Genomic DNA, 130,058 nt, shown 5'->3' with positions numbered 1-130,058 from the left:
ATGCTTCCATCTTTTTGCTATTCTGAACAGTGCTGCAGTGAACATGGGTGTGCATCTATCTATTCATGTGACAGCTCTTATTTCTCTAGGATATATTCCAAGGAGTGGAACTGCTGGATCATTTTTTTTTTTATGGTATATATGATTTTTCCCCACCCTTGATTTTTAATATATTTATGTCTTTGTTTCTAAGGTGTGTCTGTTGTAGACCATGTATTGATGGATCTTGTTTTTTTAATCCATTCTCTCAATCTCTGTCTCTTTCTGGGTGCTTTTAAGCCACTTACGTTCTGTGTGATTATTGATAGTTGTGAGTTTATTGCTGTCATTCTGTAGAACTGTTTTTGTGGTGTTGATGTTTTCTTTGTTCCTCTTACTCTTCTGTGCTGAATTCCTTTTGTTTGTGGATTTTTTTTCCATTTCTTTTGTTTTTGTAGATTTTGTGTTTACTGATGAGTAGGTTTGTTAACTTTCTTTGTGGTTACCTTGAAATTTACCCCTATATTCCTAAGTTTAAATCAGTCTTTTATTACTTAATAATGTCTTGACTGCCTCTCCATTTGAATGTTCTATACCTACACTGTTTACTCCCTCTTTTATTGTTCTGACGTTGTTTTCATTTATAGATTGATCTCTCTGGTTCCCTGTTGTAAATTTTTTAGTTTTGTTTGGTCCTTGAGAGTTCATTATCTAGGATGCTATCTGGCTGATGCTGTCTTATGTGCTAGATTCAGGTTTTTGTTTGATGTTGTTGGTTCTCTAAACGAAGAACTCCCTTTAATAATTCTTGTAATTTTGGTTAGATTTTTACATATTCCCTTAATTTCTGTTTATCTGGAAATGTCCTAATTTTGCCATCATAGTTGGGTGAGAGTTTTGCAGGATGTATTATTCTCGGTTGGCAGTTTTTTCTTTCAAGATTTTATATATGTCATCCCATTACCTTCTTGCCTGCATGGTTTCTACTGAGTAAACAGAGCTTAGTCTCATTATTTCCCCTTTGTATGTGACTTTTTGTTTTTTGCCAGATGCTCTCATGATTCTTTTTCTTTAGTTTCAGCAGGTGTGATTATGATATATCTTGGTGTTTTTCTTTTGGGGTTTGTTGAGCTTCTTGGATGGTCAGCTTTTCATCGTTCATGATTTTGGGGAAGTTTTCTGTCAGCAAATCTTCAATGATCCTCTCTGTGTTCTCCGTTTTCTCCCTCTGTTCTGGGATTCTGATCCATGCAACTTTTTGCTTTTGATTGTATCCCACAAGGTTCTCAGGATTTCATTTTTCTTCATTCATTTCTCTGATTTTTCCCCAAAGTGATATCCAAAGATTTGCTGATCCTGTCTTCCATTGTTTCAAATTTGCTTCTAAAACCTTCCATTGCACTGTCCATTTCTGAAATCTTGTTGTTTATCTTTTGGATCTCTAATTGCTGTTTTTGTATGATTTCTAGTTGTTTATTTTAACATTTTGTTCCTGTATTATTTTCCTTGATTCTTCCATTGCTTTGTCTGTGTTTTCCTTATTTTGTCTGTATTGTCCATGATTTTGTCTATTTTTTCCTATTTTTTATCTGCATTTTCCTTCATCTGTTGGAGAATTCTGAATATTAGAGTTTTGAATTCCCTATCAGATAGTTCCAATGCCTTTTCTTCTAGCAGAACATCATCTGGTGTTTTATTTTGGTCACTTTCTGGAGCTATCTTCTGTTTTTCTTTTTTTTTTTAAATATATATTTTTATATTGTCTACTGTCTCTGGGACATTCAGGAATTATTTTCTTCACTTACTGATTGTAAATTTGATTGTTTTATTTGGTTATGTCTCGGCATGTTTTGTTGCTTGCTTGCTTGTGGGCATCATACTTTTCACCACTTTGTCCAGGTGGGCAGGGCCAGTCATTCAGCTATGGTGCAGCAGGGCAGGTCCAGTGGGGGTGGAGAGGTAGGGAATGGGTAGTTTGCAGCACACACTGGGGATGATGGGATGGGGCCAGGTGGCAATGCAGGGTGGGGTCTGAGGGACCACATCAGTGCTGTTAGGGGGTATAGCATTTCATGCCCAGTTAAGATAGGCAGAAGGCAAAGGGGAAGATGCAATGTGTGGAGCTAAGTGGGACAGGGAAAGAATAGAAAGAAGAGAGAGAAACAAAAGCAAAAGAAAAGAGAAGGAAACAAAGGAAAAAAGAAAACAAAAAAAGTAAGTAAAATGGTGGCACAGTTGGATTTGGTGGGTGGGTGCAGGACAGACCCAGCAAGGCTGTGTGCCGGTGGCTTTATAGCCAAGCAGTGTGGCTCAGCCTATTGAGAAGGGACATGGGTGGCACATGGGGCTAGATGGGTGGGAGAAAAGAAAGGAAAGAAGAGAAAGAGGGAGAACAAACCAACCAACCAACAAACAAAATAAATAAATAAATATATATGATGGTGAGGGAGATGGCCATTGGGGGTGTGGTGGAATTGGGGTGGCAGTGAGCTGATGTCTGTCTCACAAGGTGGCACAGCATGGCCCATCAGGAAGGGGCAGAGACAGCACAGGGCCTAGGAGGAAGAAAGAAGGAAAAAGGAAAAAAGGAAAGATAAAGAAAAATAAAAAATATGGCACTGAGGGAGCCAGCCTGGGGGGACAGCACAGACCTGGGGAGGCCATGTGCCAGAGGCTTTCCAGTCGAGCTGTACAGCAAAATCCACCAAGAAGGGGTGAGGAGCAGTGCATGGGGTTAAGTGGGTGGAGAAAGGACAGGAAGGAAGGAAGAGAGAAGAAACAACAACCAAAAAAAGGAAACAAACAATAAATAAACAAAATGGTGCTGAGGGAGCCATTTGGTGGCTACAGGGCAGACCTGGGGAGTCTGCATGCAGTGACTCTTCAGCTGAAGTGGTGCAGCATAACCCCTCAAGAAGGCTCAGTGGGCAGGGGAAAGAAAAGGAAAGAAACAGAAGAAACTAAAAAATGGGGGGAAAAAAAAGACCAAAGCAAACAAACCAAAAACTCACAGCTCCTCAAGCAGGGGAGTGTCTGGCACACGGGGCTAGCTGGGCAGGAGAAAGGAAAGAAAGGAAGGGAGAGAGAGAGAAACAACAACAAAAAAGTCAAAATAAATAAATAAACAGACAAATAAACAAAAACAAACCAAAAAAAAGGAGCTGGCTGGTCGGGGTAAGGCCGGCTTATGTGGCAGTGAGCTGTTGTCTCTCTGGCTGTGACCATGGCCCATTGGAAAGCAGGATATGCTGCATAGAGGGAAGAAGGGTGGGGGGTTGGAAAGCATGTATCCCTGGTTACTGGATGCTCTGTCCCCTGTTGGGAGCTCCATGAATTTGCCTTCCCGTCCTGCATGTCTACAGCCCTTAGTGGCTGAGGTCCAAGATGGCAAATCCAGGCAGCAGTGTGCTGGTGTTTCTCCTGCTGAGCAACCATGGCCCATTGGAAAGGGACAGCGGCCACCTACAGGGAAGGGGAGTGGGGAGTGAGAACACATGTATCCCTGGTTACCGGGTGCTCTGTCTCCTATTGGGAGCCCTGTGGAGTTGCTTTTCCTTACACCCTGCCTGCATTCCTTGATGGCTGAAGTCCAAGATGGTTTATCCATGCTGTGTTAGCTGGTAGGGAACCTCTGTTCTGTAGCTCTCCTTGTCCTCTGTTCTCTGTTAAGTTTCTTATTCCATTTGGTACTTGATCGAGTCCTTTATTCCTTCATTTGACGTGTTGGGTTCCAGAATTGATGTTTGTATCTGCTTATTAGTTTTTTGGGTCTTTGATGCAGAGGGACAGCATGGTGCTTCTGTGTATAGTGCCATGTTGGCTTCCCCTAAGACCTTTCCTATGTCATCAATCATTGGAATTTCTTGTCACGTCTTTGGTTTCTTTTCTCATCAATTTATAGGAGGTCTTTGCACATTGTCAGTGTTAGCTTTTTGTCTAGCACATGTTCCAACTGTGTTCTCTCTTTAGTTTGATTTTTGTGTATTGTTGGACATTCAGAAATTTAAAATATACAATCCAAACATATATTCTTCTTTTTCTAATACAAAATTAATTAGTAATACCTACAATTGAAAGTGTTACAAAGTGAAGAAATGTGTAGAGAAGAAAAAGAAACCACCTGTAATCCCATTACTGAGTCTGTGACAACTGCCATTAACTTTTGATACCTTGGTGGTAGGACAAGGGTAAAAATCTTGGCCTGTGGAGTCAAATAAAACCAAGATTCCACCCACGCTTGAATTTACTACTTATTGGGTGAGAGATGGGGTCTCTGGGCTGTGCAAACAGTTAACACACTCAGCTACTAAACAAAAGGTTGGATGTTCGAGTCCACCCAAAGGTGCCTCAAAAAAAAGATCTGGTGATCTACTCCCCAAAAGCCAGCCATTGACAACACTGTGGAACCCAGTTCTACTCCCCCACACAGGAGATCCCCATGAGTTGGATCAACTCAACAGCAACTGGCTTTAGTGGTAGCTGAGAGATATTCTAGAAAGTTATTTATTCTCTCTGAACAAAAGTTTTTTTTTTTTTTATCTGTAAGAAGTATTAACAATGGTTCTGATTTTATAGAGTGAACACTGTTCATACAGTGCCTGAGATATTAGTGCACAATGAGACCTTTTATATCACGTTTACAAAGCACACACTGAATATGTAATTTTAAATCCTGCTTGGTTTTAGTTGCATTAATTACAATCATTGCCACTCAACTTTATAAATGACCGTAATTTACTATTGTTAGATACTCAGGTTGTTTCCAATTATGTATTTTCTCTTATAAATAAGGCTACAGCATAAACTTTTTCTGTAATTTGGTAGAAAACCAGAAGTGAAGTTACTGGTCAAAGTGTGTGAACATGTTCTTGATGTGTATTTCCAAACCACTTTATAAATAGGTGTCTTTTTAATATTAAGGAATGATTACTAATGTTGTTAGGTGTAATAATGGCATTGTGGTCTTTTTTTTTAAAGTCCTTATGGGGTTTTTTGGGGTACCTGTTAGAGATGTTTCACTGGGAAATACTTCCAGGAAAGGTGATGTCTGGAATATACCTTAAAATTCTATAGTAAAACAGTGTTGGTGGGGCTGTGGGGCTTGGGTAGATGAAACAATACCAGTGACATATAAAAGCTGAAGCTGGGTGATGGGAGATTGGAAGTTCATTATTCTCTTCCCTCTACTTTTGTGTATGTTTGAAACTTTCCATAATAAAACATTAAAGTAGGAAGGAAGGAAGGGGGGGAGGAGAGGGGGAAGGAGGGAACAGAGGGAGGGAAGGAGGTCACTTATAAGAGTGTTAATTCACAGGATCTTTGTCATCCCTGTTACTCATTTAAAAAATAAATAAATAAAAGAAGAAGGAGAAAGGAAGGGGAAAAAAGTCTCTTCATCTGATAGAACAGTCTCTTTGCTGCCTGGTGAGGCTGAATAATTTTTCAAATCTTCATTTCTTTACCAGTTGTAAAACGCATCCTTATGGGTGTGTTCCATTGTCCAAGCTTTTGTAAATCTTCTTAATGTCTTCTAGAGTGTCTGTGAAAGAAAGTTCACTGCTTCTCAATGCTTGTTAACATTTTTTTTCAGAGATAAGTCATCTGGATTACAGTTATTTCCATAAAATGCTTTAGCTGATGTGAAGAGGCTAAAAACAATAGCTGCTCTTTATCAATCACTTATCATATGCTAAACTCTGTGCACACACATCACACACAGTATTTTATCCCCTCCTTATACACTTTTTTTTTTTTATACACAGATAAAGAAACAGAGGTTCAGGGAGGTTAAGCACCTGGTCCTAGTCCACACATGGCAAAACCAGAATTTGAATCCCAGATTTATCTGATTCTAATCCCCAAGGTTTTGGTCATTTTTGAAATCTTGCATGTCATTTTTATTCTGAATAAACAATGAAAAGCCCTTTGAGACAACAGTTGCCTTGCTCCCTAATGCTTAAGTTTTGCTGCTTAACCACGTGTTGGTGTGAACAACTGCCTGTTCCAGAAAGATCAGCCAGATTCAGAGCCTCCTTCAGTGGTTCTTACCTGAGATGCTCAGGGAGGCCACAGACCTCAGCAACTTAGGTCCATTTTTCTGGTGAGAGTACCTATAGCCTTCATTACAGTCTTCAAATGGTTTGTGACCCCAGCCCCCTCCCTGCAAAAAAAGAAAAAAAAAAAGGCTGAGCAGAAGTTGAGGTGCATAAGGTATAAAAATGGACCACAAACATTGCTAGATACCACGACAGGACAACACCCGAGCACCCTGGAGAGGGCAGAGCAGGCTAGCTACCAGTGGGTCCCCTACAGCAGGGGAGGACAGTGGCAGGGGGAACCCAGTGAGGGATCAAGCTCAAGAGAGGAGGATGAGTTGAGACCCAGAAATGCTGTGCCTTTCCAGAGAGGGTCTGGAGGCTGGTGGAGCTGGGCTCTGTTTGGGAAATAGCCACGAAAGTCACCAAGTCTTGAGATATGCTTCAGAAATCTCTCTCGGATTTGGCCCTCCCTCCAGACCCCACGGATCCCTGGTGGCATCATGGTTAAGAGCTACGGCTGCCAACCAAAAGGTCAGCAGTTTGAATCCACCAGCCGCTTCTTGGAAACCCTATGGGGAAGTTCTACTCTGTCCTATAAGGTCACTATGAGTCAGAATGGGCTTGATGGCAACAGGTTTGGCTTTTTTTCCAGACCCCACTGCAGCAGACTGCCTTTCTTGGTATCTAGGAGTGCTCCCTGTAGCACCTCCATAATATCCCCAGAGGAATCTTCTTAGAGCGCCAGTTGCCACGGAGCTGACTCATGGTGACGCCATGCGTGTCAGAGCAGAACTGTGCTCCATGAGGTTTCTCCGTGGCTGATTTTTAGGAAGTAGATCACCAGGTCTTTTTGTCTCAGGTACCTCTGGGTTGGCTTGAGCCTCCAACCTTTTGGTTAGCAGCCAAGTATGTTAACTGTTTGCACCGCAGAGGGACTCTGAGAACACAGGCTGATTCTAATCTCCCTGAATAACCTCCACTCTGCATGAGGTCCTTCACAAACAGCACCAATGCTTTCCCCCAATCCCACCTGTTTGCCTTCCCTATGTGCCCTGCAATGAGCAGACACATGTTTTTCCTCCTAATGTCTTTGTACTTGCTGTTTCTTTTTGTTTGCTAGAAAATCCTTCTGCTTTCTCTGCGGCCAACATACTGCCTCTTCTGAGGAACCTGTCTTGACAATCTCCTGTCCCAAACAGTTTTCTCTTCCTATTTGTTCCCAAATCCCTCGTTCCTACATCTCTCAGAGGCGTGCTGTGTGTTACATGGTTACATGAGTGAATACTGCCTGGCAAACAGTGAGTGCTCAATAATTGCTAGATATTTTTGATTTTAGATAACTGTATCGTCTTTGAAAAAGTTTTATTATCTTTGTATTCCATCCCCAGAGCCTGGCATATAGCAGGTTCTCATTAAATATGGAAGGAGTTCATGGGAATGATTGGGAGAAAGGGCTTCCCAAAGAATTAGGTGACCCCTAGGCCCCAACCTCCAACACTTTCTGTAGCTGCTCTCCAGGCTTTTGTCTTCAGCAGCTGCAGGCTCTAGAAATGGCTGTGTGACCTTCAGCCCGGAAAGCTCTCAGCACCTGGAGATGTCAGGTGAGCTTACCTGGCCAGACAATCCTGAGAATGGCCCCAAATTTTGCCCGTTGAATACTACTCCCTACCAACTGGAAAGGAGCCTTGGTGGCACAACAATTAAACACTCGGCTAGTAACCAAAAGGTTGGTGGTTCAAACCTCCTCAGCAGCTGCGAGGGAGAAAGACCCGGTGATCTGCTTCTGTAAAGATTTTAGCCTAGGAAACTGTATGGGGCAGTTCTGCTCTGTCAGACGGTGTCCCTATGAGTTGAGACGACTTGACAGCACCTAACACCACCAACTGGAAGTAGGGAGAAGGCAGGATTGTGGGAACTCCAAATTGGTGCTGGGTTTTTTTTTTTTTTTTTTATCTCAATTGAGCTCCTGTGTCTTCCTAGTCCCAGCCCCCACCCTGGCCAATAATTATGTGTTTAATCAATCAACCCAGGAGAAGCTGTTTTCAATCAACAGGCGTTTTTATATTGTCAGACAAGACTCTTAGCTCCGTCCAATTTATTGCTGAGGCAGAGCAAGGCTGGTTACTAGCCATTCTGTGGTTCCCAGCGCCACACCGTCTGGCTTCATTCTTGTATTTTTTAGAGCCCCAAGAGGTACCCTGATACATGGGGAAGGCATGGAATCTAGAACCCACACCATGGAGGGGACGGTGGTGCCACCTTGATGTGTCAGCCTGGGTCAGGTGCAGCCCATACCTTATCTTAATAAATGCCCACCTCAGCCATCAAGTTAAATACAGCTATTTTATTGCCAAGGACACCAGGGGCTCAGGTGATTTGGCCCAATGTCACAGGGGGGAACAGAGCTGGGATTCGTAAACCTGGCTTCTACTTCCCATAAAATGTCACTTTGCTTGTCTGTAAAAGGAGGATCATTACACCCTCCTCACAAGGTACTAAACAAGAATGTAGATGAAGGCACTTTTTAAAAATGTTTAAGGATTAATAAACTGTTTCTCTCGATGATTAATATAAAAGAGAAGGAACTGACACCTGCCTTGGTGCACCTGCTTGTAGATTCACCACCGCCCAGCACCGTATTCCCACCCCCACCACAGGTCAGCCCCGTCTTGGCCGGGGGAGGGGCCCTGCTGACAAGGCTGCAGAAACAGGACCCGGAGGCTTGAAGGTAATGGTAAAACCCTTACGTGTGTATATCTCTCGAGTTTACAAAACACAGCCACAGATGCTATCTCCTTTCGTTCTCATTTCATCTAGACGACATAGGAATTCTTATCCCATTTCACAGAGGGGATAAGTAACTCACCCCGGGTCAGAGGAGAGGGGGCCCAGTGGGCACTGAGACCCTCAGGCGTCTACTGCAGGGTTTCCCTCTTCCAGGGAAGCCACGCACGGTGAATCCTAAAGTCTGAAAGAGAGCTAGCAGGGATCTCAAACGGCCACATGCATTCAGCGCGCCTTGATAAAATGCAGATTCCTCAGATCTAGTAGGCATAAAAAAAAAAAAAGCATAAGCAGTTTGCAGTTAGGTTTGCTGAACCTAAAGATTGGTAGTTCAAACCCACCCAGCTGCTCCACAGAAGACAGGCCTGGCGATCTGCTTCTGTGAAGATTATAGCCAAGAAAACCCTGTGGAACAGTTCTACCGGTGACCCAGAATCTACTCAACGGACCGTGGGTAAGGTCGGGAGTGGACTCATGGAATTTCCATTTCTATCCAGCCCACTTTAGGCTGGGTTGGTGGTGCTTGGTGACCCTACCCAAAGAGCAATGGAAGAGGATTCAGAGAGGTCTCCGGGCCAGAGGGCATAAATCTCTGTTGGAGAAACACTTATAACTGGGGAGGGGGGAGGGGTAGATCAGCTCATGCAGGACATACGGAAATATCTCAAGAACGTTTTGGCTGAGCAAATGCCAGACTGTGTCCATTAATTTACAAACATTGAAAAATATGGAGAGACAAAAAGGAAGATTTTCTTGGCATGGCATAAAACCCGGAAGCTATAAATAAAAAAATAATAAATTTGCCAATGTAACAGTCGAACTGTCTGCATGGGAAAAACACCGTTAAAAAAAAGTCAAAAGGCAAAGGGCGAATTGTGAAAATATTTGCAACTCAAGGACAAAAGCATCTAAATCCCTTAAAAGGTCGACTATGCGGGAGAAAAGTTATTTTTAATTCAATCATTCACTCATTTAGCAAGCATTGATTTAATAGTTATTATGGGCCAGGCACAATTCTTTAAGTGCTGGGAACACAGGAAACAAACTAACACCAAACAACAGTAATAATAACACAAGGAGATTCCATTTAAGTTGGGGAAGGTACTAATAAACCAAATAAGGAAAATACACAGCGAGCTGGAAGGCAAAAAGGGAGAGGAAGAAAAATAAAGCAGGCAAGGAGGATAGAGTGACATGGGGCAAGGTGTGCGATTATACGTAGGTTAGTGGAGAAGGTGAGGGAGAGACCTTCCCCCAGGATGCTGTGGCAGAGTGAATGGAAGGGCAAAGACCCTGAGGGGCCAGGCAGGCAGTGTCAGGGTAGTGGAATGAGGTCAGAGAGGTCACAGCGTCCCTTGGGATTGTCTAGGGACTGGAGAGCTATTCACTGCAAAGGCTTTGACTCATTTCCAGTGAGATGGAAGTCACTGGAAAGTCATAAGCAAAGGGGTGACACAAATCTGATTTCTGTTTTAAAAGGGTCACTTTGGCCGCTAGATTAAGAATAGACTGAGCGTGACCCCATGTGTGGTGAAAATGGTTAACACCCGCAGCTGCCAACTGAAAGGTTAGAGGTTCGAGAGGCACCTTGGAAGAAAGGCCTGGTGATCTACTTCCAAAAAATCAGCCACTGAAAACCCTACAGAGCACAGTTGTACTCTGACACCTGTGGGTCGCCGTGAGTATTCTACCCAGAATACGGAAAGCAGAGTTTCTCAAAAGAATAGACTGAGAGGGCAGAAGTGAAAGCAAGGAAGCTGATTAGGATAATACAGGAGAGAGCTGGTGGCTTGGACTAGAGAGACAGCTATGGAGGTGGAGGCAGTGAGTAGTTGGATTTTCGATATAATATACTTGAAGGTATTGCCAACTGGATTTCCTGACAGATTGGCTGGGCAAAGTGAGAGAAAGAGAGGCTTGTGCAACTGGGAAGAGGAGCTGCTTTTAGTTAAGCTGGAGAGGATGACCCTCAAAATGGGGGGAGATCCATTTGGTTTGGGAAATGTTCAGTTTGAAATGCCTGTAGGACGTGAGTGAAGATTTGAGGAGTCAGTGGTATGCACGTGAGCTGCATTCAGGATCAGGGCTGGAGATACCAACATGGCTGTTAACAGCATACTGATGGTATTTAAAAGCTGGAGGCCTGATGAGATCTCAAGGGAGTGGAACGGTCCAAAAATTGAACTCTAGGACAGCCCAAGGCTGAGCCTTGGAAGAGATGGGGAGGACCTGGGCTGTGGAAGAAAACCAAGGCAGTGTGGTCTCTGGAAGCCCTGTGAAGTGGGATGTCAAGGAGGCGCTAGAGATCAGCCCCATCAGATGCTGCTGATGGGTCAAGAAGAATGAGGACTTACCATCAACAAGGAGGCTGTTGGTGACCTGGGAGGGAGCCTGGGTTGCAAGGCTGAATCAGGGAGGAGGGAGGGTATTTAAGAGAAGAATGAGATAGAAGAATTGGAAGGTTTGTGTAGAGGCAACTCTTGAGAAGCTTTGCAGTAAAGGGGGACAGAAAAACGGGCAAAGATGAAGGTTCACAGAAAAAGAAATATATATGTATATGCAAACAACAGAGATGACATTTTACATCTATCACATTAGAAGAGACTGAAAACGTGACACTATACCCCTGGGAAAGGCACTGAAGCTAACTCTCAGCTGCTGTTGTAGGGCTTTTAACTAGCACAGCATTTCTGGAGGTCAGCTTGGTAAAAATGAACTTACACTTCACCCCAGTAATCCTACTCCTAGGAATAAGTCTAGGATATAGTCACATGTGAGGAGCCCTGGTAGTGCAGTAGTTAAGCACTTGACTGCTAACTGAAAGTTTGGTGGTTCAAACGTACCAGCTGCTCCATGGGAGAAAGAGTTGGCAATCTGTTTCTGTAAAGATTTAAAAAATTAATAAATAAAAACAGATTCTGGCTCATAGCAACCCTATAGGAAAGAGTAGAAATGCCCCACAAGGTTTCAAAGGAGCAGCTGGTGGATTCAAACTGCAGACATTCTGGTTAGCAGCCATAGCTCTTAATCACTTTGCCACCAGGGCTTCCTGTAAAGATTACAGCCTAGGAAACCCTATGGGGCAGTTATACTCTGTGCTGTAGGGTCACTCTGAATTGGAATTGACTCAACATCAACTTTTTTTTTTTTTTCTTAATAGTCATACATACTCAATGACTTGTGTTCAAGCGTTTTCACAGCAGCATTGTTTCTAATAACAAAGTACTGGAAGGGATCCCAATGCCATCACCAGGACTGCTTCAATAACCTACGGTCCAGTCATAAAGGAACACTAGGCAGCTAATACATACAGATGTGAAACAGTGGCTATGAACTAGTAAACGAAGAAGGCCAGGTACAGGACTGTGTACAGCGTCTCCTCGTTTGTGTTCAAAGGGAAGACACACATACGTGCCTGCATAGTTCTGGAAGATTTCTGGGAGCATACCCAAGAAACTGAAAACGGAGATTGCCCTGGAAAGAAGAACTGGAGTGCAAAGGTGGGGGAGACACATTTTATCTCATAGCCTTTTGCACTGTTTGAAATTTTAACCATGTATACCCCCAACCCACCCCATTGCCATCAAGTAGATTCCAACTCATAGCGACCCTATAGGACAGAGTAGAACTGCCCCATAGGGTTTCCAAAGAGCACCTGGTAGATTAGAACTGCTGACCTTTTGGTTAGCAGCCATAGCACTTAACCATGTACACATACTGTCTTTAAGAATTAAATTTAAACCACTACTACTAAAGGTATTTCAGGGCATAGAAAAGGACGGAATACTACCAAACTCATTCTATGAAGCCACCATATTCCCGATACCAAAAACAGGTAAAGACACCACAAGAAAAGAAAAATATAGACCTCTATCCCTCATGAACATAGATGCAAAAATCCTCAACAAAATTCTAGCCAATAGAATTCAACAACATATCAAAAAAAATAATTCACCATGACCAAGTGGGATTCATACCAGGTATGCAGGGATGGTTCAACATAAGAAAAACAATTAATGTAATCCACCACATAAATAAAACAAAAGACGCAGAGATGGTTCAACATAAGAAAAACAATTAATGTAATCCACCACATAAATAAAACAAAAGACAAGAAGCATCTGATTTTATCAATTGATGCAGAAACGGCATTTGACAAAGTTCAACACCCATTCATGATAAAAACTCTCAGCAAAATAGGAATAGAAGGAAAATTCCTCAACATAATAAAGAGCATTTATACAAAGCCAACAGCCAACGTCACCCTAAATGGAGAGAACTTGAAATCATTCCCATTGAGATCGGGAACCAGACAAGGATGCCTTTTATCACCACTCTTATTCGACACTGTGTTGGAGGTCCTAGCCAGAACAATTAGGCTAGATAAAGAAATAAAGGGCATCCAGATTGGCAAGGAAGAAGTAGAAGTATCTCTATTTGCAGATGACATGATCTTATACACAGAAAACCCTAAAGAATCCTCAAGAAAACTACTGAAACTAATAGAAGAGTTCAGCAGAGTATTGGGATACAAGATAAACATACAAAAATCAGTTGGATTCCTCTACACCAACAAAAAGAACATCGAAGAGGAAATCACCAAATCAATGTCATTTACAGTAGCCCCCAAGAAGATAAAATACTTAGGAATAAATCTTACCAGAGATGTAAAAGACGTATACAAAGAAAACTACAGTACACTTCTGCAAGAAACCAAAAGAGACTTACGTAAATGGAAAAACATACCTTGCTCACGGATAGGAAGACTTAACATTATAAAAATGTCTGTTCTACCAAAAGCTATCTATGCATTTAATGCAATTCTGATCCAAATCCCAAGGACATTCTTTAATGAGATGGAGAAACAAATCACCAACTTCATATGGAAGGGAAAGAGGCCCCAGAAAATAAGGCATTACTGAAAAAGAACAAAGTGGGAGGCCTTACTTTACCTGATTTTAGAAGCTATTATACCACCACAGCAGTCAAAACAGTCTGGTACCGGTACAACAACAGATACATAGACCAATGGAACAGAATTGACAGCCGAGACATAAATCCATCCACATATGAGCAGTTGATATTTGACAAAGGCCCCAAAGCAGTTAAATGTGGAAAAGACAGTCTTTTTAACAAATGGTGCTGGCATAACTGGATAACCATCTGCAAAAAAAATGAAACAAGACCCATATCTCACACCATGCACAAAAACCAACTCGAAGTGGATCAAAGACCTAAATATAAAATCTGAAACAATAAAGATCATGGAAGAAAAAATAGGGACAATGCTAGGAGCCCTAATACATGGCATAAACAGTACACAAAACATTACTAACAATGCAGGAGAGAAACTAGATAACTGGGAGCCCCCTAAAAATCAAACACCTATGCTCATCCAAAGACTTCACCAAAAGAGTAAAAAGATTACCTACAGACTGGGAAAAAGTTTTTAGCTATGACATTTCCAAGCTGTTTCTGGTCTCTAAAATCTACACGATACTGCAAAAACTCAACTACAAAAAGACAACCCAATTAAAAAATGCGCAAAAGATATGAAGAGACACTTCACTAAAGAAGACATTTAGGTAGCTAACAGATACATGAGGAAATGTTCACGACCATTAGCCATTAGAGAAATGCAGATCAAAACTACAATGAGATTTCATCTCACTCCAACAAGGCTGGCATGAATCCAAAAAACAAAAAATAATAAATGCTGGAGAAGCTGTGGAGAGATTGGAACACTTATACACCGCTGGTGGGAACGTAAAGTGGTACAACTACTTTGGAAATCGATTTGGTGCTTCCTTAAAAACCTAGAAATACGATCCAGCAATCCCACTCCTCAGAATATATCCTAGAGAAATAAGAGCCTTTACACAAACGGATATATCCACACCCATGTTTAGTGCAGCACTGTTTACAATAGCAAAAAGATGGAAGCAACCAAGGTGCCTATCAAAGGATGAATGGATGAATAAATTATGGTATATTCACACAGTGGAATACTATGCATCAATAAAGAACAGTGAGGAATCTGTGAAACATTTCATAACATGGAGGAACCTGGAAGGCATTATGCTGAGTGAAATTAGTCAGTTGCAAAAGGACAAATATTGTGTAAGACCACTATTATAAGAACTTGAGAAATAGTTTAAACTGGGAAGAAAACATTCTTTTGTGGTTACGAGATGGGGGAGGAAGGGAGGGCGGGAGGGGGTATTCACTAACTACTTTAGGTGAAGGGATAGACAACACACAATACAGGACAGGTCAGCACAACATCAGCATCTCTTCCTCAGTTTCTGATGTAATTGGTCTGGGGTATAGCTTGGGCATTAGATATTTAAAAAGCTCCCGGGTGATCTAATGAGCAACCAAGGTTGAGAACTGCTGGTTAATGTCACCATTGATTTGGTTTCTGTTGCTCACACCTAAACCTGTATCCTAACCTGTGCAAGCAGGGGTCCCAACTCTTAAAAGCTGTGCCCTGGGGGACAGAGTCACACTGTTCTCATTGGCAGGTCTTCTAATCTAAAATCAGGTGACACGCCTCTTCCTAGTGACATCATGCTCATTCCTTCCTCATTTTTGGGTGGGGTGAGGGGATGCTGATCACAAGGAGCTTCACAGAGACCAAAATCCTGAGACTTGACCTGAGAGGTGGGGCTTCCTAGGGGCTGAGGAGGGCACGTAGAAAGGGGGTGGCAGACAAGGCTGGATGTGCTAGTATATGTGTGCTAAGCAGAGGAGCAAGGAAGCTTGTGGAAAGGACAGTGGCTGATTCATTGTACCTAACAGAAGTGTGGGCACAAGGTGGGGGGAATTGTCATGGATTGAATTGAGTCCTCCCAAATGAGCGATGACTTGGTAAGACCATGAATCCCAGTATTGTGTGATTGTCCACCATTGTTTCATCTGATGTGATTTTCCTAGGTGTTGTAAATTACCTCTATGATGTTAATGAGGCAGGATCAGAGGCAGTTATGTTAATGAGGCAGGACTCAACCTACAAGATTAGGTTGTATCTTGAGTTAATCTCTTTTGAGATATAAAAGAGAGAAACCAGTAGAGAGACGGGGACCTCCTACCACCAAAAATGAAGAACCAGGAGGGGAGTACATCCTCTGGACCTGAGGTCCCTGTGCTGAGGAACTCCTAGACCAGGGAAGATTGATGACAAGGACCTTCCCCCAGAGCCAACAGAGAGAGAAAGTCTTACCCTGCAGCTGGTGCCCTGAATTTGGACTTCTAGCCTCCTAAACAGTGAGAGGATAAACTTCTCTTTGTTAAGGCCATCCACTTGTGGTATTTCTATTATAGAAGCACTCGATAACTAACAGCTGAGGCTCAGCAGGGCCAGCTGGTGGAGGGCTGCGTATGCCAAGATCATGAGTCTGACTTTTAACCTGAGGATGATCAGGAGCTTTCAGATGATGTTAAGCAGGAAATAACATGACCTATTTGTGCTGTAAAACATTCATTGCGCAGCCGGTGTGCAGGTAGAGATGAGTTGGTTCAAGACTGGAGGCAGGAAGATCAGCTTTGTGGTCCAGTGAGAAGTGATGGGGACCAATGAATGCAACCTGATTGCATCTGAAGTTGTGTGGGATGTTTCACTTTGTTGATTGACATTCAGCTTTTTATCAACTTAGAGTTCTGATTGTCTGCACTTGTACTGCTGCTAAGCAATTCTCCTTCAGCCTGTGTTGGTCCATAGATTTTAGACATCAAGAGAAAGGGTTATTATAGCTTCTTCTAGAATAACTCCTTCCCTATGTTAGTGGAATGAACCAGGAACCAGCTACATTCTTTCTCGTTGGTGCCAGCCCAGAGTTCCAGCCTACTCTGTAAGAGTTACTCTAGGAAAAGACTGCAGGAGGAAAGTTGAAATAAATCTAGAAAGTCTCCCACATTAATATGCATATGAATCACTTAAAATGTGCTTTTCAATTCAGCAGATCCGTGATGGAACCTGAGGTTCTGCCTTCCTAACAGCCTTCCAAGGAGCCCTGGTGGCCAAGTGGTTAAGTGCTTGGCTGCTAACTGAAAGGTCATGGTTCAAACCCCCTAGCCACTCTTCGAGAGAAAGGCATGGCAGTCTGCTTCCGTAAAGATTTATAGCCTTGGAAACTCTATGGAACAGCTCTACTCTGTCCTATAGAGTCACTATGAGTTGGAATTAACTGGATGGCAACGGATTTGGTTTTCTTAACAGCATTCCAGGTGATGTCATGCTTCTGGTCCACCAGCCACACTTTGAGGAGTGACACCAGGGAAGGATTACGCAGTAAGCAAGGTAAGCACATACTAGAGCATCAACAAAACAGGGCCACCAGTTGTTCAAAGCAAAGATCCATAGATGCCAAGCAAACAGGACACGAGGAAAAGTGAGCACAGCAGTGGGGGGAACTGGCAGAGCACTAAATGAAATTGATACCAGCTCCAGCGCATGAGAATATGCCAGCTGGAAATAAAGTCCATGCAGGGTCACGGGTGCCCACACACAAGTGTGTTTAAGCTGTGTGAGGGCGCTCTAAAACTGAGGTACTTGGCATGATTTAAAAAGTGACTGACCCAAACCTGAATCAAAACTCCATTTTTAAATTAAGCGTTAGCCTGTCCTAAGTCATCCTTTCTGTCTTCCTAAGAATAAACCCATTGCCATCAAGTCGATTCTGACTCATAGCTACCCTATAGAACAGAGTAGAAATGCCCCACAGAGTTTCCAAGTAGTGCCTGGTGGATTTGAACTGCTGACCTTTTGGTTAGCAGCCAAAGCACTTAACCACTATGCCACCAGGTTTCCTTCCTAAGACAAGAACCTGTGATTTAGAGCTTTATGACATGTAACTTCTTGTGAAACTTTAACCACCCTCAGAAAACAATTAAAAAAAAAAAAAAAGCCTATTGCCGTTGAGTCGATTCCCACTCATAGTGACCCTATAGGACAGAGTAGAACTGCCTCATAGGGTTTCCAAGGAGAACCTGGAGGATTCAAACTGCTGGCCTTCTGGTTAGCTGCTGTAGCTCTTAACTACTACACCACCAGGTTTCCCAGAAAATGATGGGAAAAAAAAAAAAATCCCAGAAAATGACAGAGGGGGTCAAAATTGTACTTTGTGAAGAAACATTTGTCAGGAAATATTTGTTAAGATGATCTCAGGAGAATGCTTACACCAGGAAGAATGTATATGCAGATCTCTCAGAAAAATGCTTACTAGGTTGGCTCCAGAAAATCCGTTAGAAAACAGATTAACTTTTTTAAAATTTTAGCTTGTTATTGCCTTGCAACCATACGTGATCCCAAGCGCCCATGACTATGATCTGGTACTCCCTTTCCACCTTTGTATAAAAGCTCACCTCTCCGTCAGTGGTGGAACACTTGGAATATTCATTTTGTATCTGTGTTTCCTGGTTCAAACTGTATCTCTTGCCCTTAATAAAACTCTTTGCTTTTACTTTTACGGAGCAGCCTGTTACACTCTTTGACAAAGCTTGGAGGCCTCTACCACTTCAACACCTTTAATGACACCTGTCTCCTACAGTCCCCTTCTGTGTAATTGAAACTCTTTATCTTGGTATGTCTCTTTGGAATATACTATTTCTTTCTAATAAACAAGAGGTGGGGGTGGGCTGTCAAGTCTAACTCTTGCTACATTCACCCAGCATGCACCTGGATCCAACATGAGCAGTTATTGGGCAAAGGTGGATTATATTAATAGTTCTCTGATCCATTTTGAGAGAACAGTCTTGTACATCCACGTCTGCTGGTCCAGCAACTACAGCCAGGAGGGCCAGCAATGCTATTTGCCATGATACAAACACAAGGGTATGCCCTTGAGCACATCCTGATAAACAGCCAATGGGAGCGCCAGTCCCAGATGACAAGCAAAAGTGAGGGAACGCAAATAAGTTGACTATTGCAGTGAGTTCAATCAAGTTACTTTTTAACTGTATAGTATTTACTTACGGAGTTATGTTTTATAAACAATAATATTTATAACTTTAAATATGTTTGGCATACATGCAGAAAGAATCTAGCATATATTTAATATAAAATTAACCTAGGCAATAATTTAATACTAACGTAGCAAATGTCCAGAAATACAGGAAATATTAATAAAGTTTTAACTTATGTATCAAGTGAGTTTCTTTTTTGTTGTCTGTTGTGTGAGAAACAATGCTTGATATTACTCTATGCATGCTAATAAATGAGGTATTAGGCATATTAAGAGGACACATAATTTAACATTTATTTATCGTGCAAAATATATTTCTGTTTTGCAATGAGTGGGTTTCTAAATTTGTCTTCCAAAAAGGAACAAAGGGCATTTATTTTTATATTTTATATACATATTTTATCAGAATATTTATGTATCTCCGTGTAAGGAAATTGAACAATTCCTTGAGGAAATAAATGAACACTTAGATAATAAAAATCATATAAATGTATTTTATTTTCCACTCCCCTCCAGACTTTCTTTTAACAAATTGATATTGTTATGACTTACAAAACAAACTTACTTGTCAAAAAGTGGTGCTGTTAAAAAAAAAAAAAAAATTTTTTTTTTTTACATATCTCTAAATATGGGAGTTAAACAATTCCACAAAGAAATAAAATGTACATTTTATAAATTTTGTATGCAATAACTATTATATTTTCCTTTTCATTTCAGATCTATCAGGTATAACCTCACATGCCGTCTCATCAACCAGATAAGAATGTGTCGGCAACACCATCATCTTCTGACTCCTGACCTATTTGGTCCTGTCCAGGGCAAAGCGAACCGAAACAAGTCTTCAGAGGGAGTACACCCTCATATTTGTGTCCTGTTCTTTGTGTTGTGGGACATCAACAGAATTTTACATTGATTGTTGAAACAAATAAGTTCACTGACTCATTTTCTCTGTTGTAGAATATGTGGAATATTCTTTTCACAGAAAATGTGGTATACGGTAAAAATCTTAGTGCCCCCGCATCCACTAAAAATTTTACAATCCCATACATCTTATTCTGCTGAAATGGCCTAAGCCACTTTTGATCCAATCGCTAATATTATAGTTGCGTTTAAAAAGAAGTTACATCGTGGATAGCTAACACACACATACATTTATACGTTTTGTTTTTAGTTGCTAACTAGTCAGCTACGACTCAGAGAGACCTTGTGTACAGCAGAAGGAAACATTGCCGGGTCCTGCGCCATCCTCACAATATATACAGGTAAGCATTGCTTAACGTCCCTTTGGACAATGTCAGGCCGCACTTACGTGCGGTAAGGTTATCCTGATCTGAGAACAGACGTGGCCGACATATTTCTCTAAGTGGAAGATCTGTCTCTCCTAGCTCTCCCTTCCAACGTCAGCCCCGGCCCCGGGAAGGCAGAGGGAGAGAGTTAGGGTACCCTTCGGTGGCTGCCAGTCCCACCATGCTCCCCTCAGGCAAGGACAGCGCGCAGATGCCACTGAGCCGCCCAGGGGATGCCCCACTGAGACCACCGCGCCACTTGGCCCAGGGCCCTGCTCACCATGCCGGGTTCGAGGCCGTGGTTTCTTCCACTGTGGTGGCTGCAGAGGTGTCTGGGCTGGGGTGGGTGGGTCTGGAAGAATTTAAAGCCCTTTAGGGGAGATGGGAAGGAAGGAAGGAAGGAAGGGAAGGGAGCTGGATCTCCCAGACTGGATGGCAACCACTCAGGACCGGTGGCGGCAGAGCCAAAGATTTTGCTGTGTTGGCACAGGTCCCAGGCCTGACCCGTGACCATCAGGTGCCTGTCTCCTGTATATAATAATGGTGTTCACACAACGTCCAAATCACATAATGTATTTCACAGAATGGATCCTGGACGTTAAGCCTCGAATATCTGTATAATACATGTCCCATTGGAATTGGTGAGTAAACAGAGGAGAGGACACCCAGATTATCAGTGTTTAGGGCTCTCCCATGCCTTAATCTAGCCCTGGGCGAGGCCAATGGCTTTCTGCCTTGACTGTCCATTGGAATCCTGATGCCTGGGTCCCACACCCAGAGTTTCTGATTTATTGTACTGGGATGCCTCCTGGATGTGGGGATTTTTTAAAGGTCCCAGTATTCTAACATGCTATCAAGGTTGAGAAGTTGTGCTTTAATAACACCTAAACCAAAACCCAAACTCGTTGCCATCAAGTGGATTCTGAGTAATCGTGAGTTAGTATCACCTAGGCATTTTTTAATTTATTTATTGTGCTTTAAGTGAAAGTTTACAAGTCAGTCTCTCATACAAAAAGTTATACACACCTTGCTATGTACTCCTAGCTGCTCCCCACCCCAGTGAGACACCACATTCCTCCTCTCCACCCTGTATTCCCCGTGTCCATTCAACCAGCTTCTGTCCCCCTCTGCCCTCTCAGCTCGCCTCCAGACAGGAGCTGCCCACATAGTCTCATGTGTCTACTTGAGCCAATAAGGGGAGCTTTTTTAAAAATGCAGGTTCTAGGGCACCCGTCCCTAATGCTTTCGGTTCTTTCACATCTTGGAAGAGGCCCCAGAAAGAAATGTGCCTTTTAGCAAGCATGCCCTGGGGATTCACCCAAAGGTGAACACTCGGACTTGAAAAAGCTGGCTGGTGATGGAGATGCCCAAGGCAGTGATTATGGTGAGATGGAAACCCCAGTTCGGGAATTAGGGCTGGACCCAACAGGTTCACACTTCCCAGTAGCCCGGGGACCATGGGTAAAGCACCTAAAAAAAAAAAAGACTCTTGTTTGGGTTTCCCACTAAGGTTATATATTTCTGCATCCCTAAAAGTAGAATTGCTGCTGTCAAGGGGAACTAGCTTTCAAATTTAGACCAATACTGACCAAAAAATCCACAGACATCCACCCCAGCTTGCAATCCTAATGACAGTGTTCTTTTCATCACACCTTCTGCTCACAGATAAATCTTTAAAGAAAATGGGATCTCACCATTGCTTTCAGCTGTCTTTCCCTGGCGACTAGAGAAGTTGAGTTCTTTTCTTTCCTTCCCTTTCTCCTGCCTTCCTTCCTTTCAACATTTGCAATTCACCTTCTGTGATTTACCTGATTAAACCCATGGAGGTTAGGAAGGGGGTAAACCCTTAAACTCAGTAAACCTCAGTTTCCTCTGAAAAATGAGATGATCTCTCCCACGATGGTTGTGAGAATTAGATATCCCAGCTTTTTATTGTTTCCAGTTGCCGTCAAATCCACTCCAACCTATGGCAACCACATGTATGTTAGAGTAGAACTGTGTTCCATAGCGTTTTCAGTGGTTGACTTTCCAGAAGCAGACTTGGGGGCCTTTCTTGAAACCAAGGTGCCTCTGGGTGGACTCGAACTCCAGCCTCTAAGTTAGCAGCTAAGTGCGTTAACTGTTTATACCACCCAGGGACTACGAGGCTTTAGATTAGATTTCATGAATATAAGGTACTTAGGATCAGAATCCACTTAAGGGCAAGGGATTTGGTTTTGTTTTTTAGTATAGGACTTGGAGCCCTGGTGGCCTAATGGTTAAGACTTCAGCTGCTAGCCAAAAGGTCAGCAGCTGGAATCCACAAGCAGCTCCTTGGAAACCCTATGGGGCAGTTCTACCCTGTCCTACAGGGTTGCTATGAAATCAGGTATGGGGTTTTAGTATAGGACTTGATATGCAGCCTGCCTTCCAGAAACGTTTGCTCTTGAAATTCACCAAGCAGAACGATTGCTCAATAAACAGGGTATGCTGAACTTACTTCTGCCTGGTTACTAATCTGTAGTGCACAGTTTCACCTGTTTTTGACCACATGTGAAATTGTGCACTACAGATTTAAGTAAACTAAGCCCGAGTGTACCTTGCTTACTGTAAGCCCCTGCGTACCTAAAAAAAAAAAAAAAAAAAAACTTACATACTGGTTAATCCGCTCCTGCCACCAAGGATCCCACCCTGTTGTTGCTCAGCAGGTAACTGCTCGGCCAGCAAGCCGGCGCCCCAGCCCCCGCGGATCTATTCAACCAGAGGGCGCCGGCTGGGTGGTAATTAATGACCGTCCGTGGACCAGTTCTTCCGCCTCTCCTCTTCCCCCGCACCGCACCTCCATCGCCTGTGGTACTTGCTGCTTCGGCCTCACAAACGGAACTGTCGCCGTACTGACTCCCTGAGACCTAGTGTCCCCCAAACCCGTTGCCGAAGAACCCGGAGCGCCCCAAGCCCGCAGAGCCCCCTTTTCCTGGGTGTTTTGTTGGTCCCCACCTGGCCAGTCTGGGCTGTTCTGCCTCCCCGGCCAGGTTTCTGCAGCCAGCACTTCTTGGCTCCGCTCCCAGCTGCGCCAGAGAGATTCCAGGCCACCGCTCCAAGAATCCGTATTGCATCTTCCTATCTTTGATCTCCAAACCCTGCGGCCACGCTGCGCCCCGGCTCCCCGCAGAGTCAACGACTGAAGCCTCGCGGCCTACCCTGTTGACCAACAGCTTAGGGTCAAAGTCCCGGAAGAAAGGAGAATTTTCCAGCATCAAACCCCACACGTACCAAAACCAAAAAACTCACTGCCGTTGAGTCCATTCCGACTCATAGCGACCCAAAAGGACCGGGTAAAACTGTCCGCATAGTTTCCAAGGCTGTAATCTTTACCGCTGAGTTTTCGGCTGGCATTCGAGAGCTTTAACCACCGCGCCACCAGGGCTCCTAACCCCACGCATGGCTGCCCCAAATCCCTCAGTATAACAAAAGATGTTTATTTATTACTTTAAAAACAAACATACTTTCATATTTGAATAACACGATATTCTAATTTAGTCAACTATCAGCCTCTAGTCCTTGTCAATATGCACAATTTCAATGTCTACGTTTTTGCAGGAAAGTCATGAAGTTTTATATTCTACATATTTTACTATGGATTTTTTTTTTCTTACCATCTTCATTTTCTCCTGTTTCCCTCATTTGCACTCCAAAGTCACCAACAGTAACAGCCAGGGGTTTTGCCACACCTCCCTGCTCATATAGCCATAGATTTGCATATATGCATATATTTGTATGACTCTTTAACCCATAGTTATATCCCTTTAATCCTCTCAATAACCCTCCAGTGGATTATGCCCACTTTAGAGCTGAAGAACAGAAGTTGTGATTTTTATTTTAAGCCTTAATTTAGAGTTCTCACTGTTTACCAGATTTTATACTAAAGGTGGAAACCCTGGTGGCATAGTGGTTAAGTGCTATGGCTGCTACCTCAAAGGTCAGCAGTTCGAATCCGCCAGGCTGTCCTTGGAAACTCTATGGGGCAGTTCTACTCTGTCCTATAGGGTCGCTATGAGTCAGAATCGACTCGACGGCACTGGGTTTGGTTTTTGGTTTTGGTAAGTAGTAATGAGCCATTTTGTCGTCCATTCCTCCTCTGAAAAGCCCTCTGGATTGCAGAGAATCCAGAGAAATTGTTATGCTGAAAGGGTGGTGGGATGATGAGTGGATTATTACACCTTCCTATTACGTTACTGTCAAGTTATTTAAATGGTTGTGTTTTCTGTTTCATCAAGGTGAAACAGCAATGAAAATGCCTGCTTTGCAGAGGTCCTGGTAGAATGAAATGAGAACACGTTAACTTCTAACCTATAAAGCAGGCTACAGATAATGATTGATTAAAATATTGTAAATGCTTTACAATGCTTATTGGCTTCTCTTTCTTATCTTACTAATTTATTATTACTAATTGCAAAAGTATTATGCCCACAGGAAGAAGTCCAACAATATTGAGATGCATATTAAAGTTAATAATCTTCTCCCTCAACCTCCTTCCCCGGCTCCACTCTTGCAGGGTACCCAGTGTGAACTTGGTGTGGATCCTTTGGAAGCTTTCTCTACCCTCGTGAGGCTATTTCATTTAAACCCACAGAGAAGCTGTTTTGTGTGGTTGCAGTTATGCCAATAACATTTCTCTACAACTAGCATTGGTTGCTTTTTTGCTTAATAAGTGATTTACTAATTCCACTTATGGTGCTGACTCATTTGTTTTAATAGTTACATAATATCCATCTTATGGATGTATCGCCATTTATTCAGCCATTCCCCTGAGGTATTCTTCAAGCCATCCTTTTGGAACGAGAACACCCTTTCCCCTTCATTATCTCTCACCATCAAACACCCTCACTCTCCATGGGCACGTTGGTGACCTTTCTGGGTAGTGGACATTTCCCCAGCCTCCTGTAGTCTGTGCCACCAAACCTTGCGTTGCTCCCTCTCCCTCTTCCTACCCACATTTTTTTTTTTTTTGCTGCTAGCAATAAAACCGTTGCTGTCGAGTCTATTCTGACTCATAACAAGCTGATCTCAAAGTGGCTGTCATTGTTTCCGACAGTGTCCACTGGGTGCTGCCTAAAAGCTAACATTATTGTGGAAGGCAGCAGGTTCTTTCCAAATAGGGACCCACACACTGAGCACTCCTGAAGAAATCCTTCAAAACTCAACACTAAAAAGCAGCGATAGAGGGTCCTCCTCTGTGTTGCTGAAAGTCAGCACATGTTGGAAGGACAAGGGGTGCCTTCTGATGCCCACTGACCTGGCTCAGCTTTGACCACTGCCCGGACAAAGGCTGTGGCCTCAGGACTGGTTCGCTGTCTCCAACTCCTATCCTCCAGTCATTTCTCTTCATCAGTTGCCACTGTGATCTTAAAGGATCTCCTCACATCCTACCAAAGCTCAGACATTTTCAATGGCTTCCCATTTTCTCCAGCATAGAGCCCCAACTTTTTGCCAGGGTCATCAGTACTCATCATTTTCAGAAAGGAACACCTGTCATTTCCCGTCTCCAAACCACCCCCTTTTCCTTCTTCTGAATTCTATTAAAGTTCCCACAGCAGAAACCCAGGAGCTATCCTAGATTCTCTTTCACCTTCTATATTCCATTAGTTCCAGCATCCTGGCCCTGTTGGTCTGCTTCTCTCCACCCCCACCACTGAGAGCTCTCTTTCTCACCCCTCCTGCCCCAACAAGCCTTCACACGGGCTGTTCCCTCTGCTTTCTCCAGCTTTCTCCTAGCCCACCACAGCATGAAGGAGTCAGAAGGAAGCTGCTCTGCTGCTCCAAAGAGGGGGTTGCTGAGCAAAGCAGTGCAGGGCAGACAAGTTATCCTGCAGAGTAAATGTCAGAAATCATTTTGCAACTTAGCTGCAAGACCAGGGATGCCAAGAATTATAGGAAGAACGGTCAGTGAAGCAGCCAGTGAACATATTGAACCTGTGTTTGTTGCTTTACGTCATCGTCCACATGATGAACTAAAAAGCATTTCATGGCAAAAGCATTATGGGACTTGATGTGGTGAATCTCCGGTCTGTTTAGGTCAACCACCAGTTGACACACCTGTTATGTTGTTCTCATGATCTGTTTGGGGAGGGGGATATGCTTACATGTAAAAGCATCTTCTTTATCTCAGTCCTCTGTTATCTACTTCTTGGGGGAAAAGGTGAAAAATGAGTCACCTGGTGGCAGCCACCTTAGTTGCAGGGATAGACTCTCCCCAGGGGGAAGCGTCTAAGCAAATCCGGGGAAGCGTCTAAGCAAATCTGGGTCAGCGATAGCATTGTCTTTGTCTCCTTCCATGTGAGCCTGGGGATCGACTTGCGGCCCAGGCACCTAATGTGCAGCCACCACCCATCTGCCAGGGGAGGACTGCATGCTGCTATGATGCCAAATAGGTTCAGCAGAGCTTCCAGACTAAGGCAGACTAGGAAGAAAGGCCTGACAATCTATTGTTGAAAATCAGCCAGTGAAAACCCTATGGAGCACAACGGCCCGATCCACAACAAATCATGGGCTTAGTGCAGGACCAGGCAGCATTCCTTTCCATTGCATGTGGAGTCGCCATGAGTTGGAGAGCTGACCCAATTGCAGCTAGCGATGGGAAGAGCAAATGTCCCCCGAGGTGGTCCAGAAAACATCCAGAGTTCCTGCTTAGTTCTGGATTTCTCCAGGAGTAAGACTGAGTGACTCCAGGGGCCGTGGTTGCCTTGGAAGCTTGTCTGTCTCCACTTCCTTGGAGAAAAATGGCACAGAAATGGGTTTTGTTATAAATGCATCCAGAGAAAAGCACCAGCGAGAAACAATGTGAAGACAATCCCCTCCTCACATCTTGTCAGCTCCTGTCTGCTACTGAGGCGAAGGGAGAGTAGACAGTTTCATCTTCAGAATTCCTGTCTCCTCACCTCTGGACCAGCCGCTGTCCTCCTGAGAGATGAAGAACCTTGAACAGGACCCAAACGGAACCACGATGTGGGTGTGTGTCATAGGCTCCTGGGATGTGTCAACAGGCCCATCTATATCCTCCCAGGTGGCAGTGCTGGAGGTGAGGGATGTTCCACTCTCCAGTGTGCAGAGGGAACCAGGGAGCTAGACTGAAAGAGACTGTTACCAGGCAGAGCCATAGGGCTCTAAGCAGTCGCCCAGCACATTCCTCCTTCATTTATAGCGTAAGGTCCATGTCTTTTAGACTTCCAGAATTTGACTTACCTGTTTTTAACATCAAGATTGTTAAACCATCTTTTCCCTTCACTTTTGCCAAACTTTTACTGCAGTGATTGGTACATTTGTTTTCTTCTCATTTTGGGTATTTATTTCCTGCGGGCTGCAGCTACGTCGAGCATACACATTATATTTCCCAAATCCAATTCTTCAAATATTTAATCAAGTATCAGGCTTTACGGTAGATGCTACTGGGATTACAAGAAGCAGTTTCTCTGGTAGTGTGGCCATGAACAAGGGAAACTGACCTGGCCCGACTATGGTGTTAAGTACAAAGAGCTAAAAACTGAGGCAGTGTGGAGGGAGGGGCTTGGAGAGAAGCAAGAAGAGCAACAGCTCTTGGTGAGGAGGTGGGGCTTCAAGTCCCTAAACAAGGCTTTGGGTGAGCGTGCAAAAGACTCCGTTCTGGTTACCTTTGCAGACTTGGGTACTGCTGGCCCAGCCAGATAACCTCCCCACACCTGTTTTCTAGCAATGACATGTTGTCGTTAGGTGCCATGGGGTCACTCAGTTACTAACAGAAAGGTTGGCAGTTTGAACCACCTGCAGCTTTGTGGGAGAAAGACCTGGTGATCAGTTTCCATAAAGATTACAGCCTAGGAAACTCCTTGGGGCAGTTCTACTCTGTCACATGGGGTTGCTATAAGCAATGACACACCCAGGATTAAAACGAAAGAAAGCATGATTATATCATGTAAGAATTTATAAATTCCTAAATAACCTGGTACAAGGGAGTAGAAAAATACTGCATTGGAATCAAAATATCTGCTACTTGCTCACTTTGTGATCCTGGGCAAACCACAGCACGTTTTGGGATCTTGCTTTCATTCTAAGTAGAACAATCATGATAACTAACGCCTGCTAAGGCTACCTGCCAGGGTCGCTGTGAGGGTCAAAAGCTCTGCAGCTGGGATTGAGTGGGGTAGGAGCTAGGAAGAAATCAAAAGCACAAATGTGTAGAGGAAGTAGGGGTTTGCAAGTGAAGTAGGCAGACCAAGAGATGAAGGAGACAGGGATGGATGACCAGGAGCCAAGCAGGACTTGGGAAGATGCACACCGGTCAGCAGCACTATTAATGTGAGAGTCTGGATAGAGTGCAGATACTTGTGAAGTGTTTATCCAGCTTACACATTGCTCATATGTTTGTGGGGCAGGTCAATGGACACCGTCTGTAAAACAGAAGTAATCACACATTTTGGCACAGGTCTTCATGGCTCCATACAGTCCATCTCAGACGCACGTGCAAAGGCAGTTGGGCCTCTGCGATCTGTGCAACTTGCATGTGCACAGTCCTTTAGTGCAGGGTCCCTTCTGTGTTCCCAGATCCCTGGCACAGAGTAGCCACCAAAAAAATGTCTCTTGGTTATGAGTCCTGTGAATTTTTAATAGGACTTGGCTCTGCCAAGTCTCTGGGAAATAACAGAGAAGCCACCTGTCTGGAATAGGTTAGAATAAATTTTCTTTTCTTTTGGATTGTTGATGAGTTGAGTTGAATTTTATTATTGTAAATAATATCACAGAAGAGTCTTCTCAATGAGTGTGTAAATATAGGATTATTTCCTCCACATATGTTCTTTACGAATAAGTTAGCCCCCATTTGGGGGCTAATTCCACAAAGTAAGAGTCAACCATACGTAATTTAAAAAAGTTTTATTAAATCATTTAGACTTGAAAGAAGTCATGATAGTTAACACACGTAAGTGCGTTCTGTACACCACCAACCCAAATGGATTGATTTCAGGAATTTTATAAATAAAAAGTAAACATATTTACAGCAAAAAATAAAAACATGTTAGTCAAGTTAGATGATTAAACTGTTATCTAGAATCAGTCTGGGGGAAGAACCAACCTAGAGGATTACATATAAGACGGTGAAGATTTCATTAGGTTTAAAAAGGCCATACTTGACGAAGTTAGTTGTAATACATGATTCATTTCCTACTACAGCTTTTTCCTCCCCAAGCCAGAACTTTTGACCAATTTACATAAAAAGCTTCATTTTCCCTTTATTGGCGGAAAAAGTACAAAAAGCTCTTACTTTCTCCCTAGAACCATCTAAGGAATAAAGCTATTTAATATCACTATAAAACTAGCTACGGACATAAACCATTTATACAATTTGTGCTATTTGTCCTCCAAAAGAGTGCAGACTCCTAATTTCCCCACCAGGGACAAAATGGAGTCAGCTTTTTTGGGAACCAGTTTCAAAATCATCATATCTCTAGAAAGCATATTTCTAGAATAATATAGTTACCACATGTGGGCACTGCTAAACTATTGTACTATAAAAATATTTCTGTTTTAACTCTATCTTTTTTTTTTTTCCTTCAGTTTTTATATATTTTAGAGATCGAGTCTACTTCCCTAGCCAAAAGGTGAGGGCTATGGAGTTGGCCAGCCAGTTTCAAGAGACCAATGAAGAAAAAGGACCACACGTGAAAAAGTTTAGTGACAGTCTTCTGCTGGAATGTAGCAAAAACCATAAGTTGGCTCAAATTAGGCTATGCCCCCGAATCCAGTTTAAATATGACTTCGAAAAGGTAGTCCAAAATAAAACTGAGCAAAGAACAAAATCTTCAAGTCCTCAATTTTGGAAAGCCACATTCCTGAGAGGTGGGATATTCTGTGTCAGCTGTTTGGGCTGCCAGCACAACTTAAGGCAAATTACTTGGCAAAGGGCTACGGGAGGTACTTGGCTGTCTTGAATGCTTTGTTCCTGATGAGCTCATGGAGCGAGACCTCTGTCTGAGCACTGTTTTCCCTGGAAGTTCCAAATCTTCAAACACAGCATTTTCAATGATGTCTGTAGCTTCAGGTCGTTCCACAGGGGACGGAGAGAGCATGTGCTGAACCATCACATACTGAAATATAAAAATTGTTTCATGATGACGGGGCTAGGTCTAGACCACAGCACAGTCCTCTAAACTTTTTCTGTAAATATTTTAAGCTTTGCAAGCCATACAGTCTCCGTCACAACTACTCAACTCTGCCACTAAAGCATTAAGGCAGTCATAGGCAATATGTAAATAAATGGGCATGGCTATGTTCCAATAAAACTTTATTCACAAAAAGCAGCAGCAGGCTGGATTTGGCCCATGGACAAACCCTGATGAAAGCAGACATGGATGATTTTTGTGTAGCTGGTTGTTTCCTAACATATAATAAAGGGTCATACAGTAAAGAATATGATTCTTAAACAGTGAAAAAATCACACTTTAAAAATAACTTCATCTTACAACTATATGTGACTCTACAATTGTCTCAATAAAATTTCAATTAGAAAATAATCATGCCAAAGATCCAGATTTAACACTCCTTCAAGACTTTTTTTTTCTTTTTTGAGCCCCTTTTAATATAATATATACTCTCATGAGCCACGTTGAGAATCAATTCACCAACTTTGCAGAATACGTGGTAACATAATGATTTTTAGTAAAAACGTATTTCATTTTAGGTTAGTGTATTTCTAAATATATCATTACAAAGTTCATTTTTAAGGTAATCCTTGATTCTATCTATAATGTTGAAGGATAAATTTTGACTTTTTCCAGTTTGACCACTGACACACATAATTTGCTTCAACTTAGTTATTTAAGAAAATTCACGATTTATCAATGTATAAAATTTTAAAATGACATGTGTCTGTGGATGAAACATATTAAAAATAACCATAAACTGTCGGGGGAAAAAAATTCGCCATCAAAATCAGTTTACTTTTTCCCTTCCCACTCTTCTGAACCATTTACTGTGTTACTTTGAGTGGTATAACTCCAACGCACGTGAGCAATGGAAACTAATGCTTTTTTTTCTTTTTTTAAGAAATAAGCCAGTACTTAAGACTCATCTCCAATCTCTATGATAAAGAAGTGAATGGCACTATTATATTACAACTCTTTTCTTGTGAGGGTGTTACTGTTCTAGGTATTCAGCCTTATTTAAGAGCCTCTCTTTCAAGTAAAGGTTGCTAAAAATTTGTGCACAGGACGTCATACAGTATGGAGCAGAGAGTGTGGACTGGCGAAGCCAGGGTCCAAAGTGCCCGTCTTTGACTGCAACAAGTTGTGTGTTCTTAGGGCGGGTTCCCTTCCTCTAGAGACCTTTGATTTCCTCATCAGTAAAATGCGAAAACTGACAAGTTGACAGCTAAGGACCTCTTATGTTCTAAGTATGATTCTAAAAGCAATTAAAGATGAGAATTATACGTACCTCCTGAGGGTATTTCTGAGTAAACAGTGGTGGAAATTTGAGATTTCTAACATCACTTAAGGTCTAAAGAGAAAGAAAAGTGTTACTATCTTTAAATTGATTTTGATATATAAAGCTATTTAAACAAATATATTTTCTGATACAGAAACACTAAGAAGAAAGCTTAGATATTAAACTGGTGGGAAATTTATCAATAGCTTTTCCTGATGTGATACTCTATACATAAGTGCTTCCTGAACACAGATGTACACTATCATATAATCGAAATCTAGAAAATAATTCAGATAAAATTATGTCTGAGCTGTGTATATGGTACTGACAACATATTCCTGTTCTCTAGTGGACAATAATCTTTTCTACTAGCCTCTAATCCCTGTGTATTTGATATGGAAATAGCATATTCTTTAATCCATTCTTTGTTTTATTATTTCTATAGTGAAGAAAACCAAGTCAATTGTGCTAAATACAGTATAAAAGTATACTTTTGAAAGTTCATTGGGAAACATATAAATCATCACTCTCTTTGTGTTCTGGTTTCCTTATTTATAAGAAATCTAGAATATTAAAATTGGATTATCAAATAAAAAAGTAATCAGGAAAATTGGAATAACAAGTTGAGGAACTTCTGCAGAGAATAATACAAAAAGAGATGGAAAATGGAAGGAAAAAAAGAAAGCCTTTATAGGATTAAGTCAGGGGCACCAGGAAAAGGAAACAGAAAAATGAGAGAATTTATCAAAGATATAAGAAAATTTGCTAGAACCAAAGGCTTCACATCTAACTGAAAGGACTTACTGTTAAGTATAAGTGAGGGAGGAAAAAAGTCCTATCAATGAAAGGACAAAATTTCAGAACACTATCGATAAAGTCAAAGCCCTAAAAGTATCCAGAAAGGAAAATAAAACAGGTCAAAGAGATCCCATATAAAGAATCAGGTATCACAATGGTGTCAGCTTTTCAACAGCAATACTGGAAGTTATAAGGCAACGAGGCAATGTCATCAAAATTCTGAAGGAAAATTATTTCCGATCTACAATTCTATCTTCACCCAAACTATCAATTAATTGTGAGGATGTAATTAAATACATTTTCAGATACCTAAAGACTCTAAAACTTTATTTTCCACACATCCTTTCTTAGGAACCTACTAGAGAATGTGCTCCCACAAAATAAGAGAGTAATGCAAGAAAAAAGGAAAACATGGAACTCAGGAAACAAAACAGGGAGAGAACCAAGACTAGGGAGTGTATGTCTGAATGACAACTTATAGAAAATCTAGACAGTAACCAGTCCAGACTGGAGCAAAAGGACAGAAGGCTTGAGAAGAAAGACTCCAGAAAAAAAAAAAAAAGGCTTTAATTGAGGGTCGAGAAAATACTGCTTGACGTGTGACATTACTTAAAAGTTAACAACAAAGGTTCACAGAAAACTAAGCAATTGAGAAAAGGCACTTCTGGGGAGAAAAGGGTTGCATAAGAAAGAAAAGAAGTCAGAGTACATTATTTGACCTTACACAGAACAATCTTTGCGAGGGTCAAGATAAATCCTATTAATCTAACCATAAATATTTTTATATAACTACATAAATTTTTAAACTTTTTTTATTGAAATAAAATTCACATAACATAAAATCCACCATTTTAACCACATTAAAGTGTATGTCTCAGTGGTTTTTAGTACACTTACAGCGTTGTGCCACTATCTGATTGCAGAATATTTTCATCACTCAAAAGGAACCCTATATCTATTAAGCGGTCACTCCCCATGTTCCCCTTTCCCAGTCCCTGGCAACCACTAATCTCCTGTCTGTCATATAATATGTAGCCTTTTGTGTCTGGCTTCTTTAACTTGGCACAATGGTTTCAAGGTTCATCTATGTTGTGGCATGTATCAGTATTTCACTCCTTTATATTGCCAAATAATATTCCATTGTATGAATATACCACATTTTGTTTATCCATTCATTGATGGACATCTGTGTTGTTTCTACTTTTTGCCTATTATGAACTATGCTGCTATGAACATTTGTGTATAAGTTTTCATATGGACATACGTTTTCAATTCTCTTGAGTATATACCTAGGAGTGCAACTCTTGGGTGATAAGGCAACTCTATGTTTAACATTTTAAGAAACTGCCAAACTGGCTGTATCATTTTATAATGCCACCAGCAATGTATGAAGGTTCCAATTTCTCCGCATCCTTACCAACATTATTGCTGGCTATTTGAGTATAGCCAACCTCTAGAGGGTATGAAAGGAGCCCTGGTAGTAAGCCGGTTAAGTGCTCAGCTGCTAAGTGAAGGGTTGGTGGTTCAGACCCTGCCAGCAGCTCCACGGGAGAAAGACCTGGTGATCTGCTCCCGTAAAGATTACAGCCTAGAAAACCCTTTGAGGCAGTTCTACTCTGCCATGTGGGGTCACTGTGAGTTGAAATCGACTCAAGGGCACCCAACAAGAGTAATAACAAGGGGATGTGAAGTGGTAACTCAATGTGATTTGCATTTCCCTAATGACTAATGATATTAAGCATCTTTTCATGTATTTCTCGGACATCTGAATATTTTCTTTGGAGAAATATCTATTCACGTCCTTTGCTCATTTTTAAATTGGGTTATTTGTATTTTTATTGTTGAATTATAAGCATGTTTTATATATTCTGGATACTAGACCCTTATCAAATATAGGATTTGCAAATTTTTCTTCCATCCAGTGGATTGCCTTTTCGTTTCCTCAGTAGCGTCTTCTGATGTACTTATAACTACACGCATTTTGATGTCATTCTGATTCCCAATCCTTTATATATGTTGGACCTGTTTTATTTTCCTTTTTGGATACTTTTAGGGCCTTTATCTCTAGGATTCTGAAATCTAGCCATTTTTGTTTTTTCCCCCCACTTATTGTACAAAACACTTTTCAGGCCCTTTCAATTAGAAGATGTGTCTTTTGGTTCTATGGGAGAACTACATCCTGTTCTACCATGGCCAGAAGTCAATAGACAAGGTCTAAAACGGACAAATTAAGAAACGGTGGTGGTGCAGCCAACATGGTACCCTAGAAAGCCGCACCATGCTGTCCCTCTGAAGCAAAGACCTGAAAAACTAAGGAAAACAGATATAAATGTCAATCCTGGAATCCTAAGCATCAAATGAAGGAATAAAGAACTAGATCAAACACCAAATGGAAGAAGAATCTGACAGAAAATTGAATGAAGAGAGATACAGAGTGGAGGTCCCCTGCCAATTAAGACGATACAGCATTGCCATTTTGGAAAACAGCCAGCTACAACCCTGGACAGGGAGTTTGGGAAGGCAACTTCACAGAGCTCCCAACAGGAGAAAGTGTGCCCAGTAAACAGAGAAACATGCTCTCCCACCTCTCAACACTTCTGGTGAGTAACAGCAAGAACCATTCCAGTCTAGCAGTTCCCACTGCTGGGGCCCATAACATGAACCCACCTCCTTGGCCTGCCATGCACCTCTCACCATGTGGCTTTTTCCCCCTTCTTTTTTCCTTTCCTTTCTTTTTTCCACCTAACCCTATACACCACCTTCCCCTATTTCCACAGGCCCCCACTGCACCACTGTGGCCAGAGAGCCACCAGCCCGCTCCTGTGCAAGGCCCTCCCCACCCCTACCTGCCTGCTGCCATGCCATTTTTGTTTGTTTTCTTTTTTCCCCTTTCTCATTTTTCTTTCTCCCCACCTAGTCCCGTATGCCCCGACTACCTGCCCTGATATATCAAAACAAAGGCTGAAAAAGATGCATATACAATCAGTAAATAAAGAAAATAATGTCGCAGAGACAGCAGACAATATCAAAACATATAAAAAAGCAGGACAAGATGGCTCCAGCAAGTGACCAAAACAAAGACTCAGATACCCGTCTGGTAAGAGGAAAAAGCAGTGGAACTACCTGATATAGAATTCAAAAGACTAATGTTTAGGGTTCTCCAAGAGATTAGGAAAGAGACCAATGCTAAAATCAAGGAACAAATAGATAAAATGATGGAAAACACAGACAAAACTGAGGAAAACAGAGCCCAAATCAAGGAAAACACAGAAAAACAATAGAAGAATTGAGAAAAATAATACAAGAACAAAATGTCAAAATAAATAATTAGAAATCATAAAAAAACAGCAACTAGAAATCCAAAAAATAAATAACAAAATTTCAGAAACGGGCACTCAATAGAAGGTTTTAAGAGCAAATCTGAAATAATGGGAGAGAGAATCAGTGAGATTAAAGACATATCCTTGAATGCCACTTTGTTTGAAGAAAAATCAGAGAAAAGAATGAAGAAAATCTCTTGATTGTACGTATGATCAGAGTTATGGAATGGGGGATAAAATGGAAAACACAGAGAAGACTATTGAAGATTTGCTAGCAGAAAACTCACCAAATATCATGAAAGATGAAAAGCTGACTATCCAAGAAGCTCAACAAACCCCATCTAGGATAGACCTCAAAAGAAAGTTACCAAGAAATATAATCACACTTGCCAAAAGCAAAGACAAAGAAAGAACCCTGAGAGCAGCTTGAAAAAACACAAAAAGTCACATACAAAGGGAAAACAATAATAAGCTCTGATTACTCAGCAGAAATTATGCAGGCAAGAAGGCAATAACATATATATGACCTTGAAAGGAATAATAATAAAAAAAAAACTGCCAACCAAGAATAATACATCCTGCAAAACTCTCTCTCAAATATGATGGTAAAATTAGGACATTACCAGATAGAAATAAAGGCAATTCATAAAAACCAAATCAAACTAACATGAAATATTAAAAGGAGGCCTTCAGTTAGAGAACCAACAACATTAGGCAACAGCTTGAGTCTAGAACACAGGGCAGCATCAGCCAGATACCAACTTAAGTAAAGACCTCTCAATAATAAAGCGAAAAGAGTTAAAACAGGGAAATAGAGGCACCAACCTGTAAATGACAATGTCAAAATATCAAAAGGGGAACAAACGATGTAGGGATAGAACTTTCAAATGGAGAGGAAATCAAGGCGAAATCAAGTAATAAAAGATTGGTTCAAAATTCGGAAGATAAGGGTAAATTTCAAGGTAACCACAAAAAAAGTTAACGAACCTACTCATCAGAATATAAAAGAACAAAAGCATAAAGACTCCATAAACATAACAACCATAATAATGAAAGGAAAGAAAATTCACCAGTGGAACTCAGAACAGGAAAGAGGAACAAAGAAAACATCAGCACCACACACACAAAAAAAGTACAACAATATGACTGCAATAAACTTGTATCTATTGGTAATCATACTGAACGTAAATGGCTTAAACACAGCCATAAGGAGACAGAGAGCAACAGAATGGATAAAAAACAGGACCCATCAATATGCAGTCTCCAAGAGACACACCTTAGAAATAAAGACATAAATTTATTAAAATTCAAAGGATGGAAAATTGACAGTTCCACAATAATAGTAGGAGACTTCAACATACCACTCTCAGTAAAGGACAGAACATCTAGAAAGAAACTCAACAAAGATACAGAAGATCTAAAGGCCATAATCAAACCAACTTGACCTCACAGACATATACTGAACACTCCACCAAAAAGCAGGAAAGTATACATTCTTTTACAATGCACATGGAACATTCTCCAGAACAGACCAAAATTTAGGCCACAAAGCAAATGTCAATAAAATCCAAAACAATGAAATAATACAAAGCATTCTCTCTGATCAAAAAGCCATAAAAGTAGAAATAAATAAGAGGAAGAGCAAGGGAAAAAATCAAATACATTAAAACTGAATTAACACCCTGCTTAAAAACAACTAAGTAATAGAAGAAATCAAAGAGGGAATCAACAAATTCCTATAATCATATGAAAATGAAAACACATCACACCAAAACCTTTGGGACACAGCAAAAGCAGTACTTAAAGGGCAATTCATAGCAATAAACACACAAATAAATAGCCAAAATTGAAATGTTAGTCCTACAACTCAAACAAATAGAAAGAGAACAGAGAGAAGCCCATGGCCACCAGAAGAATGGAAACAATAAAGATTAGAGCAGAAAGAAATGAAATCGAGAACAGAAAAACAATAGAAAGAATCAACAAAAGTTGGTTCTTTGGAAAGATCAACAAAATCGACAAACCACTGTCCAAAGTGACAAAAGCAAAACAGGAGAGGAAGCAAATAACCCAAAACAAAAAATGAGATGGGGGACATTACAACAGACCCAACTGAAATAAAAAGGATCGTAACAGAATACCATGAAAAACTGTACTTCAACAAATTTGAGAACCTAGAAAAAATTTCTAAAAACACACTACCTACCTAAACTAACACACACTGAGGTTGAAAATCTGAAGAGACCCATAACAAGAAAAGAGATTGAAGAAGTAAAAAAACAACTTCCAACCAAAAAAGGCCCTGGCTCAGATGGCTTCACTGGAAAATTTTACCAAACATTCAGAGAAGAGCTCACACCAATACTGCTCAAACTACTTAAGACCATAGAAAAGGTAGGAATACTCCTGGATTCATTCTCCAAAGCCAGCATAATCCTGATACCAAAGTCAGACAATGACACCAGGCAAAAAAGAAAATTACAGAGCAATATCTCTCATGAATGTAGATGCAAGAATTTTCAACAAAATTCTAGCCAATACATTAAGAAAATCTATTAAGAAAATGTTCTGCATCCCACTTTGGTGAGTAGCATCTGGGGTCTTCAATGCTAGCAACCAGCCATCTAAGATGCATCAATTGGTCACAACTCACTTGGGGCAAAGGAGAATGAAGAACACCAAGACATACAGTAAAGATGACCTCAAGAGACAGAAAGGGCCACATAAACCACACACTACATCAGACTGAGTTCAGAAGAACTAGATGCTGCCGACCTACCACCGATGACTGCCCTGAAAGGGAATGCAACAGTGAATCCCTGATGCAACAGGAGAACAGTGGGATGCAGATCTCAAATTCTTGTAAAAAGACCAAACTTAATGGTCTGAATGAGACTGGAGGGACCCCAGAGGTCATAGTTCCCAGACCCTCTGTTAGCCCAAGACTGGAACCATGCCTGAAGCCAACTCTTCAGACAGGGATTAGAGTGGACTATAAGACAGAAAATGATACTGGTGAGGAGTGGGCTTCTCAGTTCAAGTAGACACATGAGACTATGTGGCAGCTCCTGTCTGCAGGCTAGATGAGAAGGCAGAGGAGGACAAGAGTTGGTTGAATGGACATGGGGAATACAGGGTGGAGAGGAGGAGTGTGTTGTCTTATTAGGGGGAGAGAAGTTAGAGGAGAATATAGCCAAATGTGGATAAGGACTTGATTTGTAAACTTTCAATTAAAACACACACACACACACAAAAATTCTAGCCAACAGAATTCAGCATCATATTCAAAGAAATAATACACCACAAACAAGTGGGATTCATACCAGGTATTCAAGGATGGTTCAACATTAGAAAATCAATCAATGCAATCCACTACATACAGTAAAAGAAAAGAATCACATGATCATCTCAATCGATGTACAAAAGGCATTCGGCAAAGTCTAACACCCATTCCTGATAAATACACTCAATAGAACAGGAATAGAAGGGAAACTCCTCAACATAATAAAAGACATCTATACAAAACTAACAGCCAACATCATTCTCAAGGGAGAGAGGTTGAAAGCATTCACCCGAGAATGGGAAAAAGACAAGGATGCCCTTTATCACCACTTCTATTTAATATTGTCCTGGAAGTCCCAGCTAAAGCAAAAAGAAATAAGGACATCCAAATGGGAAAGGAAGAAGTAAAACTATCCCTATTTGAGGATGATATGATCCTACACATAGAGAACCTTAAAGATTCCACAAGAAAACTAATGGAACTAATAGAAAGATTCAGCAGAATATAAGATCGACATACAAAAAGCAGCTGGATTCTTAGTTATCTAGAGCTGCTATAACAGAAATACCACAAGAGGATGGCTTCAACAAACAGAAGTTTATTCTCTCACAGTCTACTAGGCTAGAAGTTCAAATTCAGGGCATCAGCTCCAGGGTAAGGTTTTCTCTCTCTGTCAGCTCTGGAGCAAGGTCCTTGTCTTCAATCTTTCCCTGGACTAGGAGCTTCTCAGCACAGGGACCCTGAGTCCAAAGGACGTGATATTCTCCTGGCTCTTATTTCTTGGTTGTGTGAAGTCCCCATGTCTTTCTGCTCGCTTCTCTCTTTTATATCTCAAAAGAGATTGGCTTAAAACACAATCTTTTTTTTTTTTTAATCTTGTAGATTGAGTTATGCCTTATCAACATAACTGCCACTAATCCCATCTCATTAACATTGTTGCAGCCACAGTATCAATCCATCTTGTTGAGGGTCTTCCTCTTTTTTGCTGACCCTCTACTTTACCAAGCATGATGTCCTTCTCCAGGGATTGATCCCTCCTGATAACATGTCTAAAGTATGTAAGGCGTAGTCTCGCCATCCTTGCCTCTAAGGAGCATTCTGGAATACTACACAATGATAAATAACAATAATGAACTTCTGAAACATCTCACAACATGGATGAATTTGGAGGGCATTATGCTGAGTGGAATAAGTCACAAAAGAACAAATACTGTATGAGAGTACTATTATAAAAAACCAAGGAAAGGTTTACATACAGAACAAACTTAACTTTGATGGTTATGAGGGAGGGGAGGGATGGGAGGAGAAATCACTAACTAGAATGTAGACAAGTGGTAACTTTGGTGAAGAGAAAGACAACACACAATATAAAGAAAGCCAGTACAACTTGACCAAGGCAAAGTCATAGAAAATGTCCTATATCCTACTTCGGTGAGTAGCGTCTGGGTTCTTAAAAGCTTGTGAATGGCCATCTAAGATACATCTACTAGTCCAATCCTGTCCAGAGCCAAGGAGAATGAAGAAAACCAAAGACACAAGGAAAATATTAGTTCAAAGGACTAACGGACCACATGACCCACAGCCTCCACCAGCCTGAGCCCAGAAGAATTAGATGGTGTCTGGCTACCATGACCTACAGCTCTGACAGAGATTGAAATAGAGAGTTCTGGACAGAACGGAAAAATAATTAGAACAAAATGCAAATTCCCCCTCACAAAAAAAAAAAAATAGACCAGACTTATTGGTCTAAAAGAGACTGGAGGAACCCGAGACTATGGCCCTCAGACATACTTCTAACTCGGAGATGAAGCCACTCCCAAGTTCACCTTTCAGCCAAAGATTAGGCAGTCCTATAAAACAAACAATAACACACGTGAAGAATGTGCATCTTAGTTCTATCAAGTATACCAGACCAGTGGGCAACACTTGCCCAAAATCCAAGCGTAGAAGACAAGAAGGGACAGGAAAACTGGATGAAAGGAGAGGAGGAACCTGGGGAGGAAGGGGAAAGGGGGAGAGTGCTGACACAGTGCGGGGATTGCAACCAATGTCATAAAACAGTTTGTGTATAAATTTCTTAATGAGAAACTAATTTGCGCTGTAAACTTTCACTTAAAGCACAAAAAAATTAAAGAAATAAATGGTGAAAAAGGCATAAGCTTTGGAAATATGGAAGTACCAGGGACAACAGCTAGGAAAGTTGATAGTGACGACTTTCAGAGGATGTGGAAGAAGATGACAAAGGATGACTTTTAAAAGACATTTAGTACTATCTGCATCAAAAGATAAGGTTATGGTTTATTTCTAATGGAAAAAGAAAGTTAATTATGCTTAATTTGGCAGCTTTTAATTCTTCTCTGACGAAGCACCGCCATCATCACTGTCGCCCCCCACTATATTACTCCATGTTTCCCCAGGTTTGCATTTATTACAAATTTTTTGAGGGCAAAGCATTGTTTTACTGATGAATTTAAGCAAACAGAAGAAAGAATTACACTAAATAATTTCTGAAGATCAAAGCTTTAAGTAGAAGCAAATAGTCTTCAAATCCTGCCTGTACTGCAGCCTCTTTCACTTCCATGTAATTAGTCTGCTGGTATTAAGAATAACTTAACCTTATTTTAAATCTCTTTCTTTTGCAAATTTTAGGCTCCTTTCTTTTTCCATCTTTTTTTTGGTGTGTGTGTGGGGGGGGGGGGTGGCGGTACTTACCCTGACCCTTTCCATCTGAGTGCTGAATGGGTACAGCAATTCAAACAGAATCAGGCCTAAAGAAAAGATATCCACTTTGTGAGAGTAGTTGTTTCCATGAATCTGAAATGCCATGCAAAGAAGAAATATAAAAAACAATTAATACAGTTAAAGTATAACTGATACCATGCCATTGGTGTAATCCCAAGATTTACTCAGTCACTCCTTGATTTTAATGTAATTGTCTCTATAAAAATGTTAGTAGAGTTAATAAATCTCCCCGGTCTCTTTTCTTCAACCCACCACACCAACAGTAATTAAGCTACTCAGCATTACAGAAGGAAAGCCTGGGTACAGCTCAGAGATATGCATCAGTAAAATAGGCCAGCAGAAACCTGGAGCCTTGCAATGCAAAAAAAAAGTTTGTGGGAGCCAGTAAAAGCTGCTCATCTGCCCCGGAGGTGAAGTTTTTCAAAGCAAGCCCTATCTGATGCAAATCTCTCATTTCTAATCATCTTAGTCCTTACCCATTTTTATGAGAAAATCTTCATTACTCCAAACCACTAATCAACTGTGCTTAGCCCTCATTATGGCACCTAATTATGGACTGCTTTGCATTCTTACTTGTATTTTTCATGTGCGTATTTCTTATTCTTCACAACTAGATTATAAATTCCTAGAGGGAAGGGAACTGCTGCTTTTGTGTTCCCACCAGCCAGCACTGGGCTAAGTAAAGAGAAGGCCCTCAATAAATACTTATTTGTTAAAATGAACAAATGAATTACAGCTCAACTACTCTATTAAACAAAGCCTTATTCAAATTAAAAGTGACCTCCTGGGGCTCAGGAGAACCCTTTTATTTGTGACTGTTAGTTTCAGGCACATAACTTGACATTCTACAAACAGCCAAGGAAAGGTGTCGCTTTGGAAATCTCTACGCAACCATTTCTCAAGGGGTGGGGGGGTGGTTACAAGATGGGTTGCCAAGGTACAATTATGCCTTTCACAAACTCCTCTCTAAAATTCACTCGGTATCTGTCCCTCTGGGCTGACTGGCTTCCTTTCAAGCAGCCAGCCTACTTGTACGCCTTTATAACACCAGGTGGGAGTTTTAGTGATCACCTTAGCTGCATCAGCCTCCTCCCTCCTAAGTGACTGACTGTAGCTATTTGCATCCTCTCTGACCTCTTAGCCCTGAGGTTTGGGAAGTACTCAAAGAAAATATGTTCAAAAACAATGCTTACAGGGATTCGAACTGCTGACCTTTTGGTTAGCAGCCTATCTCTTAACTACTACGCCACCAGGGTGTCTTTACAGGGACAGAATATAAATTGACACAATTTCATGAAGTGTAACTTGACAATATATATCTCACACATATTGACTCCCACTTAATGATCCCACTTAAGTTCGACTACCCTAGGGTACATGGAACTGTGGACAGTTATCCAAGTGATATTTCCAACAGTAAAATTTAGAGTAACTAAAGGGTCCAGAAGACTTACTGAATAAATTGCTTAACAGAGAGAATACTATTGCAGCCAAAAATGTTTCCTAAGAACATTTAATAACATGGGAAATGCTTGTATTTTTTAATATTGTACACAAAATTTTACAAAGAATCCCAATGTCATTTTCAAAGTAAGATATGTATATAAATATGTTATGATATAAAATATAAATATAAAACTAACCACTGTTAATGTCTTAGGGTCTTTTAGTAAGTGATTATTTTTTCTTTATACCTTCCTGTATTTTCCGCATTCCCTACAGAGATGACAAATTAATATACGAGAAAAAAAGTATCACTAAATATGTTTTAAAAAAGTATAGCCTCATGGATACATGAAAAGTGACCTTTACAAAATATCTAAAAAAAATAATGATATCAAGCACAAAAACCCAAGAGGGGGCTATAACACACCTTTTAGGAGTTCACATTGATTGTTTTGGAGTTTACATTGATTGTTTTATCACTGTGTAATACTGGAATCTGGCCTGTATTTCTTGATATTACAACCAAGAATAAAGTAACTGTGAGATGTTTACTCTAAGAAGGACAAGGTCATTTAGTCCAAGAAAGATAACAAAATTAAACAATGTCTTAGTATAACTTCTAAGACTTTGGTAAGACAATTCAAACAGCCAAAGTATTTGGAAAGGCTTTTGCTCGCCCCCTTTTTATTTCTTATTGTTGTAAAAATATAGGTAACATTGAAAGGCGTTTTAAAGGGACATTTTTATAAAGTGACAGTTTCTGTAGTTAAAGAAGGTTATTAAGAAGGGGGAGTCCTTGGGTGGTGTAAGCAGCTAATGTGCTCAGCGGCTAACTGAAAGAAAGGTTGGAGTTGTTTCGAGTTCACCAAAGGCACCTCGAAAGAAAGGCCTGGGGATTTACTTCCAAAAATTAGCAACTGAAAACCCTATGGAGCACAGTTCTACTCTGACACACATGGTGTCGGTAACAGGAGTGTTAAGCCTTTTCATTTTCCGTTCCATATTTAACTATTGTACATCTCCACGACGAGATTCCTGCAGCTATCCTTGGTTTTCCAGTACCTTCGACACCACCAAACGTAGCATCATTTGTCATCAATCTCTTCCTTTGTCAAATGGCAACCTGTGCCTCCAACAAACACACGCACATGCCTCTATGGGTATACACACATGTACGGGCATACACACTGCAACCCCAAACCAAAGGAGAGCGAACACAGCAGTGCGTATAAGAAGGCCAAGACTATCTGGTATTGACCTTCTCACTGACACTCATGGTCACTCAACCATCAAATATTAATGAGTACATGCTATATGCTGGGCAACTGTTTTAGGTGTTGGGGATAGAGTAAAAAAAAAAGATAAACTAGGTCCCTATTTTGACAGCAAGGTATCCAGGTGGCACAAACGGTTTGCACTAGACTACTAACATAAAAGAAGCCTGGGAGGTGCAGTGGTTAAGCACTTGGCTGCTAACCTAAAGGTTAGCTGTTCTAACCTACCAGCTGCTCTGCGGAAGAAAGGTGTGGCAGTCTGTTTCTGTAAAGATTACAGCCTTGGAAACCCTATGGGGCAGTTCTACTCTGTTCTACTGGGTCATTATGAGTCAGAATCAACTCAACAGCAATACATAGTAGTAGCGGTAGTACTACCCAAAAGGTTGTCAGTTCAAAGCCACCCAGTGGTACTGCAGAAGAAAGACCCGGTGATCTGTTTCTGTAAAGATTACAGCCCAGAAAACTCCATGGAGCACAGTTCTATTCAGTAATACATGGAGTCACCATGAGTAGGAATCAACTCAAGGGCAATGAATTTGGTTATTCTGATAGCTTATATTTTAGGGAGGAAGATTAGAACAATATCAGAGAATTATAAATGCTATGAAAAGAATAAACAGAATAATGGGATAGACCCAGAGGGACGACTGCCTAAACAGGGTGGCCAGGGGCGCCTCTCCATCTGCTGAGGCTTCCATTAATAAGCAGGCAGATAGAATTTCTTTTTATTTAGTCATTCCTACTTTGGTTTTTACAATACTTAAAATGAGAAGGTATTATTTCCAGCCTCTTGAATACTGATGAATTCTTAAACACTTAAATTTTTTATTATGGTAAAAAATATATGTAACAAAACGTCTGCCATTCTAACAATGTTTTAAGTGTAAGTGCAGTTACCATGTTGCAATCCTCACCACTATCCGGTTTCACACATTTCCATCCTCCTGAACAGAAACTCGGTCCCCTTATGTAATAACTCCCAATCTCCCTTCTCCGCAGCCCCTGGTAACCACTAATAAACTTCTGTCTCTATGCATCTTATTAGAAACTTTCTAACATCAATTCTGATACATGTTTATGTAGAAAGATGAGGAAATATAGAAAAGTCCAAAATAGATTAAAAATCATTTAAGTGCAGTGATTCTGCCTATGGCTATAAATATGTATGCAGAGTGTTTCAGTCATATTGAATACAGTTTTCATTTTTCTGTCACCAAGTCCTGGCCGCCTCATTTGACTGGGATGATTCAACGACATGGGCCAACGGATTTCTTTTTCTACATGAGTCTTTATGGTTACTTGGGTTGCAAATAACCAACTGTGTAAGACGAATGGTCTCTTAGAAATTAAAATCGCTACTGTAACTTTTTCTAATTTCTAAATTTATGTATCTTTTTTTCCCTTAAGTAGATTAGCTATAGAGAATTATCTGTTCTATTTAAAACCTTAAAAACAAACCGTAATTTTTTTTACTCGGTTTTACCAATATCAGTTCTTTCCTTGTTTTTCCCTTCTTTTTGCTGATCCCTCCTGCCCCACCCAAGGTACTGAGCAGAATGCGAAAATTGTAATGTGCTTTTGCAACGAAGGACTGCAAATAAATTTATCTCTAAGTAGAACTTTGATAGCTTCCTAAAAAATTTCAATATTTTTAATTTTTTCATTATTTTTCTCAATACTTTGTATGAGTATTTTTACTTCATTATTGACCTAATGGTCACTTAGGAGGGTTTTTAAATTTCCAGCTAACCAACAAAAGCAAAAACAAAACAAAAAACAGTTCCTATGTTTGCAAATATATCTGCTTCCTCATGGCCTAGAGGTTTGAAATAAAAATATATCCATTTTAAATCATTCATCAATAAGTGTTCAAACAACAAATGTTAAATAAGCCCTAGTATATTCTTTATACATCTTTCATTTTTAACCTTTGTTCTGTGAAAAAAAAAATTGCCAAATCTTAAATTTCTCTTTCATGGTGAAACCTGAACATGCTTATTTATTGTCGTAACGAATATCTGGCTTTAGAATTCCTTTACGTTGTTTTGTTTTGTGCTTTGGATTTCCCTACCTTTCCTTTTCCTATAGTTGGCTTTCAGCTCCTGCAGTGACACAGAAGGTAGAAACATTGGTTTTAATCCTATTAGCTGAATTTAGGTACATCAAATGCAAATCCCTACACCTGCCTATGCTTTCCCTGTTCTTACCCTCTTGCATTTCTTGATCTTTGTTAATTTAAAATGGGAGTTACAGACCCAGCTTATTACGATGACTATACTTAAAGTTATATACCTTTTACTAAAAACACATTTTGGATTTTATATTCAATTTTAATTTAATACCCATATTTACTAGTCATTGATACTAATTGGTCTTGACGTCCATTGCCAATATTTTTATATTACCAGTTTCTCTTAATTCTTAAGTTCAATTTTAAATAGTAATACATTCACGTGGTTCAAAAAAAAGTATACAGTAAAACTTTCCCTCCCCACCCTCTCCCTCATCTGCCTGGTCTCCACCAGCCACCTCCCCTCTGCCCACTGCCTCTATAACCATTCATTTTCTGCATCTTTTCCCCCAGTTCCTTTATGTAAATATAAACAAACACATATTTATCTTTTTCTCCTTTACAGAAAAGGTACCCCACTATGCACACATTCGTGCACCTGCCTTTTTCACTTGAGGTTTTTTGCTTACACTCACCTATCTAAAATTGTCTAATTTCTTTGTACATGAATAATTTCATGGGTCTCAACTTTTTTCTTCAGAACTGGGCATACTGCTTTACTGTCTTTAGGGGTTTAGTGCTGTAGAAAAGAAGTTCTTTAGCTATAGCCTGTTTTGTTTTTTTTTTTTCCTACTGAAATATTTGTATTATTTTTTCTTTATCTTTGAAATTCAAGATGTCTTTTTTTTTAAGTAGAGGGTTCTTTTAAATTTTTTTAAAAAATTAAATGAAAATTTAAAATGTGAAAAAGTAATGCTTGAATAATGCAAACAATTCAAACAGTACAAAAGGCTATTATGCCACAGTAAAATAAAGCTCCTCTCCTCAAAGGCAATCCCTGCTTGTGGTCTCCAGTATAGCCTTTCCATGATAATCTAAGCTCGTGGCTCTCAAAATGTGGTCCACAGAGCCCTGAGGATCCCAAGACCCTTTCGGGGAGTCTGCCAGGTCAAGGCTATATTCTTAGTACTAAGATGGTACTTGCCTGTTCACTGTAGGTGATTCCATTTGCTCTGCTTGTACCTTAGCATGAGTCAAGGCAGCAGTACCAAACTGTACTAATCCCATTGTCATTGAGCTGATCCAATTCATAGTGACCCTATAGGACAGAACGGAACTGCCCCACAGGGTTTCTAAGGCTGTAAATCTTTATGGAAGCAGACTGCCACATTGATCTCCTGCGGAGCCACTGGTGGGTTCCAGCTGCCAACCTTTTCTTTAGTAGGCAAGTGTTTTAACCACTGTGCTACCGGGTCTCCTTCCAAACTGTACTAGTAGTAATTATATTCTTCAGTGCCACACAGTTAAAAACAAAATGAAAAAAGACTGTTTCACTTAAAATGTCCTTGCTGAAGCAGTAAAAATTATTATTTTATTAAATCTCTTAAGTATACCTCTTTTTAATATCCTGTATGACAAAACGGGAAGTATTCATAAAGCATTTCTGTCCCACGCCAAAGTATGACGGTTACCTCAAGAAAAAGTACTTGTGCAATTGAGTTATAAGATGAGCTGGCCACTCTGTTCACTGGGTAACATTTTGACTTGAAAGACTAGGTGGTAGAAAAAGTATGGCTATTCAGACTGGAGTATCTGACAGCCACTTTCTCAAAAAAGAACAAAGTGACGGGGGCATTTCAAAGAAAACCAACAGCATTTTTTGCCAATGATAAAGTTGAGATTTGAAGTGAAAATTAGAATTTTGAAAACATTTGCATCCCCCGCTGTAAACCTGACAGCTCTGTAATCCTCACGGCCTTTTCTGATGAGATCATGGTATTAACCCATGTGATCTTTTATACTGTATAATGAAATGAGACAATGGTTGGAAGACATAAGAGGTGCATAATTCTGGGAACCTATGGTTTCCATGGAAACCCTGGTGGCGTAGTGGTTAAGAGCTATGGCTGCTAACCAAAAGGTCAGCAGTTCAAATCCACCCGGTGCTCCTTGGAATCCCCATGGAACAGTTCTACTCTGTTTTATAGGGTTGCTATGAGTTGGAATCGACTCGATGGCACCGGGTTTGGTCTTTTTTGCGGGGGGGGGGGGAATGGTTTGCATAGTCAGTGTATAATGTTATAAAATTTTTAATAGGCAAAAGATCCCTTCAAAATGCAAGATGGACCAAGGAATTTAATGTGCAGAGTACAAAATGTTTACTGGCATGGTTTCAGAGTTCACTTGCTGAGTTTTGGTGTGACTGAAATAATACCACAATTACTTGAAAAAGATATTAAAATATTCCTCCCTTATCCAACTCCATATGTGTGTGGTCAGATTTTCTTCTTATACTTCAACCAAACAACATACGGTAACAGATAAATGCAGACGCAGATGTGGGAATCCAGTTCTTTTATAGATTTTAAAGATTTACAAAAACATAAGCAGATGCTACTCTTCTAATTTTGTTTTGTTTTGGAAAATATTTATTTTTCATAACAGTACCTTAAGGTGTTTTGGGCTCAAAACTGTCATTTTTAACTCAATTAATAAAATTTTACAAATGTCTTCCTTTTAATTTCTAATGGCAAATCTTGATAGATAAAACTCCTTAAGAGAACTCTTTTGGCTTCTCAACAGCTTTTATAGGTGTAAATGATTATTAAGACCAAAAAGTTTGAGCACTGCTGATCTAAGCATATATGTAAATTTGTGAATATATTAGCCTAATGGTGCGGGGCCCGCTACTCTGTTCCCAGGATGCACTGCTGCTCTGGTTCCTCTGCTGTTTACAATGCTTTTCCTTTGGAGACTAAGCATCCCAAAAGGCAACTTATCCCGGCCTATCTACCTCTATTTCCAGCCATGGTACATGCTGGAAGCTGCCTGTGAGCTACCGTAGAGGGAAACTTAGTACAGTCCTCTGGCTCTAGCTGGCTCTGAAACTTCTTCTGCATAGTTCACACAAGGTCAGACATGACCTGGAGTTAAGTTTGGAAGACGGGCATTTAAAGCCTTTTTAGTTTTTGGTTGCTGTCTGGTTCTGGTCCAGAGGGTGAGCTGTATTGTATGTACTATATTTTTCTTAATTCATCCCCAATTCAGGTAGTAGAAATTACATCCTAGCTGTGTGCCTGTGGAACACTACAGCCAGTTTTCATGTTTTATATTACTGGGTATTTTAGTGAGAATGTGGGAGGAGATTCATCAGATATAACTAGCTTGCTGCTGTGCTAATTAAAAGTCTTTTTTCTTCAGAAGGAAAAAAAAGAAACTCACCTGCTCTGGGCTCATATACAGTTTGGTCCCTACTTGTCCTGTGTGTCTGGCGTAAGCTGGCATCGGGGTCAGAACCATCTGCTCCTCCTCATCCTGGTCCATGGCAGTCACTAGTCCAAAGTCTCCAACCTTTACCACATCGTCCATTGTAAAGAATATATTGGAAGGCTAGAAAAATAAAGCAGAAAAAAAATACAGCATGTGTGTGTTATGGATTGAATTGTGTCCCCCGAAAATGTGTGTCAACTTGGCTAGGCCATGATTCCAGTATTGTGTGGCTGTCCACGATTTTGTGATCTGATATGATTATCATATGTATTGTAAATCATAACCTCTACGAGGCACGACTCAAACTACAGGATTGGGTTGTAACTTGAGTCAATTTCTTTTGAGATACAAAAGAGAGAATCAAACAAAGAGGAGAGGCACTTCATGTCACCAAGAAAGAAGTGCCAGGAGTGGGGGGTTGTCCTTTGGACCCAGGGTCCCTGTGCTGAGAAGCTCCTCTAGACCAGGGTAAGATTGATGACAAGGGCCCTCCCCCAGAGCCGACAGAAAGAGAAAGACTTCCCCTGGAGCTGGTGCCCTGAGTTCAGACTTCTAGCCTCCCAGACTGTGAAAGAATAAATACTGGGAATCATGGCCTAGCCAAGTTGACATACATTTTGAGGGGGGACACAATTCAATCCATAATGACTACAGAAAACAAATACAAAAAAACTATATATTCTCTTTTAAATGGGCTAATATAAAATAAAAACAATTCTTTGATGCCAGCTAAGTCCTGTGAGTCAAAAAAAGGGAAGGGTAGCAAAAGGTACCAGCATTTACTAAACGTCTACTTAAACTTTTAGAGATCTACATTCCCTGGGGCCCAGTGTATCTAATCCTCTCAATCTCATTTTCCATATACTCTCCTTGGGTAAGCTTTTCTACATTTATGACTTAAGCCATAATAATTATAACGATAATAGTAATAATAATAGCAAATGCAGATCGCACTGGCAATGTGTCAGGCACTGCTTAAGCAGTTTGCCACTGTTAACTCATTTAATACTCACAACTCTATGCGTTCTCCAATTTTTCAGATGTGGACACCGAGGCCAAGAAAAATTAAGTAAATTGCCCAAGGTTACTCAGCTAGTTAAGTGGTGGAGCAGGGATTCAAGCCAGGCAGTCTGGCTCCACAAGACAAGGACTGGCCTTTTAAAATTCTGTGGTATGTCCATCACCCAGCACTGTTCTTGCCCTATGGTAGCTAATCACTAATACTTGATGAATGAATGAAGCAAGCTGATTTTCTGATTTGTGTCTGAGGGGGGAAGTAAACTACCAAGGGAAGTAAGAGCTCTTAACTGTTACCCTATGCTGTCTTTTCTAATACCCGTATGCTCAGGACCCTATGGCACATTCTACTCTTGTCACATGGAGTCACCATGAGTTGGAATCGACTCGACGGCAACAGGTTTGGTTTTCAGGTTTTATGAGGACACTGTATTTTAGGTAAAAAGAGAAGCCCAGTGTTGCTAGAGTAGAAAGAAGAAAAGACTAGAAGTAAGTTTGGAGAAGTAGGGCTGGAAAGTGCTGATGACGAAAGGAGGAGAGGGCCCAGAAGGTTTAACATTGAGCTCAAAGACTTAAGTCAGAATGCAACACATAGTTTTTCAACTGGGAATAGAAATCTTGAGAGTATTTTTTTCTAACACACTAGAAAGGTTTAAAATGAACTGGTCTTCGGAAAGGAATAAAACCTTTTTGATTTCTACAAGAAACTAAAGGAGAATTTTTCTTCTTGAAATTTTCTAGTGCATAGACAGAAAAATTCTTAGACAACATTGTAGCACTAAGCAAATATTCACCAATACCTCATTCACCATTATAAAATCAGCAGAAGAATATTTGTTATTAGTGAAAACATAATTACACCGCCTCTCAACTTGCTATTTTACGTATATGTGTTAAATACGAATGTGTACACCAGCTAGCTGGTTTCCACCAGTGATAATCATTTTCCATATTCGAACCTAAATAGTCAAGTCCTCTTTCAGGTTAGGGGTGCCTGGCCTCCTGGCATTTGTCTTCTCCCTTCCAACCAAAATATTTCATCTCTGAAAGTTTCAGTCAGTGCAGAACCTTTTCTGGCACTTAGCTTGGGCCCAAATCCAAATCACTGACACATGAGACTGGCTTGGAGAGTTTCATGTCCCACTACAGAAAGCTGAAGTATTTTAGCAGAACTCTTTTTACCCAGTGGCCAGGTCAATGCTGAACAAAACCTCCTAAATAACCTATACTAGGGCAGGATACACCAAAAAGATTGTACTTCTAGTCCCTCTAAACAGCAAGATTAAGTCATCTATACGGTCTTGTCCTCCGCCCCCCCCCAAAAACTTGTTTTCTCTTGTAATTTTTACACTCTATCTTTTAATATAGTTACTTGTGCTTGATTTTCTTCCTCCTTTCCTCCACCATGCAAGCTCCTTGAGGGTGAGATCTCTGTATCTTCTGTAAGACCTAGCATTGTATCTTATACATAGTTAGCAGTAAAAAAAAAATAAAAAATCCAGTTGCCTTCAAGCCAATGCCTACTCATGGCGGCCCCATGTGTGTGAGAGCAGAACTCCATAGGGTTTTCAATGGCTGATTTTTCAGAAGTAGATCACTAGGCCTTTTTTCTCAGGCACCTCTGGGTAGTCTTGAACTTCCAACCTTTTGGTTGGCAGCTGAACGTGTTAACCATTTGGGCAACCCAGGGACTCCATACATAGTATTTAGCAAGCACTGCTAACCATCACATTTTCTGCAGCTGAGAAGACCAAATACTCAGTCAATTTATTTTACATTTTGGTTTTTTAAAATAAAATTGGGTAACAATTACTTTGGAAAATAGGTATTATTTCTAATTCTTATCCTTGTTACCCCAAATTCTTAAAATATATTCAAGGATTTAAAAGGATTTTAAAAGGATCAAGGATTTTTACTGCTGATTCAGAAAAAAATAACTTTTGCCCAAATAGCAACCTTGGTGCCTAAAACAAAAGTCTGTGGTTACATAAAGCAAAATTGAAAATACTTAAAATGAGTCCAAACCTATCAGGAATTTAAGCTACTTCAATCAGAAAAATATTTATATATTCACTACACATCTGCTGGTGATTGCTATAAGTATATGGAACATGGCAGAACTGAGTTAAATAAGAGGTTGACATATTTCTTTTCAAAAATACCTACTAAGGGCACCATTAACTGTGGCTTGACTGTATCCTAGTAAAAGTGAGGTTGTTCATGTTACCTGTCACAAAGATTAAAAGATTTGTATTGGTTAAACACACACATACACACATATACTAAGGAAATGCTGCATGTTTTAGTTAGAATCGTTATGTAATTTAATCATATTATACTGTGACAATATTCCATATTGTATATACTGAAAATAGAATCAAAGATTAATGGCTGCAAACAATCGTCTGTTACCTTTTTCCATCCACATTCCCACCCTCTCCTTTAAAGCCCAAACAGTTCAGAAATAGGGGAGAAGCATGAGATATTAAATAATTTGCCCCAAGTCAAAGCTGGCTAAATAAGGAACCCCTGTTGTGCCTTCTACCTGAGTCCCTTCCTCATGCTACTTCAGGGCCCTAGGGGTACCTGTGACAGGCTAAGTAAAAGTCACGAAAAAACGAGATATATCTATTCATGGGAAACCCTGGTGGCATAGTGGTTAAGTGCTACAGCTGCGAACCAAAAGGTTGGCCGTTTGAATCCACCAGGCACTCCTTGCAAACTCTGTGAGGCAGTTCTACTCCGTTCTATACGGTCACTATGAGTCAGAATCAATTCGACAGTAACGGGTTTGCATCTTTTGGTTTTATCTACTTATGGTGGATTGTACACAAAGTTTTTTTTTTTTTTTTTTCATGAGGGGATTGTGAATGTTCTTTACAGTAAAATGAACATAAACACATTACAGAGCAGAATGTACAATTTGCCTGAAATTTGCAAAGCCTGAGACTTATTTCTACAGCAGACCCCTTAGGGCTGCTTTCCCAGGACTTTGCTCCCGATGCCTTTACTCTTCCCTGCTCATAATGGTTCCTCAGCTAAAAACTGAGAGGTACTGCAAATACAGCTCTAAATGACACGAAGTCAGACTGAACCCCCTGCATGATGTGCCACAAATACAAACCTTGAGGTCCCTGTGCATGAGTCCTTTACTGTGCAAAAACTCAACTGCCTCAGCTATCTGCAGGAAGATGTGCAGACACACGGTCCTCTCCCTGTCCTCGATGCTGCAGCGTCTGTTCATCCAGTCTTTGAGGTTTTCCTTCCTGCAGAGCTGCATCTGAATGTAAAGGTACACCTTCGGTGAACTGGGATGGAGTCTTTCAGCAGTGGTTTTAGTGAGATCTAAACTTAAAGTGGTTGGTCTTGGAGGAAAAATAGACAAAGTAGGTTCAGAAGAAGATTTGCTACTGGAATGCTGGAAACCAGTCAGTTTATTAGCACAATGGTTGCCAATACGCAGTCTGTTGGTTTTGAGCTCTTCTTTGCTGGAGGCATTATCACAGCCAGAATCTTCAAATACTATAGAAGAGGAGGTTCTCTCCCTTGACCTTACACAAGAGGCTTCAGAAGGACAGAGTTCAAAGGAGTGGCCCTCACCACTGCCATCCATAATTCCATCTTCTACCTCACAGTCCGTAAGGCAACTGTCCTGGAGGTTGTGCACTGGATCCACTGACCCACTGATGTCTCTGTGGTTAGTTCCCGAGAATTCCAGTGGAGAGAACTGGCTCTCGGATAAACTTGTCTGACCACAGGAAATCCCTCCAGAAAAAGACCTACTTCTTTGTGGTGAAGGAGCTATGATTTCAATACATTCTTTTGTGGATGAGGGATCCATTCTGCATATTTTAACTGATGGTGCATCCACTGGGCTCGGAGAGCTGAGTGGCCAATCTGTGCTAGAAGCGGGAGGAATATAAAAATATGAGAGTGAATACATATTGATTAAATTATTTGAACTGTGTCATTTGTTTAAAGAGCTTCAACTATAACTAAACAGTTTCTAAATGACCAACAACATATACAGAAAACAAAACAAAACAAAAACCATTGCCTTCAAGTCAGTTCTGACTCACAGCAACCCTATAGGACAAGGGTAGAACTGTCCCATAGGGTTTCCAGGGAGTGGTTGGTGGATCTGAATTGTCAACCTTTTGCTTAGCAGCAGTAGCTCTTAACCACTGCACCACCAGGGCTCCAACAATATATAGATTACATAAAAATATGCTGTATAAGACAAAAAAACAGTCACATTCAATCCATTTCTTCTAAAAATTTAAATATGAAAGTTTAATTTTATACTTGGAACAGTTGGCTGGGGCTGTCATGCCAGAGCAGCCAAGGCCTTTTGTGCAAAGCATGGAGTCCTGAAGGAACTGAAGCACAGGATTCCTCAGTGGCCATAATTCTGAAGCTCTTGTCAAAATTAGGGCAGTAGCAACTCACAGGGCCTTGAGACAAGGAGGCCACTTCACTTGGTACTACCATGGTTAGTTACTGGCTGTAACTGTGAGTGTTTCTGTAGCAAGGTACCTGACACGGATCCAGCATTGCGTTAGATACTCTAGGCAGGCATTTTATTCCAGTTGTTTCCATAAATAGTCTATTTGCAGTCTGCATCCTTTTGGTTCTCATTTAGTACTTTTTAAAAACCTTCCTGCTTAGGGAAAGAGGCCCTAGAAAAGTAAAGCATTACTGAAAAAGAAGAACAAAGTGGGAGACCTCACTCCCCCTGATTTTAGAACCTATTATACCACCACAGCAGGCAAAACAGCCTGGTACTGGTACAACAACAGATACATAATCCAATGGAACAGAATTGAGAATCCAGACATAAATCCATCCACATATGAGCAGTTGATATTTCACAAAGGCCCAAAGTCAGTTAAATGGGGAAAAGACAGCCTTTTTAACAAATGGTGCTGGCATAACTGAATATCCACCTGCAAAAAACTGAAACAAGACCCATACCTCACACCATGCACAAAAATGAACTCAAAATGGATCAAAGACCTAAATATAAAAAAATCTACAACAATAAAGACCATGGAAGAAAAAATAGGGACAATGCTAGGAGCCCAAATACATGGCATAAACAGTATACAAAACATTACTAACAGTGCAGAAGAAAAACTAGATAACTAGGAGCTCCTAAAAATCAAACACCTATGATCATCCAAAGACTTCACCAAAAGAGCAAAAAGGTTACCTACAGACTGGGAAAAAGTTTTTAGCTATGACGTTTCCGATCAGCATCTGATTTCTAAAATCTACATGATACTACATGATACTGCAAAAACTCAACTACAGAAAGACAAATAACTCAATTAAAAAATGGGCAAAGATACATAAGGAAAGGCTCGCCATCATTAGCCATTAGAGATGCAAATCAAAACTACAATGAGATTCCATCTTACTCCAACAAGGCTGGTATTAATCCAAAAAACACTAAATAATAAATGTTGGAAAGGTTGTGGAGAAACTGGAACATTTATACACTGCTGGTGGGAATGTAAAATGGTACAACCACTTTGGAAATCGATTTGATGCTTCCTTAAAAAGCTAGAAATAGAACTGCCAAAGGGTCCAGCAATCCTACTCCTTGGAATAGATCCTAGAGAAATAAAAGCCTTTACATGAACAGATAGATGCATATCCATGCTTACTGCAGCACTGTTTACAATAGCAAAAAGATGGAAGCAACCAAGGTGGCCATCAAGGGATGAATGGATAAATAAATTATAGTATATTCACACAATGGACTGCTACACATTGATAGAGAACAGTGAGGAATTTGTGAAACATTTCATAACATGGAGGAATCTGGAAGGCATTATGATGAGTGAAATTAGTCAGTTGCAAAAGGACAAATGTTGTATAAAACCACTATTATAAGAACTTGAGAAACAGTTTAAACAGAGAAGAAAATATTCTTTGATGGTTAGAAAGGGGGGAGGGAGGGGGAAAGGGAGAGGGGTATTCACTAATTAGATAGTAGATGATAACTACTTTAGGTGAAGGGAAAGACAACACACAATACAGAAGAGGTCAGCACAACTGGACTAAACCAAAAGCAAAGAGGTTTCCTGAATAAACTCAATGCTTCAAAGGCCAGCATAGCAGGGGCGGAGGTTTGGGGACCATGGTTTCAGGGGACATCTAAGTCAGCTGGCATAATAAAATCTATTAAGAAAACATTCTGCATCCCACTTTGGAGAGTGGCGTCTGGAGTCTTAAACTCTAGCAAGCGGCCATCTAAGATGCATCAATTGGTCTCAACCCACCTGGACCAAAGGAGAATGAAGAACACCAAGGACACAAGGTAATTACGAGCCCAAGAGACAGAAAGGGCCACATAAACCAGAGACTACATCAGCCTGAGACCAGAAGAACTAGATGGTGCCCAGATACAACCAATGACTGCCCTGACAGAGAACACAACAGAGAGCCCCTGAGGGAGCAGGAGAGCAGCGGAATGCAGACCCCAAATTCTCGTAAAAAGACCAGACTTAATGGTCTCACTGAGACTAGAACGATGCTGGTGGTCATGACCCCCAGACCTTCTGTTAGTCCAAGACAGGAACCATTCCTAAAGCCAATTCTTCAGACAAGGATTGGAATGGACAATGGCATAGAAAAGATGCTGGTGAAGAATGTGCCTCTTGGATCAAGTAGACACTTGAGACTATGTTGGCATGTCCTATCTGTAGGGGAGATGAGAGGGCAGAGGGGGTCAGAAGCTGGTAGAATGGACATGAAAAGAGAGAGTGGACGGAAGGAGCAGGCTGTCTCATTATGTGGGAGAGCAATTAGGAGTATATAGCAAGGTGTATATAAATTTTTGTATGAGAGACTGACTTGATTTGTAAACTTCCACTTAAAGCACAAGAAAAATAAAAAAAGTAATAGACAGAAAAAAAAAAAAACCTTCCTGCTTATAGCATATCATACTATGTGGGTTCATAATGGGAAATGTCTTCAGGTTACCTAAGTTTACATATTTTTTAAATGTGAGCAGTTAAAACCACTTTAAAAAGGAGATATAAACTTCTAAGAGAAAAACCAAATTTTTTTTAAAGAATAGAGACAAACAAAAACACAATATCTCATATCGAAAAAGACACTGAAGATCTCTCCGTGAATTACAATTCATAGAGCTCTATTTGCTTGTAATTTTTTAAATTCATGTTCTCAAAAACTCAATCAACTAACAAGTGGCTAGAGAATTTTTCAAAACGTGATGAGAGAGAACAGAAATCTGCTGTTATTTTTCTTTAAAAAAAATAGAAGTGGTATAGAAATGGAATTTTGTTCACAGATACAAAAAACTATTCTAAAGGAAAATGATTAGTTTTTAAGATTATGTCTAACAAAGTTACCCTTCATCTTTCAGCCAAATTTCATCCATCTTTTCTTGCCACTTCTCTGGTGGTGCTTCCAACCAGGCATTGAAATATCTAACAATTCCTGGGTGTTCCAGCTTGGCCAGAGCTTTAACTTCTCGCATTACCTTTTCCCGAGCCAATTCCCTGAAATAGAGAGAGAAAAAAAAAAGACACTGAAGGTTGTTCATATCTGCAGAAATAATCCTATTCAATAGTGAAAACACAGATAGATACAAAAGAGAGAATCAAGCAGAGAGGAGAGGGACCTCATTTCCATCAAGCAAGAAGAGTCAGGGATGGAGCACGTCCTTTGGACCTGAGGTCCCTACGCTGAGAAGCTCCTAGACCAGGGCAAGACTGATGACAAGGATCTTCCTCCCCCAGAGCTGACAGAGAGAGAAAGCCTTTGCCTGGAGCTAGCGCCCTGAATTCAGACTACTAGCCGACTAGACTGTGGGAGAATAGGTAAGCTTCTGTTTGTTAAAGCCATCCACTTCTGTTGTATCTGTTATAGAACCATTAGATAGATAACTAAGGCATTCAGTTACCAAATCCTATCACTCCTCTTCCATTCGTTAGGTCCATTTCTTTCTCATCTGTTCCCACCACTGCTGCCACAACATTATTCATTTTAGGATATTACTTCTGCAAAAAAATCTTCTAACCAATATTCCTGCCTCTGATCTTTTCTTCATAGAAGCCATCTACGCACCATCATCAGAGCCACCTTCCGCTTTGATCGTGGCACTCTCCTTAAAGATCCAACTGCCTATGGAATAAAATCTAAACTCTTTTGCTTGGCATTTAAAGTGTTGCGATTAATCTCTTCCATTCTCTTTTCCATATTCCGTCAGTTTTACCTTTTCTTTACCCATTCTGGAACACTCACTATTCTTGATACCATCTCAGGGTGTTTGTCTAGAGTCTCTGCTCAGGCCATTTCATGTACTTGGCCACCCCTTCCTTACATATCAGTCTAGTGAGGGATAGGCTACTCTTGAATACCCAAAACAAATATCATTACCTCCATAAAGCTTTACTTCCTTGACTGCCTTTCAGATATGTCTGCTCTTTCTTCATGAGAAGCCCCTTACTAAGATAAGGCATGGGTTGCAATCTTCCTGGCATTTTAATTATGTAAGTAAATGTACAAAAGTCCAATATAGTTCAAGGCTTCTGCCCTCACCTTATACATATGAATAATTAAATTACTCAAAAGTTATATACCAAACGAAATGAACTAGTTCTGTAATACCCAAACCATCAACAGGGACTCTTATGTCCTTATCTGCAGTCAAAACACTGAGTTACCAGTTAAAAGGACAGCACGGCAATTCCAATAAAAAAAAAAAAGAAACCCATTGCTGTTGGGTTGATTCTGCTCATAGCAGCCCTATAGGACAGAGTAGAGCTACCCCATAAGTTTCCGGAGTGCCTGGTGGATTTGAACTGCCAACCTGTTAGCAGCCGTAGTACTTTATCACTATGCCACCAGGGTTTCCAGCACAGCAATTAGTGCACATTTAATCAAAAATCAATAAGAACAACACATCTGACATGGGTCTAATCTCTAAAATCTATGGAATACTTTAATACCTCAGCAATGAAAAGACCAATAATCCAATTAAAAAATGGGCAAAGGATATTAACAGACACTTCATCAAAGAAGACATTCAGGGGGCTAACAGGCATATGAGGAAATGCATGCGATCATCAGCCATTAGAGACTTGCAAATCAAAACTACAACGAGATACCATCTCACCCTGGCATTACTGGCATGAATCAAAAAACAGAATACAACAAATGTTGGAGAGGTTTTGAGGAGACTGGAACTCTTATGTACTGGTAGTGGGAATGACACAACCGCTACAGTGATGTGGTACCTCCTTAAATAGCTAGAAATACTATACGATCCAACAATCCCACTCCTAGGGATATATCCTAGAGAAATAAAAGCCATCACATAAACAGACAGATGCGCACCCATGTTTGTGGCAGCATTATTCACAATAGGAAAAAGATGGAAACAATCTATGTGCGTGTGATGGTTAAGGATGTATGTCAGCTTGGCTGGGTCATGATTCTCAATGGTTTGGCAGTTATGTAATGATATAATCATCTCCATGATGATATCTGATATAATGTAATCTCCTCCATCATGAGAGTTGCCAATCACTTGAAAGGGAGTTTCCTTGGGGGTATGGTCTGCATCCAATATACAAGGACTTTCTGGCAAAGCTCACTGGCTTTTGCTCTGCTCTGAATCTTGCATTCGGTTTGTCATCATCTGCACTCCCATTCTCGAGACTTAAGCCAGCAAGGAGCCTGCCATCTTACCTGCCAATCTTGGATTCATCAACCTTTCAAGCCCATGAGCCAGCAGCCTACCGTCTGACCTGCTGATCTTGGGTTCGTCAGCCCCTGCAGCTACGTTAGTGAGGAGAACCCTCCAGCCCAACAACTGACCCACAGACTTCGGACTTTCCAACCTCTCCAAGCATGTCAGCTATTTCCTTGATATAGATCTCTCCCTCTCTCTCTCTATACACACACACACACACACACACACACACACACATATATGTGCTTCACTGGTTTTGCTTCTTTGGAGAACCCAGCCTAAGACAGTGCCCATCAACAGATGAATAGATAAACAAATTATGGTATATATAGAGAATGGAATACTAAACAATGAGAAAGAACAATGATGAATCTGCCAAACATCTCACAGCCTGGAGGACTCTGGATGCCATTATGCTGGGCAAAATAAGTCATTCATAAAAGAACAAATATTGTATGAGATCACTATTATAAAAACCCAAGAAAAGGTTTACACACAGAAAAAAACAATCTTTGATGGTTATGAGGAAGGGGAGTGGTGGGGAGGGCAAATCACTAGCTAGATAGTAGACACGTTAACTTAGGTGAAGGGAAAGACAACACACAATATAGGGGAAGGCAACACAGCTTGACCAAGGCAAAGTCACAGGAGCTTCCTAGATACATCCAAACACCTTTGAGGGGCGAGTTACTAGGGCTGAGGGTTGGGCTTCTAGGTCACTTGGCATAACATAGTTCATATAGAAAATGTCCTATATCCTACTGTAGAGTAATGCTATTCAGCTATATGCATCCCCTCCGTAATAGAATCAGCTTTGTTCTTCCCCGAAGCATGATGGGGATGAATTTGGGATGGACTCGGGCTAAGGTAAAACGCCAGGAGTGGCACGACTGGGCCATCGGCCAAGAGCAAGGAATGGCTTAGCAACAAGAAGGAAAACATCTGGGCCTGGATGTGGAGTCCCTGGGAACATTGACTACCCAAGGACGTGGGAGAAAAATAATAAGCCTTGGTCCCAACTGAAATGGTATATAAGCTTGGGTCCTTGCTAGGTGGTTGCAGAAAATACTCCAGCTGGCCGCTACTGGACAGCAACTGCTTGCCCGTGTCAGTAAGTTTCCCTGAATAAACGTATGAATCTGGAAAGGGCTATGTGTCAGTTCTTCGGATTATCTGCCAGGATGCACAGCAAGGGTCTTCCCTTGCTGGGGCTGTCCCCCGAAATCTACTTTGGTGAGTAGTGTCTGGGATCTCAAAAGCTTGCAAGTGGCCATCTAAGATACTTCTGTTGGTACCATCCCACCCAGAGCAAAAGAGAATGGAAAAAAAAAAAAAAGACACAAGGAAAATATTAGTCCAAAGGACTGATGGACCACATGAGCCACGGCCTCCACCAGCCTGAGCCCAGAAGAACTAAATGGTGTCCAGCTACCACCACTGATCGCTCTGACTGGGATCACAATAGAGGGTCCCAGACAGAGTGGAAGAAAAATGTAGAACAAAAATCAAATTCACAGAAAAAGACCAGACTTATTGGTCTGACAGAGATTGAAGGAACCCCTGAGGCTATGGCCTTCAGACACCCTGCTAACTCAGAAGTGAAGCCACTCCCGCAAGTTCACCTTTCAGCCAAAGATCAGACAAGCCTATAAAACAAACAACACATGTGAAGAACATGCTTCTTAGTCCAATCAAGTATACAGACCAAATGGGCAACACCTGTCCAAAATCAAAGCCAAGAAGGCAGGAAGGGACAGGGCAACTGGACGAATGGACACGGAGAACCCAGGACAGAAAGGGAAAAGGGGAGAGCTGACACACTGGGGGACTGCAACCAATCTCATGAAACAATTTGTGTATAAATTATTTAATGAAAAACTAATTTGCACTGTAAACTTTCATCTAAAGCACAATAAAACTAAAAAAAAAAAAAAAAGAGTAAGAGCTTGCCACATAGATGAGAAGGAAGGTAATGCTGAGAGCCCATTATCATAAGCATCATATTTCTGAGCCAGTAATTCCACTTCTGGAAATCAATCCCAAGGAAACAATAAACGTCGAAAGAATTTATATAAAAGATGAACACTCCAAAGTTATTTTTAATTGTAATACATTAGAAACCTAAATGCCTAACGATAAAAAAAAAATGCTTAACGATAAGAAACAGTTAAATAAAATATGGTATGTGTATTACCTGGACTATTATCTAGCCATAAAACACTTTTAAATACATCTCAACATGAAAAATGCTGAGAATACCATGAAGGTAGCAACAGACAAAACTGATAACTTGCTACCAATTACATATATTTATGCCCAGAAAAAAAAAGGAAATATTCTAAAATGTTAGTAGTGGTTATTGCTGGGTAGAGGAAACACAAATAGTTTTTGTTTTAATACTTTTTCTTATTTTCCACAATAAACATAGATTATTTTTAAATGGTGCTATTTATCAAAGTCTATTTTTATAAGTATTATAGGAAACCCTGGTGGCGTAATGGTTAAGTGCTATGACTGCTAACCAAGAGGCTGGCAGTTTGAATCCACCAGGTGCTCCTTGCAAACTCTATGCGGCAGTTCTACTCTGTCCTATAGGGTCGCTGTGAGTCGGAATCAACTCGATGGCATGGGTTTGGTTTGGTTTTTTTTTTTGATAGGTATAATAGGAGCCCTAGTGGTGCAGTGGTTAAAGCACTCAGCTCCTAGCCCAAAGGTTGGCAGTTTGAACTCATCACCTCTCCGCAGGAGAAAGATCTGGCAGTCTGCTTCCATAAAGATTTATAGCCTTGGAAACCTTGTGGGGCAGTTCTACTCTGTTCCATAGGGTCTCTATGAGTCAGAATTGACTTGACAGCAGTGGGATTGGCTTGTTTTTAGAGAGTGTCTTAGGCTGGGTTCCCTAGAAAAACAAAGCCAGTGAACCGTATTGTCATGGATTGAATTGTGTCCCCAAAAATATGTGTCAACTTGGTTAGCCCATGATTCCCAGTATTGTGTGGTTGTTCTCCATTCTGTGATTTTCCTATGTGTTATAAGTCATAATCTCTGCCTGTAGTTAAAGAGGATTAGGGTGGTATGTAACATCCTTGCTCAAGGCACATCCCTGATCCAATGTAACCACCTTTTTTTTTTTATGGTGCAAAACATTTTCTTTTTTATTAAACTTTAGATGAAGGTTTAAAGAACAAACTAGTTTCTCATCAAACAGTTAGTACACACATTGTTTTATGATGTTGGTTAACAACCCCACGACATGTCAACACTCTCCCTTCTCAACCCTGGGTTCCCTATTACCAGCTTTCCTGTTCCCTCCTGCCTTCCAGTTCCTGCCCCAGGGCTGCTGCGCCCCTTGAGTCTTGTTTTGTTCCACGGGCCTGTTCGATCTTTGGCTGAAGGGTGAACCTCAGGAGTGACCTCATTACTGAGCTGAAAGGGTGTCTGGGGGCCATACTCTCAGGGTTTCTCCAGTCTCTGTCAGGCTAGCAAGAATGGTCTTTCTTTTTTTTTAATAATTTTTACTGTGCTTTAAGTGGAAGTTTACAAATCAAGTCCGTCTCTCACACAAAAACCCATACACACCGTGCTCACTATAACCACCTTTTATCTTACAAGAGCTAAAAGGAAAGGGAAGCAAGCAGAAAGTTGGGGACCTCATACCACCACAAAAGCAGTGCCAGGAGCAGAGGGCGTCTTTTGGACCCGGGGCTCCTGTACAGAGAAGTTCCTAGTCCAGGGTAAGACTGCTGGCAAGGACCTTCCTCCAGGGCTCACAGACAGAAAGCCTTCCCCTGGAGCCAATGCTCTGAATTTGGACTTGTAGCCTACCAGACTGTGAGAAAATAAATTTCTCTTTGTTAAAGCCATCCACTGTGGTATTTCTGTTATAGCAGCACTAGATGACTAAGGCACACACACACACATATATATGAATATATATATAGAGAAAGAGAGATTTATATCAAGGAAATGGCTCACGCAGTCGCAGTCGTAGAGGCTGTAAAGTCCCAAACTGAATGCAGGAATGCAAACAGGTACTTGTATCCCAATGTTCACTGCAGCATTATTCACAATAGCAAAGAAGTAGAAACAACCTAAACATCCATCAACAGATGAATGGATAAACAAAATGTGATATATACATAAATACAATGCAGTATTATTCAGCCATAAAGAGAAATGAAGTTCTGATACATGCTATGACATGAATGAACCTTGAAGGCATTATGCTGAGTGAAATAAGAGAGATACAAAAGGACAAATGTTCTAAGATCCAAATGATATGAAATAACAAGAATAGGGAAATACATAGAGACACAATGCTCACAAGAGGTGGACGGGAGGGGAAAATAGGGAGTTATTGCTTAAGGGGTGCTGCGTTTCTGCTTTAAGGAAAAAAAAACCCATTTTTTTTTTTTTTGTCGTTGAGTCAATTCCAACTCATAGCAACCCTACAGGACAGAGTAGAACTTCCCCACAGGGTTTCCAAGGAGCAGCTGGTGGATTAGAACTGCCGACCTTTTGGGCAGCAGCCAAGCTCTTAACCATTGAGCAACCAGGGCTCCGAGTTTCTGTTAAGGGTGACAAAAAGTATTTGGAAATGGATAGTGGCGATGGCTATGCAACATGGTGAATGTTAGTAATGTTACTGAATTGTACACTTAAAGATGGTTAAGTGGCAAATGTTTTTTAACATATGTCTTACCACAATAAAATTAAAACAGAACACTAAGGGCAGCTTTTTTAAGTAGCTGCAAAGCAATCTAAATAGATCACACCTTTTAGGCAGCTGTGTCTGGTGGCACTTAGAAATCAAGATTCTGAGGGTCAGGAACTGTGTTTTCTATAGTCTCTATAGAATACAGGTGCTCAATAAACAGAAATTATTAAAAGTGCAGTGGCCTGAATAAGAAGGACTTACTGCCTGTAAGATCATGGTACCAACTCCACATTGACCAACAGTTTAACGCTCATTACCTGTTGGGGAGGCGGATCCTTTTGATGGCATAGTTGCAGTCGTCTACTTTGTTTCTAGCTTCAAAGACGACTCCAAATCCTCCACGACCCATGCACTGAATTGGTTCAAAATCTGTTAGATATCTTTAAAAAAAAAAAAAAAAAAGTACATTAAAAAAAATGTTGGAAAATAGTTTTAAATGCTGTAGTAAAGTAATAATCAGTTCAATCTTTTTTACGATACATAAGAATGATACACTCATTAAGTCCCAGAAATTATTTCAATAAAAAGTGCAGTCTGAATTCTACTAACAGCCTTCTTTGTTCTTTTGTTCATATAAATGAGAACACATTCTAATTTTTTTCCCTAGGAAATTTATAAATGATAAAAAGGCTTCTGTTTAACTGGGAATCACTCGTTCTTACGGCAATTGTACTACTGATCTGCCCTACCCAGTACTTTCCATCCTCTACCAAAATATATTCTTAATTCTCTAAATATTTACCCCATCTAGAATTTTGTACTCTCGGTTAGAAAATGTATTTTAATTTCATGTCATTGCCTGTATATTCGATGGGAACAAAAATCCTATTATATTTAAGTACTTTTTTAGTCAGAAATATTTCTAAGAACCAAACCTGTCTGACATTGCCTGGCTGCCTCATGAGTTGGTATGCTCATCACTAAAGGTGTTCAGACAGAAGGTACGTCCGTTACCGTCTGTCGCTTACAGTCGGACTGCCACCCTGAAGCCTGTTTCTCCTTTAGTCCCTGACCTCCCTGATCTGTGCTGATGTTCCAGCCAACCAGCACCTCACTCTCTCACAACTTCGGGGATTTTGTTTTTGCTATTTGCTCTGTGGGGATGGCCTTTCCTCTTTGTACTGAATGAACCTCTATTCTTCTGGCATTCTGTTCATCTCACCACTCCTATAAATAGCCTTCCTAGACCCCTGTCCTTGTTTCTCTTTGTTTTTCCAGAGCCTGGGCACTACCTGGCAAACAGGAGGCCTAACAAATGTCTTTTGAATAAATGCACTCATGCATGCATACTGTGGATGGTGCTCCAGCCATATCAGGGCGAACTACATTGCCTTTGGTGTCCCTTGTAAGGCTAAGTTTATTACCTTCTGATTTGTGCACCCACATTAACTTAGAAGTAGTTGGCTCAGCTGGTTAGAACATGAAGTTAAGGAGGAGAAGCAATAGATTCCAATCCTCCATGGGCCAATTACCTTCACAGGGAATGAAGAGTAATAACCTGTATCTCTAAAAATAGCTAGTGATGGTACCTCAGTACAAACCCATCTCCCCAGCTGCAAAAGCCCATGAAGTTCATGTCTTACTCCTGGAGAGCCAAGCGAATGGTCTTCTTTATTCAGAAAAACACCCATATGAAAACAGATATACCTTCTGAAGAGTAACATCTTATACAATGATTATAGATTTCATAAATATAAGTATCATCTTGTATAAGTTCCCAGCTGATAAATGATAAAACTGGGACTTAAACTCACTACTGAACCCAGAGCTCATACCCTTAACAGTGCCTAGGACATAGTAAGCACCCAATAAACATTAGGTAGTATTACTATTATCACAGAGCTCCTTTATTAAAACAAGAACAAAACAATAAACAGCCACACTCTTCACATTGAATTAAGGAAAACTGATTTAAGTTTAATTCAGTTTTAGAGTACATTATTCAAATTCTCTTCACAATGACCTTACAAACACACCTTTAACTCACCACACCCCATTCCTCCCCTGGTCTTTACCTGTCTAACTCTTACTTACTACTCACGATTTAAGGTTCAATTCAAATGTGACCTCATTTATGATGCCTTCCTGAACCACCACAACCAGATCTAGGGACTTGGCTTGTGGTTCATACCCAGTGTTATCTTCCCTTATAGACTTTAAGCAATTCCAGGATAGGCCCAGTCTTTTTATTTCCCCCAAAGCCTGAAATATTGTTCTGCACACAGTTGTTCCTAACAAATGCTCAGTGAACAATGAATGGCTGTAGCAGTCATCAGGCCCCTTGTTCCTATCTCCTCTCTCACTGTTTGCTGATGCTGACGACCACTGGAGCATTAGTCAGCATCTTTGCTAGCAAGAGTATTAAAGTAGCCTTTACCATTTGTTAGTCACCTAGCAAATTTCACTTTAAGAAACTAGTTGCTAAAACAAATTAGTCAATTATCAATTTTTGATAATACAATATGAATGCAGCCTAGATGATAAACTAAGTCTTCAGATAACCAAAACAGCTCACATTTTAGTTGTCATTTCAGTCTTTTCTGTCATAAAACCATTAGCTTAGATATTAAGCAATAAGGTTCCATGTCTTTTCCTTGTCTCCCATAGGATAAAAGTACAATATCCAAACAAAGGGGCAAAAAAAAAACACACGCATTGTCATGGAGTCAATTCCGACTCATAGCGAAGGGGTAAAGTAGCAATACTCCACGTAATAAGAAAAACAAACCATAGCACCACGTAGCATAGAGGATCAACGGTGATACTGTACAACCGACGGATTGCTAACAGCTTCTTGCCTTTTATTTTAATCTCAAATTATTAGAACTGCCTACTCTTTAGCTAACCCATCTCTCTATCTTCCTTCTGCTTTTGGGAATTATGTATTTTACTGGTGTACTTTCCCCCATCTTTCTACCTTTTATTCCAGCCAAAATAAAAGATGAAGTAAATAACTGGGTCTTAAGGGGCACATGGACACTAATATCATACTCTAACAAACACAGCGATCACTCTCTGGTACTGTTAACGCCAAGCCCAGCACACTGTAGACCCACAGTAACTGAGCATCTAAAGAAGAACTTGATTTGGCAGTTGAAATTCTAAACTCCTGTAACACTCCACTTCTGTTGTTCTGATGGTACAAAACACTTGGAATGAGTTTTAAGTTACTGGAGGGTTAAGCCTATGTTTTACTTACCCAGATATTCACACATTAAAAAAAAAAAAGAGTTAAGATCTTAATTTAAAAATCATTTCTTCTCTGATTCAAATGGCTGCCATCAGAAGCATACACATGTATTTTAAGGCTCTTACCGAGATGTATATCCAGAATTTTTGATGTCATTCCAGCTACTGTCACTGGTGTCGCCATTTACAGAATCATATTTACTTTCAGTTTGACATTGAGTTTCAGATTCCTTCCTTTGCTAGTAAAGCAGAAAAAACCAAAAATCACCACCAGTACAAAGCTGAGTGGAAGTTAGCTAACAATCTTAGGTCACAAAATTACATTGAAATAATAAAGTAAATAACACTAAGAAAAATAAAACATTGTAAAATCACAAAACGTGTTTCCACTTATTATATTAAAGAACAAAGTTGACCTGCCCACTGCCCTCCCTCTAGTATCTGCGGGGATCTTGTCTTTATAAAGTGGGTGTATTATATGGACAGTATAACACGTTAACTAGGTGTAAAGAGAAAGGCTGTGTACATATGTAAGTAGGAGTACAAACTTCCAGGCAGGACCAGAATTATTTCTTTCCCAACCAATCTTGTAGATGCTTTAAAAATGCTCTCAACAACAGGAAAATGAATTTGGCATCTCATTTGCAATGTCTCTTCACCAACATCTCCTAAAATACGTCCAGAGGATGTTAAGAACTATTATGGTCAGAAGTGGGTACTGTAGTGCATTAGTTTAGCCAATGGCTCTTTCCACAAATCTTTACTGAGCACGGACTACACGTAAGAGGCTTGGGAGACAGTGGTAAAAAAATATAGACCCCTGGTCATGGTCCTCAAGACTGGATAGGTCAGTGGCCGAAAGAGATAAGTAATTAGGAATTACTATTAAACATTTTAGTAAGGGGAGTACAGGGTATTCTAAGACAGTGGGAAATCAAACTCAGAATTAAGACTTTTCAGAGGGCGTGGCAGCTAATTTCAAACTAACTGATGTCCAGGAGTTCCCCAGTGTAAGGGAGAAGGAAGAGGAAGTGGGGAGCAAGGTTCAGAGGCTAGGTTGGAGGGATAAGCACTATGCGCCTTGAGAGCTTGACATACTGGAGGGACGAGAAAAGGTCAGCACGGTGGTGAGCACGGAGGAGAGGAGAGAAGTGGTTAGGGCAACGGTGGGAGGTGAATAATGAGCAGGCAGGTAAAAAAACATTCAAAACCTTGCATATTATAGTAAGAACATGGACTTTATGCTAAGAGCAATGGGGAATCTGCTACTTAAAGGCTTTTAAGCCAGGAAACGTGGCCAGAGAGTTAGGGTGTCTGGAGAATGGGTTTGAGACAAGCAGAGGACCAGGAGCATGGAGGCTTGTTGACCGCTATTTAATAATTTAGAAGAGGTTTGATGGTGTTTGTGCTAGAAAAATGGAAGTTGGGATACAGAAAAGGAGACAAATTGAAGACATTTAGGAGAAGAATTTGCTAGAACTTGGTGACTGATTAGATGAGGGAGAAAAGAAAGATTTCTAGCTTTGGTAACTGAGTACGGCAGCACATTCCATTGAGAGGAGCAGGTTAGGGATGGGAGTGGGGTAGAAATGAGTACAGTCTGAGACAGATGTCTCATTTAATATACGTGTGGCACCTACTAGGCAGTTGGTCCAGAGAAATGATTTTGGAATCATTGCCATGTAAGAGAATCAGAACTGGGAAAGCAGGTGAGATCATCCAAGGAGACTTTGTGGCTTGAACAGAGAAAAGAAAGAGCCCTGAGGAATACTGATGTTCATGGAGGAGGCTGAGGAAGACAGGTCCTGAGGCACACACAAGCCAAAGAAGGAAACCAGGAGAGCAAGGTATAAACCAATGAAGCTCGTTAAAAAAGGCCAAAGGGAGGCGGTGGCTGATACTGTCTAACGCTGAAAGGTGCAGTTAGATAAGGACTGAGATATAACTATTAAATTTAACAAAAAGAGGACATTCGAAAGCTTTGACAAAGGCAGCCTCAGTGGGTGGAAGTCAGACTGCAGTGAGTTGAGGAATGAACAGGAGGTGAGGAAGCAGAACAGACAGTACAGGCAACAATTATTGTATGCTAAAACTGAAATACATTTAAAACCAGGTACACACAGCACTCACATACAAGTAAGTTTCTCATACTCCCCATCCTTTGAAATAATTTAGATTCTAAGAAAGTGCCTTACTCTGTGAGGATGAGGATGGAAAAGTTTGCGTACGATAAAAGTTGTGGCTATGATACAAAACAGAATGGTTGCAACGATTTCTTTCCACCAGTGTAAGAGGAGGACAGGATCCTTTTTGCGGATATTCTTGTTGTAATTGAAGTTGTTGAGAAATCTGACGGTGGTCTGCGTGTTCCGTTTGGTCCTTTCCCTCTTGTAGTAGGGTAGATAATAACCATTATCTTCAAAAACAAACATTAAAAAGTGTTTTTAAGATAAGCCAAAATTGGCCCATCTTTGTTAAAAATTAGCTATTTTCCTTTAATTTACAACATTAATTCCTTTTTTTTTGTTTCATCTCTCTTCTTTAATACATTTCAAACAGCTTCATTTACCCTACCTTTTTTCTTTTTAACTAAACAAATACACTTTCCTTTATTCCATAGGTATCTTAAATTTTCTTTATATTAAAATATAATGCTAGAAAAAATCTTAAAGGCCACCCCATTTATTACCTCATTAATAATTCAATCCTTTAAATGGAAGGAAGAATTAGACGGTACTCAATCTTTCTTCAGGATATTTTAAGTTTTCCTTTCACCTTGGTATCATAAAATACCAAATTTTACCATTGACGTAATCATCCTTAACAAGCCTAAAGGAAAACATTCCCATCATGCACTTTGGTTCATTTCAAAACCAAACCAAACCGTTTGTCGCTGAGTCAATTCTGACTCATAGTGACCCTACAGGACAGAGTAGAACTACCCCATAGGGTTTCCAAGGAGTGTCTGGTGGATTTGAACTGCCAACTTTTTAGTTAGCAGCTGAACTCTTTTTTTTTTTTTTTAATTATGCTTCAGGTGAAAGTTTACAGCTCAAGTTAGTGTCTCATACAAAAATTTATACAGATATTGTTATGTGACCCTAGTTGCTTTAATGTGACAGCACACTCCCCCTTTCTACCCCAATTTCCCACGTCCGTTCAACCAGCTTTTATCCCTTTCTGCCGTCTCATCTCGCTTCCAGACAGGAGCTACCCACTGAGTCTCATGTATCTACTCGAACTAAGAAGCACACTCTTCATGAGTATTATTTTATGTTTTATAGTCCAGTCTAATCTTTGTCTGAAGAGTTGGCTTTGGGAATGGTTTTAGCTCTGGGTTAACAGAGAGTCTGGGGGCCATGTCTTCTGGGATCTCTCTAGTCTCAGTCAGATCTTTAAGTCTGGTCTTTTTTCATGAATTTGAGTTCTGCACCCAATTTTTCTCCTGCTGTCTCAGGGATTCTCTGTTGTGTTCCCTGTCAGGGCAGTCATTGGTGGTAGCCAGGCACCATCTAGTTCTTCTGATCTCAGTAGCAGCTGAACTCTTAACGGTTCATTTCAGGCTGTCAGAAATGAGTTTGTCCCAGAAAGCAGCCTATCTTTTTTGCCTTCTATTTTGCATTACTTGGGCAGATTACACAATTTCTCTTGCCTTGTCTTTTGATCAATATCAGATAAAGACCTCTGTTTCTAGTTCTACATCTTCTGTTTTTTTATCAACTTGTTGTTAGGTGTCCTCAAGTTGATTTTCGACTCATAAAGACCCCATGTGACAGAACAGAACTGCCCCATAGGGTTTTCTAGACTGTAATCTTTACAGGAGCAGATCACTAGGTCTTTCCCCGGGGAGCCAGTGGGTGAGTTTGAATTACCAGCCTTTCAGTTAACAGCCAAGTGCTTAACCATTGTGCCAACAGGGCTCTTTTTATCAACTTAAATTATACAATAATTTCCCAGTTCTCAAATCTAGAGAACTGATGAGATGTCTATGTTTTTACTAATGCAGATTTGAGAATGTTTTTATAACTAAGTAACTGTTCAAAAGACTTTCATATCTGAATATATCCTAACTTTAAAGAACTTCTGCTTACTACACAGGAATGTATTTCGCACCAAGTTTTATCTATTCTTGACCTTTGTACCAATGTCCCTTTTCTCAGGGCAAAATTAAAATAACCTCATTTTTCACAGCATTTTCACATAGCTTTGTGGGAAATACCCGTTTCTTTCATTACACAGGCTGATATTACAAAGGCTACATTACAGAGGCTGATAATTAAATGAGAGAGTTAAGAACTGATGTTTATTGAGGAGTCCCTGGGTGGCACAAATGGTTAAGGCCTTGACTACCAACCAAAAGGTTGGCCACTGGAACCCACACAGAGGCACCTTGGAAGACAGGGTTGGCGATGTGCTGCTGAAATGTCATGGCCTTGGAAGCCCTATGGAACCATTCCACTCTGCACACATGGGGTCACCATGAGTCCAAACAGCATTGGCAGCAACTAACGACAACAACAACATTCATTAAACATTTATTATGTGCCAGGTCCAGTGTTGAGACCTTATATTCACTTTCTCATTTAAACCTCATAACGACCCAATGAAAGATAATATGATTACTTTCCTTGCCTTATAGATGAAGGAACTGAGGCAGAGAAGTTAAGTGAGCCCAACTTAGGACATGGTAAAAATGGGATTAATTTTCAAATTAATAGATAAAATTAAATAAATAAATCTCAATATTTTCAGTCTAGGAGTAATCACACTTACCATATGGATACTGTAAGATTGAAAGCGCACCATTACTGTATTCTTCATGAGAAAATTTATCATTACTAAGACATTTGTCAAATTCATCAGACCCAACCAACACAGGAGTTCTGGAAGGAGAATCTAAAAGAAAAATGGTAAAATCTTAGCTGTTATGACTAAGGAAAACACATGTGCCTGCCTCATAACGATAATGCTCTATATTCTAAAGCTTGTGAATGGCCATCTAAGATACAACTGTTGGTCACTACGCATCTGGAGCAAAAGAGAAAGAAACCAAAGACTCAAAGAAGAAGACAGTCTACATGACTAACAGTCTACACAGACCATGGCCTCAGCTACCTTGAGGCCAGAAGAACTAGGTGGTGCCCAGCTACCACTATCGATTGTTCTAACAAGGGACACAAATGGATGGTCCCAGACAGAATGGGTAAAAAAATGTAGAAGAAAACTCAAATTCCTAAAAAAGAGACTTATTGGACTGGTAGTGACTAGAGGAATCCCCAAGACTATCGCCCTGGGATATCCTTTAAACTTGGAACTCAAACCACTCCAGGAGGCCACCTACCAGCCAAAAGACAGAGTGGCTTATAAAATAAATAATATCAGTGCAGTTCTACTCTGCACCTATGGGATTGCCATAAGCTGGAATTGACTTGAAGGCAACTACAAACAGTAACACATATCTATTTAAGAGGTTAAACTGACTGAATTGGGAGATGAATTCACTGGAGGGGGTGATAGAAAGCGCTGCTTCTTTAGTTACTAATTAGTAGAATGGAATTATGTTGGTAGCATTCTCTGAGATGGAGAATCATGGAAAAGGATCCAGTTTTTTAAGGGGAGAGGATTTTAAGGTCAGTTTTAGACGTGTCAAGGACTTTTGAGACACCCAAGAGGCAGTGTTGAGTAGGCAGGTGGCAATGTGAATCTGAAGTCTAAAAGCAAAGTCTGACCTGGACATATGAATTTGTGAGTCAGGAGATGGTAACCGAATTCATGAGTAAGGATGGAATTGCCTGGGGACAAAGTATGGATTGAGACGAAGTGATCAGAGAGTTAAGAAGAAGGTTGGAACAGTATTGGTTCATGGAAGCCAGGGAATGAGGGTGTTTCAAAAGGAAGGCACGATTAACAGAGTCGGATGCTGCTGGCAGGTCAAGCAGTATGAGGACTAAAACATGGCTGCTAGATGTAGCAATGGTAATAGTTAATATTCCTAAGAACTATTCTGAGACATTTATGTGTATTAGTAACTTATGTATCCCTATTTTTCAGATAAGAAAACTTGAGGTACAGAGAGCTTACATAACTTGCTCAAAATCACAGAATAAGTAATTGGCAAAGCTTGGTTTGAACTGAGGGAACCTGACCTCACATTCTTGTGCTCAGCCTCTATGATATACTACTCTGTCCTAGCTATGTAGGAATCATCCCTAATTTTGTTGAGAGCCATTCAGGTCTCATGAATTGTGAAAAATCTAGATAGGAGCTGGTACCCTTCTACCTGTGTTCCCCTAGACCTTTGATCCTCTGCTTTCTGCTGGTCTCCCTTGTTGTGAACTTGAGGCCCCTCCAAGTCTGTTAGCTCATGTATAATGGCTTCAACACTTTCTGCCATGTGGGAAAACATTTGGTTGCTTTATGAGCCCTGTTTAGGCACAGAGGGACCTTGTAAGGTGATTTTAGGCATCTCATAGATATGGTGATCATTTGCTGCAGTTTGTCAAAATCTCTGTTTTTGCCTGTCCTCACGTAATTATCAGTAGCTCTCCTTTCGTTGTCAAGGGCGTCCTACTTTGAATGATAAATTATATGGTATCCTGTGATGGGTCAGTTTTATTTGCAAACTTGGCTAGGCAATAAACCAAACCAAACCACTGCTGTCGAGTTGATTCTGACTCATAGAGACGCTAGAGGACAGAGTAGAACTGCCCCATAGGGTTTCTAAAGCTTTAATCTTGACGGAAGCAGACTGCCACCATCTTTCTCCTGCAGAGTGTCTGGGGGGTTCGAACCTCCAACCTTTCAGTCAGCAGCCAAGTGCTTTAACCACTGTGCCACCGGGGCTCCTTTGGCTTGGCTATAAACCAACCATTGTTGTAAAACTGATTCCGACTCATAGCCATCTTTTAGGACAGAATACAACTGGCCCATAGGGTTTCCAAGGAGTGGCTGGTGGATTCAAACTGCTGACCTTTTGGTTAACAGCCATAGCTCTCAACCACCATGCCACCAGGGCTCTCCTGGCTAGGCTACAGCTCTCAGTTATTCTACCAAACACTATAAAGGTATTTCTGTGAAGGTATTTTATGGCTGTGATTAAAGTCTATAATCATTTTACCTTAAGTAAGGAAGATTATCCTAGATCATCTGGGTGGGCCTGATTCAATCAGTTGAACAGTCAAGAACAAAACTGAGGATTTCTGAAGAAGAAGAAACACTACCTGTGGTCAGCAGCTTCAGCTCCTGACTGCAATTTGCAGGCTTATCTTTGAATGGCCTGCTCTGTGGATTTTGGACTTACCTAGCCAGCCTCCCAATTGTATAAGCCAATTATTTGCAATAAATCTCTTTACAAAAAAAAATAAATTAAAAAAAATACAGCACCCATGAGTGCTGTGGTCCTCTAAACAATCATCTAAATGAGACCTAATGGTCAACATTTACCCTAGAGCAAAGATGAGAAGGTAAGGGGGTATAAGGAAGTTAATTTAATGGAAACAGAACAACCAGAATGGAAATAATGAGAATGCTGACACATTGTGAAAAGTATAACGAACGTTACTGAGTAATATGGACAGAAATTGTTAACTCTTTTCATGGTCCATGGTATATATGGTGTACCATCCACTTTTTCCAGCTCTCAGGTTCTTTGGTAGTAAAACTTTTATCACTTAAAGAATTTGTTTCCCTCCAGTGGGGATGTGCATAATGGCGAAATGTGAAAGAAACGTGAGCTGAAACAAAATAGCTGGGGTCTGAGGCTTACAAGTAAGGACGTGCAACCAGAAAGTGTGATTGGATAAAAAATGTGTCTCTTTTGGCTTTTGTACCCCTAGATAAGCCTTATAAGCATTATCTATGGTTTCCTGTGTGATAGTTAGGGAGCCCTGGTCGGTTTGGTTTTGTCTTTTTGTGTCATATTTGGAAAACCAGAGTTCCCCATGTAATCTAATGGAGGGCGCCGCAAAAAACATCAGCAACCAAGGTCTAGTGGTAAAGACGAGAGCCCAGTAAGTATGGGTTCGAGAACTTTAAAAGTTCTGGAGTAACCATGTAGTACCAGAAAATATTTCTCAAAATTCGTATTACCAACCAAAAATTTAAACACCATGATTCAGCATGCTTCCATTAATGAAAACACATGATATCGAAAAAAATTTCAAAAGAGGAAATACGTGGACCTTGAAAGTTAAATGAGAACCCAATTTGCTACGTAAATTTTCTCCAATAATCACAACAAAATATTTAAAAAAAGAAAATACATGTGCCTCATTCATTCAATACATACTCAACCACAGTTCAGTCTGAACATGTGAAGTCAAACAAATGGCTTAAGGGTCTTGCTCTTTGAAAGCACAAGGTCTTGTAATTAAAAAATGATGTGACACATGCAAAAAAACCCATACACACAACGTACACAAAGATAACTGAGGGAAGTAGGTGGACCAGTATTTGAATTCAATTCATTTAACTGTAAAAGAATACGATGTTAGATCAGTTTTACCTAAACATTCATTTATTTCTATAGAAGCAACTGGTGCTTCAATGAAATAATGCCCTAAATGATCATTAAAATTCATTATTAACAACTAAAATGCCTTCCTAGTTTATCAGTAAAATATAAAGTACATAATAGTTCTAATCACTATAATATTCAAAACTAGGGCAAAGACAGTCATTATTAGGCCTCTGAGCACCTTAATAATACTTATAAAATTTGATAACTGACTTACGTATTAAGGGCTTCCATTTGATTGTTGGCAAAGGAACAATTGCATTTTCGTTATTGACAGATTCCAAGGCCTTGGGATTTGTGGGGAACTTTTCTGAAATTCTGACTGATGACTGCAGATACAGCTGGCCTCTGTACATTCCTGAATCAACCAAAACATTGCCAATTATGTTTAGAATCTTTTAAGCACCAATGATTTTTTCCAAAGGTCCATTTCATTAAAAAAAAAATTCGATTAATTCTGTGTATGTGCTACACAGCTCTTTACAAAGAAGGATCATGTCTAGAACACTCAGATTTGACTCATGGGTTATCCAACAAAAATAGTAGGGAAAAGGCCCACACAATGTTTCTCACAGAATAACAGTACATTTTCCATAATTATAGGAAAACTGCCTGTAGAAATTTTCAACAGTAGGAAGCCATTGTACTGTTATGAAACTGATAGCTTAGATGAAGTGACTTTCTCCTTAAAGAAAATTTACCTGTTGTTGTTAGGTGCCATCGAGTCAGTTCCAACTTATAATGACCCCATACACAACAGAATGAAACACTGCCCAGTCCCGCACCATCCTCACAATAGTTGCTATGTTTGAGCCCACTGCTGTAGCCACTGTGTCAATCCATCTCGTTGAGGGTCTTCCTCTTTTTTGCTGACCCTCTACTTCATCAAGCATGATGTTCTTCTCCAGGGACTGATGCCTCCTGATAACATGTCCAAAGTACGAAGTCTTACCATCCTGGCTTCCAAGGAACACTCTGTACTTCCAAGACAGACTTGTTTGTTCTTCTGGAAGTCTATGGTACATTCAATATTCTCCACCAATACCATAATTCAGTGGCATCATTTCTTCTTTGTTTTTTTTTATTCATTGTCCACCTTTCGCACGCATATGAGGCGACTGAAAATACCACTGCTTGGTCAGGCACACCTCAGTCCTTAAAGTGACATCTTTGTTTTTCAATACTTTAAAGAGGTCCTTTGCGGCAAATCTGCTCAATGCAATACGTGGTTTGATTTCTTGAATTCCAGAGATAATGCTAACAATTCAGCTAAGTACTATTATAATGCATGTGTGGCATGTTAGTTTTTCAAATTCCTGCATTTTTTTGAGACTGAGGTATGGGCAGTACATTGATAGAACTTAAAGAATTTCATGGGTATTCTGACCACTGACACTAGTTCAAATAATTAGACTAGAAATTTCAAAATTAATTATATTAAAGGTCTTCAATTGCCCAGAAGTACACCATGGTTTTGGTTTTATTTCTCAGATCAGTTGCATAGATGTATAGAAAAAAATAAACACAATATCGAAGGTAGGAGCAAACTGATAACAGATGCAAACACAAATGTGGAAAGTTGTAGACTTGAGGATCTATGACTAATTTTAAATCATGCTATGTAATGGAAACATTTCTAAGTCTAGCACATGTCTCAGAGAAAAACAATACTCTGTTAAGTAATTTAAAGTCTCAGAATTGAACAAATGGAAAAATAGCAGGAATGGAAATCAAAGCATAAATCTTTTTTTTTTTTTTTTGAGTGTCCACCTGATATAATTAGCTCACTCTTCATCAGCATCTCTCTCCTACCCACTGTCCAGTCCCTTTCATGTCTGATGAGTTGTCTTCGGGAATGGTTCCTGTCCTGGGCCAACAGAAGGTTTGGGGACCATGACCGCCGGGATTCTCTGGTCTCAGTCAGACCATTAAGTATGGTCTTTTTGTGAGAATTTGGGGTCTGCATCCCACTGATCTCCTGCTCCCTTAGGGGTTCTCTGTTGTGCTCCCTGTCAGGGCAGTCATCGGTTGTGGCTGGGCACCAACTAGTTCTTCTGGTCTCAGGATGATGTAGGTCTCTGGTTCATGTGGCCCTTTCTGTCTCTTGGGCTCTTAGTTATCGTGTGACCTTGGTGTTCTTCATTCTCCTTTGCTCCGGGTGGGTTGAGACCAATTGATGCATCTTAGATGGCCGCTTGTTAGCATTTAAGACCCCAGACGCCACATTTCAAAGTGGGATGCAGAATGTTTTCATAATAGAATTATTTTGCCAGTTGACTTAGAAGTCCCCTTAAACCATGGTCCCCAAACCCTCGCCCTTGCTCCGCTGACCTTTGAAGCATTCAGTTTATTCCGGAAACTTCTTTGCTTTTGGTCCAGTCCAGTTGAGCTGACCTTCCATGTATTGAGTATTGTCCTTCCCTTCACCTAAAGCAGTTCTTGTCTGCTAATTAATCAGTATAAAACCCTCTCCCACCCTCCCTCCCTCGTAACCACAAAAGTATGTGTTCTTCTCAGTTTATACTATTTCTCAAGATCTTATAATAGTGGTCTTATACAATATTTGTCCTTTTGCCTCTGACTAATTTCGCTCAGCATAATGCCTTCCAGGTTCCTCCATGTTACGAAATGTTTCACAGATTCATCACTGTTCTTTATCGATCAAAGCATAAATCTTAAAAGGCAATCTAAGTCAGGGAATGTATTTAGGAATTAAAACTACAATAAACACACCTGAAGCAGAAAGGAACAACGTAGGAACGTAATCTAGATGTCAACATGTACCGTCACTGGATAAGAGACATCTACTCACCCAAGTAAACACTGCTCTCTGTGGCTCCTCGTGCCGCTTCTACAATGTCTTCTTCATCTTCTAGAACTTCACTGTTAGGTATGTAACTTGTATCATCAAAAAGACTAATTGGAATGACTTTGTCATCCTTAACCAACCAGGCAGATGCAATTGGAGTGCAAAACTAAAGAAAAAATGGAAAAGAGATTTAAAAGCAGTGTTTTATGTAGGAGTCACTGGGCGGCACAAAGGGCTAAGTGCTCAGCGGCTAACCACTGGTTTGAGTCCACCCAGAGGTATTTCAGAGGAAAGACCTAGTCATCTACTTTGACAAATGAGCTTTTGAAACCTTATGGAGCATGAATGAGAACTGACTCCATGGCAACTGGTTTTCCGGTTTATGAAATCTCAACGTATAAAACACTGGTTAAAATCACAAACTGCTTAAAGCATAGAAGAGAAGTCAAGAATCCCAAGTGGTGGTTATTTTCCTCCACCCAATGAGTTTGATGAAACTGGGGGAGGAAAGAACATATGGTTTTAGGTACCTGGTATTCCCATTCCAGATGTCCTCCCTTCTTGCTAAACGCCATAACCTTCCAATCGGCAACAGAGACTTTTATCACTGTGCCGGTCACAGCAGCTTCCTGTTCTTCCACATCCGAAATAATTGTAGACTCTTCTTTGTTCCCACTGGGTTTAAAGGTGCTTTCGATAAATCCAGCTCTAGTTTCCATTTCTGGAATATACCGAAGCTCAAAGTGGCCAACACTGAAATTCCACCTTAAATTTACAAAGGTTTGTTTTAGAAATTACTTTCAAATGAAATTACTTTAAACACAGAACTCTTCTAGATTAAAGAAAATCAATGCCTTTGAATTATGGTGTTTCATGACGTGAAAAAGAACAACCCAAAACAACCTTCTGGAAAGGAGTGTGCTGATGATTTACGCCACAAGAGGGCCCTCAAGGACTTTGTGCTGACCTTTTAGGAACCTGGTTCTGAGTCTGAACTGACAACAGCAGTGGGACATACATTTTCTGAACGATAAACAAATATTCATACTGCCAAACCAGAGTGTTTTTCTCCAAACGCATCAGAGTCACCTTAAAATGAGGTAGCATGCAGTTTGCCCTATGTCTTAATTAAAGGCTGGGTACATTTCATCCAAGTGCACAGAAATTAATATATTTTTAATAAACCAATGTAAAAGGCAGGAAGAATGCATCAATTTTAGGTTTACATAAAAACATGGCCTTGAAGAGGCAATGTGATCCAGTATACTAATCTCAGTCAGTAAACTCACTGGGATTTGCAAGTCATTTAACCTTTTCTGAGTCTCAGTATTCTTACCCATAAAGTGAAAGTAACAATGTTTCCCCTACAACTAACTAATAAAAAGAAAAATCACTTAAGTATTGACAGTATTATATCACTTGGATATAAAATGTCCTAACTAAGAACTCCAATTTCTACTGAAAAAAAATATACATATACACTTAAGGAGGATGGATCTTAGACTCTAGACCTTTCCTGTTCTAGTAACTCAAATTTCTGTTGAGTGCAACCAGCAAGCACTCAAACATATAAGGAAACAAAATCCCATCAGGATAAAGTAAGCCAGGTTATTAGCTGATGCAAAGCCCAATTCATGGTCCAAGGAAAGTAGAAAGAATACATTCTTAACTAAAGTTGAGAAAAGTTTTCAAGACAGGAAACAGAATTATATTGCATCAGATTAGAGAAAATCTGAAAGTCTGACTCATTTTCTAAAGATAAAGATCTAAAAAAATATTTTTATTACATAAGCAGTTTAAAATTTAAATATTAAGTTAAAAAAAATCAAGCACGTGGTTTAGACCCAACATATCTAATCTACTTATTTTTTAATCACATATCTAAATGTAAAGATTACATAAGGAATTCATTATTGGAAGAGGATTTGACTAAACATGATATTTCAATAACTCTAAGAAAATAGACTACAATTACTATTTTTAAAATTTGAGGAGTGAGACAAACTAAGAAACCTGCTAGATAGAACTAACTATAGAGTTAAATAAGCCCAAGCTGAAAACGGAAACCTGGCTGCCATGAAAAATATCATTAACTTAAGACTAAACTAATGTACAGTCATTGTATGGGACCCCTATTGGTTACCACATATTGAAACATACAGTGAAAAGTTCAGTTCAGGATTTGTTAATCATGAGGACATTTTTAATTTAGGACCTATATTTCTCTTAAAAGACTAGTTTGCTTTTAGGGCAACAAAATAGTTCAGAAAATCTCCACAAAAAAAATCTGATGACTTTTGGTGTTAGGTATACTTATAAATGATATCAACATCAACATTATCTGATACACACTTCTCATTGCCACTGCGAGGTCCAACAGCTCTAACGGTTTTCTGGGTGCGCTGCAGAAGCAGGATGTCTTCTTGTTCCATTTCATCACTATCCCATCGGCGACAACCCAAAGCTGAGCAGATATACCTCACCTGAAAAGACAGACACACAATCAGTAAAGGACACAAGTTACAGGAGATCAGAGACATTAAAATAATCTCCATAATTTGTAAAAAGTAAAAGAAAACTGAGGAAATGCGTAAGAAGTAACCAAGTAATAAGCACCATTTAGGTTACTAACTCCTGCAGTGAGTTATCTAGAACCAAAAAAGTGCCAATAAACATTTATTTCAGGGAATGATTTTAAGAATTTAGATAGTTTTAATCTTAGTTTATAGATCCATGAAACTAATCAAGAAGAAATGGATAACTAGTTGTGATATCTTATCAATAACATTAAAATTCCAGGTGAATCAAAAAAAAAAATAAAAATAAAAAACTCAAAGTTCCCATATAACAGATACATTTGGCTTTAAATTTTTAAACCTTTTCTAATAGCTTTAATATTTAAAAGTAACTCCTTCAAAACTTTATTAAAAGAAAATGGAAGACTCTTCTTACGATCTGAACTAAAAGCCTCACAGAAAGAAGCCTACCTGCCCGAATACCACAGCTCTGCAGCAGCACATGAAATCAAAAGCACATGATCAAGGTTCAATCTCGTTGTTTTCCAGTTGAGAACACTGAAAAAAACAGAGATTGAAGCGCTGGCTCAAAACACGGCCAGACAAGAGCGCTTGGCTTCCGCAACACAAAGCAGACGCTGGTGGGTAAAGAAGGCAGAACAGCATCTGCAAAAGCAAGAAGGTGCTTCGGATAGCTAGGCATCTAATACTTACATAAGTAGTAGTGCGAAACTCTATTATCTAATTCCATTCCTCACTAAAAGGGACCAAGGCTCCTCAGAGAAATGGTTGATTCCAGGGCTGGGGCAGGGTAGGTACAAGACGAACCTTATCATCTTATCATTCCAGAAAGTAAAGATGTGTGCAAAAAATGATAGAGGCATGGCACAGGATATAAGAGTCAGCTTGAAGGAGCTCTCACCAGCCAAATAAGATTCAATAAGGAATCTTAAAGGTTTGAAAAACTCAAGGGTAAAAAGAGCATTTTCTCATTCTTCCCCGTTATATTCTATATATAAGATATAATAAAATGTTAACATACATATATATGTAAAATGTTTACATATCAAGATGTTAATGAAACCAGGAACATTTCATTCTGTTATACATAAAGGTCACCATGAGTCAGAGCTGACTTGATGGCAACTACCAATAACAAGAGGTAAAGAAAATATTTTTTAACTTAGTAATGAGGTCACTTCTGAGGTTAGGAAAGCTGTACGAATGGAAATGGGGGGCCCAAGGTTGAGAAGGGGAGAGTGTTGACATGTCACGGGGTTGGCAACCAATGCCACAAAACAATATGGGTATTAACTGTTTAATGAGAAACCAATTTGTTCTATAAACCTTCATCTAAAGCACACATATATACATGTATAAATAAAAAATATTTTGACCCCTGTTTAAAATCTTACATTTATTTTACAGTTAAGTGATATTCTTGTTGAGAAATGCATATAAGTAGGAGAGGCAGAATCATAACATTTTCAGTGCTTATCAACCCAGTATGGTAGGTCTTATGGATGATACCACTTATTTTTTTTTAGAACATTGTGTGTTTTAGGTGAAAGTTTACACAGCAAGTTTGTTTCCCCTTCAACAATTTATGCACAAATTTTTCCGTGATATCGGTTGCTATCCCTGCAATGTGTCAACACTCTCCCCATTTTCACTATGCCTTCTCCATTTCCATTCCTCCAGCTCCCTTGCCCCTCTTTGCCTTCTCATCTTTAGTTTTGGGGACATGTTGCCCATTTGGTCTCATACAGTTGATTGTTCTAAGAAGCACATTCCTCAAGGGTTTTATTGTTTATTTTATAGGCCAATCTATTATTTGGTTGAAAGGTGACCTCCAGGAAAGGCTTCAGTTCCAGGTTAAAAGGGTGTCTTGAGGTGATACTCTCAAGGGCTATTTTGATCCTTTTTGAAAAAGATACTTTAATTAGTTGCTTCTAATATGAATTTGGAGCTCTGGTGGTACAGTGGTTAAGCATTCAGCTGCTAACCAAAAGGTCGGCAGTTCATATCCACCAGCCGCTCCCTGGAAACCCTATGGGGGCAGTCCTACTCTGTCCTGTAGGGTTGCTATGGGTCAGAACCGACTCGACAGCAACAGGTTTTTTTTTTCATATGAATTTATATTATAAGACACAATCTTAGAAGGAAATTATATTATGGTTATATTCCAAGAGCTAATACTAGAAGAAGTCTAGGTTATTCACAGCGTGATCTAAGTCAGATCGACCTTGAAAGTTTCTTAACCTTTTAAAGCCTTGGTTTTCTCATCTGTAAAATGAGTATAAACTTTCCTCTTGGGTTATTATAGGATCAAACTAAATAAATAAATGAATAGAAACAATGATTCCATTATCAAGATTATTACTAGTCTTCAGAGGACTCTTCATCTGTCAAAATGGGGAAAATATGTAAGGCTTAGGAATAGTGTAAAGATTTACAATTAATGTATGAAGAAATGCAACTGAAACACATATTTATTGGCCCATTTTTATTAAAACAAATGAGATCCTCAGGAGAAAATTATAGTAAACCTCAAAGAGTAATATTATAGTTTAAGATATTATTTCTTCTATCCTTATTTATTCTGATTTTCCCCAAAATAAATTCAACACTTTTACTCACCTTTCCACTATATGCACTGAGTCCATATGTAGTGAAAGACTTCCCTCCAGCCAAAACAACATCATCTCCATATTTATAAGAAGATTCGAGAAGCGACTCCACTGTGAAAGGAACTGTCTCCATGCTCTCACGGTCGCGGTCCCACTGGAAGAGGTCTCCATCCAGGGAAGGAATGATCATCTTGTTCCCAAATACCTAAAACAAAAGTGAACTTTAAAAGGGTCACAAGTTTACAATAAGAGTAGTAACTAAGAGTCGGGGTTTGGGGCCTGATGTACTCCAGCTTCCTTCTGACTAACAAATGAAGCAGCACAGTCCATCAACCAAAAGTAATTTAAAAGAACTGCCAATCACTCCCAGGGCCTACAAGTAACACTCGAGTATGGTTTTTCTCAAACTCTGTTCTATGGGGCAATACCAAAACTAAAAACCAGGGTTTCCAAGGTGTGGCTGGTGGATTTGAACTGCCGACCTCTTGGTTAGCAGCTGCGCTCTTAACCACTGCACCCCTAAGGCTCTATGGGGCAGCAGTGTCCCATACTATAGGTGAGCTACCAAAAGCGTTTGGTGGTCAAGTAAGGTCAGGAGGCGGTTACTACAGGACTTCCTGTAGCCATTAGTATGCTGATGTACACTATGATTTCGTGGTAGTCATAGTGTAAGCAGTACTTTCCAGGCCAGTTTTATCCAGGCCAATTACTATCGCAGACTTGGATACTGGTATCCACTGAACACAGGTTTGGAAATGCTGATTCAAGCAGTACTCCATCCCCTCTTTTATTTGCCTTCTCAAATCTGCACTAAGCCTGGTAACTAAGCTTACTGGTTTTATGCTGTGTTTTCCCTCCTTTTAACAATGTTTAGTGATGGCCTACTGTGTGCCAGGCACTATTCTGATGTTTGAGATAGATTCGTGAGCAAAACAAAACAAATCACTGCCCTTGTGGAGCTTAAACCCTGGTGATGGGAGACAAACAACATAGTAAATAAATTACAGAGTATGTTACGTGATAAACATCATAGGAAAAAAATAAGGAAGGACTGGAAAATTGGGTGGGGGGGTGTTAATGAGCTCAGAGTAGGTTCAACTGAGAAAGTAACATTTCAGCAAAGACCTAAAGATGAGAGGTTAATCCTCCTGAAATCTGGGGATCATCTTTTGCTGAGGCCCTAAGGTGGAAATGTCATGTTTGAGGAATAAGGAAAACAGGCTGTAGGGGCAAGGGTGGAGAGGGGAGAGTAGGCAGAAGACAAGAGTCGATGGTGGCTCTGATTAGGCTGACAGCATCAGAGGTCTGAAGGTGGTCAGATATGGGATGTAACTGGAAGGTAAAACCCATTGTTGCCAAGTGGATTTCAACTCACAGCAAACTGGAAGGTAAAGCCAACGGGACTTCATGGGGGAATGCTTGCAGACCATGAGCAACAGAAAGGATTACAGGGTGACCACTAGGATTTTTGGCCAAGAACATGAGTTACTCATGAGTAAGACACATAAATTTTAGTATATGGCATTGTGACACTGACTTTCGGCATTTAAAAAAATATATAATTTGACTAATTTCAGTTAATGACACAGCTATTTGCCTAGTCACCCAGGCTCAAAACTTTGGAAAAAGGGAGTATGAAAGAGTAGGGGTTGAAAAGGACTCTGAACAAATGTGAGCCTCGTGAACTTCCTTAAAACATTTCTCTATGCATTTTTGTTGTTGCTGCTGTTGTTCCTTAAGCAGCAGAATCATTTCTTTAAAGGGAGAGTCACTTGAAATGTCCCAACACAACCACTGGGACTTCTAACATGGTGCTCAACTTGCACATTCTCCCTGTCCACTGCCCTGCCCCCACACCTCTGGGTTTCTAAAGGACAGGTTGAAAGCCACTATTCTAATCTACTTTCTTTCATTTTTAGTTCAAATCCTTGTTATCCCCTGCCTGACCTCTCATAATAGCCTCTTTACAATTCTTAACTGGAAATTTCCTCAGTTCAACCTCTAAGTATCTTCTAGATTAATCTCTGAGACAGAGTTTAAGCTTGTTATTACACTACTCAAAAATCTTTAACAGCTCTCTATTATCGTCTTACTAAAGACCCCAAATCCTAAGTCTGACATTCAAAGTCCTCTAAATATGACCTCAAACAACCCTTCTGTGCTTGCCTTTCACTTCTCACCATGTGGGGGAAGCTGGGCATCGTTACTTAAGTGTGGCATATAATGTCACTGTCATTGCTCAAGCTCCCTTGTCACTGTCGATGTCACTTCTTCTTCCTGGAACGCCCTTCCTGTACCAACTCTGCCTACTGAAATCCTAGCTGGCTTCAAGCTAGCATCACCTATGCTTTGAACTCCAAGAAAATTTTGGTAGTATAAGTTTCCTGATAAAAATCTTCTCAATCCTAATACTATACTTTTTGCTATAACTATAAGCTGAAACACCATTAAATTCTCAAAAATTGTTTACTCTCCCTCTAAGAAACATTCACCACGTATGCTAGCGTTCCCACAGTGTTTGTTAAAGAAATATACTCAAACCTAGAGCCTAGATCTCATTATCTAATTCCATGGCCCACTAAAAGGGACCAAGGCTCCTCAGAGAAATGGCTGATTCCAGGGCCGGGGCAGGGTAGGTAGGAGATGAACCTTTACCATCTTATTATTCCAGAAAGTAAAGACGTGCTCAAAAAATGATGGAGACATGTCACGAGGTTATAACAGTCCTCTTAAAAGAGCTCCCATTGGCCAAATCTGGGACAATTTAAGCACCAAAATAATTAAGCACAGTAATGAATTACAAACCATTGGGAAAAAAAAAAGGAATTCATAAGTCCATACCAATAGCAAATAGATAAATACAGAGGAGAGAAAGTAGTGTTCCTGCTGCAGCAAAACACCAGATGCCTACTGGTAGATGTGAAGGGAGGCTGGAGTTGGGAAAATCAGCATTTTGCAATCATCACAGGAAAGACTAGATCAGGCAAGAATCAGTAACAGTGATGGAAATTTTGATGAGGATATATGCAGACATTTACACAGTCTTATAATGTCACCCCACAAATTGCTTATTAGCTGTAAGAAAAAAAAAAACAGTAATTACACATTAGAGAATTAGAACAGTATCTTGACTGGGTAAAGGAAATTAACATCATTAATAAACGGCAGACGTGATGCTCTGAGAAAGGACACTACATCAACCCGTGTACTATTCCAGCCAAGAATATACAACCTGCACCTAATCAAAGGAAACACCAGAAAGCACAAAATAAGGAAACTTCTGCTTCCTGAAAAAGTGAACAGGGTCTATAGTCTTCAAAAATATAAATGTCATAAAAGACAAAGAAAGGTTATGGAACAATCCAGATTAAAAGAGGCTAACGTGATAAATACAGAAATGTAATACCTGGTCCTAGACTAGATTCTATACTAGGGTAGAGGATGCAATAAAGGACATTACTAGGTCAGCTGACAAAGCTGGAATATGGATGGTAGATTAGGTGCAGGTATTGTATCAGTATACACTTATGAAGCTGATAACTGCACTGGGATTATGTAAGAGAATATCTCTGCTAGGAAATACAAACTGAAGTAGGTATTTAGGAGTATAAGGCTATGATGCATATTTAACTTACCTTCAAATGGTTCAGAAGAAAAAAGGGGGGGGCAGAGAAAGGAAGAAAGAATGTGTGCACAGGCACAAAGGACAGGATTAACGAGGTGTAGATAGGTGAATCTGAGTATACAGAGTTTTTTTTTTTTTTTTTTTTTGTATTCCTTTTATTTGTGTGGCTTTTTGTAGTTTGAAATTAATTCCAAATAAGAGAAAAGAAACGAAGGCCATCCCAGAGCCTTGTGGGAGCTCTGTAATTTTAACTCAGAATGCTTCACCATGAAATAGAAGGTGTACCACAATTCTGCATAAAGATTTCTAATTACTACTCTTCACTGAAAAACATTTGATTTTCAATAAACTCTCAAATGCTATTAGTAAGTACCCCACCTAATATTACCTTAGAGTTTCAGTATTACTATTATAATCTTTACTTTCTTGATAACAGCAGATAACATATTTAACTTTAAAAAAAGTTCTATTTATCTTTTGTAGAATGTCCAGATTGAAACTGTCATTAAGAGTAAATCTGTCGAAGTCTGCCTATCCTACAATAACAATATGATCTCCCATTTCAAGTTGCATATCAGTTAGAAAATCAAACACGTAGTATTCTCTACCTTCCATAATAAGTTAGGTATTCTATATTCTATTTACTAGAACAGTAAGTTCAAATGTGATAGTTATTTTTTTTAAAAAGAGATTTCAATTGTCCAGTCCTATCAAGAGTTGTAATAGGTTAAGGTACACACAGGGAAAACAGGTGTGCAACACTAAAGGAAAGAGGAAGAAGCCTGAGTGGGTCTGTAAACAGAGGGCATTTATTTTGACTGTTTCCTCTTCCATTAACAAGCTCTTTTCCCCTAAAGCAGTAGCAGGTCCTCAGAGAACACAATGGCTCCTAAGTGCAAAAAACAGCTGTTGAACTAATAGTGAGGAAAGTTCATATTTGCATTAACGGTGAACTATGTGCTGCCAAAAGTAGAACACAAATTTATTACTGCCAATTAAAAAATACGGGTTACAGAATTAAGAAGTCTTGATATGACTGACCACAGTGAAAATTGCCTCGTTTTAGATGTTAACTCTTCAACAGCACTAACTCAATGAGACAAGTGCAAAAACCAAAAGGAAACGCCATTATGATTCAATACTGAATCATCATATTGTATTTCTGGATGATGGTTTTAAAAGTTCACTTTTATGTAGCTGCTCTTCACTAATTGGCTGCCTATGAGTCACACGAATGGTTGCTAACCTTTCCACCAATCACCGTGAAGTCTTTCAGGCTGCATATGTGAAACCAGATGGTGCTTTTCCTGGAGAGCCACGAGAAGGGATATATGCATACAGCTCAGGTAAAGGGATGACATCACCCCTCACGATAGCATTACCTCACCCCTCAGCATAGGAATGAGTCACCCGGGTAGTCAGCTGCAAATCTCTTGGTAGAAAAAAAAGTAGGTTACCGCGGGGATGCGTTTTCACATTCCACTGATCTCCCCACGTCAACAGCTCTTTGTTCCTACTTGCTGCTCTGCATCTCAAACTAATTCTGTGGCTTGCTTCCCCCGTCAGTCATTTTTAAGAACATGTAAATCCTTGTTATTTTCTCTAGATAAGAGGTATTTATTTCTTCTACTTGTTTCTTTCTGGCCATGATTTTAAAATAAAAGGCTTGTCACATTGGCTAGCAAACTCAGTTCCAAGGATCCAATCAGAGTATCTGTGCAATCACAAAGCAGTTTACTAAAGTAATTCAATTTTTTTTTAATTTTATTTTATTGTATTTTTAGTAAAAATCCCCACAGCAAATTAGATTTCCATGTAACAATTACTATGCATATTGTTCGGTGACAGTGGTTACATTTTCCACATTATGTCAACATTCTCATTATTTATGTTCTGGTTGTTCTGTTTCCATTAATCTAGGCTCCCCCTCTCCCCATCTTTGCTTTAGGGCAAATATTGACCGTTGGCCTGGTATAGATGATTTTTTTTTCTTTTTATTGGCTTCTTTTTTAAAAGAGCACAGTACTCATAGGTGATATTGTTTACTTTATGAGCCAATCTGTTATTCAGCTGAAAGGTGACTTCGAGAGTAGTTTCAGTGAAAAGTTTAAAGGGTATCTCGGAGGAATTGTTTCGGGGGTTCCTCTAGTCTCTACTGGTCCAATAAGTCTGGCCTTTTTCAAAGTAATCCAATTTCTATATCTGAACAAAATCAAAGTAGCATACTTAATATAAAAGTGACACATGTTACTAGGGACTGCTATCTAAAATTAGAATGTCAAAATAAGGACTCTTAACTTTCAAGTGGCAAAAGGAACTTCAATTGAGAAAGGAAGTACTAGTATTAAAATAAAAACTCCCATCAATAAAAACAAAAATTCCTCTAATTTTATAAATTTTTTTTTCATTTGTTTATCTTTTCTACCCAACCATCTCCGCTCCCACCTACGCACACACTTTTGGGGTATGTCCAACTTTAACTTATTACAGAAAATTTCAAACATACAAAACACAAAGAGAGTAGTACAACACACCCCCCGTACCTATTATCCAGTTTCAGCCATCACCAACATTTTGTCAATGGTTTCATATATCCTCCATCGACCCACTATGTATTTGTTTATGAGAGTATTTTAAAGCAAATCTCAGACATCGTGACATTTCTCTTATAAATGCTTGGGTATTCATTGCTGAGAATGTAACTACTATGCATTATTACAACTAATAGAATTAACAGTAATTCCATAAAATAATTTAATATTTGAATTTCTCCCATTGTCTCAAAGTTGTATTTTCCAGTTGGTTTGTTCCACTGAAAAATTTGGAGTATACTGACATATTATATTTGATTCTTTTTTCCTTAAGAGCCCCTTTTTCACGCATTGAAGTCAGCTTGAGAAATCAGCTCGTTTGTCCCACAGTATGGATTCTGTACATCCTTTAACTTGTGCCTTTTTCCCATCCATTTCCTGAAAAGTGTAATTAGATCTAGAGCTTTGATCAGATGCAGGTTTTTTTTTTTTTTTTTTTTTAATAAAAATACTTCACTGGTGGTGCCATGTATTTCCTATTTTATCAGTGGTTGGCAAACTACCTCTCATAGGCCACATCCAGCCTGCCTCTTGTTTTTGTAAGTAAAATGTTATTGGAATACAGTCATACTCATTCCTTTACATACTACCTATGATTGCTTTCACTCTACAATGGCACAGTTGATTAGTTGCAACAGAGACCATGTGGCCCCAAAGCCTAAAATTTTACTACTACCTAACCCTTTACAGGAGTCCTGGTGGCACAGTGGTTAAGCACTCAGCTGCTAACTAAAAGGTCAGCAGTTCGAACCCACCCACTGCTCAGGAGGAGAAAGATATGGCAATCTGCGTCCATAAAGATTACAGCTTTGATAACCCTGTGGGGCAGTTCTACTCTGTTCTATAGGGTCACTATGAGTGGAATCAACTAGACGGCAATCGGTTTGGTTTTTTTGGTTAGCCCTTCACAGAAAGAGTTTTCCAGCCCCTATGGTGGCACAGGAAACCCTGGTGGCGTAGTGGTTAAGAGCTATGACTGCTAACCAAAAGGCTGGCAGGTCACATCCACCAGGCGCTCCTTGGAAACTCTATGGGGCCGTTATACTCTGTCCTATACGGTCGCTATGAGTCGGAATCAACTCAACGGCAACAGGTTTGGTTTTTGTTTTACGGTAGCACAACAGCTAAGCACTTGGCTGCTAACTGAAAGGTTGGGGCTCTGAACCCACCCAGGGGCTCCACGGGAGAAAGACGTGGCAATCTGCTCCTGTAATGATTACAGTCTAGAAAACTCTATGGAGTAGTTCTTCTACTCTGTCACATGGGAAACTATGAGTCGAAAGTCAACTCAACGGCACCTGACAACAACATGTTATATCGTATCAGAAGGCACACAGTGTTTAGTGATGTTACTTTTAATCAGAGAGTTCGGGGGAGTCAGCCTGATCCCTCTATTTTAAGTGTCCCATCAACTTTTCATCATTTTAGCATTGCTTGATGATCTACTATTTCATTAAAGGGAATAAAATAATGATTTCTAATTCTATCATTCTTTCTACATTTATTAGCTATAATTTTTCTATAAAGAACTTTCATTTGGTTTTGAAAGGAGGTTTGTATACATTAATTAGCATTTTTTCAGGTAGTGACTCAGACTTTAAGCAAACTCAAATACCCAAAGTCATACCAGGAAGTCACCCATGGGCACAGCAAAAGCACTGCTCAGAGGCCAATTTATATCAATAAATACACACAACCAAAAAGAAGAAAGGGCCAAAATCAAAGAACTATCCCTAAAAATTGAACAAATAGAAAGAGAGCAACAAAAGAAACCCACAGACACCAGAAGAAAACAAAAAATAAAAATTAGAGCTGAACTAAATGAAATAGGAAACAGAAAAACAATTGAAAGAATTAACAAGACCAAAAGCTGGTTTTTTGAAAAACTCAACAAAATTGATAAACCATTGGCCAAACTGACAAAAGAAAAACAGGAGAGGAACCAAAAAACCTGAATAAGAAATGAGATGGGTGACATTACAACAGACCCAACTGAAATTAAAAGAATCATTATCAGATTACTATGAAAAACTATATTCAAATTTGAAACCTAGAAGAAATGGATGAATTCCTAGAAACACACTACCTACATAAACTAACTCAAACAGAGGTAGAGCAATTGAATAGACCCATAACAAAAGAAGAGATTAAAAAGGTAATCAAAAGCTCCCAACAAAAAAAAGCCCTGGTCCAGACAGCTTCACTGCAGAGTTCTACCAAACTTTCAGAGAAGAGTTAACACCACTACTACTAAAGGTATTTCAGAGCATAGAAAAGGATGGAATACTAACAAACTCATTCTATGAAGCCACCATCTCCATGATACCAAAACCAGGTAAAGACATTACAAGAAAAGAAAATTATAGACCTTCAACCCTCATGAATGTAGATGTCCAAAAATCCTCAACAAAATTCTAGCCAATAGAATTCAACAACATATCAAAAAAATAATTCACCATGACCAAGTCGGATTTATACCAGGTTTGCAGGGATGGTTCAACATAAGAAAAATAATTAATGTAATCTACCACATAAGCAAAACAAAAGACAAGAATCGCATGATTTTATCAATTGATGCAGAAAAGGCATTTGACAAAGTTCAACACTCATTCATGATAAAAACTCTCAGCAAAATAGGAATAGAAGGAAAATTCCTCAACATAATAAAGAGCATTTATACAAAGCCAACAGCCAACATCACCCTAAATGGAGAGAGCCTGAAAACATTCCCACTGAGATCAGGAACCAGACAAGGATGCCCTTTATCACCACTCTTATTCAACATTGTGCTGGAAGTCCTAGCCAGGGCAATTAGGCTAGATAAAGAAATAAAGGGCATCCAGATTGGCAAGGAAGAAGTAGAAGTATCTCTATTTGCAGATGACATGATCTTATACACAGAAAACCCTAAGGAATCCTCAAGAAAACTACTGAAACTAATAGAAGAGTTCAGCAGAGTATCGGGATACAAGATAAATATACAAAAATCAGATGGATTCCTCTACACAAACAAAAAGAACATCGAAGAGGAAATCATCAAATCAATGCCATTTACAGTAGCCCCCAAGAAGATAAAATACTTAGGAATAAATCTTACCAGAGATGTAAAAGACTTATACAAAGAAAACTATAGTACGCTTCTGCAAGAAACCAAAAGAGACTTACGTAAGTGGAAGAACACACCTTGCTCATGGATAGGAAGACTTAACATTATAAAAATGTCTATTCTACCAAAAGCAATCTATACATTTAATGCAATTCTGATCCAAATCCCAAGGACATTCTTTAATGAGACCGAGAAACAAATCACCAATTTCATATGGAAGGGAAAGAGGCCCCAGAAAATAAGGCATTACTGAAAAAGAAGAACAAAGTGGGAGGCCTTACTTTACCTGATTTTAGAAGCTATTATACCGCCACAGCAGTCAAAACAGCCTGGTACTGGTACAACAACAGATAATGGACCAATGGAACAGAATTGAGAATCCAGACATAAATCCATCCACATATGAGCAGTTGATATTTGACAAAGGCCCCAAAACAGTTAAATGGGGAAAAGACAGTCTTTTTAACAAATGGTGCTGGCATAACTGGATATCCATCTGCAAAAAAAATGAAACAAGACCCATACCTCACTCCATGCACAAAAACGAACTCAAAATGGATCAAAGACCTAAAAATAAAATCTAAAACGATAAAGATCATGGAAGAAAAAATAGGGACAATGTTAGGAGCCCTAATACATGGCATAAACAGTATAGAAAACATTATAAAGAACATAGAAGAAAAACTAGATAACTGGGAGCTCCTAAAAATCAAACACTTATGCTCATCCAAAGACTTCACCAAAAGAGTAAAAAGATTACCTACAGACTGGGAAAAAGTTTTTAGCTATGACATTTCTGATCAGCGCCTGATCTCTAAAACCTATATGATACTGCAAAAGCTCAACTGTAAAAAGACAAATAACCCAATTAAAAAATGGGCAAAAGATATGAGTAGACACTTCACTAAAGAAGACATTCAGGTAGCTAACAGACATATGAGGAAATGGTCATGATCATTAGCCATTAGAGAAATGTAGATCAAAACTACGATGAGATTTCATCTCAGTCTAACAAGGCTGGCATTAATCCAAAAAACACAAAATAATAAATGCTGGAGAAGCTGTGGAGAGATTGGAAAACTTCTACACTGCTGGTGGGAATGTCAAATGGTATAACCACTTTGGAAATCTATTTGGCGCTTCCTTAAAAAGTTAGAAATAGAACTACCATACAATCCAGCAATCCCACTGCTTGGAATATATTCTAGAGAAATAAGAGCCTTTACACGAACAGATACATGCACACCCGTGTTTATTGCAGCACTGTTTACAATAGCAAAAACATGGAAGCAACCAAGGTGGCCATCAAGGGATGAATGGATAAATAAATTACTGTATATTCACACAATGGAATACTATGCATCGATAAAGAACATTGGGGAATCTGTGAAACATTTCATAACATGGAGGAACCTGGAAGGCATTATGCTCAGTGAAATTAATCAGTTGCAAAAGGACAAATATTGTACAAGATCACTATTATAAGAACTCGAGATATAGTTTAAACTGAGAAGAAAACATTCTTTTGTGGTTACTAGAGGGGGGAGGGAGGGATGGTGGGAGAGGGGTATTCACTAATTAATTGGTAGATAAGAACTACTTTAGTTGAAGGGAAAGACAGCACACAATACAGGGGAGGTCAGCACAATTGGAGTAAACCAAAAGCAAAAAAGTTTCCTGAATAAACTGAATGCTTCGAAGGCCAGCGTAGCAGGGGCAGGGGTCTGGGGACCATGGTTTCAGGGGACATCTAAGTCAACTGGCATAATAAAATCTATTAACAAAACATTCTGCATCCCACTTTGAAGAGTGGTGTCGGGCATCTTAAATGCTAGGAAGCAGCCATCGCAATTGGTCTCAACCTACCTGGATAAAAGAAGAATGAAGAACAACAAGGACACAAGGTGATTATGAGTCCAAGAGTCAGAAAGGGCCACATGAACCAGCGACTACATCATCCTGAGACCAGATGAACTAGATGGTGCCCAGCTACAACCGATGACTGCTCTGACAGGGAATACAACAGAGAACCCCTGAGGGAGCAGGACAGCAGTGGGATGCAGACCCCAAATTCTCATAAGACCAGACTTAATGGTCTGACTGAGACTGGAAGGACCCCAGTGGTCATGGCCCCCAGACCTTCTGTTGCCCCAGGACAGGAACCATTCCCGAAGCCAACTCTTCAGACACGGATTGGACTGGACAATGGGTTGGAGAGGGATGCTGGTGAGGAGTGAGCTTCTTGGATCAGGTGGACACCTGAGACTAGACTGGCATCTCCTGCCTGGAGGGGAGATGAGGGGGTGGAGGGTGTTAGAAGCTGGCGAAAAGGACACGAAAAGAGAGAGTGGAGGGAGAGAGCAGGCTGTCTCATTACGGGAAGAGTAATTGGGAGTGTGTAGCAAGGTATATATAGGTTTTTGTGTGAGAGACTGACTTGATTTGTAAAATTTCACTTAAAGCACAATAAAAATTATTTAAAAAAAAAAAAAAGAAGTCACCCATGCACAATAAGACTGAAAAGCAAAAACCTCTCAGGAGAGTTAGTGAGACCAGTGTGTTCCCTAGCCACAGAATAGGGAAAGGATCACACTGGCTATGATAAAGCTAAGTTCCATGTACATGCACAGAAGCAACAGGAGTAAAAGGGGGAAAAGGGTAAGAAATAAGGAAAGAAATGGTGTGGTAAGCTGCAGACTCATGAAGAGTGTAGAGATAAGGAACAGTGAATGTAGATTATAAGGGAAAAGGATAGAAAAACATCAATTACTCTAGAATATTTACTGTAGGGGCATATATCCCTGTCCCACCTCAAATCTAGGGAGCACCTCTAGAATAGTACAGTAACTGATATTCACAACGATGATTCTAAGGAATTAAAGACAAAATTCACTAAGATTGGGAAGACGTAAAACACACGGAAAATATTCCATTAAAAGTGGTAAACTGTTGACTTTTTTGTTATCTGGAAATTCCCTTTGCCCAGAAGTTATTTTCCTTGTCATGCTAGCTGTTTTGCAAATCAAAGCTGACTGCACCTCTTCCAACAACACCCCTTCCCAGGATCCCTGACTGCCCATTAACTCACTATGTGAGTTGGACAAAAACGAAGACTTCATTCACCCTTTTACAAAATTTCTCACATAACTTCCTTACTTGATCCTCATAATCACTCTCCACAATGACCTTAAAAGGTATTTATTTTTTAGTCTCCAAACTACTGATTAATGTTTCCACCATTTTTGGTGTCCATAAGCCTTCTTTTTTTTCCTACTCCTTTCCCCGTTCCCCCAACTCCTCCACAATCAAAATGGAAAGGGTTTTTGGACACTTTCTTTTGGAGAGAACTACTTTTAGAGAGACTCTAATGAATGAAAGGGTTGCCTCAATCCAGTCCGTACATCACAAGCCAGTTACCTCTCGTTGTGAAAGTATTTATATTTATAAATATTCATAAAGTATTCACATCAACTAGCAGTTGGGGAAATCTGGAAGAAAGCAGGAAAATCCCTAAAATCCTATTAAAACCAAATCTATTCTTGATAAATATTTTTCTCTCAGTTTTCTCAGGACACTTAATTGTTTATGTTGACTCATCCTACTCTTAAAAAAAAAAGACCCAAAACTCAAATCTGTTGCCGTTGAGTCAATTCCAACTCATAGTGACCCCATGGGATAGAGCAGAACTGCCCCACAGGGTTTCCAAGGAGCAACTGTTGGATTCAAACTGCTGACCTTTGGGTTAGCAGCCAAGCTCTTAACCACTATGCCACCAGGGCGTCCTACTCTAGCTGAACTTTAAATGTCAAAGATTCAAAAATTTGGCTGTAGGTCTTCTTCTCACCCTATCCTCCTTCAAGGTGATCACTCTCCTCAGTTCCCATGACACTTAAAATTCTATCTTCGGCCCAGACCTTTCCTCTGTGACCTCAAGACCCATGTCATCAAATGCCTCCTTAACGTCACGGTCACTCCAAACATCATACTCAACGAACTCATGTTCTTCCCCTCTACATGCCCCCTCTACAGGCATTCTTAACTCACTACTAAATCTTCCTGTGGTGTTTTAATTTCATAAAGACTTTCCTCAACTTCTCTTGAATATACCACTTTACTTCACTCCTTTTCTATTGTTACCACCCTCATCCAAACCATTAGAATTAAAATAGCTAATGTTATCCCCCATGGCTACTACTACTACAGTCTCCTAACTAGCCTCTCCACTTCTGCTCCTGTTCCTCTCTTCCAGTCCATTCTCTGTAGTCAAAGTGACCTCTCCCACTTGAACAATTCTGACAGTTTCCCAAGGCTTGGGATAAAATTTTAAAAGTTTAACATGGCTTACTAGATCTGCATAACCTGGCCCCATTGTTGTCATTTGCCATCAAGTTGGCCCGCCACTCGCCACTCGTGGTGACCCCATGCACAATGGGATGAAACCCTGCCCAGTTCTCTGCCATTTCCCCGCTTGGTTGCAGATCAGATCATTGTGATCCATAGGGTTCCACTGGCTGATTTTTGGAAGCTAATCCCCAGAACTTTCTTCCTAGTCCATCTTAGTCTGGAAGCTCCACTGAAACCTGCTCAGATCACAGCAACATACAAGCCTCCACTGAGGGACAGGTGGTGGCTCTGCATGAAGTGCACTGGTTGGGAATCTAGTGGTGGCAAGAATTCCACCACTCAACCACACTGCCCCCGACAGCTTGGCCCTAGCCTCCTTCAATAGGCTCATCTCTACTGTTCTACTCTAATCCTCATTCTTGTCGCCATCCTCTCCTTCTTTCCATTTCCTGAGCGCACCATGATAATTCTTGCGATGCCTTGGTACAGGCTATTTTCCTTCTCAGAGCAATTTTTCCCCACCTCCACTGCCCCTTACTTAGTCAGTTCCTTATCATACAATCTCAGCAGTAAACATTTCTTCTAAGAAGTCTTCTCTGACCCCCCAGACTAGGTACGTCAGGTATTACTGATATAGTCTTAGCACTCTGTACTTCCTTGTGGCAGTTATCATACTCAACTACTTTATAAACACTATAATTAATTATTTCATATCTGTCTCCCAGCTGGCTCTACACAGTGCCATGTAAATTCCATGAGGGCAGGAACTCATTGCTGCACCTCAGTGAACAACCCTGCATGACCCCTTACCCCACAATGACGAGTTCAGTTTTGGATGTGTTATGGTCAGGTACCTTTGACTATTCCATTGGGAGAGTTTAAGATTTAAGAGGCAGTTAAGTGCTAATAATGTCTATAGCAGCATGCTAAGTATGCTAAATAATGATGTCTTTGAGTAATTATTCTTGATAAAGCACATGAAGAATTATAATTATTATTACAAAAATGCAAATACATTGTTAAGTATTGAGGTATTTCAAAAAGCATGAAATACTGGAGGGGCAAGGAATAAGTCCAAAAATATACAATTGAGTCTCAGCTTTACTACATCAGACAAATCTCTGAATCTTTCTGAGCCCCACTTGTCTCACTTGAAAAATGAACATTAATAAGAATATTTACTTTTCAAAACTCTTTTAAGGATAAAGTAACAATGGATTTGATATGGCTTTGTAAAAACTATAAAGTGCTTATCACACAATAGTTGTTACGTAGATGTAATGATTCAGGACTGCTATTTTGAACCTCCAATGTAATTTGTGTGTGTCTGTGCATGTATATGTAAATATGTGTACTTATTAAAGAAATAAGTTAAAAACAAAAATATAGACAATTAAAAAATGACTGGCTACCTATAATTCATCATCAGTCTTCTTTTATTCTCTGTAAGGAAACTTCAGAAAAGCAGTATGGGTCATTAACACCAAATTTCAAATATAATACAAACTTTCAGAATTCAAATAGCTTTTGGTTTCAGAATTCAAATAGCTACACCAAAAGTAAATTCAAGAAAGAAGTAGACAGAAAGCTTAATTATGCTACGTCAGTTATTTCCCAACCATGTGTTTACAACGCCCATTTAAAAACAAACCTCCAAAACCAGATAAAGATAAATTCCATATAAGAAATACATCAAACTGTTACCAGCCTTTGACTGATCAGAAATCCCTATCAGCGGAGATTCAAGATGGCAGTATAGTCAGATGCACCACACTGTCTCTCTACAGCAAAGACTCAAGAAACAAAGTGTAACAGATACAGACGACAACCCCAGAACCCTGAGCATCAAATGAGAGGGTTTAGAATTAGGTCAAACACCAGCTAGAAAAAGAAACTGAACAACAGTAGCAAATAGGGAGAGATACAGAATAGAAGTGCTATGCCAGACAGGCTGGCACAGCGGGGCCATTTTGAGAAACAGCGAGCAGCAAGGCTGGTTGAGGGGCACAGGAAGACAACACTATGGACCTCCCAACAGAAGACAGAGAAACTGTGTCAACATACCCAGAGTAAAGTACAGAGAGCAGGACATGAAGGGAAAGTATAGGAAGAAAGACAAGAGCTTCGGGAATCTCAGTGTACACAAAGCAGGGAGTAAGCCAGCACCCAGAGACAGGGCAACTCTCCAGTGGCAGTACCTGACGGGTAAGATGGTGAACAAGGAGCAAACACGATCCCCCACCCTTTTTCTTCTCTCTCCTCCCCTCCCTGGCCACTTGCTCTACCCCTCTCCCAGCAGAGACAGCTCCTGCTTGACCCCCGGCTACTCACCCCACCCCTCCTCTACCAGAGAGACCACCTGTGTGACCTCTGACTCCCACCCTGCCCCTCATCTGCCCAGGAGAGTTGTCTGTATGACCCCTGGCCACTCACTTCCATCCCTACCCTGCCAAGGAGAATGCTTGTTTCCCCTGGCTAACTGCCCTGCTCCCCTCCAACAGAGAGAGTACCTCAACATCCCCCAGCCACATGCCTGGCTCTTTGCCTGTAGCCCGCCTACCTAGTGACTGTGAACATTCCCATACTGCCGGATAGCACCTGCCCAGTACTCCTTCAGCTGTCTCACACATATGATGAACAGCAACGAGGGCTCCCCTGCCTGCCACTGGGACACAGCAAAAGCAGTGCTCAGAGACCAATTTATACCAATAAACACACACATCAAAAAAAAAAGAAAGGGCCAAAGTTAACACCTTAACCCTACAGCTCAAACAAATAGAAGAAGAGCAGCGAAAGTAGCCCACAGCTACCAGAAGAAAGGAAATAATAAAGATTAGAGCAGAAATAAATGAAACAGAAAAACAACTGGAAGAATCGATAAAGACTATGAGCTGGTTCTTTGAAAGAATCAATAAAATCAACAATAAAATCAACAAACTGCCTGCCAAATTGACAAACTAAAAAAAGGAGAAGATGTAAGTAACCCAAATAAGAAAAAATGAGATGGGCGACATAACAAGACCAACTGAAATAAAAAGGATCATAACAGAGTACTACAAAAAATTATACTCCAACAAATTGGAAAACCTAGAGGAAATGAACAAATGTCTAGAAACACACTAGCTATCTAAACTAGCACAAACCGAGGTAGAAAATCTGAACAGACCCATAAAAAAGAAGAAATTGAAGAGGTCATAAAAAAACTAACAACAACAACAACAAAAAGCCCTGGCTTGTACGGTTTCACTAAAGAATTCTACCAAACATTCAGAGAAGAGTTAACAATACTACTCAACCTATTCTAGAACATAGGAAAGGGAGGAATACTTCCAAATTCATTCTATGAAGCCAGTATAACCCTGATACCAAAGCCAGGCAATGACACCACTAAAAAATAAAATTATAGACCAATATCCCTTAATAACATTGACACAAAAATTCTGGCCTATTGAATCCAACAGTGTATCAAAGAAATAATACATCATGACCAAGTGGGATTCATAACAGGTACACAAGGATGATTCAACACTAGAAAATCAATCAATGTAAACCACCACATAAATAAAACAAAGGAAAAGAATCACACAATAATCTCAACTGATGCAGGAAAGGCATTTGATAAAGTCCAACACCCATTCCTGATAACAACTCTCATCAGAACAGGAATAGAAGGGAAATTTCTCAACATAATTAAGGGCATATACACAAAACCAAAAGCCAACATTATTCTCAATGAAGAAAGACTGAAAGCATTCCCCCTGAGAATAGGAACCAGACAAGGATGCCCTTTACCACCACTCTAATTCAATATTGTACTGGAAGTCCTAGTTAGAGCAATATGACAAGAAAGGGAAATAAAGGGCATCCAAATTGATAAGGAAAAAGTAAAACTATCCCTATTTGCAGACAATATGATCCTATACATAGAAAACCCCACAGAATCCACAAGAAAGCTACTGGAAGGATTCAGCAAAGTGGCAGGGTATAAGATCAACATATAAAAATCAGTTGGTTACCTCTACACTAACAGAGAACTCTGATAAAGAAATGAGGAAGACAATACCATTTACAATAGCTCTTGAAAAGATAAAATACTTGGCAATAAGCCTAAACAGGGATGTAAAAGACAAAGAAAGAAAACTACAAAACACTACTGCAAGACATGAAAAGAGACTCTTCATAAATGGAAAAACATACCATGCTCATGGATAAGAAGACTTAACATTGTAAAAATGTCAATACTACCCAAAGCAATCTATAGATATGATGCAATCCTGATCTAAATTTCAACAACATTCTTTAATAAGATGAAAAAAACTTAACACCAACTTTACATGGAAAGGAAAAAGCCCCCAGATAAGTAAAACATTACCAAAGAAGAACAAAGTAGGAGGCTTCACACTACCTGATCACAGAGCCTGGAACAATGACAGACACATAGACCAATGGAACAGAATTGAGAACCAAGAAATAAATCCATCCACCTATGGACATCTGACCTTCGATAACGGGAAGAGATGTCTTTTCAACAAATAACACTGGCAAAACTGGATATCTAGTTGCAGAAAAATGAAGCAGGATCCATGTTTCACTCTAGATACAAAAAAACTCAAAACAGACCAAAGACCTAAATGTAAAACCTAAAACTATAAAGTTCATGAAAGAAAACACAGAGACAATGCTAGGGGTCCTAATTTATGGCATAAATAGTGTATCTAGCATAAATAAAAATGCACAAACTCCAAAAGATAATCAAGATAATTGGGACTTCCTAAAAATTAAGTACTTATGTTTACCAGAAGACTTTAAGGGAGTGAAAAGAAAACCAATAGACTGAGAAAAAATCTTTGGCAATGACATATTTCGTAAAGGTTTCATCTCTAAAATATACAGAATATTGCAACAACTCAAAAATAAAAAGACAAGCAACCTACTTACAAAATGGACAAAGGACATGAGCAGACACTTCACCAAAGAAGACATTCAGGTGGCCAACAAATACATGGAAAGATGCTCGCGATTATTAGCCATTAGAGGAATGCAAAATAAAAACCATGATGAGGTATCATCTCACTCCTACAAAAATGGTGCTGATCAAAAATTCAGAAAACAATAAATGTTCACAAAGTTGTGGGAAGACTGGAACTTTCACAGACTGCTGGAAGTAATGTGAAATAGTATAACCACTGTGGAAAACGATATGGCACTTTCTTAAAAAAAACTAGAAACAGAAATATGATACGATCCAGCAATCCCACTCCTAGGAATATATGCTAGAGAAATAAGAGCTGTCACAGGAATAGACATGTGAATACCTATGTTCATTGTATCATTATTCAAAATAGCAAAAAGATGGAAACAACCTAAGGGCCCACCATGAGATGACTAGATAAACAAATTATGGTGCATACACACAAGGGAATACTCTACAATGATAAAGAACAATGCTGAATCCAAAAAAATTCTCTCAACATGGATGAACCTGGAAGACATTATGCTGAGTAAAATAAGTCAATCACAAAAAGACAAACATTGTATGAGACCACTATCATAAAAATCCAAGTAAAGGTTTCCCTCCATTGCCCTTGAGTCGATTCTGACTCAGCAACCCTATAGGACACCACCAGGGTTTCCAAGTATAGGTTTACACACAGAAAAAACAATCACTGATGGTTATGAGGGATGGGAAGGGTGTGTAAGAGAAATTACTAACTACATAGTAGACAGGTGTTAACTTTGGTGAAGGGAAAGACAATACACAATACAGGGGAAGTCAGCACAACTTGACCAAGGCAAAGGACAACACTTAGAGGAACACAACGGAAAAAAAAAAAAAAAAGTCAACTACAGTAAATACTATAGCATATATAACCCTACAACACCAGTAAAAACAAATAATAACTTACAGGCAGATACTTATGCTGAGTTGGGGATGGAGCGTGTATAGGAGTATACTCATGTACATACAGGTCAGGCTGTGGCTATTTTTACATACATATTTGTATGTACAGCATGTATTTTCATATATATAATAGAGGGGGCCCAGTCATAGAAGCTTCCTAGACATATCTGGACACCCTGAGGGATCGAGTTGCTGGGGAACATGGTATGGGGGTGGGGGGGCATCTAGGTCAACTGACATAACATAATTCGTAAAGAAAATGTTCTACATCCTACTTTGGTTAAGTGTCTGGGATCTTAAAAGCTTGCTTAATTCTTCCTTTCCTTAACCTATAGGCAACCTACAAAACAAAATACTTCAAGGGAAATTAACAAACTAGCTTGTTAGGCATACTTTTAACACACATGATGAAAAAACAACTGATTTTAATAACTGACTCTGACTTCACTCATGTTAACATACATTCATGAAGTAAATAATGTGCATAGAAGTTAATTTCCTAAATAATAGGGTCAAATCAATATCTGTTTGGAAACAAGCATTGCTGGAATAAAGTGGTTTAGTTCACAGAATTGCTTTCAGCCATGCTAAAGGACTAACAAAATAAAATTAAGTCAAAGCACTGATTCATTTCTATAATTAAAAGAACAGCAATTAACCTAACCAATTATTTAAATATTGGCTTTTTTTTTACATGATTGACAGTCACTTTTCAAAACAAACTGCCATCTCAGCTCAAAATGTGCTAGACGATGCATAAAATGAAAACTGCAAGATTATCCGGACAACTTTCAGCATAAGTTGGAGAATCTTTAAAAGAGAACATAAGTCCTCTTTTAATAAAGCAATACTTGAAAAAGAGTCTACTAATGGGCTGTTTGTTAGCAAGTCAGTGACCACTGACGGTGTACTTATTCCAAAGGGGTCACTTTAAATCCGAATCGACTAGACGGATAATGGGTTTGGTTTGGTGCCTGTCTAGATTCCCTAGGTGGCACAAATGGTTTACACTGGACTTCTTAAAGGTTGGCAATTCAACCACACTCAACAGCCTGGCTTCCATAAAGACCACAACCAAGAAACCCTATGGAGCAGCTGTACCGTGTAACACATGAGGTCACCATGAGTTGGAATCGACTTGACGGCAATGGGTTTGGGTTTTTTTGGTATCAGTCTGGGGGAATGCAGCCTGATATTGGGAGGGGAAGAGGCTGGAGAGCACAGGCATCATAGTTGTCTGTTTCTGCACCTGTCTGAAACAGAAAGGCACTGTCCCTTGGGGAGAAACATGCCGAAAATAAAACAAAACCCCAAACTCTAACTATAGATTTGTAAGAGTTGTTTGTTCCTTTTAAGAGAAAAAAAAGAGAGAGAGATAACATCTCTGCATTTTAACAGAAAATAAATATGGTAATTCTAGGTACCTATTTTTTTACTTACAATTATAACATAGATTCTAAATAAAAATAAGAAAATTCTTTGTATTTATGAGTGTGTTCCAAGACATGGAGAAGTAGATAGTTACGGATATAATAGCTAATTAGATTTGGTGAAGTGTGATCCAAGTGTCACCCAGAGGCCCTAAAGAAAAAGCTCTGATAACGCACCACAAAACAAAATTCAGAACAGTCCACAAGGAGCCAGCTATCTCCTCAGTGTTTTCTCAAGGTTGAATCTGCATATAAATTACCAGAGGAAAGCAAATCAGATTCCACCTCAGGTGGTCCTTCTGACAAATTAAAAACAAAATTCTTAGCCACCATTAGTTAACGGCTCAGCTACTAACCAAAAGGTCGCAGTTAGAATCCATCAGCTGCTCCTTGGAAACCCTGTGGGGCAGTTCTACTTTGTCCTATAAGGTCACTATGAGTCGGAATCGACTCAAAGGCAACTGGTTTGGTTTTTATTTACTGTCAAAAGTATTAGCCTGAGAGCCTAGGGCACATCTGTTAAAGCTAATAGAGTGAACCTCAGGTTCATCGTTTATCCTAACACACACACACACAAATTTAGCTTGGTTTTATATCAATGTTCGCTTGAGGAAGTTTACAAATACCTAGTCAGCAAGAAAGATACACAACTCAGATCTGTGTCCCAAGGCACTTCAGTCGCCCTGCAGCATAAAAGTCACTCTAAATATAACGTAAAACATTTGTTTTCAATGGAACTGTCAATCTTATCCTCAGAGAACTTATTTTCTGCTAACATAATCAAAACACCATTTTAAGGAACATAATAATACACTGTTGTATGTGCATGTCTTTTGGATCAGAAAAGGTTAAGGATGCCATCTAAGATATTCTACTGGTCTCACCCCTTTGAGAGCAAAGGAGAATGAAGAAAACTGAAGACACAGGGCAAAGATTAGTCCAAAGAACTAATGGACCACAACTACCATAGCATCCACCAGACTGAGTCCAGTACATCGAGATAGTGCCCAGCTACCACCACTGAGTGTTCTGACAGGGATCACAATAGAGGGTCATGGACAGAACTGGAGAAAAATGTAGAACAAAACTCTAACTCACACACACACAAAAAAAGACTAGACTTACTAGCCTGACAGACTGGAGAAACCCCGAGAGTATAGCCCCCAGACACTCTTTTAGCTTTATAATGAAGTCACTCCTGAGGCTCACCCTTCAGCCAAAGATTAGACAGGCCCATAAAACAAAAGGAGACTAAAGGGGCACACCAGCCCAGGGGCAAGGACTAGAAGGCAGGAGGGAACAGGAAAGCTGGTGATAGGGAACCAACATCGAGAAGGGAGAATGCTGACATGTCATGGGGTTGTTAAACCAGTGTCATAAAATCAGAGGCCAGTTTGTTCTCTAAACCTTCATCTAAAGTACAATAAAAAAGAAAAGGTTAAGGACAACATCAGAGTAGGCCAGAGGCAATGAAATATGCACTTAATGGTAATTTCTGATGAATTTGTGCTCTATTTAAAAAAAAAAAAAATTATTGTATTTTAGGTGAAAGTTTACACAGTAAACTAGGTTCCCATTTGACAATTTTTATACAAATTGTTCTTATGACATTGGCTACAATTCATGCTCTATTTTTAAAAGAATCCTTAAATGTAGTAAAACAGGATGTTCGAAAATTCCTCTAGATAACTTATTCGAGTGTTTTACATATTTACGACCGTATGTGATTCTTAAAGTTAGAACAATCTTTAGAGATTCAGCCCAATCTCATAATCTTAGAGAAGGAAATTAATGCTCTACTGGAGTAAATCATTTGACCAAGGTCATATAGCAAGTTAATGGAAGAATTCTGACTGGAACTGAAGCTCCTAAGTCCTAGGTCCCTCCTCTACCATACCACACTGCTTCAAAAGTTCCTGTCCTGGCTTTATTACTCCAGCAAAAGTATATGGATCCATAACCAATTCCTCCATCATTAAAAACTTAAAAATCATTATACAGTCTATCACATCTTCTTTCTTCAGTTTCTCCTCATTATGTTAATGTCGTTGTTGTTAGGTACAGTCAAGTCTGTTCCAACTTATAGCAACCCTATACACAACAGAAGGAAACACTGCCTGGTCCTGCACCATCCTCACAATCATTGTTATGCTTGAGCCCACTGTTGCGGCCACTGTGTCAATCCATCTCATTGAGGGTCTTTCCTCTTTTTCAATGACCCTCTAGCTTAATAAGTAACGTTAATAATTGTGCAGAAAATACATCTTCTAGGCACTCTGCTCTTCTGGGTTTAACTCTTTTAAGACGCTACTCTTTTCTGCTTTGAATTTTTTTTTTTTTTTGATACCATGTGTTTTCATTAATGGAAGCATGCTGAGTCATGGAGTGTGTTTAAATTTTTGGTTGGTAATATGAATTTTGAGAAATATTAGTGAGAATACATGATTGGTAGGTGCCCGTCTGTCCCACTGGTCATGGGTGGCAGGATGTAACTCAGGGTGCCTTCCATTTGGGTACATTAGGCATCTCTGATTTTGCCTGATACACCAGCTATTTTGCTTCAACAAATGTTTCTTTTGCCTTTCACCATTACACAAGTCCCCACTGGAGGACAGCAAATATTTTCAGAGAGAAAAGCAGAGTCCCAAGAAACCTGAGAGGTGGAAAAAGTAGGTGGACAACCATAATCCCAATGGTCATGAAACAGTTTTAATCTGTTTCATCTACATACACTCTTGATGAAAGTTTTGAGAAACCGACACTTTAATATAGAAGTTCCCCAAATGGAGTCATGGATCTATTTACTGTCACCCAGGTGACACCTGCTGTATCTCCACACCAACTCCTTCTGTCTGCTGTGCCTAACTCTCTTCCCTACACTACGCTTTTCTACTAAACTCTGGGCTTGAGACAGAGAAAATTAACTATTTCTCACAAAAAGTCAGAGTCTTTCATAAATTATTGTAGTGATGCATTTAGAAAGGTTTTATTACTTTATGCATCCAATTTAGAGCATTTCAAATGGAAGTTTTTAATCCTCTTTTTGTGTTATTTTGTCTAACTTCTGAAGATAACTTCTATGTTCAACACACACCTTGCTGAAGAGATGACTCAAGCTTACAATAACTCCTTTCTCCTTGTAAATGTTTATAATAAAAAAAAAACCAAACACAGTGCCATCGAGTCAATTCCGACTCATAATGACCCTATAGTTTATTACAAATAAAAAACCCAGTGCCGTCGAGTCGATTCCGACTCATAGTGACCCTATAGGACAGAGCAGAACTGCCCCATAGAGTTTCCAAGGAGCACCTGGTGGATTTGAACTGCCGACCCTTTGGTTAGCAGCCATAGCACCTAACCACTACGCCACCAGGGTTTCCATATTACAAATACTCATTCTTAGAATATTTCTTTTATATATTAGATTGATGATTCTCCTAAGTGTGGTCTGTGGACTCTTCCAGTAATCCACAAGGTCAAAACAGTTTTCATAAAAAGGTCTTATTTGCCTTTTCACTGTGTTGTGACATTTGCACTGATGGCATAAAAGTAATAGTGAACAAAACACTGGGGCCTTGGGTGAATCAAGTACCAAACTACACTAGCTGTCACTGCATCGTTCCCTGTCACACACTTACAGCAAAAAAAGAAAAACAAAGTTTCACTTAAGAATGTTCTTGATGAAGCAATAAAAATTATTAATTGTATTAAATCTTAATCCTCGAGTACATATCCTTTTACTATCCTGTGTGACTAACTGGGAAGCATGCATGAGGCACTTCTGCCACATACTGAAGTATATGCATCTTGAGGAAAAGCACTAATGTTACTGAGTTGTGAGATGAATTTGCTGCTTTGTCCACGAAGCTCCATTGTTACTGGAAAAACTGACTCAGAAAAACTATGGTTATGAGACTTGGCTATTTGGCAGATATTGTGTCAGAATTAAACAAAGTGGAACCTCTTACTTCAAGGAAAACAAATGACGGTATTTGTGATACAATTCAAGTTTTCAAGCAGAAGTCAGGATTTTGGAAAACCTGCCTCTACCAATGTGAGCTTGACAGCTACCAATATTTAAAGTCTTCTCTGATGAAATCAGTGGTCAAAGTAACAAATTTGATTTTTTTAATATTCTATAAGAAAATAGGCCAACATGTGGAAGATCTGAGTAATAACTCAGTGAATCAATATTTTCTAAATGATGTTACAAAATCATGCATGGGTAAAAGATCTATTCAAAGGCAAGACAGACCAAGGAATGCTTATATAACAGAGTTCAAAACGTTCACTGATATATTTTCAGATTCCAAAGTGCAGTCAACCTTTAAGAAACGGCCACTTGTTTTTGTGTAGTATCCAAAGTAAATAAATAAATAACCACAGTTATCTCAAAAGGTTATTAAAATATTTCTCCCTTTATGTAGTTCACCCACAACTACGATGCAACCGATTGCATGTGGAAGCAGATACGAGAATCTGGTTGTCTTCTATTAAGCCAGAAGCTAAGAGATTTGCAAAAATGTAAAACAATGCCACTTTTCTCATTAATTTTTTTAGTTTTAGAAAATATGGTTACTTTTCAACAAAATATGTTATATATGTAGTCATGCAATGGGTTTATATCTTTTAATTTTTAATATGGTAAATACTAGTAGATATGACCTGTGAAAACAAAAGCTCTTTGGAACCCCCAATAATTTTTAAGAGTGTAAACAGGTCTTGAAGCCAAAAAGCTTGAGACCCACTGTCCTAGATGACAGTCTGAGACTGTAAAGGGGAGGTACATAAAACACAGGGAAAGGGCTCCAGAGCAGGCAAACAAGTCTGGTTCTAGCCCAGCCTTTACTATCTAGTCAGTCGTGACTTCAAGCTAATAATTTCTCTGAGCTTCGGTTTCCTCTTCCACAAAATGAGACCAACATATCGGCCTGAGGAAGATCACCGTGAGGATTAAAAACAAGAAAACAGTTGCCGTGGAGTCAATTCTGACTCACAGTGACTCCACATGTGTCAGAGTAGAACTGTGCTCCATAGGATTTTCAATGGCTGATTTTCCAGGCCTTTCTTCTGAGGCACCTCTGGGTGGACTCAAACCTCCAACCTTTAGGTTAGCAGCTAGCACATTAACCATCTGCAACACACAGTCCCACCGAAGCGGGTCCAAGAACTTGGGGCAGCAGTAAAAGCTAGTAAACCTATCATGTTATCACAATGGTTTATTTTCTCCTATTTTTTTTTTAATAAAGTAGAAAATGTAAATCTAGATAATACAAAGAGGTCTCAGAATTTTTTCCTGGGTGGAAAAAATCTGGCCAGAGAGCTTTTCATTTACTGCTATGAAAGGTGACAGGGTAACCTTTTTGAATATGATTACAATTTAACATTTCAAAGCATTGTATCCAAAGGACCTGAGGTTGGGGATGTGAGGGAAGGAGGACACTTGAAACAAGAGGGCCCTAATAAACCAGAGAAAATACTAAAGACCAAAAATGCTGAGAAAGCTGAACTGTAGTCTTAAAAACAGGTAATTGCTACTTGTAAGAAAACCTTCCAGTACAACTAGCTGATTATAATTTAAACACACTCAATGGCACTTGGGGTATTACAACTACTGGCGTTCTACCATGCAATCTACCTTCTTGCACGTGTGTATATTGTATATACGTACATGCTTTACACCACAACATGCTGTACTGTTACCTCAGATGTAAGCGACTTACAATCTTCCAATCTTGTGGATCATTTATGTCTAGTTTAAAAATAAAGCAAAACATGCGTATCCAAATATAATCCCAGCAGCACACAAATAAACCTTTGTTTTCATAGTAATTCATTTGAATACCATACCTGATTTAAAATTTTTTAATGTCATTTACAACTAAATTGCTGTTGGAATTAATAATTTATAACACAACAGGAGTTCGCTGCTCCCAGAAGATATTTTCAGTACGCTGCTGTGAGTTGCCACCGAGTCTGTTCTGACTCATGGCGGCCCCATGTGTGCGGAGTGAAGCCACTCCACAGGGTTTTCAAGGCTGTGAACTTTCAGAAGCAGGTCGCCAGGCTGGTCTTCCAAGGCACCACTTAGGTGGGTTCAAACTGTCAACCTTTCAGCTAGTAGTCGAGCACGTAACCATTTGCATCATCCAAAGCTACACCTATTTTCAGTACACTGTCTGACAAACAGTAGGCACTCTGAAAGTCTAGTCAGGGCTTAGCACACAACAGATGTGGGTTTCGGGCAGTGCTAATCCCCTAGGTACCCACCTAGGTGCTCCAGAAAAGAAACTCAGGCTGGGTTTACCAGAGAGCCTTTGAAAGTCTTTTACAGATGGGTTGTTGTAATTATAGCTGCTGTTGAGTCAACCCATCGGAGGATTCCATTGCAGTATTCAGGTCATTCTTAAGCCCTTCTCATTAGGTTTTGTCTTTTCCAAACTTAGTATCAGCTAGTAAGCTTTTTGAAAGGAAACAACCGATGTTGAAAGAAACAGACTAGCCTAAGGAGTGTTGTATAGCAACAACTTATACAGCAGAAGGCTCAGGGCATTCTGGAAAACAGAGGTGACTGCTTCAATGTTCATATTCAGGAGTCTGAATTATTTTAAATGATTTAAACAGTGGAGCACGCTCCAGAAAAGAAGAGAGATTTAATCAATCAGAGTTAGCCTAGAGGTAAGGAAATAAACACAACCTCACTTTAAGCCTCCTCACAATATATCAAGGCAGGCCAAGGCCCTGAGGCCCTAAGTTCCAAGTCTTGGAGTCCTGGGCCAGAATAGTTCTGGAAGCAAGGTCTCTCTGGATCTATGCTCTTTCCCCTCCATCATTCTAGAGGTCAGAATTATTAACACAAGTTTTCTGCAAATAATCAAGTTTGTCTAAAATCATATTCCAAGAAAACTTCAGAAAATTATGCTTACAATTAGGATTTATACTTGAAGGAAAGTATAGGGAATAATTTATGGGATTTTACAGCATGGATTTCTAAGTAGTAAAATTCAGTTATTTACATTTGTTGTCTTATTCCTAGGAACCCTACAATGTTAGTACTGCTACAACTACTATGAAGAAACTATAATAATGCTACACTTAGTGAGTTATATTGACATAGCAGACAGTATCCTCAGTTACTCATTTGCAGCATTAACTCATTTAATACCCAAAACAATCCTACAAAGTAGGTGCTATTATCAACCCCATTTTACAGGGGAACTGAGGAGCAGAAAACTTAAGGAATTGCCCCAAGGGAACTCTGGTGCAATGAATTACTTAACATGACCCTTCTAGCTATGGTCTTGTAAATCCCACCCAGTGATTGGGTAGGACTGTGCAGATGGAAACCCTCGTGGTGTAGTGGTTAAAAAGCTAGGCTGCAAGCCAAAAGGTCAGCAGTTCAAATCCACCAGGCACTCCTGGGAAACTCTATGGGGCAGTTCTTCCTCATCTCATAGGCTCGTTATGAGTCCAAATCAACTCAACAGCAATGGAATGGGTAACTGTAGGCCACCAAATGAGCTGGTTGGTTTTGCTATCTATCCCACAGAGGCAGGAAAGAGAAGAACACAACCAAGGAAAAATAGCCAGGAGTCAGCACATCCTTTGGACCTGGGATCCCTGCACTGAGAAGCTCTTGAAATCAGGAGACAGAGAGCGCGCGCTTCAGTGACACTGAAGACAGCAAGACCCAGCAGCAGGAGATGGCATGGTGGGCTTCCCAGCCCACGGAGCGAAAAAGCTGAGTGTCTTTGGGCAGAGGCCAAGGGCCAGGGAGAGGCATGCCTGTGAGCACGGCTAGGAAGAAGCTGTCCTGATGGAAGAAGCGTATCCTGAGTGTTCCTGAGCCTGAATTGTAACCTGTACTTCCCTAATAAACCCCATAATCGTGAGTATAGTCTGTGAGTTCTGTGTGGCCGTTACAATGAATTATCGAACCCAGCTGAGAAATAACACCGAAGGAGGGAGGGTTGGTATCAGAATTGGTAAAGATAGTGGAGAGAGGAGGCATGCTTGACCTCCGCCTCATAGGAATTGGCCATGGGCTGCTGATCTTGATTCTCCTTCCCCTTTGGGAAGTTAAAGGAGGTCAGACACTGCCCCCATGCCACATTTACAGGGACACAGCTAGTAAGCGGCATACAGGCCTCAAACCCAGGCAGTTGGACTCTGAGTCCCAGCTCTATAAGCAAATACATGCTATCAATATTAGCAATTGCTCATTATAACTAAGTTTTCTGGTCAACATTTAATAGAAAACTCTTACCTCTGGTTTGCTAAGGCTGGATGAAACCAAGGAACCAGATCCCACGTCCAAATCCCATTGCTTTTTACCATGGTTCTCAGGATCCAGTGCAGCAATTCGTCCATCTAAAGTGCTGATAATTACTAATGATCTGTAAATTTAAAAAGTAACAGGACAAAACATTAAAGATATCTAAGATACTGAGCACTTACTCCACACACTCAAAAAAAGCCACCCCCTTCCCAGGCTTTCGTCCCATAGGCAAGAAGAGAGAGCCCACCTCCCTCACAACACTTACGGTCTTGCCCCCACTACCTTACCCAAGACTAAGACGATCTCAATACGTCCTTTAGATGTTTATGCCACTTATGAAAAGTCCCAGACTCCTGGGTCACCCTCATTTCCACATCCTAATTCTCATGTGGAACTCAACATCCCCTGCCCTCTTCTCTACATCTTCCCAACTTCGAAAACCTCCCCTGAAATGCAGTCTCCTTTGAATACTCACTTACCTTCTAGTTCTAACAGAAACCTGACTCTCTCAGAGGACACTGCTTTCCTATAGAAACAAAGAGAAGTGTTTTTCTCCCATAATCCTGGACCATTGAGCTAGCAATGGGTTAGCTGTACCCTCTGCTCCTCATAGCAATGCCTAGACCTCTTCTCTCCTCTAAAAATCCTCGCATGATCTACACGTGATTAGATTGTTCCAACCATTACCCCTCCTACTAGTTATCTACTGACCCTTGGGTCACCAGCTCCCATTTCTTGAGGTGTTTAGCTCCTGGTTTACTGTCACTACCTAACATAATTCTGTCTCAATTCTTTGCACTTTCATTGTCTGCCTTGCTTCGGCCACTGCCAGGGTCAACCCTACACATCGTCATTACCAATCACTCTAACCCACCTGCCCCACTAATATTTCAAGCACCCTACCCTCATCACTACTACCCTCCTTCCCAGCTTGTTTCCTCCACTTTGCTAACCCCAATAAACCTCTGACCCCACTAGAACCTACAGGCCATTGACAGTCTCACGTTTACTCTGATCTTCACCACCATCATGCTCTCATTTCTTTCTTCTTCAGTTTAAATTCCACAGTCCTTCATTATAAGCACTTCCTTGCTTATACACCCTCAGCTCCCTATCCCCTCTCGCACTGTCACACTTGACTGGAAGAACAAACTTTGGTTAAATCCAACTTTCTGCCTTTCCCATTCCTGTACCTGTGCACTTGAAGATGGCTGAAGAAAAAACCTAACCATGCTGACTGGTCTCACTTGAAATTCATGACCACTAACTTCAAAACAGCTTTTAATGATGCTCAACAATCAACATACTTCCCAACCCTATCCACTACCTCAGCATCCTAGGTAACTTGCATTTCTCCTCTCTCTTCAAACTTCCAACGCCACCTCTTCTAAGCTCATGCATCTCCATAATGATGCTTCCTATTTAACTGAGAAAACAGAAGTAATCAAAAGAGATTACCTTCTACCACCACATCTATCCATTTATCAGTACCTGTACCCATGAATTTTACCTCCTTTCCCGTTACTGCAAGAAGCCCTGGTGGCGCAGTGATTAAAGTGATCAACTACTAACCGAAAGGTTGGCAGTTTGAAACCACCAGCGGCTCCATGGGAGAAAGATGTGGCAGTCTGCTTCTGTAGAGATTTACAGCCTTGGAAACCCTATGGGGTCACTAAGAGTTGGAATGGACTTGATGGCAGTGGGTTTGGGTTTTGGTTCCTGTTACTGCAGGACAACTTTCCATACTCCCATCCACTACCAACACCTCCTCTTAAGCAACAGATCTCCTCCTTCATACATGAGGGCTCCCTCCAGTAACTCTCTCCTCTCACGCCTGCATCATTAATTATTCCCTCTCTATGGAGCATTCCTATCAGCATTCACACTTGCTATGATCTCCCCCTACTTAAAATAATGAAAATTCTGTGGATCACAACTGTCCAAACTGCAACTGATCGTGAAGATGGCGAAGGACCGGGCAGTGTTTCGTTCCATTGTGCACAGGGTCACCAGGAGTTGGGGGCCAACTCAACAGCAGCTAACAACAACAAATGCCAGATCAGGTCAAACAAAATAAACCACTCTACCACTTCCAGATTCCATCCATTTCCTGCTCCCCTTTGCAGCAAAACTCCTTGAAAGAGCTGTTACATCATAGTCTTCAAACCTTCTCCCTCCCCTTCTACCTCAAACCAAGCTTTTGCCCCACCACTCCACTGAAAATGTTCTTGTCCAAGTCATCAATGGCCTTCGCATTGATAAATTCTGTGGTCAGGTCTCAGTTCTAGGTTCATTTGACCACCCAGCAGCATTTGACACAGTTACTGCTCTCTCCCTCCTTCCATGAAACACGCTCTTCAAATGGCTTCCTGGATGCCATACACTACTGATTTTTTTTTTTTTTTTTTCCTTCTTCTTCTTTGTATGCTACTCCTCAGTTTCATTTTCTGGTTCCTCCTCATCTCTCCTCCCTCTTAAAATATTCTCTACCAACATGTAATTTTTTTGGTGATCTCATCTAGCCTCATAACTTTAAATACCATCTGTATGCTGACAATTCCTACATTTATATCTCTGGTTCCAGGCCTCTCCCCTGAGCTCTGGATTGACATATCCGACTGCCTACCAGATTTAGACTGTCTAACAGGCATCTCAAAGTTTACAGACCCAAGTCACTGCCACCATACTGATTCTCCCAGTTCATTGAACACAGAATGCACCATTTTCCCTGAGGGCTTTTGCAGTTGTTCCTTCTGTCTGGAATGTACTCCCCCAAATACATAGCAGATTCTCAATAATTTTTTTTTTCAATAAAAGAATAAATTTTACAGCTGCTCCATGAATTTACTAAGTATATTTGTCTGCTTCAAAGATCATGCAAATTCCTAGCAGGCATACTTATGTTTCTGGTTAGAATTATAAGACACAACTTTATCTGTCTCACTTGATGCACGACGAATATAAATTCAAAATAAAGCTACAATTTGACAAAAACAAACCAGTTCAAGTAAACCCATATGAAATTTTTCAAAGGACAATTTATCCAATGAATAAATAAAATCATTAACTTAATTTAATTAATTTAATTCTCATTTTGAACTTTCCAAATGATAACTCTTGGTCTAATTTGTAAAAATAAAGGCTTGTGCCACATGACACACCCCATTAATTGAGAACAAATGGAAAGAAAGGGAACTCAACTTCCCTCTCTACATTTTATCCTTCAGCTTTCTAAAGAAATCTGTTGGGAGTTGGAGGGGATGATACTTTGAGTAAGAAAATTATTTTATAATGAGGGTATAAAAAATTCATATCTTTGATGTGCCACTTTAAAAATAAACAGTAACATCCGAGTTAGAGATCAAGGATTGAGCCAAGTTAACTCTTTCTCATTGTAGAATACCTAATTTGTATGTTCTATCATCATTAACCACAAATAAATGGTTGAATGAAAAAATTCTAATTGAAACAATATTCAGCATAAGCAAACAGTGTTAATCCATTAAAAATCAAGGTGACCAGTGAAACACTTCAGATGGGTTTCTTTTTAATTCAGAACCAACATTGTTCATTTAACACCCTACGAATTCTACATAAAACAGCAACAATAAAAGTTATAGTTTTTCTGAATATGTGGCTACTTGTATTCTAAAGAAAGAGCCCTGATGGTGCAGTAGTTAAGCGCTGAGCTGCTAGCCGAAAGGTCAGCGGTTCAAGTGTGCCAGCAGTACCATGGAAGAAAGATGTGGCAGTCTGCTTCCTTAAAGATCACAGGAAATCCTGTAGGACAGTTCTACTCTGTCCTATATAGGGTCACTGAGACAGAACTGACTTAATGGCAACAGGTTTGGTTTTTTGGGGTTTTGTATGTTAGTGATATATTCAGAAGAGAATGATAAAATCTAGTTCTCATTCTCGAAATAAAGAAAAACCCAACAATAAAATATATACATGTATGTCATGTCTTATCTTGTACATATAAGAATACGTTTTAATAAGTAATTTGGGGTTCAGTATCATTCTTTCACTGAAAAACTATCACAGGGGTGAATGTAACTAAGTCAAAGATTGTTTTTTTTACATAGTCTATAAATACAAAGACCTTTCTTATTTTTATTTAGAATCTATATTATAATTGTAAATACATACCTAGAGTTACTATATTTATTTTCTGTTAAAATGCAGAGATGTTATCTCTCTTCTCCCTCTTTCTTCCTCCCCTTCCCTTAAAAGGAACAAACAACTCTTACATGGAAACCCTGGTGGCATAGTGGTTAAGGGCTACGGCTGCTAACCAAGAGGTCAGCAGTTCGAATCCGCCAGGTCCTCCTTAGAAGTTCTATGGGGCAGTTCTACTCTGTCCTGTAGGGTTGCTATAAGTTGGAATTGACTCGATGGCAGTAGGTTTGGTTTTGGATTTTATTCTGTTTTTTAAAATAAACAAGATATTCTCAGATTCTTTACTATAAAGTATGTACAAATTTGAGCAATATTTAAAAGAAATACAAATATGTGAGCAGAAACAATTAAGTAACCCACTTTCTTAACTGCCACTGCCACTTAATATAATCTGTTCTTAATTAGATTTGTGCAGAAAAACCCACTGCCATGGAGCCGATTCCAACTCATAGCGGCCCTATAGGACAGAGTAGGACTGCCCCATAGAGTTTCCAAGGAGCGCCTGGCAGATTTGAACTGCCGACCTCTTGGTTAGCAGCTGTAGCACTTAACCACTACACCACAAGGGTTTCCAGCAAGGGGTACCCTTTATTTTAACCCCTCTTAATGGGAATAACAGCAAGACCTTAACAAGCTCTATCAGATGTTTAAAAAAAAAAAAAAAAAAATGCTTCGTCCTCTCTTCTGCTACAAACCAGCCTTAATATTCACTACGGGTTCCTTCTTCTACAAGCATGTCTCTGGAAGGGAGGTGCCACTTCTGTGGCTGGATTTGAGCAGCATTACCAGGACAAAAAGGAGTCCTAAGGTGCTACAGATAATCGACTTAGCCACTAACAGAAAAGTTGGGAGGGTCAAGTCCACCCCAAGGCTCCTTGGAAGAGCGGCCTGGAGATCTACTACTGAAAAATCAGCCATTGAAAACTCTATGGAGCATAGTTCTACTCTGATACACATGGCATCGCCATGGGTTGGAATCAACTCGACAGTAACTGGTTAGAAACACAAAGATATGATACCGTATCTAAGAGTCTAAGAGACATGTTCATTGACATACTATTGACATACATAATAGACTGAGAAAAGAATCAAGTAGACAGATATTACTGCAAAACAAAGTCCTCAGGCTAAATCAAGGTAATCAGAGGTCAGCATTCACATAAGACATTTAGAATAAACGTCAATTAGATACGAAAATTGGGCCCCCAAACCTACAAAAATAGAGTCAGTAGAAGACCATTTTTCTCCCCATGATCTATGGTTTCTATGAATTGAATCAAACACCTTTAACTCTTTCAAGAATTGAAGGACCTGCAGAGGCAGCATTTCCAGTGCACATCTTCACAGCTCCGCCCTTACTCTCCTCCTGGCTTCACTCAGCACGTTTTCCATGGGTAAAATATGGCTATTTCACCTGTCCTGGCATAATTCAGATTTGTCAAGTCATAAGAATAACCTGGAGTTCTTGCTAAAAACCGTTAAAGGTTCACAGATGCCATTCTAAGGGGGAGGCTGGGAGGTCATAGCTTTAACAAGTACCCTTGATGAGTCTTGTGATAATGGGGCAGTTTGGCAAACAATGATTTACTTCAGAGCTATTTCCTTAGAATAAAAATAATAACGTATTGCCTAGAGGAACAAAGCATATTGATCAACTCCGCCAGGAAACTCCTTTGAAACCTGTATTTCTCACACCTTGCCTTTGTTTGGATCATTCAATTCCAAGTACTGTTCTCTCACGCATAATCCAATTCTTTGAAGCTACACTCAAGAAAAGTTTTCAGTGACTTCTTAATTGCCAGATCCATTCACCTCACCAGCTCTGTCCTCAAAGCAGCAGCTAAGACAGTGGCTAGCTCTTCTTTCTGGACATTCTCCTTTCCCTGGCTTCTACAGGACCGGTCCCTCCTGGATCCCCATCTACCATTCTTATAGCTCTCTGGCCATGGAGTGCCAGCTTTTTCACTTTTCTCTGTTCTACATGCTCCTCCTCAATGGCCAATGCCCACAGCTTCGACCCCATCTATAATAGAACAGCTCCCAAACCTACACAGCATGTACATTTCACCACCCCTCTCCTGACTCTAGTTCTGCATTTTCAGCAGGGCCTACTTGTTATTGCCACAACACATTCAGGACTTCTCTCCCATGACCTACTCCTATTTTCTTTCCCTTAACAGGATAGCCTCCTACCCTGCCACCTCACATTTCAATCAGACATCGCTCTACCTTCTCCCTCACCCTCCACATCTAGATACGAGCGATGTACTCTAGCCTATTCCTGAAGCTTCGCTGAAATCTTTTCCTGCTTCCTTACCACTGCCCTTGCCCTAGAACAGATTCTCATTTCTCATCAAAACACCTTCAAAAGAAACTCAGAAAAGGAGGGTGAGAATGGCTGCACAACTCGAAGAATGTAACCAATATCACTAAAGGGTATATATAGAAACTGTAGAATTGGTATATGTTTTGCTGTATATATTCTCAACAAAACAAATAAAATTTTTAAAAAAGATTAGTATGTATGGATAAGCCATTTTAGATTTAAAAAAAAAAAAAAAACAACTTCAAAAGCCTTTACGACATATTTTCCTGCCTTAGGACTCTTTCCCCTCTGCCCTTCTGACAGTTACATTCCTGTAACAGTGATTCAGTAAACTTCCAAAGCTCCCCTGTACTCACTGAATACAGGCCACTCTGCTTGGTATCGTGCATAAACCCTTCCATAATCTTGTTTCAATCTATTTTTCTAATCTCATCTACATCTTTGTCTTAGTTACCCAGTGCTGTTGTAACAGGAATAATACCACAAGTGGATGGCTTCAACAAACAGACATTTATTCCCTAACAGTCTAGTAGGCTAGATGTCCTAAATCAGGGTGTCAGCTCCAGGGTAAGACTTTCTCTCTCTGTCGGCTTTGTCATCAATTTTCCCCAGGACTAGGAGCTTCTCAGCTCAGGGACCCCAGGTCCAAAGGACATGAGGTCCCCCTGCCTCTCTGTTTCCTTCTCTCCTTTGTATCTCAAAAGAGATTGGCTTTAGGCAAAACCTAATCTTGTATATTGAGTCCTGTCTCATTAACATAACTGCCACCAATCCCACCTCAATAATATCATAACCCACCCACTGCCGTCGAGTAGATTCTGACTTATAGCGACCCTACAGGGCAGAGTAGAACTGCCCCATAGAGTTTCCAAGGAGTGCCTGGCAGATTTGAACTGCTGACCTCTTGGTTAGCAGCTGTAGCACTTAACCACTACGCCACCAGGGTTTCCTAATAATATCATAGAAGTAGGATTTACAACACATAGGAAAATCACATCAGATGACAAAATGGTGGACAATCACACAATACTGGGAATCACGGACTAGCCAAATTGACACACATTTTGGGGGGACACAATTCAGTCCATGACAATCTTTTCCCAACCCAGTCCCCTCTCTTCCCTATCCCTACTCTACTACCACACCACACACACACACAGAGGTTTCTAACCTTTTCTACAAAGTTTCCTTGCTAATTTATTTTTTGCCCCATGTCTTAGATGATTTCATCCGCCAACTGTGTATCAGTTAGATTAGTTCACCCATCTACAGAGGAAATATTTAGGTACCAATCAAAATATTCAAGGTTTCTGGAAAGAAATAACTATAATGACTACATTAGATTTTATATAAATCTAGCTCAAAGCAAGGAAGCTTGACTTTAATTAGCTTTCTCCTCATTAAATGACCAATTTCTTATTTTAAAATACAGTAAGTCCCCTCATTAAATGACCAGTTAGCTTATTTTAAAATACAGTAAGTCCCCAGGTTATGAACTTGTAACTTGCCCTTCAATGTTATATAAATTTGCCTTCACTTTGAAACAACTGAACCAACTTCTATTCTCAACAAATTCTTCATCACAATCACCTTCGCTTGCTGCACGTGCAGTTTTTAAATCACTGAAAAGGCTTTGAGCCCTTTCTTGCACTAAAGTAAGGTGAAATAAGAACAGTACGCACCGCTCCGGCTTATCTATAAAATCAACTTAAAGACACATTTAGGAACTGCATGTACAGACAATCTTATGGGTCTCTATTTTTATCTTTGCAGATCCATAGAGGTGCAGGTCACCTGGCTTGGGAGCCACTGCTCCGTACTCACTTTGTATAAATCTCTCCCCTTTCTGCACCTTTGCGCATGTTATCCTTGTGGTCTAGACTTCGATCTCACAGTACTTTTACGTCACTTATTACCATTATAGTCAATTCTTTAACCCAAGTATTACCATAAAAGTTAATTCTTTAACCCAATTCTCACCCTGCCATTCTGAGCTTCTCAAGGACAAGACCAGTGCCCTGTTTATCTATCCTTAGCCTCTAACAGTGCCTAACCCCTAATAAAACGCAATGTTTACTGAATGAATAAACCTTGGCAGGCCACTTCATCAACATAAAACAAAACTGAACTTTTCTGAAACTTTTGAGCCAAAGTTTGAATTCAGATTTTCTAACTTTAATTCTATCATTCTGTTAACTGTAAGTTTGCATAACTGGCGACTACTATATTATGATAATATGCGGCTTTTTCTTTCCAGAAATCTCATCGGGATGTCATTTATCCTTTTACAGCTCTGACTACGCCCTCGATTTAGCAAAAATGACCTTATGCCACAATGAATATCCAATGTTAAAAAAACTGTTTGCTCTGACTTAAGTCACTAGGAATACCTGCCTATTTATTATTAAATTGATCAGATTTCGATAAGCATATGCTGAATTCCTTCATGAAATAGTTTTAAAGGGCTCTTTGCCTCTGTAGAAATTTCCCAAGTGAAAGAAGCACATAGAAAATCGTTATATTGATTGAATAGTTTCTACAGTAATGACTGCTTGTTTTTAAATGTTGTAGTTCCCTTCTTAGAAAATAATGCTGTTGGTGTAGTGGTTAAGTGCTACGGCTGCTAACCAAAAGGTCGGCAGTTCAAATCTGCCAGGCGCTCCTTGGAAACTCTGTGCGCCAGTTCTACTCTGTCCTATAGGGTCGTTATGAGTTGGAGTCGACTCAACAGCACAGGGTTTGGTTTGGTTTGGTTCTTAGAAAGCAAAAACAAAACTCCAGAGTTAAAAATGATTTGTTTTTTGTTTTTTTAGTGTATCTAAGAATCTTCTACCCAAACATACACACTCACTAGAGGAAGCATATGTTTTCATTTAAAAAGAAATTAGTACTACTTGGACTTTATTTCCTAGTCCTCACCTACTAAGTAAATCTTCAAATCGAACTTCCTTTATTTAAACATATCACAAGACTAGCCATGCCCCAAATCAAAACAAATATAATGTCAAAACTTATCAACATAACTTTGATATGTCAGCTAGACCTTAAGGAAAGAAAAGCTAACTTTGCAATATTACAGGCAACATGTGAGTGACAGATGCCCTTTTCCTGCTAGATTAAAACATTTTTGGAAGCGCTTTCTGTTTTAGTCTATGAAACATTTTTAATCAAAATGGTTATTTACAAATAAAACACGGTAAAAAAAAATTTAATCTTCCCCTCCCCATTTACTAGTTCTGTAATTTACGAGTTCTATTCTCTGTATTTTAAAACATTTTGTCACAAAAATGTGCAAGCAGCTCCTCTGTTACAGAAAAGAAAAGGCAGATGGCGTTCCCGGTTAGTATTTAGGGACTGAGGAGCTAGGTGGAAGCTACGGTTCACAGCAACTGATGGAGGCAGGCGCCTGAGAGCACAGGGAGCTGAGCTGCAACAGAGAGCACAGACTCCCCAGCCTTTCTGAGATTACATCCAGAGCCCAGGCATCAATCAAGCTAAAAAGACAATTGCAGAGAAAGAGTATGGTCATGACATGCCCAAAGTATCCTTACTTTGGCTTACGATTTGCTTCAAAAGTTATGTATAGATTGTTCTTTGAATGTGGTTCTTAGTCAACTTTCGAAGTCTGGAGTCAGAAGAGGGACTGGAGTTATCAGTTTGGACTAGATCACTGAGTTCTCTTCAACAGTGAATTTTGAAATCTGTTATTCAATGGCCCTATTAGGGTTTCTTTGTTTGTCTGTCTGCTTGTTTTTTCGCATGATTGTAAATCTGAAAATCTAAGGCAGATTTCTGTACCTGTTTCATATCAGATCAGTTTGTCAAAAGAGAGAGGAAGAGAAAGGAGAAAATACCTTACACTTGCAAAGTGATTTCATGTTTTATCTCATTTAATCCAAAAAAATCCATTTACAGATGCACAAATTGAGGAAGCGCCATAGATTAATGTCAAATTCACCAATACATTCGTTAGAAGGGAATGAGAGGTAGGGAGAAAAGAATATATACTTTGCAAATGAGTATGATACGATAAACCTGGTTCTTTATAACTTCTGAGGTTGTCAGAATGTCCTCAAATTGAAGCTGTCCACCCCACCACCAAGATCCCCAAGTTACACTTGCAAATTTGCTATCTGGGTTAGAATCACGGAACTGGCAACTCATGATTATGCCAGCGTGCGTCTAACACCTAGCAGTGAGCTCAGACGGAGTTCTTCCCAACTTTCTGCAGTGACTCTTCCATTTAAATTTCAACTAAATGTAATGTTCAATTAAACTGACAACAAGGTCGCTACAAGAGAAGCAAGTTTATTTGAGCTATTTTAAAGGAAAATTAGTTTACTCACTAATTCTCAGGCCTGAGATGCAGAGGAAGCATTTAGAATGAACCCAGTTAAGAGCTGAAAATTCAGTCAAGGGAAAAAAAAGAACCAGCAAGTCTCATATTGCTTCTTGAGCCTCAAAAGACTACATGCAAAAATAAAGATCTTCATTCCCCACCTCCCTCTTAAACAGTTTTGCAAGGACCATAGTTCTTCGCAGCTGTTTGTAATAAACGCTTGGTTAATTCAAATCTGTTTCCCTAATCCTCCTTCTTGAAACAAACAGGATATTGGTCTATTATTATGGAACTGATAGTCTCCGTTTTTTTTGTTTTTTGGTTTTTTTTACCGTTCCTTTTTTTTTTTTCTTTAAAGAGCACTTAGAAAAGCTTTATAAACTTTGCATATTTATCTCCTGCTGACTATCAATTTACTTACCCAGGGTTTCTCAAACTTTCCACACTATATTAAGTTCATACTACCAGACAGACCCCTAAAACCAGAGCCATCTCTTTCTTGCCAATTCTGTTTGCAAATCATTCACTCTCTGCTGGGCAAATTTTCTATTTTTGCTCTTCTTGTTTCCAAGAAAGAAGTGGCCCTCTTGCTTGCCTATTAGATCCTCTCCAACTACCTTCACCTGCTCGTCCCTTCCTTTAATTTTCAACCTGTCTATGCAGGCCCCCTCCTCTCAGTCTACAAATAAGATCAGAGGTCCCAATCCTAAAAATTGCTTCCCACCAGATTTGGCAGTGAGGGAAGGGGAAGAGGGACAGAAAGAAAGGAGCCCTTAACCTCTCACAATCTGAGTACCATCTCTCTCGCTCATCACCACATCCCTCATTCTCCTTGGTCCTCAGCCTATACGTCCATCCCAGCCAGCTCTATCTATTTCCATCATCGGCTCATCTTTCCTCCCCGGCTTCTCACAGCTTCAATATTTGCCATAACCTCTCTCTCTCTCCAATTCCTGTCCCTCCTGTCCACCTGCCTACCAAATGTCTCCATCTGCATGTCCCGTCAAAGTCACCATCTCAACACCAAAAACCTTTTAAACCTTTTCTTTCCTGCTCCCCTAAATCTATCAATTTTCTTACACATGCTCTCATCTTTGGCCACCCCATCAATCTCTGGACAGGGGTGCCAAAGGAGAAGGAATCAGTTCATTTGCCAGGAACCACATTTCTGCCTCAAGTATCTCTCCACTCTGTCTCCTTAGTTCTGTATCCACTATACTAAAATCTCTCATCTGAATTACTGTAACACTCCCATTTCAGTGTCTTTACCTCAAGTTTTCAGTACACACTGTTGCTAGAGAATATAACTACAACAAAACTTTGATCGTGTCTGGAATTCAAGATACTCTATATGATAAGTCTCAAACATAATTTGCATGCCAACCACCTGGTGATCTTGTTAAAATGCACATTTTCACTTAGTGAGCCTGAGATGGTGCCTGACTCTGAATTTCTAACATGGCCCTAGGCAATGAGGATGTTATTCCTGAGGATACATATACAATATGGCCCCAGCCTATTTTTCTGCTCTCACCTTCTATTGCGCTCTGCCCAGCACATAAGTGTGTGTCTGTATCTCTCATACACAGAGACCACACATACACACACAGAGAGATGTACAGAGAGAAATCAGCCCCTAAACATACTTTCTAGCATCTGTGCTTCTTGCTGTTTCCTTAGTCCACTGTCTGTCCATCACAATTCGACCAACTTTTCAAGAACAAATCATTCTGCCTTTTGGTTCAGCCTTTTCTTATGTTCTCACCTACATCATTGACACATCCCACCTTCTGAATACCACAAGAACCTTGGGACACCAATGGCACTTAATTTGCACTCTTTCTGCTCTCTTTTGGGATAATGCTATTACACCAAAAACCAAGACCAAGCCTGTTGCCACTGAGCTGATTCTGACTGGCAACCCCGTGTGTTCAGACTAGAACTGCTCCCTAGGCTTTTCTCGGATATAATCTTTACGAACAATGCAGATCGTTGGGCCTTTCTTGCATGGCACCACTGCGTGGGTTCAAACTGGCAATCTTTCAGTCAGTAGTCTAGTATAAACTGCTTGTGCCACCCAGGGACTCCAATGCCATTACAGATGCCCTCATTTTTCGCTCACTGTAGGAAACCCTGGTGGCACAGTGGTTAAGTGCTACGGCTGCTAACCAAAGGGTTGGCAGTTCAAATCCGCCAGGCGCTCCTTGGAAACTCTATGGGGCAGTTCTACTCTGTCCTATGGGGTCGCTATGAGTCGGAATCAACTTGACAGCAGTGGGTACGGGGTTAAACAATAAGCTCCTGGAAGGCAGGGGCTATCTGCCTAACCTCTGTATCCTCAGGGCATCTTGTGTTGCTGAAAGTGCCAATAAGTACTTTCGGAAGTGGCTTTGTATCCCAAGAAAAACAAATCACCTCACTCTACCACATGTAATTTACTCTGAGCAGATGCTTCAGAAGTTTCTTTAAGGCAAACAAAAAACACTCCTCCAGGAGTGTTTCTTAGGTTCCAGCAGAACCTAAGAAAACTTTGTTAAATATTTGCTGCTAAAAACAATCCAAAAGCCACTAAAATGTTCAAATGGTGCCTAATACTTACCCAATTTATAGTGGTCTCAGGTACACGGATCAAGCTTCTGACATAGTATTTTATTAAAAATTAAATCTAATTTGTTATATTCTAGTAATTAGTACATTATAAGTGCACCATACTTACTAAATGCAGATTTTAGCTCTCCCTGGTTTAAATTACCTAATGCTCCTTTCATCCTTCCATTTACTAAATGGGACATGACTTTCTCCCTGGGTGTATTAAGATAACTGTCCACAAAACACTTTACGATCAAAATGCCTTACATTTATGTCTAGACTTTGAAAAGTGCTTTAAATCATGCACCATGAAGTAACATTATTAAGGCTAAAGTGTCCTGAGCCGAGACTCCTTTTTACCTATTTATACAGTAAAAAAAGATTAGTAAATATTTACTAAATATTTAGTAAACTTTCTAAATACCAAAGAACTGCCAACATTCAAGAACTTACCCATAGCTCTCGAACTTCAGTGAGAGTCTGCGGGTAAGTCTGGACTGCCTGCTAAAATGCAGATTCCAGGTTCCTACCCGCAGCAAGTCTGATTCGGCAAAACTGGGGTGGGGCCCCGAACACCAAACGTTTAACCAGCATCCCCGGTGATTTCGATGCAGGTGTTCCTCAGATCTCACTCGGGAGAACTACTGACCTCGGCCCTCCTCTGGGGGCACTACCGTTACAACAAAACCAAACCCATCGCCGTCGGGTCGATTCCGACTCATAGCGACCCTATGGGACAGATTACAGGGTTGTGTGTACAAAGAAATCTCTCGAAAGCCCTTTCCCAAAACAGCGGTCAAAACAGCACCGATGTGAGGTGATTCGCTTAAGAAAACATCGGAGAAAAAGTTCCTTGTAGAACGAATCAAGCCCGAAAACAATGACAGAGAGAAAGTGGCGTTTCTTTCCCACCCCGCCAGCGAGGACCCGGCGCTCGACAGCGAAGCCCGGCCAGTCGCTGGCCCGGGGCTGGAAGAGGGTCGCGGCCCCGCATTGCCGGCTTCCACTGCCCACCGCCGGCTCCCCATGCCCACCTCCGGCTCCCACTGCCCACCGCCGGCTCCCCATGCCCACCTCCGGGTCCCACTGCCCACCTCCGGGTCCCCATGTCCACCTCCGGGTCCCACTGCCCACCGCCGGCTCCCACTGCCCACCTCCGGGTCCCACTGCCCACCTCCGGGCCCCCATGCCCACCTCCGGGTCCCCATGCCCACCTCCGGGTCCCCATGCCCACCGCCGGCTCCCACTGCCCACCTCCGGGTCCCCATGCCCATAGCCGGCTCACGAGTCGTCCTCCGCCGGCCCCGGATCCCGGCGCTCCACGCCCCCTGCGCTCACGTGCGTAAACAAGTACCTCCCGGGGGTCCGCGGCCCCGGCGCCCAGCCCGCGCCCCCTCACCTGCCCCGCGGCCGCAGCGCCGCCTCGTCTGCGGCTTCCGACTCCCGCGGCTCTTGCTCGCCCGCAGTGGCTGGCAGCGCCTCGGCGTCCTCCACGGTCACCTCAGACGCAGTCACAGCCCCCGCCGCCGGCACCCGGGCGGCAGACGTGGGAGCAGCTGCGGCCCCGAGGCCGAGCGCCGCATCCTCTGACAGCGCAGGGAGGTCGCGGACGTGCCCCGCGGCCACCGTCCCGGCCGTGAGGCGCAGCAGCAGCAGCAGCAGCAGCAGCAGCGCCCGCGAGAGCAGCCCCGGGCAGGTGGCGCGCTCCATCAGCGGCCGGCCCCGCGCGCGGGCATGGATGCGCAGCCGCCGGCGCCCTCCTCTCCAGCGGCTCGGAGCCCCCTACCACGGCGAGGATGCGCTAGGAACCCCACCGCCGCCCTGACTGCCGGGACAGCCAGCCGAGTTCCCCGGGCCACGTCTTAGCCCTGCCTTCTGTACTGTCACCTGACTGACAGCTTCCCTCGGATATCGCCCATTGAGCGAACTGGCCGCGCGCCTGTCCTCCGATTGGCTGTGGCCACCGCCACTCCGGAGACCCTGTTGGGGAAGGTGGGCTTTCCCCGGTGGTTCGCAGCGCGCGGCCCAATCAAATCATACTTTCGTCGCCCGATGCCTGGCCCTCTTCCGGGCTCTGTAACCCAATGAGAAAGGCCCCTCCCCGCAGCGTTCTTACCGGACTGGCGAGCTCCGGAGCGCCGGCAGACTTTCCCCGAAGCCGATTTGCCATCGCGATGGTTGGTCTCGCCCCCAAAGCGAGGCGCTGGAGAAGACTTGGAAGCTCATTGGTGGAAGCGGAGGCCCCACCGAGGCCTGAGATAAAATTTTCTTGATTGGCTGGAAGCTGCACTTAATACGTGGCGGATTCTGACTGTGAAGAGGGACGTCCCCAGTGAAAGGAAGAGTGGGAGGCAGGTCCCTGGTGGCCGGGAGCGGCC

At 40.3% G+C, this 130,058-nt stretch overlaps 1 protein-coding gene across 1 annotated transcript; it reads right to left on the bottom strand.

Annotated features, from left to right (window-relative positions):
- Positions 1-28,935: 28,935 nt before the first annotated feature.
- Positions 28,936-129,595, bottom strand: EIF2AK3 (eukaryotic translation initiation factor 2 alpha kinase 3). Its single transcript, XM_049856431.1, has 17 exons — positions 129,080-129,595; positions 114,236-114,365; positions 84,979-85,173; positions 82,175-82,305; positions 80,353-80,587; positions 79,826-79,988; positions 77,231-77,371; positions 73,272-73,394; positions 70,694-70,914; positions 68,625-68,737; positions 65,567-65,689; positions 58,245-58,394; positions 53,987-54,764; positions 49,798-49,965; positions 41,593-41,694; positions 31,489-31,551; positions 28,936-30,143 (listed from the first exon to the last, which is right to left on the bottom strand). The coding sequence occupies exons 1-17, from the start codon at positions 129,388-129,390 to the stop codon at positions 29,937-29,939; spliced, it is 3,354 nt and encodes a 1,117-aa protein (XP_049712388.1). The 5' UTR covers positions 129,391-129,595; the 3' UTR covers positions 28,936-29,936.
- Between the last annotated feature and the right edge of the window lie 463 nt (positions 129,596-130,058).

This window comes from Elephas maximus, chromosome 17, assembly GCF_024166365.1.
Source record: "Elephas maximus indicus isolate mEleMax1 chromosome 17, mEleMax1 primary haplotype, whole genome shotgun sequence".
Taxonomy (NCBI): domain Eukaryota; kingdom Metazoa; phylum Chordata; class Mammalia; order Proboscidea; family Elephantidae; genus Elephas; species Elephas maximus.
The sequence above is the reverse complement of the archived record's forward strand: the minus strand, read 5'-3'. Positions and strand labels throughout refer to the sequence as shown.

Bases quoted from the DNA above. Each gene is read 5' to 3' on its own strand.
- EIF2AK3 (XM_049856431.1), bottom strand. From the start codon at position 129,390: ATGGAGCGCGCCACCTGCCCGGGGCTGCTCTCGCGGGCGCTGCTGCTG. The intron at 68,738-70,693 runs GTAAGGCACTTT...CTGCTTTACTAG, and splicing joins TCCATCCTCATCCTCACAGA to CAAAGGAAGGAATCTGAAAC. The intron at 49,966-53,986 runs GTTTGTATTTGT...TTATTTTTCTAG, and splicing joins TCATGCACAGGGACCTCAAG to CCTTCCAATATATTCTTTAC.